This window comes from Acanthochromis polyacanthus, chromosome 12 (genome assembly GCF_021347895.1).
Source record: "Acanthochromis polyacanthus isolate Apoly-LR-REF ecotype Palm Island chromosome 12, KAUST_Apoly_ChrSc, whole genome shotgun sequence".
Taxonomy (NCBI): domain Eukaryota; kingdom Metazoa; phylum Chordata; class Actinopteri; family Pomacentridae; genus Acanthochromis; species Acanthochromis polyacanthus.
In genome coordinates this window covers 32589995-32705252 of record NC_067124.1, presented here as the reverse complement: position 1 = coordinate 32705252, position 115258 = coordinate 32589995, and the positions used below count along the sequence as shown (strand labels likewise).

At 39.2% G+C, this 115258-nt stretch overlaps 13 protein-coding genes and 1 long non-coding RNA gene across 19 annotated transcripts in view; 5 read left to right on the top strand and 9 right to left on the bottom strand.

Moving 5' to 3' along the window:
* Nucleotides 1–2182: 2182 nt before the first annotated feature.
* psenen (presenilin enhancer, gamma-secretase subunit) lies at nt 2183–5196 on the top strand. The gene is made up of 4 exons (XM_022202232.2): nt 2183–2321; nt 2710–2788; nt 3035–3139; nt 4620–5196. Exons 2-4 carry the CDS (start codon nt 2728–2730, stop codon nt 4757–4759), a joined length of 306 nt encoding a protein of 101 aa, XP_022057924.1. The 5' UTR covers nt 2183–2321; nt 2710–2727; the 3' UTR covers nt 4760–5196.
* Nucleotides 5197–6259: 1063 nt separating this feature from the next.
* On the top strand, nt 6260–7904 carry hspb6 (heat shock protein, alpha-crystallin-related, b6). Its single transcript, XM_022202231.2, has 4 exons — nt 6260–6412; nt 6495–6652; nt 7070–7192; nt 7288–7904. Exons 2-4 carry the CDS (start codon nt 6497–6499, stop codon nt 7444–7446), a joined length of 438 nt encoding a protein of 145 aa, XP_022057923.1. The 5' UTR covers nt 6260–6412; nt 6495–6496; the 3' UTR covers nt 7447–7904.
* Nucleotides 7834–12899, bottom strand: proser3 (proline and serine rich 3). Of its 3 annotated transcripts, none has more exons than XM_051957430.1 (13): nt 12810–12899; nt 12251–12359; nt 11909–12153; nt 11623–11774; nt 11404–11486; nt 10568–10653; nt 10358–10491; nt 10029–10279; nt 9441–9934; nt 9177–9321; nt 8503–8674; nt 8169–8250; nt 7834–7973 (listed from the first exon to the last, which is right to left on the bottom strand). In XM_051957430.1, exons 3-13 carry the CDS (start codon nt 11992–11994, stop codon nt 7922–7924), a joined length of 1737 nt encoding a protein of 578 aa, XP_051813390.1. In that variant the 5' UTR covers nt 11995–12153; nt 12251–12359; nt 12810–12899; the 3' UTR covers nt 7834–7921. The 3 variants fall into 3 exon arrangements, with proteins under 3 accessions (XP_051813390.1, XP_022057917.2, XP_022057918.2); XM_022202225.2 differs by having other exon boundaries at nt 12507–12890; XM_022202226.2 differs by having other exon boundaries at nt 9177–9318; nt 12507–12890.
* A 125-nt stretch (nt 12900–13024) lies between these two features.
* Nucleotides 13025–19477, top strand: lin37 (lin-37 DREAM MuvB core complex component). Its single transcript, XM_022202230.2, has 9 exons — nt 13025–13470; nt 14249–14324; nt 14413–14463; nt 14623–14652; nt 14889–14974; nt 15139–15299; nt 18353–18484; nt 18595–18665; nt 19063–19477. Exons 1-9 carry the CDS (start codon nt 13437–13439, stop codon nt 19148–19150), a joined length of 729 nt encoding a protein of 242 aa, XP_022057922.1. The 5' UTR covers nt 13025–13436; the 3' UTR covers nt 19151–19477.
* A 2345-nt stretch (nt 19478–21822) lies between these two features.
* Nucleotides 21823–23926, bottom strand: LOC110956616 (chemerin-like receptor 1). Its single transcript, XM_022202229.2, has 2 exons — nt 23786–23926; nt 21823–23414 (listed from the first exon to the last, which is right to left on the bottom strand). Exons 1-2 carry the CDS (start codon nt 23793–23795, stop codon nt 22345–22347), a joined length of 1080 nt encoding a protein of 359 aa, XP_022057921.2. The 5' UTR covers nt 23796–23926; the 3' UTR covers nt 21823–22344.
* Nucleotides 23927–24076: 150 nt separating this feature from the next.
* Nucleotides 24077–26685, bottom strand: LOC110956622 (chymotrypsin-like protease CTRL-1). The gene is made up of 7 exons (XM_022202235.2): nt 26107–26685; nt 25793–25896; nt 25613–25692; nt 25451–25532; nt 25162–25342; nt 24873–25003; nt 24077–24319 (listed from the first exon to the last, which is right to left on the bottom strand). Exons 1-7 carry the CDS (start codon nt 26150–26152, stop codon nt 24158–24160), a joined length of 786 nt encoding a protein of 261 aa, XP_022057927.1. The 5' UTR covers nt 26153–26685; the 3' UTR covers nt 24077–24157.
* Nucleotides 26686–26762: 77 nt separating this feature from the next.
* hsc70 (heat shock cognate 70) lies at nt 26763–31656 on the bottom strand. The gene is made up of 9 exons (XM_022202233.2): nt 31478–31656; nt 30054–30258; nt 29692–29897; nt 29014–29166; nt 28386–28941; nt 28085–28287; nt 27768–27966; nt 27419–27651; nt 26763–27228 (listed from the first exon to the last, which is right to left on the bottom strand). The coding sequence occupies exons 2-9, from the start codon at nt 30256–30258 to the stop codon at nt 27034–27036; spliced, it is 1950 nt and encodes a 649-aa protein (XP_022057925.1). The 5' UTR covers nt 31478–31656; the 3' UTR covers nt 26763–27033.
* A 925-nt stretch (nt 31657–32581) lies between these two features.
* si:dkey-238d18.4 (TBC1 domain family member 15) lies at nt 32582–43077 on the bottom strand. The gene is made up of 10 exons (XM_022202234.2): nt 42404–43077; nt 39424–39609; nt 39204–39322; nt 37356–37459; nt 35673–35740; nt 35427–35573; nt 33934–34024; nt 33697–33845; nt 33457–33598; nt 32582–33351 (listed from the first exon to the last, which is right to left on the bottom strand). The coding sequence occupies exons 1-10, from the start codon at nt 42642–42644 to the stop codon at nt 33183–33185; spliced, it is 1416 nt and encodes a 471-aa protein (XP_022057926.2). The 5' UTR covers nt 42645–43077; the 3' UTR covers nt 32582–33182.
* Nucleotides 43078–45871: 2794 nt separating this feature from the next.
* Nucleotides 45872–51381, top strand: LOC110956606 (uncharacterized). Its single transcript, XR_007945696.1, has 7 exons — nt 45872–46127; nt 46215–46726; nt 46832–46873; nt 46977–47073; nt 48022–48096; nt 50090–50165; nt 50260–51381. It is a non-coding gene; the product is annotated as an uncharacterized LOC110956606 (long non-coding RNA).
* Nucleotides 51382–57577: 6196 nt separating this feature from the next.
* On the bottom strand, nt 57578–64624 carry LOC127536595 (myelin-associated glycoprotein-like). The gene is made up of 8 exons (XM_051957439.1): nt 64497–64624; nt 63954–64313; nt 61388–61678; nt 60088–60348; nt 59922–60006; nt 58140–58250; nt 57952–58021; nt 57578–57864 (listed from the first exon to the last, which is right to left on the bottom strand). The coding sequence occupies exons 1-8, from the start codon at nt 64543–64545 to the stop codon at nt 57829–57831; spliced, it is 1263 nt and encodes a 420-aa protein (XP_051813399.1). The 5' UTR covers nt 64546–64624; the 3' UTR covers nt 57578–57828.
* A 6715-nt stretch (nt 64625–71339) lies between these two features.
* On the bottom strand, nt 71340–81749 carry LOC110972117 (sialoadhesin-like). 2 transcript variants are annotated; one of them, XM_051957436.1, is made up of 10 exons: nt 81635–81749; nt 80062–80131; nt 79516–79878; nt 75404–75694; nt 73718–73972; nt 73369–73629; nt 73203–73287; nt 71888–71995; nt 71704–71773; nt 71340–71629 (listed from the first exon to the last, which is right to left on the bottom strand). In XM_051957436.1, the coding sequence occupies exons 1-10, from the start codon at nt 81644–81646 to the stop codon at nt 71594–71596; spliced, it is 1551 nt and encodes a 516-aa protein (XP_051813396.1). In that variant the 5' UTR covers nt 81647–81749; the 3' UTR covers nt 71340–71593. The 2 variants fall into 2 exon arrangements, with proteins under 2 accessions (XP_051813396.1, XP_051813395.1); XM_051957435.1 differs by having other exon boundaries at nt 71888–71998; nt 81635–81747.
* A 6760-nt stretch (nt 81750–88509) lies between these two features.
* LOC127536596 (myelin-associated glycoprotein-like) lies at nt 88510–100512 on the bottom strand. 3 transcript variants are annotated; one of them, XM_051957448.1, is made up of 9 exons: nt 100453–100512; nt 98884–98948; nt 91579–91974; nt 91196–91489; nt 91005–91104; nt 90881–90916; nt 90750–90782; nt 90388–90437; nt 88510–88856 (listed from the first exon to the last, which is right to left on the bottom strand). In XM_051957448.1, exons 2-8 carry the CDS (start codon nt 98906–98908, stop codon nt 90425–90427), a joined length of 897 nt encoding a protein of 298 aa, XP_051813408.1. In that variant the 5' UTR covers nt 98909–98948; nt 100453–100512; the 3' UTR covers nt 88510–88856; nt 90388–90424. The 3 variants fall into 3 exon arrangements, with proteins under 3 accessions (XP_051813408.1, XP_051813407.1, XP_051813406.1); XM_051957447.1 differs by lacking the exon at nt 98884–98948 and adding an exon at nt 92066–92129 and having other exon boundaries at nt 100453–100498; XM_051957446.1 differs by lacking the exons at nt 98884–98948; nt 100453–100512 and adding exons at nt 92066–92129; nt 93646–93712.
* On the bottom strand, nt 95660–108679 carry LOC110972128 (myelin-associated glycoprotein-like). Its single transcript, XM_051957445.1, has 7 exons — nt 108602–108679; nt 98397–98792; nt 98014–98307; nt 97788–97889; nt 97350–97451; nt 96714–96760; nt 95660–96078 (listed from the first exon to the last, which is right to left on the bottom strand). The coding sequence occupies exons 1-6, from the start codon at nt 108645–108647 to the stop codon at nt 96735–96737; spliced, it is 966 nt and encodes a 321-aa protein (XP_051813405.1). The 5' UTR covers nt 108648–108679; the 3' UTR covers nt 95660–96078; nt 96714–96734.
* Nucleotides 108680–110719: 2040 nt separating this feature from the next.
* The window catches only part of LOC110972127 (myelin-associated glycoprotein-like), a 4573-nt gene continuing 34 nt past the window's right edge, over nt 110720–115258 (top strand). The window contains exons 1-13 of the mRNA XM_022222524.2: nt 110720–110905; nt 112147–112231; nt 112328–112723; nt 112813–113106; nt 113236–113335; nt 113493–113528; nt 113626–113658; nt 113771–113812; nt 114045–114071; nt 114213–114248; nt 114333–114398; nt 114514–114541; nt 114636–115258. The exon at nt 114636–115258 is cut by the window's right edge and continues 34 nt beyond it. Of these exons, the coding sequence (XP_022078216.1) occupies nt 112186–112231; nt 112328–112723; nt 112813–113106; nt 113236–113335; nt 113493–113528; nt 113626–113658; nt 113771–113812; nt 114045–114071; nt 114213–114248; nt 114333–114398; nt 114514–114541; nt 114636–114698 (1167 nt within the window). The 5' untranslated portion in view covers nt 110720–110905; nt 112147–112185 and the 3' untranslated portion in view covers nt 114699–115258. The remainder of the gene's footprint in view (nt 110906–112146; nt 112232–112327; nt 112724–112812; nt 113107–113235; nt 113336–113492; nt 113529–113625; nt 113659–113770; nt 113813–114044; nt 114072–114212; nt 114249–114332; nt 114399–114513; nt 114542–114635) is intronic.

The following is a 115258-nucleotide window of genomic DNA, read 5'->3' as shown; positions in this document are numbered from 1 at the left end:
TATGTTATTTATATATTTAGCAGCGCTTTACCAACAGGTTTAAATAGTTTAGGTAAATTTGCATAATTCATCTTTTAATTTTTTTACCACAATATTAAAATTACTAAATAAAAAGTGTTGGATACATTAATATTTAATATAGTCTGGTATATTAGTATTTTAAATAATTTTGGAGAGTTCTAACAATATTATTGAAATTACTTACTGATATGACACAATAACATTCCAAGGCTGCACAGCATGCTGGTTAAAGAATAATATAACACAAAATCACCACTAGTATTTGCTAGTTACATGTTATAAGACTTTCCTGATATAATTTACATATGCAACGAACTAATCTCATAGCACATCAGTTCTTTTGAATAACACCCTCAAATTGACTCTGAAATAGTTTTAACAAATGCAGATGAGCTATATATCAGATATGGCTACTTAGCGTGGATTTTTGCTATTCTGTTCAACAGTCGTAAATGGGAAAATGGAAAGTTGCAGTGGTCAGATAGTGGCCAAGTGAGTTGTTGTAGACTTAAAGGGGAACTTCGTTTTTTTCAACCTGGGGTCTGTTTTCATATGTCATTTCATACATGTGAGTGATGGAGAAATGAATTTTCGACATAGCTCCTGTATTTAGCCAGGCAGGCAGAAATCGCACGAGAGCTCGCGCCAAAACCGGTGTTTTGGCGTGACCTAAAACTTTTAATATCAGACAGTTTAAATGAGCATGAAGTCTCTAACTATTCAACACAATGGGAAAGAATAAGGACATTTCTCCTGCTTCATTAAAAATGTAAGAAAAACTGGAAACAAAAGCAATTCTGAAATAGACTGTCAAAAGTGACATGGGCTATGTTAAGGCTATGAATCAGAACAGCCATAGACAGCTGGCAGAAGGATCGGGGTGCAGAAGAAAATAATGGAGAAAGAGTCCCACAGTGTTTACAAATGGTTTTAATGGTAAAATACTTTAAGCATACAATTTAGTACCTTAACTCTCCACATTGTGGCACAGTAGATGGCAGTGTGCATCTTTATTGCCACCTGGGGAATGAAGAGGAGGAAGAAGAATCTTTGTCAACCGATGCCATAGCATTAGAGGACATTTTGTGGCTGAACAAATTGGTTAGTTGAGTGCTGTCCGTGAACCATATTGTAGAGACAATAGTAAAATAGACAAATTGTTTTTGAGGCAAAATTTTATCTTCAAATAAAAATTTGATTAATAGAGTAATCTGAATTCTAGATATCATATATTTGGTTTTACAAGACCACTGCTGAGTTTTAGTTCCAAACATTTAAATTGCTGCCTGCATTTGTACAACAAGCCAAATCGCAATAGACAAACAGAAAACATGGTCATTATCCTCTGCAGGTATATTTATCTCTGGAGCTGCATAAGTCTGATCTGTGGTGACTGGTTCCACCAAACTATCCAGCATTCATATTCTCCCATTTCTTGTTTGTCTCTGCTATCATCTTCTCTCTCCCCTTCACCCTCACCCCAACTGGTTGAGGCAGATGGCTGAACTCCTTGAGCCTGGTTCTGCTGGTGGTCTAATCATGTTAAAATAAAGTTTATCCCTCTATTGCTTCCATTATAGTTGCTCAAGGGAAATGTTTGGATTTGGTAGGTATTGCTTATATATTTTGTAGGGTTTTGACTTTAGTTTTGATGTTAGTCATTAGAGATGCATTAGAGCATATGCTAAAGTAGGCTCCTGAGTCCCAGCCAAAATATGTAAATTACAAGGTTAAGGCTGCATAATTATTAATTTTGTTGGATGGTAACAACAAAATAAATAAATAATTTATTTAATCTGGTAAATTTGTGTTTTGTATAATATTGTAGGATCTTATCCATAATATTTAACTTTGTCGAGTAAATTTGTAACAGCAGTCTTATTTCTCTACTGGAAAACACTTCAGCTCCATAACTTTTGTTTAAATGTGCTGAATAAATAGCAGTGACCTCACTTGACATTAGAGGTGAGTTGAGTATTAAAATATTTTTAAACAGATATAAATTTAAACTGGGCGACAGGGAAGGAAGATGACTCTTTATTTTGGGCACATGAGCATTCATCGGTATATTTTTAAAACCTTATACGTCATTGTTTAAAACGCTCTAAAAAAACTTTCTGAAAAGACATCCCGGTGCAGTAGATGGCGCTGTGCGGCGCAGGTTAGCGTATGTTTACCATGAAAACACCAGAAAAAGACGAAGAAGAAGGAGTTGGGCGATTCAGAAGAAGGAGGAAGTGATTATATTGTTTGTGTTATATTTGTTCCGCTAGTCCAGCATTTATCACTGAAGATATAAGGTAAATTCTCACATTCATGTATGGTGTTTACATTTCTTGTTAACATTTTAAAACGGCTTCATTTAGGATCTGGACACCGCTTTTGGTTGCAGCTGCGGATGTTTGTAGCTTTCGGACCAGCCGTATGTTGCATCGCTAAGCTAATGAAATGCTAACGTTAGCCTGAGGTTAATTTCGAATCTGCTGACAAACCTCATTAACTTTTATTGTTTTATTATCTGAAATGTTTTACACTGTTGTCATCACACCATTCTCCAGTCACATAGGCGATCGTGTCTTAAACGCAGACATAACCCGCACCACCTTTGTGAAAAAGTTTGATGTCTGTCGGTTTCTATTAAAACCTGGTTGTACACTGAAAACTATCTTGTTTACCTATTTTCAACAGGATCCAGACAAATTAACAATGAATCTGGAACGGCTGCCGAATGAGGAGAAACTCAGCTTATGCCGGAAATATTACTTGGGTGAGAGTCCCTTTAAAATATTGTTTATAATGGTGCATACATAGATACAAACATTTTTAATTTTCAGTCCTACCTCCTCCTATTTCATTTATAAATTCATGAATGCATGCAAGTAGATGTGTAGCATGTGCAGTTTTACGTTTGTATTGTAGTAATTGAGCTGATGTAGTCCTGTAGGGGATTTGTCTAAATTTTATGATTGTGGTTCTGTCATCTATTATGTTTCCCCCCCTTTTTTTTTTCCAGGTGGCTTTGCTTTTCTCCCATTCTTATGGTTGGTGAACATTGTGTGGTTCTTCCGAGAGGCCTTTGTAAAGCCAGATTACACTGAACAGCTTCAGATAAAGACATGTGAGTGCCAGAAGTGCTAGATTTTATACATCATCAGTGCACCTTCTTTGTAAAAGTATTTAGAAATGACGTGTTTATTATATGTCTGGTAGTTCCCCCAATAACTATGCTGTGGACTTAACAGTTGAAGGATTTAGTTCATTTACTCATCAATATCTCATACAAAGGTTAAATGGACTTGCTCTTATATAGCAGATCAGATCTTATATATCAGAGTTTTTACAACAATTGCTCCCATTCACACACACTAATGTGCAGGTTGCTAATCAACCTGCAACATCAGTCAGTATACATTCATACACCAGTCGAACAGTCACTGGTAGGCAATTCGGGGTTCAGAATCTTGCCCAAGGAAACTTCGGCATGCAGCACATGACGAGGCGAGAGCGGGAATCGAACCGCCGACCCACTCTACCACCTGAGCCACAGCCTCCCCATCTGCCATCTCAGATCAAATATTCTGTGTTCTGTTATAAAAGTTGAGGAAATTGTAAAGTCCTATGCATAGTTACTACATTCTGTGAGTATACGATGCATGGTCGCGTTTCCTTTCCTTTTTTGGTAAGGAAAGTAGAGATTCAATTCCTTCTTAGTAGGCTGGGGAATTGTTTTTTCACAGAATATTTGTGCATCAATATACTTGATATCTAAGAACACAGATTTGTTTTCAAAACTCGGAGCTTTTGTGTTAGGAATTCACTGATAACAATTTGACTCAACAGGATGCATATGAGTGTTGTTTTGAATTCTCTGGCATAAAATGTAGGATTGCTGATTAGTAGGTCTGATATTTCTTGATTATCAGTATTGTTGTTTTTTTTTGTGAGCTGTTCCCCAATAAAATAAATGGATTTAGAATGTGCTCCAAACCATGCCCTGCCCACAGCACTACATGTTGGGTTACATTCCTAACTAATAGCCTGTCAGCACTAAAGGATAATAGTTGAAATGTTGTCTTTTAATTAAACAAACACACACGCATATAATTCTTTTTAAAAAAAAGTATCTCATTAAAGTTTTATCATCAGTTCTAAGCATTGGTTAATGTCCTTCTTGGCTACTAACAATTGGAGCAAGTATCATCCTTGAAAAAACCATATTCGTGTATATATATATATATATATATATATAATATATAATTTGGGTCTGTTTTGTTCTTCCGTATCCCTAAACTTATACGTCGTACAAAATTTCTATCACATATTTGAAGCTGGCTCTCTTGAACATACATTTATCCTCAAGCTTTGTTTAGATACAAAATTACGCTAATGAATATCCGTGCACTATTCACTCTTGGTTTAGAACATATACAGCATATTGTGCTTTGTACAACACCACCCAAAGGTGTATTTGCAATTTGATGAGCAGTATTTTCATAGACTGTTTTGGGCAAAGAGCATAACACAATCCGCCTGTGTGTGTTTGATCTCTTTGGAATTCCAACTAAATGTCTTATGTTTTTTTTCCCTTCCATGTCTAGATGTGAAGCGATCAGCACTGGGTCTCCTTTTATGGATTGTGGTTCTGACAACGTGGATCACCATATTCCAACATTACAGAGCGGAGTGGGGGGAGGTGGGAGATTACCTCTCCTTCACGATTCCACTGGGCACTCCTTAAGACATTTTTCGATGGCAGATCTTCTCAAAGCAACTCATGATCCACTGTAATGGACCAAAGAATTTTCTCTCTTCAGCGATAGTGAAAAATTCTGGTTTGTCTGGGTTCTGCAACTAAATTCAGCGGCTGGAAAACAGCAGTAACAGCTATAGGACACAGAAATTCCATTGTGTGCTTGCCAGTGTATTTAAGAAAGTTCTTTGGTTTTAGAATAGGCTGATTAATCTTTGTATAACGGGCAACGTTGATTGTCATGAACAGTTTAGAATGGTGAAGCTGGATGTACATTCAGCTTTGTTCAAGACACTGAACGATAGATTCATCGAGCTGTTTTTCTTGATTTAATGTCCACTGTTGAGGTTGATGTTTGTATGGGATTGTTCAACCCACACCTTTTTTAACTGTGTGTGAATGAGGAATAAAAACTATCCACCATGCTTCCACGTTATCACATCTTTAATCCATGCGCTTTATTTTCGGTGAGTTGAATCGATGCGTGCAGTTTTTGTCGTGGTGACTGATCGGCGAGCCATTTTCCACGTCTATGCTCCTCATTGTTACGTACAGCATGTCGCCTTAAGTCCGGACAGCCACTGGCGCCTGTTGTGAAACCCAATACCTTAATCCGTCCAAATGTCCCCACTTCCCTGTCGTCCGTTCATGAGTCATAGCATAATCGGCGCCAATTTTAGTCACAGTCAGAGCTTAAGTGACAGGTTGTGCGTTGCTAACAGGGAGAACATGTGCCGGCCACACATAACTGCTGACTTCACCAGAGCAAGCCAAGAACAAGGAGTATCGGGACGAAGAGTACTCTTCATAATGCAGTACAGTGACATAGGCAATTCATTACTAATCCTTTCACACACTATATTATTTAGTGTGTGAGTGAGGTGGTGGAAATTCCCACTGAACGGTCTACAAATTTGAGGCATTTCCATTTCTAAAATAGTAATTTCTACTTTACATTTATTTAACAGGAAGTCAGTAGTTTCTTTATTTTACTTGTTATGGACTGTTTTTACGATGGGGTATTTCAGCTTTAATTAAACAATTGATCTGTGAAAGTGAGTGATGAGAGGGCAGTGGCTTATTCACATGCTCTGGCATGTGTTTGGTTCGTCCCTGCTGTCACTGTCTGTCTGGAATCAGCTCACCAGGGTCAACAACATCGTCTTTTGAACTTATTTTTGGACAGACCTTCCTTGACAACAGACCTTAAGCACAGAGCTCCCTAACAGCTCTGATAATTACACATGAATAGTCTTGTTAGTGGCACCGGCCCAATAAAAAAACAAAAAAAAACCGCAGGCTGTAACATAATTGCTAATAAACTCGTTAATTGACAATAAGCCCGCAACAGCTGCACCGCTCCCCAAAAACAATAGGCCTATACACTCCTATATGGACGTGCCTGAGGACCCAAGGGTATGCAGTCCAGAACATAACAGAAGCAAGGTGCCCCGGTATGACTTCCCAGCTCATTATGCAACACCAGTATAAAACACAGCAGAGCAGCACCCAGAGGGAGAGATCAGCCAGACAGAGAGGCGCACCACATCCTCCTAACTGCTCACTCAGGGGAACCAGTGGTTAAACGGGGGCTGTCCTTTCACTCGCACGCACCACGTCGGTCAGAGAATTCAAGAAGAGGTGAGTGGTGTGTGAGCTGTAGCCTCACTTGCTGTAACCTCAACTGCTCTCTATTCAACTCCTCTTCTTTCAATTTCATTAGAAATGGACTTCATCCTGCCACCCTCGATGTCAGCTTCTGCTATCCAGTGGGAGAAGCTTTTACCACCTCTGATTCCTCGGCTGAGTGGAACTTATGGGAAATATAACTGGTCCCCGACATTACTGATTCCAGAGACTGATAATGGGAGCTCTGCAGAGGTATGTCATTTGATGTACTGAGTATTGCATAGATGTAAATAGAAAGAAAAAAAATTGCTTTTTGGCTCAAGAAAACTGCACGTAAGCTGCTAAAAAGTTGCATTTTAGAATGATAACTTGTTTAATAAGCTGACAATCTCGTGTATATCCTTAAAAAGTTAAAATTGAACTTGATTTTGGTTGCTTTTTGAACTTTCAAGTGCATCCACAGTCTCCTTCAGTAGACACAGACCCAGAGATGCAGTTGAACGTCCTCTAAAAGATAAAAACTATACTCATACTACCGTTTCACGCTCAGATATTATAAAGGATATCTATTAAGTGCATGGAGCCAAATAGGGCCTTATTTGGCTGTTTGCTGTGCTACTGGTATTTTAAATCTCTATTATGACGTATAAAATATTGTTTTGCTGTTAGGTAAACTGTGATGACAGCGGATTTACAGTTCAAGTTGATGTGAAGTACTTCAGCCCAAAGGATCTAATGGTCAAAGTGATCGGAGACTTTGTAGAAGTGGAAGGAAAGCATGAAGAAAAAAAGGTGGGGAGGATTGCCACTGCATTTTTGTCATTCTTTTATACAACGTTTGTGATTTGTGCCATCATCTAAGCCTACTGTTATCTCTCTGCTCTTAGAAGAGCGGCCCTGGCTTCACAACAAGGCAGTTTAACCGCCGCTACCGGATCCCAAAGGGGGTGGACACCATGGCTTTGGAGTCTGCGGTCTCTCCGGACGGCATCCTTATCATATCTGCGCCAATGCTGCCGACTGAGAACGCCAGATCCCTAACTTAAATTGCTTTAATCCTAAAAAAAAACACAACACTAAGATCCTCTTCCATCTTCTCCATATATGACAATAAATAAACAAAAGCCTGTACGAACACACAGACGAAAACAGCAATAACTTCAGGCCCCTCCCCTCACAGAAACACTCAGCGAGTGCCAAAACGCACATTTGTTCTGTTCCTGGCACTGCTCTGATATTCCCTGCTCTGTGGTTTGTATATACTGCTCTGCTGTTACTCTTCAATCTTACATAATGTTTCAAGAAACCACTTTGTAAATATTATCTGTTCACATTCAAACTGCTGCTCTTTTTTTGGCTTGTTTTGTGCAGCTTTTGTAAATGCACTGCACTGTGATTGTGATTGTGATTATTGATGCACCCAGACATATATCCAATGTGGAAATATACAAATAAACTTTATTTCTTTACAAAATAACAATAAAAAAAAACGTGACTACATCAAGCGACTCTTTCCAATGTTCAAGTAACTTGTTGCTCCTCCAGGAATTCATTCAAAATCGAGTCCACTTCACTAAAAACGAAAATACAGCTGATTACTGGCCTGAAAATGAACTTGCTATGCTTAGATACTTCTTATAACAATATGGCCTACATTTCATTAGATTTTAAGTAAACTACGATCATTCTAGAAATATAATTTGACATAAATTGTGCATGCTGGCAGTTTGTAGCAAATTATTATTCAATAATTGCAAGGAATATTTACCTGATCTGCTCCTTTACCCATTTTCTCTGTTTGCGCAGGACTTGTAACAAAGGGTCATCTTCAAATTCTTTTCCATCAGAATCTGAAAAAAAATCTATGTAATTTATCTGGAAATACGTGGACAAGAAGTAGACATAATACAGCAATTGGCAGTAATAAAAATTCACATTGATTACCTACTCGTTTACTTACAAGCTGCATTTAAAAAAGAAAGTTCTCGGGGGTATCTAAAATTTTAAGAATGTGGGGAATGGCATCCACTCATAGCTCAGCAGATAATCTCCCCAATTAACTACAGGGCAAAGGCTGGTGCTCTTTGCTGCCTCAAGCTCACCTTCAGCTTCTTGCAGCAGCTGTGAAATGACTTCCATGGAGTTCTGTGCATTACACGGAGGAACTGGGGATTGTGAAGGTGCAGAGGTGGTAACAGGAGGCGAATCGGATGAAACAGGGATTCTTTGGGCAGGAGATGAATCCTCCACAGGGAACAAAACCTCTGAAACTACCTGCCAAAGCCAAGGAGAACACCACATGTGGTTAATGCAGATTGTATTAATCAAAATGACAGCATTCCTTGCAATTAGATAACAATGTGTGGCATCCAAAAAAATGTGCAGAGTGAAAGTATTTACATCCGTCACTTTTGACATTTTGTGCTAATATGGTTAGAAAGAAACAGCTGTTTTCACACAATATTTCACATACAGCCCATCTCGTAAGACCAGTTCTGGATTTTTTTGGATTCACCTCAAAAGAACAAGCATAAATATCAAATACAAGACCCACAATCCTTCATAAACTGCTGTTTTTTACAAGCAACACTCAAATATCCTTCACTTCATCACATACTCTGCTGGCAGGTTACCAAACTCTGACAGCACAGCAAAACAATATGACCAAATATGCACACAGCCTCTCTGGCTTCCAAAAGGGCTTGCATGAGTTGAACTACATAGGCAAGATGAGATGCAAGAAAGGGAAAAAAATGCAGCTCGCCCCTTTGCTGACCTGTCCTAAGGCAGTGCGGATCGGAGAAGGTGGAGGTTCACGGTCACGAGTGCAGCCTTCACTGGGAAACTCCTGGCTTCCCTCCTGCCTATGCTGCTCTTTCCGTGATGTGACCTTTTTGGGAAGTCTTTGATGTGAAGAACTGCTGTTTTTAAAGTGATACCACACAAGATGTTCACTATTCACAGTATACATGCAAAACAATGAATACCATGTGTGTATATTTAGATTTTTTTTTACAATGGTCATGTTTTAATGTGTCACCTTGCTGATTTCTTTTGCTGTCTGATGGACTCTGAGGTCTTCTTCTCCGCTTTCTTTTTCTTATTCCTCTCAGATAGTTTTTGGTGACTAAGCCTCTCTTCCTCTATAGCTCCAGATGAAGCAGGGAGTGAAGTTGACACATGTTCACCAGGAGGCACATTGCTAAAAATATTTGTATAGTTTTCAGAAACTTGGGTCTTTTTATTGGCGACTTTGGTCTGAGGCTCATCTGACCTTTGTGGAATACTCTGTTTCGCTCTGACATGAGATGTCTGGCTGGGACAGGGCAAGACATCACAGAGGAAATGCATGTGGGCAGGAACATGGGCAACAGTATGCGGTTGAGAGGCTGAACAGCCAGAGGCAACAAAGGCAGGGAAGGGAAGATGGTCTGGATCTGGAGGACGTGGTCTGTTGGTCTCTTCGGTTTCTGGCTCAGGAGCAGCGACATGTGCATGAGTGTCTCTTTGTAGGGATTGAGGAGGTGGAGTATTCTGTTGTAGAAGGAGAAAATAATGCCACTCTGTTCATTGGAAATACATATTCAACAAAAAATATAAGGAAAATATCATACAGTTTGACTCCAACCTTGTAGGCCTGCCCGCTGGCAGAAGGATGGCTTAAACCGGGAGCCTGCCAGCTAAATGTGGAACCATGAAGAGGAGACGGTTGCAGGAACTGGGGCCGCTCTCTGGCTTGCTCCATCTTTCTCCTTAAGCGCCACTGGAACAAGATGTCATCTTCTGGACGTGTTGGTGGCCTCAGAGGAGGGATGAAAGATTTTTGGGATGATACAGTATGAACTGGGTGTGAGCTGGCCTTCACTGTAAACACATTACCTAAAAACACAGCAGAAAGCAACACATTATGAAGAAGAATAATCTAAAAAATGACTCCACTCCACACTCTTGTCTTACCAGTGGTAGATGCTATTAAACTGGGAATCAAAGGCTGTTGCACTGGCTCATCCACGCTGACTGGAGAAGAGAAATCGGAGCATCCCAGGCCCTCTGAGCTGACCGGCACAGATCCATCGCCCAGGGGACATTCACTGTTAGAAAGACATGTTAATTACCACCTAAAGGATGCATTCATTTATCATGAATGTTACTTGCAGGTTTATATACCCTCTCAGCAAAAGTCTGCTGGCCTTTTCTTGAAGTTGCAGTATCTCTGTGTCATCAAATTCACTCTGGGAAGTGTCAGACAAAATCTGAGGAACAGTGAAAACAGGCAGAACACGACCCAGTAAGTACAACTCTGTGTAAATAAATAAAACTAGAAAATAACTAAAGTGCATTTGAATAAATCACAGCATCTGGCCTCATAATGCCAACATGCACGCTCAGTTTTGTTCATAAGTTCATGAGGGTGGTATATTTGACAACTACAAGCTGAACAATATATCAAATGAGGTTGCACAAATGGTGGCTTCCCAGGCATTTAATAAACACAGACGTTTCCAAATGCAGTGGTGTGGTGTTGAAATGCAAACATTTATATGCACACTTAGTCGGAATGAAGTGTTTCTGCTGCAGGCAACGGCCCAAATTCAATGCTCCCCCCTCTTAGTTCTGCCATGTGGCTCTGCCCACGCATTTTGCTGCTGCATAGGGTGGGGTGTCCTGTTTCTTTGAGGGGTGTCTGTCATCAAGCCCTCCAAATGGCCATTTGGAAAATGGAGAGGTAGGGCTGGGTGTTAGGGCCAAAGAGGGGAACTGGGATTCATCCAATCTGGCTCCAGAGCATTTAGACAAACCTGGCATAAACCAGGGAACAGTGCAAAGCCAGTAATCCAAACAGCACACACAAAGAATCAAAAGCAAGATGTAATAATGGCTGGTGCTTTTTAAAGCCATAAATGTACACAATATGAGACGTTTTCTGCTAATAATGCATTAATTCATTTCTGCTTAATAAGGAAAGACAACAGAAGGACAGGCTATATTTGTTATACACTCACACTAAGGGATCCTCTGCATGGAGAAAAGGATCTGTCACGCCGACGCTGTCCAGCTGGACTGAAAATGGCAGGATCGTGGTCATCTTTCAGAGGCAGTACAGTGTCCGTTCAGAGGAAGGAATTGCACAGACAGATGGTCACAGAAACTTTACTAGAAATCAGGAGCTTGTAACAGTTAATGGCGCATACATTAGGATACAGCAACAAATGAAAATATACCTTTGTCTGTTGTTTTAATCGGTGTTGAACTGGGAGGTGAAGATGAGGGTGACATCCACCAAAAACTCTCCAGCTCCTCTCCAGTGGCACAAGCCATCTGCTGGCGATCCTCTCGACTCTGCGGCTGACCGTGGCGAAAACGCTCGATGTATCTGGAAAAGCAAAATTCAATGCCGGTTGCGACAAATCATTTACACAGTTAGAAAAAATGAATCACAGTTATCACAGCATTGCAAAACAAAGTTATAGCTACATTTAAACAAAAAACACTGAATATTAGACGTACTTTGCCAACACTGAATCCTGCTGAACTCCCTGTGATGAGGAAACTGTGGATTTCCCTGGTCTGGCAGACTGTTTGGGTGTCTCCATGACAGGTGAGGTGGTAGTGGTGCCAGGGGACAATTCACAATCAGAGGAGGGCCAACACTCTTCAAAAACAGGTTGTCCATCAGTGGTGGAGAAACGGCGGTCAGATTTCCTACACTGCTGTGGACTGGATTTCTGGCTTAAACGTACAGGACTCAGAGTCTGTAAAAAGAACAAGAAGTAGTGATTAGACATGTTTGCAATGATTTGGGAGGTCTAATCTGTCATGTTTTGAAACAAATATGACTGTTAAACATACTATTTTCTTCTCTTTCTTTGACAGGGCCTGGTTGCGGGATGGGTGGTAGTGTGTCCTCCTCACAGTGGATGCTGGTGGGAAGGGATTCTGCCTTGTAAACACAGGACCACTGAAAAAAGAACACACATCTAACTATTGTTTAAGGTAGTATAAAGGTGTAGCCTGATAGCTGGCAGAACTATCCACATGCTGTTTCCATCAGTGGGATTGAAAGGTCTGGATGGAGGTAAATTTAGGTGCCTCTGCTATATCTTACCTGGATTTCATAGCAGCTTTGCAAAATTACATCGGTGAACACAGGACAGAGAGGTTGTTTTAGTGTGGCTCTGATTTATACCTGATCCTTACTGACCTCCAGCTATAGATGGACTGGCATGTTTATCTGACTGGGTTACTTAGATACAATAAAATACCACTTTATCCACTGTCCCTGCTTGGTACATCCATAGAACAAAGTTACCCTGGACTTAAACGCTAGCACGACACTAACTGCCTTTAAGGTAGCTAATTACGCTACTACGGCAGGTAATTTAAAGATATGTCCTCCCTAAAAGCTTACCTTTGCCTCAGAAAACATAATTAGTTGGCTTTTTTATTTTACAAAACTACCTAACGCTGCCGATGAAACCAGAAGAGAGCGTCACTGTTTACGGGGTTCGTTATTTACTAAACGACACACAGCCAATAGGCACCGAGGTACAAATGATTGACATGACATTTGTCCAATCATGTAGGAGACCCTGTTTGCACACTGTCCATTCACGTTACAGGAAACCGGCAGCGCGCGGAAGAGGAAAGTCTGTAAAGGCTATACGTTTGTCAAAAATAAGCTAAGTTAGCAACGGTAGTTTGGCTAGTACGCACCACCGTACGATTTAGTATTTAAACGACTAGTCTGCAGAATATTGCAAGTAAATTTATGGAAATAAGTAGGATTATCTGTTATTCAGCTATAAATGTAGATAAAGTTGAATTTGTTAACTAGCTTTAACTAGTGGCTACGGCTAATGCACAAAGTGGCTAGCTGGTTGTAACTGTAACCGCAGCTAGCTAGCTAGCTAGTGACCGTTGTTGTTAGCAGGTGATTAACCAGAAGTCGGCGTAAAGGTACCAGCAGTGAAGCTGTGATTTTAAAATTGCGTGCATCTCTTAATTGCTGTGGGGAATATATACAAGGGTGGACATAATGCACCACGTCAAGATCAAGACAGAAAGGCCAGGTAAGAGCACCTATGAGTGTTTCACTGAAACATCCCGTTGTGATTTTACATTTGTCACACTCCCTGAAGTTAATGTGATTCAAAAATAAAGCTGGGTGGTATAGCTGAAAACCCTGTTATGATAAAATGTTGAATTGATGTCGATAATTGTTGATCAATTTTACTGACATATTTCTGGGAAAGATCAACAGAAAAAAGGTTGAAATTTAATTGAACTATTTACGCCTATTTATCAAGGTACACAGCCAATACTTTTAATGTCACCTTGCATGTGAGAAACACACACTACCGTTCAAAAGTTTCACCCAGACAAATTCATCTTTCCCATGAAAACTCACACTTTTACTTTTTTTTTAACTCACACATCTGCTAACAGAATTGCACAAGGGTTTTCTAATCATCAATCAGCGTTTCAACACCATTAGCTAACACAATGTAGCATTAGAACACAGGAGTGATGGTTGCTGGAAATGTTCCTCTGTACCCCTATGGAAATATTCCATTAAAAATCAGCCATGTCCAGCTAGAATAGTCATTTAATACATGAGCAATGTCTAGACTGTATTTCTGATTAATTTAACATTATCTTCATTGAAAAAAACTGCTTTTCTGTCAAAACTAAGTACATTTCTAAGTGGCCCGTAACTTTTGAATGGTAGTGTATATGAATAAGTATTTCACACAAACATAAAAATGCATTCAATATGATTGTGGGTTTTGTCTTTTGTTCTTTTTTCAATAACATACTTATAAACAACTGTTATTATCACTTCTACAGATTCAGAGGGGACTGGTGCACGCAGCAGATTGGATGCTGTGTTAAAAGGGCTGGTCGAGAAAACTGAAAATGAAAGGTTAGTAACATTGTTGGTACATGCATAATTATCTGTTAATGGTGGTTACTCTCTGAATATCTAAAGTAACTTTTTGGACCTTCCACAGAGAGCAGAATGAGGGTGATCCAGGGAAGATATCAGCTGACTCTTTAAGCAAGTAAGGACCAGTGATTTAGTTTTCAAATGTTTTTTTTTAATTCTGCAGAATGAATGGTGCTATGAAGTCATTTAATGTCTGTGATGCCTTTTCAATGTAAAACAAAATATGAATGTTACGTATTTTAATAAGATTGCCTATTACACTTGCTCTCTGTAGGGATTTGTCTCCATCATCTGCTGGAAAAAGGTAAGTGTCTTTCACTCTGACCTGACAACAACTTACACACGTTTTTGTCTTTCTTGTGGAACTGAAGAGACCTTTTACTGTGGGTCTGTCCTGTCAGTATTTTAAAAATTTTACATTAAGGAGTTGGCCACAGTAATAAATTATTGCAAGCATATAAGAAGTGGTAATTTTCGTGAAATATTTGGCTTCAGTTTCACATCCTTCATTTGATTTTTTTTTTTTTTTTTTCCCCCCAGACCTTCAGCTCGATTTCCACAGCATCGGAGGAAGAAGCGAAAAGAGATGGATGAGGGCATACCAGAGAGCAATCAGCATAAACAAAGTAAACTTGATCAAAAATTATGAGGAAATATTTCAGCAAGAACTTATGTTTCAGATTTTTTCCTTGTTGCGCTTCAGTTACTGTGGCCACTTTACCTTTTCCTTCACTGCTAAATTGTTTAATTTTAATCCTCTTGCTATTTTCTGCCTTTCTGCCTCTATTAGATGCTTATATTATTAAGTTATTTGATCGCAGTGTTGATCTGGCTCAGTTCAACACCAGCACCCCACTGTATCCTATCTGCCGTGCCTGGATGAGAAACAATCCTTCTGTTCGAGAGCCAGCTACTTCCCCAAGTTCTCCACACAGCATGGCAGAGGAAGAGGTCAGGCCTCTAATATATGTCTTCAATACAAAAATACCTTATGTACAGCTTTAAGGTTGTACTTCACTGATATTCTGACTTTTAAGTGTGTGTTTTTCTTTTGGAGTCACACAGTTTGACTTGGTTCAGATATTATTCTTGCTTAAAAAAAATGCGTTTAACTCATTGGCTGCCAGCTGTTGTCAGAGCAAAGAGCCCCCTACTGCCAGAGTTTTTAAGAATTTTGACAGATTTTTCAAGATCTACAGAATATCAAGTTTTAAGACTACATAAACATTGAAACTATCGAAAGAAAGGGTAGATTCTCTTCTTTCATCAGGAAAAAAAAGTTTTTCTAGCATTTTCGGTTCTGAAGTTATCGGCAGCAGAACATAGGGTCGTTTCAGCAAAAACACCTGTTTTTGACCAAAAAACAGAGATAACGAGCTTTTTGTGCAGAGAGGCACATCAATCACTTTGATGCCAATATTTTTTGGTTTAGTGACATCCCACACAACTGAACAGTTGTTTACTTATATGAAACAACAAAAACAACTCGGAAAAAGCATTTTGAGGTCAACTTTTTAACCTTTTGTTAGCTAAATCATTTATTTACAAACAAACAAGTCAACATTTTGGTTCAGAACAATACATCTTACAAAATATAAACAATCTATTTTTAGATGTGTGTGTGTATGTGTGCTCGCTCTAAACTCATCTGACTCGACTTCGTCAGATGAGCTGAAGAGAGCGGTGGTGGCGAAACCGAAACCTAGCGCGACTTTGATCGCCAGCGGCACTTTTTGCTGTCGCCCCACCATGGTCACTGTCTTTGTCATTCTTTTGGCCCACCGCAACACTCTCACGTTCCAAAACTCCAGGATTTTCACCGACAAGCTCCGACAGACTATCCTGCAGCCCCCCCAGTCAAAAAACATGATTGACGTCTATAGACGTCATTGGCAGCGAACGTTCGGATTTCAATTGACGTCTATAGACGTCAATGGCAGTGAATGAGTTAATAAATAGGAAGAGAAACTAGTTTTTGACTACAGTTAGCCGACTCATGCCCTTTGCCCACTGAGTGGCAACTGTAACATACACACGTGGACAAAATTGTTGGTACCCCTCAGTTAAAGAAGGAAAAACCCACAATTCTCACTGAAATCACTTGAAACTCACAAAAGTAACAATAAATAAAAATTTATTGAAAATTAAATAATCAAAATCAGCCATCACTTTTGAATTGTTGATTAACATAATTATTTAAAAAAACAAACTAATGAAATAGGGCTGGACAAAAATGATGGTACCCATAACTTAATATTTTGTTGCACAACCTTTTGAGGCAATCACTGCAATTAAACGATTTCTGTATTTGTCAATGAGCGTTCTGCAGCTGTCAACAGGTATTTTGGCCCACTCCTCATGAGCAAACAGCTCCAGTTGTCTCAGGTTTGATGGGTGTCTTCTCCAAATGGCATGTTTCAGCTCCTTCCACATATGTTCAATGGGATTCAGATCTGGGCTCATAGAAGGCCACTTTAGAATAGTCCAACGCTTTTCTCTCAGCCATTCTTGGGTGTTTTTGGCTGTGTGTTTTGGATGGTTGTCCTGTTGGAAGACCCATGACCTGCGACTGAGACCAAGCTTTCTGACACTAGGCAGCACATTTCTCTCCAGAATGCCTTGATAGTCTTCAGATTTCATCGTACCTTGCACACTTTCAAGACACCCTGTGCCAGATGCAGCAAAGCAGCCCCAAAACATTACTGAGCCTCCTCCATGTTTCACCGTAGGGACAGTGTTCTTTTCTTCGTATGCTTGGTTTTTGAGTCTATGAACATAGAGCTGATGTGCCTTACCAAAAAGCTCCAGTTTGGTCTCATCTGTCCAAAGGACATTCTCCCAGAAGCTTTGTGGCTTGTCAACATGCATTTTTGCAAATTCCAGTCTGGCTTTTTTATGAGTTTTTTTCAGCAGTGGTGTCCTCCTTGGTCGTCTCCCATGAAGTCCACTTTGGCTCAAACAACGACGAATGGTGCGATCTGACACTGATGTACCTTGGCCTTGGAGTTCACCTTTAATTTCTTTGGAGGTTGCTCTGGGCTCTTTGGATACAATTCCAACGATCCGTCTCTTCAATTTGTCATCAATTTTCCTCTTGCGGCCACGTCCAGGGAGGTTGGCTACTGTCCCGTGGGTCTTGAACTTCTGAATAATATGAGCCACTGTTGTCACAGGAACTTCAAGCTGTTTAGAGATGGTCTTATAGCCTTTACCTTTAAGATGTTTGTCTATAATTTTTTTTCGGAAGTCCTGGGACAATTCTCTCCTTCGCTTTCTGTTGTCCATGTTCAGTGTGGTACACACCTTTTCACCAAACAGCAGGGTGACTACTTGTCTCCCTTTAAATAGGCAGACTGACTGATTATGAGTTTGGAAACACCTGTGATGTCAATTAAATGACACACCTGAGTTAATCATGTCACTCTGGTCAAATAGTTTTCAATCTTTTATAGAGGTACCATCATTTTTGTCCAGGCCTGTTTCATTAGTTTGTTTTTTTAAATAATTATGTTAATCAACAATTCAAAAGTAATGGCTGTTTTTGATTATTTAATTTTCAATAAATTTTTATTTATTGTTACTTTTGTGAGTTTCAAGTGATTTCAGTGAGAATTGTGGGTTTTTCCTTCTTTAACTGAGGGGTACCAACAATTTTGTCCACGTGTGTAACTGACAGTTAAGTTCGTTTTCATGAGTCAGTGTCTCCATCCCTGCAACAACAATGAAACTATTTCCGTCGTGACTAAACACCATTCTGCAAAATTAGTGTTTTTTTGAGTTCTGATTTTGTCGTTTTCTCTGAAGTGATCGTTCAAAGCTTTGACCTTAGAACGTTCGGGTAATAAGACATAAATTCTGTGTGAAACTGTCTTTGAAATACTGTAATTAACTTTAAAGAAATTATTCACAATAGTATTTCCAAGAAAGTACTGGTAATTGTTTAGTGTAGAAGATCAGCATTTGTTCAGCTGCATTTGTTTTTCTAAATTTCCTTCTTTTGCCAGGTTACAGACATGATCAACGGTAAAGGTCAGAACGTGTACCGACTTCCTCCCCCCACCTCCTGTCCAGTTAACACTATTGGTGAACCCATCAATCTCAGGATCCCACAGAATGAAAGACCCAGTGTTACTAAGGTAAGATTATTTTTTATTGATTAGCTTTGTAATATCATTCATCTATTAATACATCCAGTGGATCAGTTAATAAGTCAGCTAATGAATTACAACTAACTCTCTTTCCCCAGTTAACAGATGTTGCTGTACCAGGGTCTCTCATATGTGACCACATGGAACGCTGGAAAAAGATACGGCAAAAGTATGTTTTTCAGGAAAAGCAGTTCGAGACACACTGTAATTAGTTTTTATGTTGAAAACATTTATTCACAAAAATCATTATGTACAGTATGCATTTTCATGAGCACAAACAGTCAGATGTCCATCTCCAAGCAGGTTGTGCTGAACTGTAAAAACTATAACCTTTACTAATTCTCACGTTTTATATACAGTATAGACTTGTCATTTTATTGTATTCCATCTCGGTAGTGACTGAAAAATTGAACTTCCTGGTAAATAGGAAACTGTTAATTAAATTTCCCAACATGTGATACAAACACAAGATGCATGGTATAATTTGGCCCTTGTGGAAAATCTAATTTGAGTCATTCTTCAGAGTTTGACCCATATTTATGTTTTTTTTGTTTGTTTGTTTTCAGATGGAAGGAGTGTTCCAACAAGAATCAGTTAAGATACAGTGAAAGTATCAAGATCCTTAAGGAAATGAAGGAGCTTTATGATCGCTAACTCACCACCTCGTAGCTCTCCAGCACAAAAAGGACTCTATGCATAAACATTGGCTTTGCAGTCAGTGTTTGAATCCACCTGCCTTCAGTCAGACTCATAGGAAATCATTAACACAGCCTTGAGCCTTATAAAGACCATATGTTCTTTGCATTGCAGAAAAAAAGTTTGCTACACTTTCTGGTGTGTGTGTCCTCTGCTGATATGTTGGGGTTTTCCCATTCCTAAAGATTCAGTGTACAGATGTTTGTTTGTTTTTTTCCCAGATACACTGTGACTTGTGCATCCTCGACATGAACAAAAATTAAAGTGAATTTTTGATGTCTTCCACTTTCAGCTCCATAATGTTGATACTTTTCTCACAATACAATACCCAGAAGTAACGTATATAAGATAATTTTACACGTAGCGTGATGTTCACTATGAGTCATTCTTTTGACATGAACAGTGACAGCTTGTTTTGCTTTTAGTAAGAGACTATGCCCCATTAACTGGAAGTAGATCTCTGATTACATTTCAGGTAATAAAGTAAAGTCATTTCATTAACATATCTCTGTTGTAATTCTGCTTACTTGATAGCAGTTACAGTCATAAGTGTAGTCAGTCACTGCCACGATAATTTGATTTCTCCATATTACAACACATTTATCTTGAATTAAATCAATGCCTGTGGGGTAAGAGCCCGATAGTTTGAATGTACATTTACATCAAACAAACTGCAGGAACTATAGACCTTTTCAGTATGTAATTGTACAGTTTTGAAGAATCTACTGTATAGTTATGCAGACATAAGTCTACAATAATCCTAGGAGGGTAGATTTTGATGATAGTGACTTGAATTCCACATTTGACCGTAAAAGAACCACCTTGGTGCTGGAGCCCAGTAATCATGAAACCATCTGACTTTAGCAGCACCTTAAACTTTATCATCGGGAGTTCTGTTAAGAACAGAGACCCTGTGTGATACAAATGTTTAGCAGTTTATGAATACGAAGTTGCACAGTTGCAATTTTATCCTGATTTGTAATTAATAATACGTTTGGCTTTGAATTCATAATTGAGGAAAGTCTCTTCACTGATGAAAGCATACGGAGCACATTTGTTCAGTAAGATAATGGGAGTCAACTGAGCTGCAGGGAAAGACGCATTCTGAATCTTAAGTGAAAGTCCTGCATGATTAATTCGATAAAAGTATGTTCGTATTAGCTGCAACTTGTAGTTTAAAGAAAAAGTACTGGTTTGGTCCCTCTGATTATGGTCTATAATGTAGTAAAGCATCAGTATGTCAGCAGCATGTTACTGTTGTAGCTGCTGGAGGTTTGAACTACTTTATATCCAGTTTTATATGCAGAGAGCAAATAAATCTGAGGGGTTTTGTTACGTTTTTTCTCTAATCGTTGATTTTTGCTGAGATAATGGATCATTTCAACACCTTTTTAATGTGAGAAGTGTAGACGAAAAATAAGCGAGTTGGTAATTCAACACACTGCTAGTCAAAAGTTTGGACACACCTCATTAAGTGTTTTTTATTTAATTATTTTATACATTGTAGATAAATACTGAAGACATCGGAACTCCAAAAGAATACATATGGAATTCTGTTGTAAACAAAAAAAAATGTTCATCTTCAGTATTAGTCTACAATGTTGAAAATATTACAAATAAATAAAAAGCACTGAATAGGAAGATGTGTCCAGATGTTTGACTGGCAGTGTGAATATGTAAGCCTGACTACAAACGACCTTTGATAAGAAGCCAAACAGGTTTGAATCCACTGGTTTAACTGTGAACTGTGTGGGTTTTAAGGCTTGTTACAGTACCCACTTTGTAAAACCATCATCTTCGAAGTATGTACAGCTGTCAGATAAATGTGATAGTATAGAAAATGTGAAAGTTTTCAGACACCCCATACATTTGTGAAATCTTGCATTATGAATCTCTCTTTGGTGCACCTTTAAAGTGCAGTTTATTTTAGTACAATCACAGCTATAATACTAAACAAATCCTAAAAAAGTGCCATTAAAAACTTAAAATTGGTTCCATAAAGATAAGAAATTTTAAGTGTTGGGTCATTTGGTAGAATTTAGTTTTGTTCGGTTTTCTCGTAAACAATTAAAAAGTATCATTTGTATTTGTGTCTGTGTAATGCAGCCATGCCTTTTAAAACACAAAAAAGATTTTTCCACTAATGTTTCATGATAAGAATCGAAATTGTGTAAAATTTTAAGGATGTCCAAACACTTTTTCCACCAATGTACAATATGCCCTTGTTGAATGTAGTGAAGAAAATACTCAATCTACAAAAACATTATATCTGTTTTTAACTGCAATACTTTAGTAAGTATACTTACTTTCCACCACGCCACCTGACAGAAGGTCTGATTATTTTAGGATAAGCTAGTCTACAAAAAATTCTTATGTGTGGTTATGTAGTTATTATGTTATAAGTAAGTGTGTTTAACGATCAGGATAATAGCCAAATTGATTTTTCATTTCGTGATTTTGAACAGATGCCGTCGGTTTAAGGTCTTATTTCAAGTATCTGACAAGTTGAGTTAGCAGTTTACATTACATGTTGCAAAAGGAGGAAGTCACGCACATGAAACTGTGATCTCCTGTATGATAAAACTCGTGGTGAGTTGTGTTTGTGAAGCAGAAAAACAACATCGTTATGGCAGCGATACATGTTTATTCACAGTTAAGAATGGTACAAATTTCCTGTACACTTCAGGCTGTTGTGACAGTTCAATTGATGCCACTATGGAAAAGCCATCAGGATTAAATATGGTTAAATATCCTGGCACACCAAAATCTTACAAACGTGCATATAAAAGGGCACTTTAAGCAATGAAGTATAAAACATTTTCCTTTAAATTTACACATTAATTGTTTCATCAAGCACTTCACCTTTGCAACTTAAAGCTGCAGCACACTCTCACACAGGCGTTTTCAGATATTCAGGCTAAGTAGATATGTAGCTGCTGTGTGTGATATCAACCAATGTATACCAGTAAAAATAGATGAAAGTCATAGAGGAGCTTGACGACCCGCTCTTATCAGCCACAAGTGAAAACCTGCTGGTAGGTAGGTGTTTTTCCATTTACATTAACATCATAATACCACATGTTACAAGTTTTTGTTTTGAAAAAGTGTGCATTTCTTATTATTTGCATTTTGCCTTTTGTGTGTTGAGCTGTTTATTCAGTGCTCAGAGTGTCCAGTTTGCATTCTGTGAAGGTCAAGGAGGCATCTGTGCCTTTCCTCTCTGTTGGCGCAGTTGAGTCTGATTTCCGCGAAATCCGGGAAAAGTGTGAAGACAAGGAACGAGAGGACATAAAGGACAAGTGGTCCTCCGCCAGGGCGCTCTCCAGGACTAAACATATGGACTGCTTGAGCTTCTTCAGGAACTCATCGCACATGAAAACATAGAGGATGGGGTTCAGGCAGCTGTTCAGGAAGGCCAGACACCCAGCCAGAGGAGCTCCAATCCTTACTACGTTCCACAGCTCTTCGTTGCTACTCTTTAATTCTATAAAACTTATAACATGGAAAGGCAACCAGCAGATGAAGAATGCGAGAATGACGGCGTAAATGATTCGTCGAGATTTTGGTTTCCTGTTCCTCTGCAGGCGGTTCGCACGAACAGCTATGGCCACATAAGAGGTGAGTATCACCAGGAACGGGATGACGAAGCCAACAACGCAGCGGAAAGTGTAGATAATCCACTTCTGTTCATATGTCATGGTTGAAGGATAAACGCACATGGTTGATCCGTTATTCTGCCAAATGGAGCGAAAACTGGCATTAGGGGTGCTGCAGATCATAGCAGCCACCCAGATAATAACACAGGTGAGCTGAGCTTTGAAGACGGTGCGCCTGTTGTGTGCCCACACCACCACCCAGATGGACAAGCAACGGTCCAGACTTATGGCTGTCAGGAGAAAGACGCTGGCGAACATGTTGACCAAACTCACAAAGTTGTTCAGCTTGCACATGAAAGTACCAAAATCCCATTGGTTCCCCCGAGAGTGAGAGACGATCGTGAAAACCAGGAAGACCGTGAAGAGGAAGTCAGCCAGGGCCAAGTTGAGAAACCAAACTGAGTTGACTGTTCTCTTCATCCTAAAGCCTGTCACGTAGATGACCAGACCGTTGCCCAGAGTCCCCATAATGAAAATCAAGCAATACAAGACCAGGGAGAGTGTGTTAATGTATTTCGCTGCCACTTCCACTCCAGATGTTTGGCTTTCAGAGGAGGTTGTGTTGTCTAAAAAAACAAAAAAGAAACTATTTTAATGCAGATATCAGATATATTCTGCAATACACACTGAGAAAACACAAATCTTGATTACTCTTGTAGCCAGATTGCATAAATTAGAGCTTTATACTGTAGTTCTATAGTTTTTATTGCTGTTAACACACGGTTTTCTATACTGGCACATGTTCTGTACAATGCTGGCTCCCACTGCATTGGATGCAATAGTTACAGAATACTCTGCAGTTAATTGCAAGTTGATATTTGCCTTTATTTTAATGAATTTCTATTTTGATCAGACAAAAATTAAAACCAAACCATTTGTTTTACAGCAGTTTAATCTGAAATTATGGTGAAATTTAAAAAGTAGTAAAGTATCTTACCAGTCTCCATCTTCCTTGTAGCTGCAAGGGTCTGTCTTTATTCTCAGCTGATCTCTATCTGTGCCTGTACTACTTCTCTATCTCTGACTACTCCTCCCTCTCAGCTAGTGTAGACACCAATGAGACAGTACTGCCTTGCACAGAGAGTAGACAAAATAACAGGAACGCCTTAGAATATTACGGACCGCAAGAATTGAATTTTTCATCTGGTAAATGCTTCAATGCAGCTTTTTTTTGTGCAAGTTTTCAGTTTCACGTGATAAGCAAAAACAGGACACCAGCACTGGTCGTCTTATGAGTTTATTGTTTCATTTCTCACAAATGCACCAAACAGCAGCACCGTGTGTGACTGCATGAGCGTGTCATGCAGGCTTAGTTGTAAGCGATAGTCTGGTCGATCCACTGGCGCAGGTAGGACACACGTGCATACACGGCAGGGGTGCGCACGTTGCAGTTAGAGGTTCCCCAGGACACAATACCCACAAGGGACCACATACTACCGCTCTGGCAAACCAGAGGGCCACCAGAGTCACCCTGGAATGAGATAAATACGTTTTTAAACATTTTTGCATTTAATGCATCTTGTCAACTGTGCAGCTTTGTCGGTTGGCACATTAGTTTCAAGCTAATGCAAAAACAGGAAACTGAAAATGAAGCAATTTTCAAGTTTAGAGGTGGAATCACTTTGGAAACGTTTCCTTTGAAAGCCATTAGCAATTTGCATTTGTGTGAGTTTTCTTGGAAATTGTACAAATGTCTGTTTCCACACATTATGCAAATCCTGAACTAACGTTTGAGCATATTATAATAGAATGTTCAAATTATTTCGGCTGTTTATTAATATCTGCTTCTGACTTTATTCATCAATCAATTGCTATCAAGAAATTACAATTCAAGTTCAGAAATTTCTCTGTGTAACCTAAAGATTACCTACATTTGTGATAAATTAATAATCACTCACAAATGCATAAAACAAACGTTTGCTAATTATTAATTGGTTCATGAACAATTACAATCCGCTCACTATTGTGAGGAATTGCTTACTTTTCCTGTAAATGTGTATTTCAGGCTTTGAAGTGGCTGTTACCTGACAGGAGGACACTCCAGAAGCACCAGCGCAGATCATGGCATCAGTGATTCTGTTATAACCCCAGTACTGCTTGCACTGAGCAGGGCTGAGCAGAGGCAGGGCAGTCTGCTGGAGGTAGCGAGGGCTCGCTGAGAACAGAAACGAAGTGAAGGTAAGGTTATCTGCACAACTAAATTTAAGGTGTGCTGGATACGTGGCAGTGAATGTTCTTTAATTTACCTTTGTGGAACCACAGCTGTATGTAAATGTGTAAATGTACTCTGCGTATAGGAAGCGATTCACTCACAAGTCTGTCCGGTTCTGCCCCAGCCGGTGGTGACACATTTGGTTCCAGAGGGGATGCTGGTGCTGGAGGAGGCCAAGCACACAGGAGACACACGGGAAGTCATTTGCACCGGGGAGCTCAGCTTCAGAAGCGTGATGTCATTGTTAAAGTTCTGGGTGTTGTAGAAGGGGTGAGTGATGGCCTGGATGGAGAGGTGAGGAAAAATCATACACAAATATAGTAATTTGCTTCACAAAGCAGGGTTCACAGTTTCATAACTAAATCTCTGATGTGTTCCGTTTCTCCTTACCTTGGCGATGTTCTTGACCTGAATTGGCTCGCTGTTGGACTGGCGGTCGTGCTCTCCCAGGATGACACGGTGGTTCATTGGGCTGAAGTAGAAAGAAATAGTCAGGCGAGTGATTACAGAGTGTTTTTAGTGTTTTATTGTGCGACACTTTAAGTTACTTACGACACACGGCAGTGAGCAGCAGTGACAACCCAGTACTGGTTGATCAGGGATCCTCCACAGAAGTGGAACCCTCTACCATCCTAGGATTGAGAAGATGTTCATTTAGGAGTAATTTTTGTCTTCTGAGTTAATTGAAAGTGTGTGACTGAAGCCAGAGGACAGCTGATGTGGAGTTTCTACCTGAAGTGAAACCTGCCAGGGCCAGGACCCAGACACAGCACTCTCCCCATTCACAATCTTGTTGTATCCGCTCACTCGGGGCGGGATGGAAGGCACTCCACACCCTGCGGCCCAGTGACACAACATAAAATAATGATCTAATTGACTCAAAATATGACATTTCTGCAAAAAGTATCAGGATATAATCTGTGTATAAGTGAACAAAATGTTGTTATTCATCAGACAATGAGAACAAAACCCACAATTACCACATCTCTCACACAACTTTTGCAATGATAGATGCATAGTATATCAGTAAATCTTAAGTCACTCACCCAGTGCAGAGGCCACAAGAGCAAAACAGCTAATGAGCAAGAACATGGCTGTGTCTCAGTCCAGATTCATGTCCCTGCGCTGGACACTGGCTTATATAGTGTAGACACACAACCCCCCACCTGCCCCAGTCTGGGAAAAGACCACCTGGTGAATGGTACCTCAGACAATTCATGACCACAATGGTTTTAGGACATAAACTGGTGCAGTACTACAGTATATTATTAATCACAGGCAACAACAACATGTCATGTTATTGACAATAAAAGGCTGTCTGCACCACATTCGATATGTTGGACTGTTTGAATTTTTGCTTGCATCTCAGTTTCAAACTGCACGCGAGAAGCAAACAAGAAGTAACAAATTGCACAGATGAACTTTTCCTCTCATTTAACAGATAATCTTGCTGTATTTAAGGTGTCAATATTTCCTGCACTGAGTAAGACTAGCTACTCTGCAGGAAGAAGATATTGATCTAAACCTCCGCTGGCCTGTTTGCAGAAACTGGTTTTACTTGCAAGATTCAACAGCTGCAAACTGAGCATGTGTGTGCATACCTTTTTATTAATGTATTATTGATCATGTTCTATGTGGTTGCTGAGAAATACAACAAATATAAATGACAAAATCACAAGAAAGACACAATGAAAGTTAAAGATTGCATTGCATCAGAATCTCATTGGGGATCTTTATTGAATAAATGTTTAGAAATTACAGACTTTGTAGGAGATGATGTGCAAATCATAAGTGGGGAGATCAATAAACATGTCACTGGATATTTGAAGTTTATGTGCGAGTGTCATATTTAATTGCTCAGATTAGCTAAATTTCTTTTCTAATGCTAACTGGATGTGCACTAGGTAAGAAAATACCTTTAAGACACTAAGTATATGTGAGTATATGAAATAAAGACACGGTCTGAAAAGTGTTTAGTCGACCTCCTCGATAGTCGGGCCAGAAGAGGAGCCACCTCCGGCTCCACCAGAAAAGCCACCAGGCATTCCTCCTGGCATTCCCTCAGGCATTCCTCCTGGCATACCGCCCTGGTATAGCTTGGAGATGATGGGGTTGCACACCTTCTCAAGTTCCTTCTGCTGGTGATCGTACTCCTCCTTTTCTGCCGTCTGTGTAACAGAAGGAGCAAATTATTCACTGTGACAGAAGATTTAATAGATGATTAGTTATCTACTGAATAAAAACAGTGCAAAGGGGAAGCGAGGAATTGCTTCACTATGATGACAAGATTTGAAACCCCGTTTCACAATGTGAGCTGAAGAGGAACCCCTGCACAGATCAGTGAAAGATTTTTTTTACCTGGTTCCTGTCCAGCCAAGCAATAACTTCATTGCACTTGTCCACAATGGTCTTTTTATCATCAGGGCTGATCTTGTCTTGGAGCTTCTCATCTTCTACAGTGCTCTTCATGTTGAAGGCCAGAGATTCGAGGGAATTCTTGGCTGTGACCTTATCTCTCTGGGCCTCATCCTCAACCCTGAACTGCTCTGCCTCTTGCACCATTCGCTCAATGTCCTCTTTGCTCAACCGCCCTATGAGATGATGAAATTCAAAGCTGTATTTATAGGTTTTCTCTGTTCATGCGTATCCTTCTTTAAGTGTTTATGCTAGAAAAACTTTTTCATGCTCCTGGATTTAAGAAGTATACCTTTGTCATTGGTGATGGTGATCTTGTTCTCCTTTCCGGTGCTTTTGTCCACTGCGGACACGTTGAGAATACCGTTGGCATCAATATCAAAGGTCACCTCAATCTGAGGGACTCCTCTGGGAGCAGGTGGAATACCAGTGAGTTCAAACTTCCCCAGGATATTATTATCCTTGGTCATGGCTCTCTCTCCTTCGTAAACCTGAAAACAGTTATTCACATTACATTCTGATGTATCAGTGAACATTTTGAGGAGCGCTTGTAACAGACGGGGGCAAATGTAGAATGAACTGTTGTCTAATACTTTAAGGTTGCTCTACCTGAATGAGCACACCAGGCTGGTTGTCTGAATAGGTGGTGAAGGTCTGGGTTTGCTTGGTGGGGATGGTGGTGTTCCTTTTGATAAGGACAGTCATTACTCCTCCAGCTGTCTCAATTCCCAGTGAAAGGGGCGTAACATCCAGCAGGAGCAGGTCCTGTACATTCTCAGACTTATCACCAGCCAAGATGGCTGCCTGCACAGCTGTAAAGAGTATTCAGATGGTGAATCCAATGTCTCAGTGACTGGAAAGCTTTTATAAATATGGAATAAGTTTAATCCTAGCTGCAGTAGAGACCTACCTGCACCATAGGCCACAGCCTCGTCAGGGTTGATGCTCTTGTTGAGGTCGCGACCATTGAAGAAGTCCTGCAGTAGCTTTTGAATCTTGGGGATACGTGTGGATCCACCCACTAGGACAATGTCATGGATCTGGGACTTGTCCATCTTGGCATCCCTCAGAGCCTTCTCCACAGGCTCCAGAGTTCCACGGAACAGGTCTGCATTGAGCTCTTCAAAACGGGCCCTGGTGATGGAAGTGTAGAAATCTGTACCTTCATAGAGGGAGTCGATCTCAATGCTGGCCTGAGTGCTGCTGGAGAGGGTGCGCTTGGCACGTTCACATGCTGTGCGCAGGCGACGCACAGCTCGCTTGTTGTTGTTGATTTCCTTCTTGAACTTGCGCTTGAACTCAGCAATGAAGTGGTTGACCATGCGGTTGTCAAAGTCCTCGCCACCCAAGTGTGTGTCACCAGCTGTGGACTTGACCTCAAAGATGCCATCCTCAATAGTCAGGATTGACACATCAAAAGTACCACCTCCGAGGTCAAAGATAAGGACATTACGCTCACCGCCAACCTGAAATAAACAGTACAGATTACTAAGATGAACATAAAATACGATAAGGTCACCATGTTAGAGTTTAACTACCTTTTTGTCCAGGCCATAAGCAATGGCTGCAGCAGTGGGCTCATTGATGATGCGCAGCACATTAAGGCCAGAGATGGTTCCAGCATCTTTGGTGGCTTGACGCTGGGAGTCATTGAAGTAAGCAGGAACAGTGATGACCGCATTGTTCACAGGCTGTAAAGATGGAGAGAACGTGAGTTAACAGTGCGTTTACACTATTCTACTGCAAACATGGAAAAAAACAGACAGGAGACATTTTCTCAAGGTATATTTTTATTACATTATAGATACAAGGAAACAGCAAAAAACACTAGGAAGTGTTTCCTGATGTCATTTCCATCATTTTAATGCCATAATAACTCGATGAGCCCCCAGTAGGGGGCAGAACCACGCCCATGCATGATACTCTGTATCAGTTTTGATCATCCTACGTATATCCCTTCCTACTTGATCTGCTGACTTCTAACTCCACAACTGAGCAGGGGACCTTAGACTGATCTTCAGTGCCAAGTTTGATTATCCAGACTTCAGCACTTGCAGAGATAGCTGACCGGACATACCCACCCACATATATACATACATACTTACCCAGCCAGATACCGAAGCGAATGCAGTAACCCCGCTGACGTACGTCAGGCGTGGTTAATAAACTGTTCGAGGTCAGTTCATGCATAGTGTTATACATTTACTGTTATCTACCTTGCCAAGGTAAGCTTCAGAGATCTCCTTCATTTTGATGAGGACCATTGAGGAAATCTCCTCAGGGAAGAAGGTCTTGATCTCACCCTTGTATTCAACCTCAACCTTGGGTTTGGACGAGTCATTCACAACCTTGAAAGGCCAGTGTTTCATGTCAGATTGCACCACGGCATCATCGAACTTGCGACCAATCAGACGCTTAGCATCTGAAGTAGATTTCGGGGGGGAAAAGCATACTGTTAGGTTAAATTCACAGCATATACACATTTAAATAATTAGCCTTTTTATCTACCAAAGGACCAGATGTTAGCAAGCTAAGGAGAATGGTTATTTTTGATTGCAAGGGATGATGCAGTTTTTACCAAAGACAGTGTTGGCTGGGTTCATGGCCACCTGGTTCTTGGCAGCATCTCCAATGAGTCTCTCCGTGTCTGTGAAGGCCACGTAGCTGGGTGTGGTCCTGTTTCCTTGGTCGTTGGCAATGATCTCCACTTTGCCATGTTGGAAAATGCCCACACAGGAATATGTGGTTCCCAGATCAATACCTACTGCTGGTCCTTTAGACATCTTGAATCAACAAAAGATACATGTTAATAATTGTAGCCCTTTTTTATTTTGGAGTGTAACCCAGTATTGGTGCACACACTTACTATTATCACTAAAGGATTGTTATTGTTTTTCTTTCTATTTGTCTTTTTTTGGTGGTTGGACTTAAAAAATGTGTTTATTTGTAGCCTATAAATGTGTATACACCAGCATGCTATGTACAGCTATATATATCTTGTTAGCATTTCCTATGGTGTACCTTTCACAGCTATTTACACAAGCCGAGATACACAGCCACGTGTTGCTGTCCATGTTATAGAGGTCTAAACCGCCTCCTGATACTGGAAACCAAATGACTGGACTATGTCTCAGTGTCCTTTAGTTCTCTGTCCACTCAGCTTCTCTCCTCCCTCAGCAACATAACATTAGAGTGTCTCAGTCAGGCTTTTTTAAATGTGATGTAGGCTACTGATCCTGCAATAGTGATCAGTGTGTCTATTTTCCGACAGCTGCCTCCAAATAGCTTGCGGTTACTATAATAAGTATCAGCATACCTATGTAGCAATGAATGGAAGATAGCTTAAACTTCAGAGATCATTTGTCAGAGACTCTTGAGCAAAACTTGCCTGGTTCCTTTTAAAACAAAGGGCTTAACAACCAAACATACACACAGAAATGTGCAGCTGGGAGGTTCAGTAACAAACATATTTGATTAGTGAAGAGGTCAACAAAAGCCTCTTGTTGTCACAGCTTGTGAGGGTGTGTTCTTACGAAATCATCAGGCCAAGGGTGGAATTAGATCATTTTTAGAAACAGAGAGAATATCACTGACTGGCAGAGCACAAAACAACTGAGATAAGCTTTTTTTCTTTTTCTGTAAATTTACAGGGTGAAACTGTGTTCCTTTCATGTCGCTAAACTAGTGCAGCCAGAGCATGTTATTGAATTTTCACTTGTTATCCAGTTGTGTAACACAGAGGAAAACATGCTGACAGTGCTTCTTCCTTCTGTCCTACATTCATATGTGCCTGTTTTACCATGGAAACGAATCATTGAAATTTCCCAGCCACATGCTGGATAGTTGCTAGGCTTTGTAGTTTTTCACAGGGCTTCAGTTTTGTCATGCCAACAGAAACCATGCAGGGAACCTCTCACTTTTGGCAGTTAGGCTTTGAAAGCAGTAAGCAAGACAGACTATGAAGCCAGGCCAGAGTGCAACACTTCCTTTCCACGAGGTTACCTTGTGCTGTTAGATGTTCGAGAGTTTACAGAGTTAAAGTGATGCTTTCTTTTCGCCCAGCACCGTCTGAGCTCCTCTCCAGCGCTCCTTTCCTTCTCCTAGCAGGCGGACCAAGAGGGTGAATGTCTCTGCTCCCCAGTGTATATAGAGCTCAGTGCAGGGAGAGCCCAATCAGGGTGTCAGGTGACGCCACCAGGGAAAGTTCTAGGGCCACGTTTCTTCTCGCTGACTAGATTTCCTTGAGAGAGAAAGGTTGCTATTCTTGTCGCTGAAGCCATCTGCTAGTGGAACTGAACAAAACAGGACTGCAAGAGAAAATGCAAAATGTGAAATCATAAGGGTTTCACTTAGGTTTCATTGTTCATTTGAAAACTGCTTTGAAATGGAAAAAGTAGTTCCTGAAAGTAGACACTGTTGCTCACATGCTCTATTGCCCAGGTTGTCAGGACCGAAATATGTTTATCATTGTGAGAAATCTCTTAGCCATGACTTAATTCAGCTATAAGTTCACATTATTGACTTTAGAATTTCAAATTGTTATCAGTGTTCTATTTTGTGTGTTTTTTTTAATAGAATCTCAATTGCTTGTATGAGAGTAAATGACCTACAAATCAAGTTTTAATGCATCAGTTAACACCGGAACAGAATCCGTCATGGATGCTTCCAGAAACTAGATTTTGGAGGTCAGAAAAACACTTTTATAGAGGTAGTGCTTCTCTGAGGAACTTTGCATGCCTAAATTACAATTTCGAAACATCTTTCTACTTAAATTTCACTTGTGGCTATTCTATGAGGATGGGCCTGGGATCTTTCTGCATGGAGTTTGCATGTTCTCCCTGTGCATGCGTGGGTTTTCTCCGGGCACTCCAGCTTCCTCCCTCAGTCCAAAAATATGCTGAGGTTAATCCATTATTCTAAATTGCCCGTAGGTGTGAATGTGAGAGTGATTGTATATGTAGCCCTGTGACAGACTGGTGACCTGTCCAGGGTGTCCCCTGCCTTCGCCCGAGTCAGCTGGAATAGGCTCCAGCACCCCCCGCGACCCTAGTGAGGATAAAGCGGTGTATAGAGAATGGATGGATGGATATTCTATGAGGGCACAGATTACTAAAAAGAGGAGCCTTTATTCAAAGCATAGAGAAAGTTATCTAGGTTATGAATACAAAAAATACAAAAACTGAGCATGAATATTACCAACACCTACTAAATAGTCTTCCAGTGGTTTTTTTTGTGTGTTTTCTTATATTGTGCGTGTTTTTCATTCTCTATTTAAAGACACAGTAGTGCATGGTCCCATTGCCAGAGTTCATCTATTCCTGTTACATAGGCCTCTCTGACGCATGTGCCTTCTGGCATTAAATATAACTGCAGTTCCTTACAGGCAGCACCTGTTGCGACACTCCACATCGTAGTATTTACACACTGCTAGCAGCTGAATATTGCATAACCTGCAAAAAACATCAGTTAAAGCTCTTCTTCTGAGGTAATGAAATATTAAGCTTCAGCGTTTAATGTTCATGGCAGTTCAGGAGAGCAAATAAAATGACTCACAGATGGTCACCTTTCATATAATAAATACTGTACAACAGCATAAAACAGATCACGTTTAAAATAAGCAGCCATCAGTGTGTTTCCCTCAGGGATTATAAGTCCTTAGCTATCAAATTACAGTTTCAGCCCGTGCAATCGGCTATTTAAATAACAGTCACTTCAAAACAAACAAGCTGCGGAGTTGATAGAAAAAGTCCTCGTTCTTGCTCCTGTATTCTCTGCAGCGTCCATTCATATAGTCCCAAGCACAGCGCTTGCAGTAGTTGTAGAAATGATACTCGGCATTCTTCAGCGTGCTGTTCAGGTCCAGCGTTCCCTGCAAGCTGCACAAAAGACAAAGTTCATCCATGCATTCACACTAATCAGCATATACACAAGTTCTATTTTGTTGCATGAGATATTTTTAATGTCTTAGCATAAAGTCAGACCTGCTGGCAAACTGGATGAGCTGGACGTCATCTCGACATTGCAGCAGCGCCTCTCTGTTCTCTAACAGGATGGCTGCACAGATGAAGAGCTCAAAGGTGAAGTCAGTGTTGACGGCCTGCAGCTCTGACTCTGAATTTTCTTCTGGAAACATCAAAGAGCAAAGATTTATCACTGTAAGATGTTTAATAGACTTAACTTTAGCTTTTTAGTTATTTTTCCACCTCTTCTCCTGGACTCACCTGTGCTGTATTTTCGGGTCAGTCTTTCCTGGTAACGAGCTCGGTCCACCTGTTGGGAGATGAGCTCCAGGTGGTCGCAGCTCAGGATCTCAAACAGACGCAGGGCATCTCTGTGTTCAAACTCCCTCTGGAAGCCCAACAGGAGCCACCTTACAGGACGAAAAACAGGTACACAGACATGACGAACATGTGCATGTGGGGGAAAAAGATGTTTAGATATAGTCAATAAATGCATACCTGTGGCAGAATGCGAGGCTCTCCATGCTGTCTTTGACCAAGTGAGTATAAAGAAGAGGGTCCAGTTCCTTCAACAAGGCTGCCTCCAGCTCTAAAACATATGCTTGAAATGAACTAATTTATAGACAAAACCGTCATTCCACACAGATCTTTAATTAGTTTAATTCTGGACCAAGATGTGTTCTTCTGTCTGAATGCCTGACCTACAATCAAATTTCTCTTGTTCTGGAATTAGGTTAGTCCAGGCAATCTGTACCAAATTTTAGGTTTCATTTTAAATTTTTTTATCAAAAATTTAGTACATTTGTACAGTTTGGGATCCTGAACATTTTCAGAAATTAACACAGACCATCAAAATATATTAACATATGTTTTGATGGTCTTAAAACTTTGCAGCTGCATGGATCACCGCTGGGAGCTTTGCAGATGTAAAAGAAAGCCTAACTGAACTGTACAGCTCTGCATCAATGTGGTAGATGATGTGAAGAATAGGCTCAGCAACAACAAAGCAATTGAACTTGTGCTGCTGAAACACATTTTGTCCAGTAAATCTTTCCTCTGCTCCCTAATTTGAACATTCTAAGGTTATACTGAATATTGTTCTCCTCTATAGAGTCGGTGTTTTTTAGGATTAACCAACAAAAGAAGCTCATAAAACTCGAGACAACATAAATGCCATGGACAAAATATTCTGAAGTCCAGCCTAGAATCTCAGATAATGTGATTTCCTTCTCGTGTCTTTGAATATTCTTCACATGAGCAGTTTATAATGTTGTATATAGTATCACTGTAATCACAGACCATCACAACATATGGACAGATCTCAGCTTTTTTCTGTCTTATCTTATTTGTTTCTGGAGATATGATTTAAAAAAAACAACATAATTTGGTACAAGTGACATTTTTTTTTCATAAATCACCTGGACTAAGTTTTCAGTGTCTTTATTTTTCCACTAGAGCTCCCAAATATTTAACAACATGCTTCACAGTGCAAAAGTTTTAGGCACTTTGGATGCTTCACTAAAATATTTTTTTCATATCTTCTGCTTTACTAAGCCAATAAAAAAAGAAACATTCCTCTTGTATATTTTCTATAACGGGTGGAGCCCTGTGCTTGAATAGTATTCATAACAAACAGGTGCTTATGAAAAACAATAATATGCAAGTTGAAGCAAAATTATTAAGTGAAACAGAAAGATGCATATGAGGGAAACTGGTGGTCAGTCACTTGATTAAAGTGAAGTTGCTGTTTCATCTAAAAAGTTGGTCATGGTGCTCACACAGGCAGAATTTTCAGCTCATTTATATTATGTAGAACATTACAAAAACTAGGGTGCAAAAATCACTAGCAGGTACTCTGGACTGAGTCAAAATCTGAAATATTTGGCTCCAACATGACACAGGTTGTTTGCTAATGTCCTGGAGAGCTCAACATGAATGTGTGTTGTAGCATTTGTAGGAAAAACATTTGCATTTCTTCTTGATATTCCCACCTATTTTCCTGTGCAGACCATCAGCCCTGAAGTCTCTGGAGAATTTCTCCATGTAGCAAGAAAAACTCCAGAAAGTGTCGACCTCAGAGTCCAGAACCTCCAGGAAGCGGCTGCACAGGTCGTTCATTCCCTGAGCGTAAGTGACCTCTGGATTTAACAGTCGAGACAGAAGGGACGTTAGCCTCTCTGATGGCAAAACAACCTGTGAGTTAATAAACCTGAGATGGGCTCAGTCTGGCTCTTTACCTGGATGAAAAGCAGCATAAGTGATGAGGACGTCTCTCAACACCAACAGATTGCCTAAACCTTCGTCCCTGCAGACACACAGAAATTATGAGTATGGTAAAAGCACAATTATTTGATGTGAAATATATGCAGTCTGCTGTTGTAAAGCCTCTACAGTCACGAAGAAATTAACGGGCGCAATGTTTTTGCTTGTGCAACCACCAAAAGGCAGAACTGCTTCTAATTCCAAGTAATATTGCAGCAGTTTCAGAGGTTTTCTAGCTGATACCAGTTTACAGGCATTACTCGAGCTTTCACACCATAAATTTAAAGCTTCCCATTGTTTATTTTTATGTCATCTACATTATTTCTGTATTCTGTGTATTTCCGTTTACCTCAGCTCAGACCTCTACTTTCTTTTTTTCTGACTAACCAACATCTTCCTAGATTGACTCATCGAAAAGGTGGGCAACCTGACAGCTGAGTGATTAGGACACGTGGTGCAGAATCCGTTGAGCAATGAGTTCTCGGTTCTAGGGAGTGGCTGATTATGAGCCTGAAGTAATTATCTGATCTGATCTTAAGTTCATCTGCGTTGTTATTTCAACTAATTCAAAAGAAAAGAAGTTAAGCTTCCTTCAGGGCTGCTGTAACCACTTCTTTCAGTCTGTAGTCACCACACTGTGGTCTCAAGTAATGTACCGATCAAAAAGTCTGTCAACGCTGAAGGATAAATGCTTAGGTTTTGCGTTGAAGTGTGTGTTATTCTAAATTTTGACACCAGGAATTTCATTTTTGCTGGTTCCAAATACCATTTAGTCATCTCCCTAAATGGAAATAATTGGCTTCTGTATGATGTATGATGAAGAAAAAAAGCATATCCTGATTTCATTCATGGTCGGCTCAAACCCTCACTGCGTGTCATTCTCCTGCTCTCTTTTCCAACATTTTGTCTCTCTCTACTGTCACTGTTCAACAAAAATATCAAATGCCCCCATAAAGTGTTTGCATTAACGGGTACAAAATGACGATGCTCTGTGAATAGCTGGTTGTAAATCATTTTATGCATTATGTTTGCAGACTTTTAGGGGTTCTTAAAGAAATTTCAAGTGTTGTGCAGCAACACTGAAACATGATTCCTAATTTGCGGGAATAAGATGGTGGTAGTTGTTAAGAGCTGAATGCGGCACTTGGTAATAAAGCCAAAAGTACTTGTAAAATGAATCTTTTAGCTGCTGTAACCCTCTGATCTTCAAGTGGTTTCTGGGTGTGCTAGTTTCTGTCCTTTTTAGTCACTGTGGGCTCATTTTTCACTCCAATATACCTTTATGAAAACGGCACAACAGCAAGCTATATAATGCCATAAATCATTCTAAAAGCAGAAAAACTAAGCTTCATTATTGGTTTAGTTATTTTCCACAAAAAAAAAAAAAGTTTAAAGCTAGAATTAACACGCAGAACACCAGTACTGAAGAAAACTTCATGCTGTAGATGTTTGACAGCTTTTAGAACATTTACATTTTTATCTCTGCTTGTCCCCTTTCTGCTCTGGGGAAACAACCTGCAATTCAGCAAAAAAGTCCCTTGATTTTTGTCACATGACTATTGGTTGAAGCTGAGTCATGAGTTCAGAAAGTTCAACTTGTGGCTGCTGACCCATATTTTAAATATTGTATAAAACACCACAGGCTGACAATAACTTACTGGTAGTAGCTCAGGTCCCTGTTGGTTCGGGGCACATCCTTGTCAATGATTCGTATCGCTTCCTGCAGTTCCTCATTGTCAAATGTGACCCGCTCAAATAAAATCTGGTGAGAGAAGGAAAATGTAGAGACAATCACTGTAAACTTGACTAATATTGATTGAGATATCAGTGTCGTCACCTTCCGTGGAGCTGATATTTTTGAAAAACATGGCACTTCTTTAAATTCCACTTTGCTCTTGCACTGGAAATTGTAAGATTAAAGCAAGGATTTGATATGTTTTGTGGATTTTAAAAGTTCCAAGAGAAGTTTAGCCATCAGAATGCAACAGTTGTTGGTAACGGCACTGGATTTTTCTTTTATGGGTGAACAATATTCCAATCTTTATGTGTTAGTAGACTTTGATCAATGCTCTGCTATTGTGTATTTTACTTTGAGGTGTCTGCGTAGTTACTGCAATGGCTACTTTTTGATTTTGTGGATGCACATTGGGATTCAGCACTTTAAAGCAGGTACATCAGGTTTGTTTAATGGTAAGAGGGAGTCACCTGCCTGTTCAGTGTCACGTAGTCAGGGCCTTGATGCAGACACTGACCTGACGTACGGTGATTATAAAATGTATTCACACTCCTTGGAAGTTTTTCCGTTTTATTGCTTTTCAACATTGAATCACTGCCAACTTAGTTAAGCTTTTGCTGATGACAGTTAACTTTTAGAAAGCCTCTTTAGTGTCAAGGTGAAAACAGATATTTCCAGAGTGCTTGCATAAGAATTCACCCACTTCATTACAGCGCTGAGAGTGTGTGGCTCAGTCTCAAACTACAATTTTACCCCATTCTTCTGTGCAAAGCTGCTCAGCAAGTTGCATAGGGATTGTGAGTGAGAAGCTCTTCTGAAGTCCAGCCACACTATCTCAGCTGGATAGAGGTCTCTACTGTGACTTTACTCAGTGTTGAAAAGCACTACAAGCAGAAACAGGTCATGATGGGTGAATATTTTTAGAGTGTTGTGGATTCAAGGAGTTGGTCCTGTTACTCACACACGCATTTATCTTGTATACTGTCCTAGACTGTTTGCTCTGCTTGTTATTGCAGTAATATCCACCATCATTTTGGTTGCAGATGTTTTTTGGTGCACAAGTTGGAGGAATGTGCAATATTGGCAGAGATTCTGTGTCAGGGATTGGTAAGAACCTTATTAGCCTTACTAGGACTGCAATCTAAGGACAAGGTGGCTCGAAATGCAATGCCAATTTCAGCTGTGAATTAACATTGCAATATCAGTGTATATCGACAGAATCACTTTTTTTTTTTTTTTTTTTTTTACAAGAGGGGGTTTTACAACCCTCTGGGAAGACTAATTCCTGCAGAAGTCGACTGGATTTACTGCATAATGTGGTAGAAGTCAGCCAGTCTCCCTCTCTTTCCTCTGGTTTCCACCTTGTTTGGTTACATTTTGAATGTACTTTCTTTAATGTTCTGCAAAATTAACTTATTTATAGGTACAACTCATGTGTAGCCTCCCCGCCTTTGCCAAACTTTCACCTGAGTTGCAACGACACACTCGTTACGTGGTTTAACACTTCAGCTAGCACTAAAAGGGCAAGAGATGCCAAAGTAAATAGATGACAAACAGTTTGCTTAACCAAATTAGATCCGGCTGTGTCATTTCCCCAAACACACTCCACTACTTCCACTTTACAAAGCTGATCTTTTCCCTTCTGCTAAGGCCAAAGTGAAGATTTTGAATAGAACTAAAGAAATCTAACACAACCAGGTTAGATTCAGACAAATGTACACGTAAAATAGAACAGACAGAGATTGCAATTTGAAGATTTAATGGCTCTAACCTGTGCTTGAAGCTTCAGGAACGCCTGCCTGTCCCAGACCTCCTCACAATGGTAGCGGGTCTGCTGCAGGACCTGAGTCTGTCTTACGTCAAAGTACCGGACAGCTGCCACCAACTCAGCTGGATCAAATGGTCATAGATGTTAAAAAAGAAACAGAGAGCGGGGCAGTCAAACAGGAAAAGAAAGAAATGCAAACAAAAATGAAAGTCTGGGCCTTTACCGTCAGTGCCGTTGAGGTGCATCCGTACGGCTGAAGGTAGAAACTGCTGCCACTTTCTCTTCATAACGCGGTAACGTACGACCAACTGCTCCTGCAGCAGAGAGCGCTCCAAAGGTGTCGAGCTGCACGGGTACATCCCGAAGAGAAAACGCCATGCCAGGCCACGCTCAGACTGAGGGACGCCACCTAGACAGGGAATGAAGAGCAAATTTAGAGTCAAATACATATAAATAAAGCACATTTGGATCCCACAGTAGCTCAATCGGTTGAGCAGGTGACGCATGAACAGGTGCTTAAGTCCTCAACATGGAGGATATAGATCAAGTCTGACCTTTCCCTACTTTTCCTGTCTTTCTGCAGTAAAGGGAAAAGGCCAAAATATAACCTTCAAAAAGTATGAAGCACATTTTAAAGCAGCAAGAGTTGAACCAAAGTGTTGGAGGCAATAAAACACAATGACGACTAGTCAAATGCGAATACAAGAAGACAATAAACAATACGATTAAAAGCTGCAACACAACAAAAGATTGTGTCAGGAAGTCAAGAGGTGGAGCGGCTTTAAAGTTTGAGCAGTTCTTACTATAAAAGGTAAACTGTTCCTGAGATTAGGAGCCACTGCAAAGGCTCGACTGCCTCTGTTTTTGTGGCATCTGATTGCTCGACCTCTAACCAGAGTATGAAGATTTAAGGGTTCTGCTAAAAAAGGTGGAGCCAACCCTTTTGAAACTTTCAAAAACAAATAACAACGTCTTAAAATCAATCCTGAAATGCACAGAAAGCCAGATGGGGGAAGTGGGAAGTGATCACACTTTCATTTTCCTGTTAGAAGAGGAGCAGCTGCATTTTGGAGCAGCCGCAAAGACGACTGATCCACACCTGCACAGACAATCTGTCAGCTTTCAAAAAAGGCATGATTTTTTTTTCCTTTGAGAGAGATCTGCTTTTATCGTGGCTAAAACTTCTAACTGAAACAAGCAATGTTTGATCACTGAGCTGAATGAGCCCTGAATAGAAATGAAAAAGGAACAGAGAGGAAAACTTTGTCAAAACGTTGCTGATCCACATTATAAACTCTGAACTTTCGCCTCCATTCACAGGATTTTGAGATGTCTTATGTAATGTCTCGCACTGCAGGTTTCTTTAATCTTTCTTTTCCATGTTTTGTCGAGAAGGAAAGTGCATAAAGGTCAGAGGGTCGCTAAAAAGGGAGGGTGAATTCCACATTCCTGCTCATAGATGACTGATCCAATGTGATGTTTTCACAGAAAGAACTTCTCTGTGAAAACCTGAAGAAATCTGGCCAATCATGGTGTCTGATATTGTGTCTTGTAAAACAGAAACCATTGCTGGAAATCTAATCCTCACACACTTCACTGATGTTTTTTTATTTTGTGGTCTGTTGATTCCCATGTGATTTTATTCCTCTTGTTCTCATCTCTAAACGATGCCCGTGTAGTCACGCTGCAGTTCTTTGCTCCAGGGAGGCCTGATTAGACAATGAGATGTTTGATTTTAGAGAAGAGTTTGTTCGACTGAGACTCAGCTGACGTCCTGGATCTGGACTCTTCTGGTCAGAAAAAGTCTTGCAGCACAGCAGAATGACAAGAATATTCTCCTAGATGCTATAGCCACATGCTTAATATTATGTTCTAGAGATCTAATTACAACAACTTTCCGAACGCATAAAAGTCCTGACTGTGTCCTCAGTGAGCTGCTGAATCAATACAGAGAGGCACAATAACCCTTTAAACTATTAAATTATCGGGATTAGTCAAGACTTTATATTGCTAAATGAGCATTAAGGGATTACTTATGATTTCTTTTTGCCATGCTGTGACCTCGAAATCATTAGTCTTTGAGGGATTAAGTTCAAATGTCATCACTGACAAAGAATTCATGTTTCATGCAAAAGTGCATGAAAAGCAGTGAAACAGAGCTCAGTACATTTACTCAAGTGCCGTGCTTCAGTATAAAATCAAGGTACTTGCATTTTATTTAAGTGTTTCCATTTTTTGCAGCTTTCTACTTCATCCCCACAACATCGCATGAGGCATATATTGCACTGTTTACTCATAACATTTTCTAAAACTGATTGTTGGAAAACATGCTGATTTTCAAGCATTTTCCTACTTGCTAGGTGAAATAAACTTGGTTAAGATGGAAAATGCATCATCACAAGTATGAAAACGGGGCTGTTTTTCCAAGCTGATGTAAAAATTTTTAGAGGTATGCGGTTCTAACAGGGTGATGCAGCAGAATATGATGCACTGCTATAGATACAGTGTGTAAAGTATTAAAATTTAGCTCAACCTTAACCTCAACAGCTACAAAAGTAAAAGTGAACATACACATTAATGTCACAAGAATTTATATATATATATATATATATATATATATATATATATAAATAAAACATCACATATAACAGTAACACTAACACTGTCAGGGACCATTTTACTGCTGCACAATGAGTACTTTCACTTCTAATATTTGAAGCACATGTTGCATATGATACCTGCATTATTTTTACTTCAGTTAAATGTTTACTTTTACTTAAATGAAGTACCCGTTCTGCCACTGTGCATGAATGAAGATTAAGTTTGCCATATTATACACACTGCACACCTGCAAGCAATCAAGCAGGTGCAGGTGATTTGTGATTAAACGCTATTTTACCGTCTGCATAGCAATTAATGGAACAATTACATGCACTTTGGGTGTATCCAAACATAGATGCAGATTCCAAAAACGTCTGCATTTGTGCCTCTAATAAAAAGCTGAAAAGCCTCTATAACGTTTGTGCCTAAATTTAGTGTTTTCTTCGCTCTAAGGACGACTGCGCCATGAACCAATGCAGAAAAGGTGCGTAAAAATCCAACAGGTTGTATGAATTTATGTGTTTGATGCTTAAAATGCGCGCAGACCTGTGTCCAAATGCAACCCAAAAGTAAAGGATATTTAATTTGACAGGTAGATGGACCGTTTTTGAAGATGTGCATCCTCAGCCGTGACTCGTCGACCCTCCCCTCTGCGTCCATGACTCCAGGTAAGGTGAGACGCGCGGCGCACAGAGCCGGACTGCTGAACGCTGCTACTCTCCTCTGAGAGCGGTCGGAGCTCGTCTCTTCTCCCGCTGCCCGCTGTGGATTCCTGTTTTTTAGATCTGCCATGTGAGTTTTGGCCACCACACCGCGCTCAGGTGAAGAAAAGTCGAGCCGCATCCACAGAATAACAGCAGACAACCGAGTATCACATCGTTCCGTTGCAGCCGAATGCGCAATAAACAAAGCGTCTCTTCCCAAAACGCATTTCCCCAGAGCTGAAATCAGCCGACACTCATTCCTGATCGTTCCAGATCACCAAAACCTCGTCGAATTAAATATCAGCAAACCATTTCCAGCTCCGTGGACTTTCATTCGGCCATCTGGGAGTCACATGACCGCACCTTGGCGATCCCACTTTGACCCACATTCCAGGTGGAGTCCGGACTCAAAGTGCCAAAGAAGTTCACTACTTTTGCGAGAAAGTCTCACCCCATCTAGTGGAGTTATTCAACAACATCCGGTTTTCCGGAAGGATTTGACAAATGTAGCCTCCAAAATAAATCAAACGGACGAGGGTTTTGGATTCTATTTAGGTGGAGCCAGACAACTGGGGTGGAAAGGCTGAGAGTGTTTTTTTTTTTTTAATCCCTCAGGAAATATGCAGGCCAAATAGTCTTTTTTTTTTTTTTTTTTTGTCAGTCACTCTTATTATTTGCCAGCAGAACTGCCACGGAAGTACATGAGAACTCATACACTGTATAATACGATTTTTATGTTGAAGGATTCAAGGATGTTTGTCATTGTATTTCTACTATGAAATTTTGGTGACACTGTAGAATCAACTTTAAAGACAATAACGGCTTTAAAAACAAGTACTAAAAAAGTACCAGTGCAATAGGATGCTTTAAAGACTGAAAAGTAAAGTGACTGATATGTGCAAGGTGATTCATGCTTAACTGTGGTATAACAGTTGTAAGTGTGAAAACTGATTTGTATTAATATTGCACTTTCCTTTGTGTATATAGTCCATCATTGAGTGTGGGTGTGTTTTTTTTTTTGTTTTTTTTTTTTTGGGGGGGGTACAGGAGTTCCAATTCTGGGCTTTTACACGTGCCCCTCAATTCATAAAAAAAATGTGGAAAAGTTGCTAAAGTCCTGGGTTTCCTTTTAAATTATTGATAAAACTCGGAAGATAATTGCAATTTAACATGTCCAGTTTATATAGACAGGTGTTGTTCAGCTCAGGACTCGCGTAGTTGAGACTTCACACTGTCCATCCAGTTTTGAGTTTCTTTCTTTTGGCTGCAGGTTCCGGGTCAATGTAACATTGTTCAGCAGTTTGTACCACTTTGAACTCTTCAAAGTAGATGTGATCCCTCCAGTCTTTAAGACGCTGTGCAAGAACTTCAACTAAATGCACGGCTAAACCTCAAAGAGACACACTATGACTAATAAAAATGTGCAGACTACATATATGCATATAAAAACTGATGCATTTTTATCTTGTATGTCCATTGTCTGGCTGGGCAAAACTACTTGTTTCTATGTGGTTGAATGGGGGCTGGTTATGGTGGTAATATGCATCTATATGGGAACAGCAGCCACAAAGAAATAATTCTGCAAGAAAGCTGGTTGTGTTGGGCCAATAGTCTGTGGCAGCTTTGACCACCATTTAGCTTCACCCCTCAAGAAGATGCATCCATTAGTGACAGTGCATGTTTACTAAATTAAATATAACTTGGACCAGATAAACATATTAGTGACGTATTTGGTCAGTTTAAAAGTGGTTTGGAATATACATGAAGCTTGGTTTTGCTAATGTGAACACATAGAAATAAAGCTCAGGAATAGCTCTTAAAGTGTCACAAATTTATTGCAGGATGCAAGAAAGAGCAAAAAAATAAAACAGGCCTACATGGTCAACTGAACAGACTAAAAAATTCCTACAGAGGTCACTAAACGATCACTTTGCAACTTCCAGTTGAAGGTGAACTGATGGAAGGGAGCATTTGTTGTACTGAATGTAGAAACTATTAAATATGAGAATATTTAATATTTAGGCTCACACTTCCATTTGTTATTGTCTAATTTACATTACTCATGCGTCTATGTGCACCCTGGATAGGTTAATGGCAGGACTCTTTCTTTTCATGGCAGCTGCAATGCTTTTTCCTTTCTGTAGGTTTAAATTTTTTTGCTTCCCTTCTTAGCAAAAAAGGTTCAAAGAAGGCACAAAGATTTTTCCGTGGTCAGTGTGGAATAACAGTTACAGAATCCAAAAATGCTATGAATTAACGCAGGAACAGGTAACACATTATACCAGGTTCAGTCTGAAAAAATGTAAACTTATCCTACAATAGTTTTACTTATTTAAACCGACAATTCGAAAAGAGTTGTTTTTACCTTGCTGATATGTTTCGACAGCTTCTGCTGTCTTCCTCATAGCGTCATCTGACGTTTGGTGACGTGTCCTTTTTATCACGTGGTCGGTCAGAATCTGTCAAAACCGACCACGCCTCCCGCTGTCCGGTGGTCTCCGGAGGATGGTGTCCCAGGTATGCGAAAGGATGTAGGCCCCCTCGACCCAGTTCATAGTGTGACCCGCCCGCTATAAGGTGGTTTCTGTGGCACGCTCGTTTCTTTTCCAGGTTTTCCAGGCGGCGGAATATTGTGACACAGTCTTTGTTTGATCTTCCCTTTAATAGTTGGATGAGGTTCATTTTGTCCACTATACAGTGGGCGGGCCACACTATGAACCGGGTCTTTCTTTTTGATTTGAGTTGTTTTTAAAAAACAACACACAACCGCATCCTGCTCAACATAAAAACCGCAGAATTACATTTAAAACATTTTCCGGAAAAATGTCCCTTATTACCCCGCTGTCCCTTATAGCCCCGTTTTACGGTATGTCTGATGAGCCACAACTTGCAAATTTATATATATTAAATCTCAAACACATGAATAAACACAGTTATTGAACAGCATAGTTATGTACCCACTTTTTTGTTGCCGAGCATGTGACTTCCTTGTCTGTACATTTTGCTCTTATCTCATTATTCGAGGATATTATAGTTTTCTTCGTAGGCCACATGAGCAGGGTTGGGGATGACTTGCACCACTCCATCTTCCTACTTTAAAAGGTAACGCATGTGGTTTGGTATTTGTACAAGGTGGGTGGATTTGGCCACACTGCGTTGCAAAAACATCTGCCTTATCCTCACACTGACATGTTAATGCTTTGACAAGTGTGAACAGAGAAAATGAGCTGTTAATGTTACAAGTTTTTACACGACAGGCCCACACCATATGCTACTTAGGAGACAATATATATGTTTAAAATGCATTCTGAGATGGTTATACTGTGGTCAGAGTTCACTTTTCTGTCCCAACTTCCCCTTTTCTTCTTCTTTTCATCTACCACCATCATGCAACAGGAAACACACCCAAAAAAATATCAGTGTGAAGATCATACGAACAATGACAAAGCACAACAAAGCACCAAACCTCCTCTGGGTCCCTCTCACACTGAGTGGGCAGTTTGACCGGCCACACAACCGAACTTGAAGTTTTCAGGATTGTGTTTGTTCATTTCAGAATCTCTCGCTCAGATGAAGCTGATTGATCTCAGTGTCCTCTTGATTCTGGCCTCCTATTCAGAAGGTGAGTGAAATATTGAGCTGCTGGATTTGTTTTGAACTGAGCTTTTGAAATGTGAACTTTAAATTTCTGATTTGGTTTTGAACACAGGTCAGAACTGGACTATAAATGTCAAAAGACATCATACCGTAACAAACGGATCGGATCTATTCATACCCTGCAAGTTCACCTATCCACCAAAAGCAAAGAATGGAGAAAATGTTACTATTGCTGCTGTTTCCTGGAAAATTTTTGTCACTGGAGTTTTTGAATGTGACGACATATATCCCGGAGTATTCATTTCCCACTCGAATGAGATGTGCGTGAAGGAGGAGTACAGAAATAAGACCAGACTCACTGGAAATGCAGCCAGCGGTGACTGCTCCATTCAGATCCTCGACATCAGGGACAATGTGACAAGCCTATTCGTGAGGGTTTACGGGAAGGGGGAAAGCTACAGTTTCTACAACAGTCAAGTCTCCATTACTGTGAATGGTCAGAATTTCAGTAAAGCTTTTAAATTATGATTTAAAACATTTGCTCAATGACCAAAAATATAACTAATATCTGTATCTTTCTTCCATATGGCGAGGTGCTATACCAGCCACTGAAAACCCACTCAGGTTTGTCATTTCATCTGAAACAAGTACTACTGTGTAAAAATGTAATCAGAATGAAAACTGTCACAGATTATTAATTGTTTTTCTTGTTTTTGTTTTTTTTTCCAGCATTTACAAGTCTTGCATTTTTCACAGCTGAAGCCTCAGAAAGTAAGTTCATAATTTGTCCCTCAGAAAAGTTTCACGTTCATTTTTAATGTCAGAAACTGTAATTCAGTTTAATTTACTGAAAAGATTGTAAATTCTCTCACAGCTGCAACCTTGATGTATACGAGCATCTTTGTACCGACTGCTGCACTTCTGATCATTCTCCTTGTTGCTGGAATTTTCTTTTGGATGAGACACAAACGGTAAAATCACTTTTTGATCTTTTCTTAACTGTCATATGTTGTTGTTTTTATTCCAAGACATTTTAAGCTCCCCCTTTGGTCAAAAATGTAATTTAAAGAGCTCCTAATGAGATCATTCAGCTTTGTGTGAAGAGAAATAATTTAAAGCAATGTCATATGTTATTAACATGTCTAAGGAGGCTTTACATTTATGTTTTAGTACAAATTTCTTTATGATTGAACCACTGTATAAAGATAATTTTTTAAAATAAAAAAACAAACCAAACAGTAATATTCTAGCACATGTGGTCAAATAAAGTAACGAGTAATTATCATATAATAGAATGTAATACTTTTAAAAAATAGTTTAAGTTAACATGAGATTATGCATGTTTAATGAATAATGTCTAAATGTGCAAAAACAAAATGAAAATAGTCTTATTTTATATATATATATATATATATATATATATATATATATATATATATATATGTGTGTGTGTGTTTTCGATACATGTATAGTGATAACAGCAGTGATACAGAACCAGTACTTCTTTTGCTTTTAATTATCACTAATTGTAACTAATTTCAAAAATATTTTTACAGTATGAGACTTGAATTTGAGTATAGGTTCATCAATAAAATTAAACACAAATTAAAAATAAATTAAATACAGCTAAACATTCTTTTTAGGTATTTTTTTAAAAATGTCTAACATTTTCTTTATTATTAATTTATTCACATTTAAACATTTTTATTGCTATTTTATTTTAGACATATAAATTTATTCTGTGTTGTTTATAATTTTATTGATATTTTTCAGGTTTTTTTTTCAGAAATATCGAAACAAATCCATAAAATAAAATTTCTTTTACAGATATTTCTTTACAGTGTAGAACTGTAAACAGATTTTGGTATTTTTTGTCATCTCTTACAAACAACATACCAGAATGAACCATGTTTTCTCAGGTCACACAATTTCACAAGGAAGGATTCTGGATATTATGCAAACTTCAGCAGAGCATCATCAGACCCACCTAAAAGGTTTGTTTAATTTAATTATTTTTTTTCAAAAGTGTACACTCCCTGTCAAAAGTTTTGAGACGGGTTCTAATTTATTTGAATGAGAAAGTGTCTCAAACCTTTTCAATTCAATTTTATTTCTATAGCGTCAATTACAGTCAAATCGTCTCAAGACGCTTTACAGAACCCATATGCCTGACCCCCAGAGCAAACCCAAAGGCCACAGTGGCAAGGAAAACACCCTTTTAACAGGGAAGAAACCTCGAGCAGAACCCGGCTCTATATAGGGGGGACCCATCTGCCTGCTGGCCGGGCGGGTTGAGAGGGACAGAGGAGGGCAAGGGGGAGGGATGGGAGGAGAGGGAGGGGTGGGAAAGAAAGGAAAAACACAACACACATTTGGATACATATGACAAGATATGTGACACAAAAAAGCATAAGCTAGCATTGAAAACTGACTCATAGTTTACTCTTGTGATGTACGGCTGTGATATTAAACATACTCCATATATAGCTAGCAGTAAAATTCAAACAGTATGTAAGTTAGCTTAACAAGTATAGTGAAGGCGATGCAGAGTTGACTGGTGGAAAAAGGGGAGCTGGAAGCGGAGGGCTGAAAGAAGGTCAGCAGCAGCATCCCACAGTGGACATGATGGAGACTAGACCAGTTGGTGGAACATCGACCGCAGATCTGAAACATCCAGCTCTGGGACCAGGGACACTCGGAGAAATAGCACAGGGGGAAACGGAGTGAATGTACTGCAATAACGGTATACATATTAAATGTAAAGGTAGATAGAGAAGGGCTCAGTGCATCAAGAGAAGTCCCCCAGCAGCCTAGGCCTATAGCAGCATGACTAGGGGCAGAACTAAGGGACGTCCAAGAGGGAGTCGGCTGTGCAAATGAAGACACAACCCGAACCCCTGTGGGTCACCCAGTCAGCCCCAACTATAAGATTTGTCAAAAAGGAACGTTTTAAGCCTGGTCTTAAAAATAGAGAGGGTGTCTGCCTCCCGAACCCAAACTGGGAGCAGGTTCCATAGGAGATTAAGAGCTTTATATGTCAGAAGAAGGATTTTAAATTCTATTCTGGATTTAACAGGAAGCCAGTGAAGAGAAGCAAGTATAGGGGAAATATGATCTTTTTTGCTAACTCCTGTCAGTACTCTCGCAGCAGCGTTTTGGATCAACTGTAGATGTTTGAGAGAGCTATTTGGACAACCTGATAATAAGGAATTGCAATAGTCAAGCCTGGAAGTAACAAAAGCATGAACTAATTTTTCTGCATCACTCTGAGACAGAATGTTCCTGATTTTTACAATATTACGCAGGTGAAAAAAGGAAGTCCTACAGACTTGCTTTATGTGTGAGTTAAAGGACATGTCCTGGTCAAAAATAACTCCAAAATTCCTCACAGTAGTACTAGAGGTCAACGTGATGCCATCCAGAGTAACTATTTGCTTTGAAAGCGAGTTTCTAAGATGTTTGGGGCCAAATACAATGACTTCAGTTTTGTCTGAATTTAGCAGTAGGAAGTTAAAAGTCATCCAGGTTTTAATGTCCTTAAGACAATCTTGCAGTCTAGCTAACTGATCAGTTTCATCTGGCTTCATAGATAAATACAATTGTGTGTCATCTGCATAACAATGGAAGTTAATACAGTGCTTCCTAATAATATTGCCTAAAGGAAGCATCTATAATGTGAAAAGTATCGGTCCTAAGACAGAACCCTGAGGAACTCCATGATTAACTTTAGTATGCTCAGAAGAGTTATTGTTGACATGCACAAACTGGAACCTATCTGATAAGTAGGATTTAAACCAGTCCAGTGCTGTCCCTTTAATGCCAATTGAATGTTCTTTTGACAGGAGGTGTATTTATACGTGTGACAAATTCAAGATGTAAGGTGACAGATGTTTATTGTTGGTTTTGCCCAGATATGTTCAGAAATTCAGGACAAAATGACACATTTCTGATGATGTATTTTTTTCTGTTTTCTTTTTTTCTTTTCAGAGAGATATCTGACAAAAAAGACAAGGAACTTCCTGAAGTGAAAGTTATCGATGAACCCGTGTACATCAATGTAGAGGTACAATATTCCCACTAATATATGATAAGAAGATTGTAGCTTTTAGGAATACACTAAAGCGAATCTTCATTTAACCTAAATTCTGTCATTGCAGGCCCCAACAAATGAGATGGACCAAAGTATGGATGTCACAGAAAATGTATACGCAAATGTAGATTATACAAAAAAATAGAAAAATTACATGTCAAAACTGCACATGAACTTTATTTAAAAAGCCATTTCTGTATTCTGCATTGTTTTGTGCACATGTTCACACCTGTGTGTCTGAGTTTGAAGGATGCATGACAACAGGAAGAAAGAAGAAATGATGCATTGTTTCTTCCAAGTGATGAAAACTGCAAAACAAAGAACAGCAAAAGAGTTACAATTGCTCTTTAACTGCTCATTCCTGCAGTTTACAAAACATTTACATTCTTATTGTTTGTTTACAGGGTTTATTTTACAGTGTAGTGCAGCTTTAATGTAGGAGATAATGAACAAAATCTACAATCCACATTCAAACAAGGCCTCAGCAGCATGAAATACTCAAACCAAGACTGGATCTTGCAGGTTTTTAGTGTTGTTTTCATGATAATTCCCTCCCAAGCCAATTTACATGAGCTACAGTGAGGTACAGACATAAAAAGCGACTTTTGTGCTAAAGTGTGGGACAAATTCTTACTTGATTTGTTCACTTCTGACGGCTGAAGTAACATTCCAGTGCAGAGTGAAATTGGGAATGCATTTTTGCACTAAATAGATTATGATTTCTACTCTTACTGTGAAGTTATGCTTGAAAGGGATGTCTGCAAAGCAAAAATGTCTCTTTGTGTCTGCACATGGGCGTTTAAATATTATAGAAAGACTGACTTTAAAAATGCTGAAGTCTCTCTATCCAGTATCCCTTGAAGTTCTCTCAAAATAGAACAAATTCCACAAGTCACAATTTAAGTATAATGTTCAGCGAGAATAGAAGAAATACCATGAATGTAAAGGTGATCTGGGGGTTGCTGCTTGTAGCAAGTTTTAAATTCATGAAGAAGACCAGGACATGTGTCATAGACATTTAATTAAAGTTGGTTTGTGTTTATTTAACCTTAATCTGACTCACCAGATGTAGCTTGCGCATATAAAACTGCCACTAGCTGCATGTTTTACGTAGCTTTCTCCTCCCCTTCTGCTATCTATGTGTTACTGTTTTCAAAGATCTTGCAATAAAGTTGCCCTTGTATTTTTATTCAGTTTTGAGGTGAATTATCCATTTTATTGACTGTTGTTGCCTTCCTGCATGCAAATATACCACCAAAACAATTTTTCCATCACTATTTGAAGGGACATCACTTCTTAACACGATTCAAAACAGTTAAAATTGTTTTAAAAGACAAATGAGCTTTTTTCTTCCTGTATCATACTGATTACAGTGAGTTGCAGTCAGACCATTCTACACAGTATTGTGCCAGCACTAGAGAATGGTCTGGCACAGCAAGACTATCCAGCCATCCATCCTCTATATACCGCTTTATCCTCATTCAGGTCGCGGGGGGTGCTGGAGCCTATCCCAGCTGACTCGGGCGAAGGCAGGGGACACCCTGGACAGGTCGCCAGTCTGTTGCAGGGCTACATACATAGACGAACAATCACACTCACATTCACACCTACGGGCAATTTAGAGTAGTCAATGAACCTCAGCATGTTTTTGGACTGTGGGAGGAAGCCGGAGTGCCCGGAGGAAACCCACGCATGCTCAGGAGAACATGCAAACTCTATGCAGAAAGATCCCAGGCCCAGACCGGGATTCGAACCGGGGATCTTCTTACAGCAAGACTAATCTAACCATAAAAAGTAACTCCATTTTTGATTTGACTGTGGCGGCCACATATTGTACTGATAATACACAAACTGTAACACAACTTCCAGAAAAATTTAAAACAAAACTATTCCCAAACAAGATGTAGGACCCTCTACTTGTTTTTAAATGTGGGTTTTGTGATGTTAGTGCTGTGTTGCACCACTGAGTGACACAGGAAAGGATATCTGTCAAGCTCTTGACACCAACTTCTGCAACTTGGCACTAATATCTCATGACTGAAGTTCTGCTTTCTGGGGAAATTGTATCTTATCTTAAAAGGCAGAAGTGAGGAGTTATTGACAAATTTTGGGTGTACTTGCATGTACAGATAGAATTTTCTTGTCTTTCTCAATAGATTTGTCCTCTTGTGTCATATGTGTTGGAGCTGATGCTTTTCATTCAGTTTACCATACAGAGATTAAATTATTGTTTGAAATGTGATGTTTAATGTGGGGACTGTGCCCAAAATAAAGAGTTAAAAAGCAGAAGTTGTTGCTTGTTTTGTATCTAAAAGTCTTTCACTAGTAACTGGTGTAGTAAACTGAATTAACAGTAGCTGCCAACTGAGTAAATGTGGAAGTTTTGTGAAGTTGGAGACGTCTTGATGAACTTTTGAACTCTGCACCATCAAATGAGGTCTCAGAAAACTCAGTTAAAACACACTACAAAGACTATCCAGTCATCAAGCAAACATAAACAAAATAAAAATGTTTGAGAGTGGGCATTGTTGTAATAAAACTGGTAGTGCTTGTAAATGCAACTAAATGGCATACATTTACATCCAGACAGTGACTGTGGCTGGATCAACATCAAAACTAAAACACTCAAGACAAAATGTACTTGTACTTATCTTACCTGGTTTAAGGAAACATAACACAGATTGGCATCTATGTATGATAAGAGCAACATAGATGATACAAACAAAGTGATGCATAATCAATACAAAGTGACTGGGGATATACAGAACACGCCAGCATTGAAACTGATTCATAAGTTGTTTATGAGTTCTTTTGTTCAGACACAGAATAATTAGGTAGATGTTGACTACCTTGCTTACTTGACAGTTTCGGTGAAACCTCTCGCCTTCCTGAGAAGCGCCTCACTGACACTCTGTGACGTGTCAGCAGGCAGATTTTGACAGCCAGCATTTTTGGTACGCCCAGTGGAGTCACCAGATCCGATACCACCAGGTCATCCGGTATGAGTAATTCATAAGTTGGTGTAAGGCTATAGCATTAAATATACTGAATATATAGCTGGTAATAAGATGCAAACAGTGTGTAGATAAGTATATCATGTATAGTAAGGGCGATGCAGAGTAGACTGGTGGAAATGGACAGCTGGAAGCAGTGGGCTGCAGGAAGGACAGCAGCAGCAGCATCCCACAGTGGACATGATGGAGACTAAGTCAGTTGGTGGGACAGCGACCACAGATCAGAAGCATCCAGCTCTGGGACAAAGGACACTCAGAGAAAGAACACAGGGGGACATAAAGTGAATGCAATGCAATAATGGTATATGTACACTGGCTGGCCAAACAAAGTCGCACACTCTAATATTTTGTTGAGCTGCCTTTAGCTTTGAGTATGGCACACATTCGCTGTGGCATCATTTCCATAAGCTTCTGCAGTGTCACAACATTTATTTCTGTCCAGAGATGCATTAATTATTCACCAAGATCCTATATTGATGATGGGAGAGTCGGACCGCTGAGCAGTCTTCTCCAGTACATCCTAAAGATTCTCAGTGGGGCTGAGGTCTGGACTCTGTGGAGGCCAATCCATGTGTGAAAATGAAGTCTCATGCTCCCTGATCCACTCATTCACAATGTGAGCCCCATGAATCCTGGCATCGTCATCTCAGATTATGCCCACGCCATCAGCCATCAGGGAAGAAAAACTCCATTAATGGAACGGAAGACCTGGTCATTCAGTCTAATCAAGTATTCAGCTGACCTCATTCTTTAGAAACATAATGTTGCTGAACCTGACCAACCCCAGATCATAACCCTAACCCCCACAGGCTGGTAGGTACTAGGCATGATGAGTGCATCAGTTCATCCACCTCTCTTCTTACCCTGATGGGCCCACCGCTTTGGAACAGGGTAAATCTGGACTCATCGGACCACATGACCGACCACATTTGTTCCTCGAAGGTGATGGTTCACCACTGTCCTTCCAGGTTTTAGTAATGAGTTGGACATTTCTTAACCTGATTTTTAGATTTGGAATGTATTTTTTACATTTTCGGACAAATTCAAAAACTTTTAAACACACATTTTTCTAACTTGAGCCATTACTTCTTGAAACTAGGAGTTGAATGAATAAACTACAGTGAGTTCATTCAGCTCATTAAATTGCAGTTCAGTCAAAATGTTTCAGAATTATTGTCAAATGACTGTCCGTCTCAGCTGAGTCACTAATGGCTTTTCTGTAAATTTGTTTATTATTTGGAATTTTTTTTATTTTTGAGTGAAGTGATTTTGATGAAATATTACAATTTTAAAGAACATTTCTGTGAATTTTCCTGACAGAACCACGTGTCACACATCATAAATGGTAGAATTTTGATATTTTGAGGATCTTTTTAAACAGGAATGTATACTTCAATCCTGTTGGCATGTTTTAAGTTTATGGGCTTAATGAATGTTAAATGAGGCTGTGATTCATCAAATTCTTTAGAGGGAAAAGCTATAAATGTAATGCAAGTCTGTAATGACTGTTCATGTGATGTAACAGTTGGCTCAACTTAAAACCTTCAGTTTGTTGAACATGTATTATTAAGTTCAATTAACATGATTGCAGTTTTACTATTTCAAAACTTTAACAATGACTTGAAGCAAACTGAAAATGCTATTTAATCATCATCAGTGCAGTTAAATCATATTTTTTAAGTCAGCGAGGAGACTCTACAATGATTTACAGTCCACCAAACAAAAGTGTTGATTACAATTTGCTGAGGAATACTTTGGTTCTGTCGATGCTCTGCATAGTGACACTACCTTATCATCATAGCTGCAAACCTGTTGTCTTCCCAGGACTCGTCTCTCAGACTATTTCTGACTTTAGAGTTAGTTTTACATGATTCTCTTTGTTGTGTCTTAAAATGTGAAACATGTTACACAAACAGCTGTGGAGTGAATCTTCAGTCATATGCTACTTTTCTGTAATGTTACCTGCAAATGTTGTTAAATTTCAGTTTGTTTCAGGTTATAAGCTGCAACTTTTGCTAAAGTTGCAAACAGAGTAGTACATTTAAATGGTCGTTAATGACAAAACCGTTCATGCAAAATTTTCCTAGTTTTCTTTGAGAGGTTGTATTAGATTAATTCCAACTTTAAAAAAACAAATGAAAATATGCATTAACAGCAACATTGCAATGCAGTTGTGGAAATTTCCACAGATGTGGTTAACATGGGGTTTCCCTCAAGAAAAGTGAAAATAAATGACTGACACAAAGCTACATTTGAGTGTGATACTGATATAAATAAACAAGTCATTACATCTCCTCCTTACTCATATCATGACATTTCTCTATATCAGGCTGGGTTGATCTCTACTGGTAACGACAGGGGTCTGTAGAGAGAGAATGTCCTCGTCAACATCATATGGCCATTTCTCCACACAGCTCCACCTTGTTAACTTATTCTCTAGTTATCATCTTTTCTACTTTAGCATCTGTGCTTTATTGTGAAATTAACTTTCAGTATTTGTTTTCCAAAAGAGTGAGCTAAAAGTAACATGTTGAATATAAGACATATGAAAAATGTCCCTGAGGTTTCTGTATTCTGCAGAACACAATTTCAAAGACTAAGGTGAGACTATGAATATCACATGCAAAGACTTCTTAGAATCTTAAAAGAACCGCAACTGAAAATTAATTAATTCAGCCGTAAAAAGGGTTCAGGGTGGAGTAAATTATTGTTATTTGTGCACAAGTACAACAACAGAAGTACATTTTGAGATGTTTTTTAAATTGCATTCCTGCTTTTTTTACACTTTAAATTTCACTTCCTCATCAGTGATGGAACTGAATTTGTGGCTTTCATTTCTGATGTTTTGTGGTGAAATGAAAAAGCAGCTGCGTTAAAAAACAAACAAACTTTATTTTACATCTTAGTGGTTATTTCCTTCACTTACCCAAAAAGACAAACCCACCTTAAAAAAATAAAAAATCTTGAACAGGTGGATTCTGGAGGAAAGGACATAAGATGGTTTCAGTCCATGCAGCTGGACCCCCTTAATGCTGCAAACCAAAAGGATCTTCTACACAAAAAACACAGAGACCATTGATGCTAAACATGAGTGTTTTGTGCATTATTTTAATGACAGTAAAGTAATACACAACTTTTTAATAAAATCCCTCATTAATTACGGTACAGGTAATGCTGGTGTAACTTAACTCTGCAGACAATCACATTTTTGCTATTATCACTGTTACCAATGTTAGAAATATTAAAATTAAAACTCTTCATGCATTAATTAAAAGCATCTTTTTAAAAAACTAACTTCCCAGACGGCAAACTATGGGTGAATCAATGTTGAATCTATGTTGAGACCAAACGTCGAAATTATACAGAAAGCGCAAGGTTGATAAAATGTTGAGTCAATGTTTGCTTACATAGATTACATGTTTGCAAACATAGATTCAACATTAATTAAACATTGACCTGTCAAACATTTTAATTAAACCAAAATACAATGTAGATTCAATGGTATCTTTTAAACACAAACTTCAATGTTGACAAAATGTTGTTGAATCAACGTTGATCCAACCATCAGTCTTCAACCGTAACCACAATTCAACCTTCTTAACCCTAATTCAACATTGATTTAATATCTTTTGCTATCTGGGTAAAGTGTGATTTATGGTTGAAAAGCAAACGTTGACTCAACATTTTATCAACCTTGCGCTTTCTGTATAATTTCGACATTAGGTCTCAACATAGATTCAACATTGATTCACCCATAGTTTGCTATCTGGGTTTAGATTTGTGTTTTTGGCTAATATAGTAGGTGGTTTCTGATATTTACTTTATTTTTTATGCAAAATACTCATGATGACTCTTATAAAAATGGCCTTGTTACTTGTTAAGCCTCATGATTTTTGTAAATGAGTCATCTTTGAGGTGGGAGGTTTGCACTGAGGCCACAAGATGAGTCTGATCCTTTCACTGCTCTTATCCATCAGCCAAGATGGTCACCAACTTCCCCTTTTGTCTTCCTGTCAATTTAGCATTAATACACTTTATAGCAACACAAGGGGTTTTCCACAGTGGCTTTAACATAAAGAAAAAGGTCTCTTGATGCATGCAAGCTGCTGCTACAACTTGTTAATAAATGCAGATACTTCAAACTCACAAGTCAGTAGTTTTGGCATTAAAACATTTTCAGTAACTATTTACTCTCACGGCGATGTTTTTACATGCAAGTCCAATGAAGCAATTCTTCCTGCTAAAGAGGAAACTCAAAAGGCAGTTCCACAACAGGCAAGATGACTGAATATCAGATGCCTTTTTTGCGCAGTATGTGCTGTCACTGGGCAGCTGGTGGTGATAACAAAAAGTTGGCAACATACTGCGAAATAAGTTATCACAAAGTTTAATGGAGGTTTCTCACAATGCAGCATATGATCAGACATACAAGGAAACATTCTGGATGAGAGAAATTAGCAAATCCAAGTACAAGTGCATAAAGTATTTGGTTATTTTGCAGAGCTTTTCAAATAAAAATGAAACACACGTAAATTACAGGAGAGAAAAATACTATTGTGCTATATACAGAAAAAAAGCATATGTTTTGATAGACAACACACAGATGGACCACAGCTGTTTTCTCACATATTGGCGTATACGGCATCGTCCCCATCAGCCTGTAGAGGAAAAACAAAGAACGCACTCTCTACTTTCATGCATGCATGTGATGAATGATTGAGTGAATGAATGAAAACCTTACATACCTCCATGTTGCCGTATACATGATCATTAGCATAAATGCCACCACAGCTTACATCATCATGGCTGTCCTCCCTGAGGGGAAGAATATAGTATGAAAGCAAAGATGTTGGTTTTTTTTTTGTTTTTTAAATTGACACATGAGATTATGTGCGATGAATTTCATTTAAATAATGAGGAAAGTTTCATTTACTCAAAACTGGGGGGAAGCCTTTTCGTTGTGGCGTACTGAGGGAGATCCACAGCTTTCTCTGCCTTCATGGTGTTCATGGTACAAGCTGTTGTGTCTGCAGGTCTCCCCCTACTGGCAAGGAAATGGAGTTTACATTTTTCAGAAAGACTTTTCACAACCACTGAAACTCTTTGATGCAAAGTTGCAAGCTAACATACTGCTTGATTGTTATAAAGAATTTTACCCTGGATTAACAAATTTCTCCTTGTAGATGATAGCTTAAAATTTGAAGCACTTTGGATTTCAATGCCACTTCATACATAAAACAAGAAAAACCTTCCCTAGAACCAGTGTTTGTCCATTCAGGGCTACTGTAGAAACATGGTGGAGCAACAAAAGTTAAATCGTTCACCCCAATACCTCATAAACTTTAGTTATTCTACATTCTCATGACTACACCTTGTTGCTAGAACACACTGACAGTTAGAAAAAGCAAATTTGGATTCAGGTTCTGTTCTTCAGCTTGGTCACCTGCTCAGTTTGTTGATCATCGTCTGTCTGTTACACATATTTTAGCAAACCGCCATGAAATCCTGTCTTTTTCTGAAAATATCAACAACTCTGCAAGCGTATGATCAGTAACCTCCGCTGATACTCTTACTTTCAGGTAAGCTTGACAGTGGATTTCTTACCATGTTTGGTTTGTGTATATTTTGTTGGGGAGCAGGACGACCATGTTTCTGTGACACCAGTTTTGCTAAATTCCCTTGGGAGAGTCGCAGAAAGGGCGCAAAACAGCTTAAAAAATCCCACATCAGATCCCTGATGGACCTGATAGTGGTAAGATGCCTTAAAGTCTGTGAGAGTTTGGAGAGTGGGATTGAAGAATAAAAGCATACAGGTTCTATCTAAAGACACAGTGCTGTATGACAAGCCTGTGAAATGACACCAACAATGCAAGTCATTAAGACATGTTTAGAGAGTTAAGTTTGGGTAAAGACTAGGATTAGGGTAAGAAGGACCCTTTTATAGATGTGAGGAGTTCATCTAATGTGAACAAAAACACAGTAATTCATAGTTTTAGATGATTATTCACTAACAAAGACGTAATTATTCATACTATATTCCATTTCTGTTATGCATGGGTTTGCTGGGGTTCGTGTGTAAATTTAATCATCTCCTAAAGTCCACCAAAGTCTGCACGAACCTCCAGAATTCAGAAATTGAGCTGTTGCTACAGCACCACGTGTTTAGGTTGATGTTTAGATGCTATATTAGAATTCTGTAAATTTAAATTAATGGTAAAACAGTGGTCATTTACACAGATTTAAGAAGAATTAAGAGAAATGTTGACAATATGTAGAGGTAGATGCTGATGTATATAGTTCATTTTACATTTATACAGTAAGTGAATCATTTTATTTCTTCCACAAAGTGTGAAAATAATTTAAAATGTTTAAAAATGTTATTTATATGACTTTTTAATATGTGGGAACAGGCTGTGATGATCGTTTCCCTTTAACAGTGCACCTGTAACGATATTTTCATCCAGGTGAATGGGAGGTGCAGCTAGCAGAGAGCGGAGCCATACAAATTTGTTTTGGCTTTCTTTCTTTCTCTTATTTTGAAAATCATCTTGGAGATATCCTACATACTCGTCCTTTAAATGCACATCTTTATTTCCGGTGTTTTTTCAGTGTTGTGCCTTATAGTGTGCCAATTTTACTTGGTGCAACTAACAAATCCACATAAACATTTTCTATTTACTGTCAATGAAAATAAGTATCTTAAATACCAACTTACCATTTCTTAGCAACTCCCACTGCTATTAAAAGTAGCACCAAAATCACTCCTGCTCCGATGCCGATGAACATATACTGCATGTTACCTGTCCAAACAAAAATCAAAGTGTGTTTTCTTCTCATGTCCAATCTAATCTGCATTCTCGAAACTCATTGTTTCTCCATACCGTTCACATTCAAAGAGAGCGTGACGTTGGCGTTGCCCAGATTGTTGTTTGCCACACAGCTCACAAACTTGGAAGACCCGAGTTCTTCATGCAGAGTCCCGATGGTGAGTGAGCCATGTTTCTCCACGTTGGTGCTTTGCAGGACTTTGCCGGCGAGCACAAAATGGACCATGCTGGGAGGATTGGACTCTGCGATGCACACACACTTTCCCACACTCCCCTCTAAGGAACACAAAGAGGCAGTTTTGATCTCAGGAGCATCTGTATGGACAAGAAATGTAGTTAGAAGACAGGAAATATTCCTACATTTAAATGACAATCTCCTTTGTGAAAACATTTCTTGACTTGCATAACACATTGAGCTTCACTGGGTTTGATTGGCCTTGTCCTTCTTCATTGATGGCAGTGCAGGACAGGTGTCCTCCTGTGTGTCTAGAGACATTGTGCACTGTGTAGACGTTTCCTTTGTGCAGCTCAGCGCCTGTTCCGTTGTGCCAAGTGTAGCTGTTAGCAGACCATTTACCATTTTTCTGGTAATTCTCACATATTATTTCTGATTTTTACAAATATATTTAAAGTATTACATGTGAATTTAATCGTTTTTTCTGTGAAAGAAAAGCACATCTTAAAATATGATAAATTTGCAAATGTATTTTAGCAGTCAGAAGTTTTTATTTGTATTTTCTGTTAGATTTGTAAATGTCTTTGTCATGTTTGTAGTTGTACATTTTTATCTTTTTTTAACAAAAATTTTAAAAATCTCAGTAAAATGGGAGAATCAATGCTTCTTTTTCTTTTCATTTCAACTTATAGCATCAAAGGATAGTTATGGTATAAAATTTTACAAAAATTGTAAATACACACACATACACACGTAATTAGAAAGAAACTCTTCTTAAAAATAAGTGCCAGAGTTTTGCTACACTTACAGTTCATTTTATCAATTTTTTTTATTTTTTTGGCGATACTCAAAAAAAGTTGTTTTTTTTTAGATCCCAGTAAATTTCAGTTTTGTTTTGTTGTTTTTTGACAGTATAAAATGTTGCTCTTCACCTTTTTCTGCATTTTGGCTTCACTGCGGTTTGTTTTGTGCTTCCTTGTCCCGTTGTGCTCCAAATTTTTACGAATTTCTAACAGTTTTCACTCATCTTTGGCATGATCTCATATTTTTTAAAGGCTTTTTCTTGTCTTTTTGTGACTTTGATGGACATTGTAAGCCTGGATTTGAAAATATATAGATTAATTACTCACTGTGTTTGTAGCATTTGCTTTAGCCATCACTGCTGATGTGTTTACTTACATTTTACTTTGAGGGTCGTGGAGTCTTTCTGGTTCCTCCCTCCTCTGTACGTTACGCTGCATAGTAAGGGCCTGTTGTGGTCGGCCTTGGTCACTTGGAAGGTCAGCGTGGACGTCGCCTTCCACTGGCCTTTGTCAAGCTGCTGGGAGCTGAAATGCTGCTGTTCAGTGCAATTCCAGTTTAAAACAGGAGGAAAGTTCGGACAGGAGTGATACACGGAGCAGGAGACTGACACCGTCTGACCCTCCTTTACTTCCCCTGTCTCAGTGAATTCGATGGGCTTTAGTTCATCTGTGTTCAAAACACAAAAGAAAACAGAAAACTGGGTTTGAAGATCTGCTGTAGGAGAACGTTTAGCTAAGATTTTAATTCTGACATCACTTATTTTGATACTGAAGAATCAATTTAGTTGGGAAGAGTATTTAAATCTACTCATCGTGAGTCTGCCAAAGCTGCATAAGGTCAGTAAAGCACAACATGAGCTTAGATTATAGACGAATGAAGGGTAAAGGGTTAGAACGACAGATATTTCCTCTTTTGTTCGAGTGGTTGCCTTCAAATCAAAGTAAAAATAGAACGCAGCTAGAATGGGAACTTGATTTTGTTGTTGCAGTGTAACTTTATGTTTCCACAAAGACAGTGGACAAAATAACTTGCATCCCGCTCAATTCAAAGATTTTATGGGTGATTTCCAGCTTTAAGGAAAGTAAATGAGAAGTCCTAAACTGATGTGATGAACAGAAGCATCTGTGTAAAGAAAAACTAACAGTTGAAAGCAGTCAGTTATTTAAAGCAAGAGCAGGACGGCACGTTAGAGCAGCAAAGAGGAGGGCTGAGGAAACGGATTCAGTTCTTAAAAATTGGCCAGCTGAAACCTAAATAGTGAATGTTTCGATCCCAGGTTGTATAGTTAGAAAACGTGACTTCCGAGGTTCAAGTTTCATAACCTGAATGTTCCAAAACATGTGAAATAAGCTGTAGAAACAAACACTTTTGGATAATATGTGTAATACTGTGCTGCTACTGCGAAATAAAAGATCATTTGCTTGTTGTTAAGATTTTGCACAAATGTATTATTACGTCTAAAGTTGAATGAATAATTCAGTGAAGTAATGAAGTTACCAAACTATTTTCAAATGACTGCACCCTGATCCTGCACGGTTCTCTGACCTGGGATCAGTACAAGTGACCGGTGTCATGATTTAAAAAATGCAAATACAAACGCAGAATGTTAAACTTCGAACTTGTAAGAATTGAAGAGAAAATTATGTACTGTAAAATAAATAAATAAAATAATAATAACTGTACTTATTTTTGAACAATTTACTGTTATTTTATAGACATTCCCTGTTTTTTGAAATTACAGAAATAATTTTTAAAGTAATAAAAAATATAATTTATGCGATAATTGTAAAGAAAAAGAAAAATTCTAAAATTTAAAATATAAAACATAAACTTGTAAATAACAGCCATATAAAAAAAAACAATTTCAAACAGTAAAAAAAAGTCTGTGTTGGCAATTTGTTCTTATTATTCTATTTTCACTGTATTTTATTCAGCCAAAAATATCACTATTTTACAGCTATTTGAACATTTTGTGAATGGCTTCAAAAACTGATGTAATTTTTAAAAACTGTTATTTTACAGACTTTCCTGTCCTTTTGAATTACAACAAATAATTAGTAATATTACATTTTTCAAAAACAATAATTTACATGTTAACCATAAAAAAAACAAAGTTGTAAAAAATGTTCACATCAAAATTCAGTATTTTTACAAATATGTTTGATTGAGAAATTATGCCATTTTTTATTATTTTTAAACCTATAAAAATACCATTACTTTGCAGATATTTGCCATTGTTTGAACGAAAGATTATATTTATTAAAGGAGGAAATGGTAAACTACTTATTAAACAGGTAATCTAGTAAAACAATAGAAAATAGTATTCATTTACATGTTAACCATAAAAAAACAAACCAAAACTGTAAATAACACATCAAAAGTCTGTATTATTACAAAAAGTCATTTGTTCTTTTTTTGACAATAAAATTTCAGTTTAACTGTTTAAATCAGCCCAAAATTGTGTCATTTTACAAATACGTACCCTTATGTAAAATTATATATATCTATATCTATCTATATCTATATATATATATATATATATATGAAGGAAAAATGGTGTTTTTCACATATTGTACAGGTTTAGTTTGTTTTGTTTTTTGTTTGTTTTGTGTCATAGCTAATGTCTGGTAAAATGACAGAAAAAAATTATTAATCTAGACATTACCTGTCGAGAAATAGGCTTAAATCACAAATATTGTCCTTATCAATAGTCATTTTTTCATAAATAGTTGTTTGACTGTGAAAGTAGACTATTTTTTACTGTATGGAAATCAGCCAAAATATCATTACTTCCCAAATATTTGCTGTTATTTTTACGCTATCTTAATGTTTTAATGCATTCTTGTGACACTGTTGCTGCCAGATTTATTCCAGCATTTTACGGAATTCTTTTTACAGTGTAATGTGACCGTATTTACTAAAAGTTGTTCATTTTACTTACTCATCATTGAAATGGAGACTTTGTTGTTTATGTAGGAAAAATTGTCATAGTTTTTCATTTGAATCCTGAAATGAAAAGGCCCCTGGTCGCTTTCTCGAAGTGGATCAATCATCAGGGAGCAGTTCTTGTGTCTGACGTCTCCCAGCAGCTTCGTCCGATTCCGATACTGTTCCTGAATTGTGGACTCATGTGGGTGATAGATGTGGTTGGTGTCGTCCTTCCAAAACCCGATGAACTCAATGACCGGCGTCTGTGGAGCTGGGTAGTTGAATGAGCAGGGGATCACCACACATGATCCAGGAAGACCTTTGACCGAGGAGGGGATCGTTGCTGTCCAAGATGAGGCTTCACTTTGAATAACTACAACAAATTACACAAGAAAATGTGACAACATGAGGCCCAGATATAGAATAAACAGAGGAGAAGCAGACAGAGAGCCTGCCAGTGTGATATAAAGTGAAAAATCCTCTCAAAATTACATATTACATATCAATTTAAGCAAATGTTTACAGCTAAAAATAGATTCCACTGAATGTACCGTACCACTGAAGCAAAGGAACCCGTAAAACAAAGGCCACTTTAAGGTGTCCATGTCGTCGTATCGAGTGGAGATCTGCAAATGAAGTGACAAATATAGTTGTGTGTTGCTGCTGTTGTTTCCCTGTGGTGATAGGTGATTTGTCTGACATCCGCTGACTTAGACATAAAAGGACGTCTCATCAGTTGTTTTTAGAAGGGGAAGTTTGTCATATACTGTTTGTATAAATTTTAATTTTTAATCATGACACCTTCGGCTCTATCACATTGTGTGCAACTCTGGTACTCTCACTTCCTTGTTTATACAAGAATTCTCTTTTTTAGTGATTGTGACTTCTCTCATGTTATTTTTGTGTTGCATGTAAACACTTGACGGAACCAACTACACATCTGATAAAGTCACTAATGTAATATAATAATGGGTCACTAATGGCTTCCCAGTTGCATCGATGAGCACAGAATTTAGCATTTTTTACAGAACCAGGCACAAATTGTTAATTTTTCGCAATTTTTTGATTATGTCTATTTATTTATTTATTTGGTAGCGACAGTGCACATTACTGAATGCCTATTTATACAGCAATGGGTGTAAATATGCCAGATTACAGCACAATGCTAATTTACATCTGCAGTCTCTAGGTAAAAAGACAAAAAGACATAACATTGATGCAAGTACACAAAGAAAACATAACAGTGAAACATACAATGAAACATAGGTAGGTCTCAAAAAAAGTCAATAGGTCACAATAAAAGGTCAATAGGTCCCAATAAAAGGTCAATAGGTCCCAAAAAAAAGTCAATAGGTCACAATAAAAGGTCAATAGGTCACAATAAAAGGTCAATAGGTCACAATAAAAGGTCAATAGGTCACAATAAAAAGTCAATAGGTCACAATAGAAAGTCAATAGGTCACAATAAAAAGTCAATAGGTCACAATAGAAAGTCAATAGGTCACAATAAAAAGTCAATAGGTCACAATAGAAAGTCAATAGGTCACAATAAAAGGTCAATAGGTCACAATAAAAATTCAACAGGTCACAATAAAAAATCAATAGGTCACAATAAAAAATCAATAGGTCACAATAGAAAGTCAATAGGTCACAATAAAAAGTCAATAGGTCACAATAGAAAGTCAATAGGTCACAATAAAAAGTCAATAGGTCACAATAGAAAGTCAATAGGTCACAATAAAAGGTCAATAGGTCACAATAAAAATTCAACAGGTCACAATAAAAAATCAATAGGTCACAATAAAAATTCAATAGGTCAAAATAAAAGGTCAATAGGTCACAATAAAAGGACAATAAAAAGTGTACACAAAGAACTTGTAGGTCAATTGTCACAAGACTGGTTCACTTTTAGCCACTGTTTAAAGTGAGATTTGAAAGTTGGAAACATGGGACGCCCTTTTTTAGTAAGCCTCAGTCCTGTAACTAGTTATTTCTTTTGGGCAGCTCCCCGACCACATCCTATTATTTAGTCTGCTTGTTTAATCAGTTTTGTTTAATAAAGTGTTTTAACATTGCTGTGAAATCACGTCCTCTAGTCTGTGGATTTAATTTTGAACTGTGTGCCTACGACTATTGTGAGTTGCCTATATATATATATATATATATATATACACAGTGGGTATGGAAAGTATTCAGACCCCTTGAAATTTTTCACTCTGTGTCATTGCAGCCGTTTGCCAAAATCAAAAAAGTTCATTTTATTTCTCATAAATGTACACTCAGCACCCCATCTTGACAGAAAAAAAAAACAGAAATGTAGAATTTTTTGCAAATTTATTAAAAAAAACAAACTGAAATATCACATGGTCAGAAGTATTCAGACCCTGTGCCAGGGGTGAAAGTAGTTTTAAATTCTTGCTGGAACTATTACCATTATGTCCGTAGTGTTGCCAACTCCTCAGTAAGGAAAGTCGCTTTTGGCTGTCCTAAAAGTCGCTAAATGACGTCATCTCTTAACTTGCATTTTTCCCAGTTTGCATGTAATTGTAATCAATGTTGTAGGAGAGAGGAATAACGTTGTGGAAGAGACCAAAAAGTGAGTATAAAACACCCAAAATATGTTTTTGAACTCAAGGTTCTAATGCTGTGGTTTATTTTAGTATGACAGTGAAGAAACATTTTCATTTATATCCCGATCCGTAAGTCTGGATGGGATCTGTAGTGACTTTGCCACTGGGACTGCTGCGGGGTTACTGAACTGACAGCCTGTGCTTTGGTACGGGGAGAAGCTCACAGCAGAACCTGCTGCTTGTTGAGGACAGTAACTGCACAATGATCCGAGTTTTCCTGTCAGAGTTTCCAAAACGGCAGAAAAAAGTCACTAGATTTGTTGCTAGTTGCTTTTGACAAAAAAATGCTTTGGAAGTCGCTAGATTTAGCAAGAAAGTCGCTAAGTTGGCAACACTGTATGTCCGTTGATGCTAACCGTTGTAAATCCTGTTGAAAGTTTTTCAGCCAATCACAAGAACGTCTGGAATTTCAGGCGTAATTTATTGCTCGCCCCCTCCCGGCGCAAGCAGCGCTTATTGACGTCTATTGACTAGTTGTTGAAAATGTCCCAGTGCAATAAATCAAGCGAACCTATTTGCTATTGGCTGCTACTGGCCATAACAATCGCTGTGTTACAGAAGTAGACACGCACGCGCACTCACATACTGCTGAGTGAACTCCGGTCGATAGCAGGGAGCCGAGCGGCGCATGGGGCGCCGTACCCATAGATACCGGTGGAAGAGCGGCATACTGCCACCGGATCTTTTCCCGGAACTGCGTTCCGCCACCAGATCTTTTACCAGAACGCAGTTCCGGACCGTTCCAGCTTACTTTCACCTATGCCCTGTGCTCAGTATTGAGTAAAAGCACCCTTTTCAGCTAGTACAGCCATGAGTCTTCTTGGGAATGACGCAACAATTTTGTCACACCTGGATTTGGGGATCCTTTGACATTCTTCCTTGCAGATCCTCTCCAGTTCTGTCAGGTTGGATGGTGAACGTTGGTGGACAGACATTTTGAGGTCTCTCCAGAGATGCTCAATTGGGTTTAGGTCAGGGCTCTGGCTGGGCCAGTCAAGAACGGTCACAGAGTTGTTCTGAAGCCACTCCTTTGTTATTTTAGCTGTGTGCTAAGGGTCATTGTCCTGTTGAAAGGTGAACTTTCGGCCCAGTCTGAGGTCCTGAGCACTCTGGAAGAGGTTTTCCTCCAGGATATCTCTGTACTTGGCCGCATTCATCCTTCCTTCAATTGCAACCAGTCGTCCTGTCCCTGCAGCTGAAAAACACTCCCACAACATGATGCTCCCACCACCATGTTTCACTGTAGGGATTGTATTGGGCAGGTGATGAGCAGTGCCTGGTTTTCTCCACACATACCGCTTAGAATTAATACCAAAAAGTTCAATCTTAGTCTCATAAGACCAGAGAATCTTATTTCTCATAGTCTGGGAGTCCTTCATGTGTTTTTTGGCAAACTCTATGCAGGCTTTCATGTTTCTTGCTCTGAGGAGAGGCTTCCGTCGGGCCACTCTGCCATAAAGCCCCGACTGGTGGAGGGCTGCAGTGATAGTTGACTTTGTGGAACTTTCTCCTACCTCCTGACTGCATCTCTGGAGCTCAGCCACAGTGATCTTTGGGTTCTTCTTTACCTCGCTCACCAAGGCTCTTCTCCCATGATTGCTCAGTTTGGCTGGACGGCCAGGTCTAGGGTTATGGAGGCCACCGGGCTCTTAGGAACCTTGAGTGCTGCAGAACTTCTTTTGTAACCTTGGTCAGATCTGTGCCTTGCCACAATTCTGTCTCTGAGCTCCTTGGGCAGTTCCTTCAACTTCATGATTCCAGTGGCGGCCTGTGACCAAAATTACCGAGGAAGCCAGTGTGAACAACAAATTAGATTCGGTGTTTTAACTGTTATTTTCATGTAAACAAATCAGCCTACTGTTACAGTATCTTTATTCTACCGACTTCTCATTCATTTCAGTGAAAAATAAGAGGTTAAGTGCTCCAGGGGTTGTTCAGGGAGCCGGTAGACCGGTCAAATAGGAGACATGGCCAGCAGAAAAGCCGGTTAAGCTTGGCACTTCCAGTTAGCCACTCATTTCTGGCATAGTTAGCTTCACAAAAAGAGCGAGCTTTTCCATTAGCTCTACACTTAGTTAGATTGAGCTTTGGAGTTGGTCTACCGTCCCTTTTGACTTGTAGTTGAACTTCAAAAGGAAGCTTTGTGAAGTCATTTTTACAAGAAACTCAAGGTCCCTGTCACCATCCATTCTCTGGCTAGCTTGATGGTTATACTTGCTGTGTGGGCTTGCTGGCGCCTGGCGGGACAGCTGCATTAGTGTGGGTATTGTTCATCACAGTTTGTGATTGGTTGGAAGCCAGATTTGATCTGGCCTCCGTTATGTCTTTTTTTAATGATGCATCGACCATTAAGCCATGCGCCTTGCTTCAATCTGATTGGCTAATACGGGCTGTTTTTTTCTCTGAGGGAGGCAAGGCGAAGCTGGCCTCTGAACAGACAGACAGCGCAGAGGGCATGAGAGATGTAGTGTAATACACAAAAAGAGCTTGACAAGAGGGGTGCTGTTTTGCTCCTCACAAAGCAGAAATGCCTGATGTAGTGTTTTGACAACAAGGAATGACAAAAATATAAAACATAAAATACATAGTGGTGAAGATTATTTATATTTTTTCTTTCTTGCATATTTTTTGGGGAAGCCAGGCTTCGCTTGGCCTCCGTGAAAAACCGCCACTGCATGAATCTCATTTACTCTGACATGCACTGTGAGCTGTAAGGTCTAATATAGACAGGTGTGTGCCTTTCCTAATAAAGTCCAATCAGTTTAATTAAACACAGCTGGACTCCAATAAAGAAGCAGAACCATCTCGAGGAGGATCAGAAGAAATGGACAGCATATGAGTTAAATATGAATGTCGCTGCAAAGGGTCTGAATACTTATGACCATGTGATATTTCAGTTTTTCTTTTTAATAAATTTGCAAAAATTTCTACATTTCTGTTTTTTTTCTGTCAAGATGGGGTGCTGAGTGTACATTTAAGAGAATTAAAATGAACTTTTTTGATTTTAGCAAAAGGCTGCAATGACACAGAGTGAAAAATTTCAAGGGGTCTGAATACTTTCCGTACCCACTGTACATGCATATATATATATATATATATATATATATATATATATATATACACATATATATATATATATATATCTTGGGGTGTAAGTCCCCAGGTGGTGTTGTCCATCTATTCCTTTTTAGCCACTTTGCCACACATGCAAAGACTTCTTAGAATCTTAGAAGAACAGCAACTGAAAATTAATTCATTCAGCCATTAAAAGGGTTCAGGGTTGAGTGAATTGTTATTTGTTCACAGGAACAGCAACAGAAGTACATTTAGTTTTTGTTTTTTTCAATTGCATTGCTGTTTTTTACACTCTAAATTTCACTTCCTCATCAGTGATGGAACTGAAGTTGTGACTTTCATTTCTGATGTTTTATGCTGAAATGAAAAAGCAGCTGCATAAAAAAACCTTTATTTTACATCTTAGTATTTACTTCCTGCACCTACCCAAAAATCCAAATCCACCTTAAATTAAAAAAAAAATAATCCTGAACAGGTGGATTCTGGAGGAAAGGGAATAAGATGGTTTCAGTCCATGCAGCTGGACCCCCTTTTTTACTTCAGGGTGTGTTAGGATCTTGCTCTGGTCCCTGTCTTTCTTCCTCTTTTTCCTCCTTTCTTGTTTACTGATCTGTTTCGGTTTTGTCCTGCCTTTTTGGTTCCCTGTCCGTCACCTCTCCCTCATGTCTTTCTCTCTCTCTCTCTCTCTCTCTCTCTCTCTCTCTCTCTCTCTCTCTCTCTCTCTCTCTCTCTCTCTCTCTCTCTCTCTCTCTCTCTCTCTCTCTCTCTCTCTCTCTCTCTCCCTGCCACACGCCCTCCTGCTCTCCCTGCACTCTACCTGCTGATTACCCTAATGACTGTCAGCTGCACAAGCTCTCCTCACGATTTAAACCCTGCTCAGTCACTCAGTCTCTATTGGACCACAGATGCTATTCCCCTCCAAGCCTGCTACAGTTCATAGACTTTTCTGCTCTCCCCTCTCCTGGCTTCCCCCTCTTGGACTCTGTTGTGCTCCTGTCAGCTTTTGGATTTCCCCCAGCCTGTTTTCCTGTTTGGTCTCTGTTTGACCTGGATTCCCTAAAGCTGCCTTCCCTGTTGTCAGTCCCCCCTTCTTGTGAGTAACCCTCTCAGGTTGGGTTTGTTGTTCAGTTTGATTTTGTGATCTGCTGTTTTGTGTTCATAGTGTTTGGTTAGACTAGTTGGGTATAGTTTGTTTTCCCAGTTCAGCTTATCAAGACTCTTATAAAAATGGCCTTGTTGCTTGTTAAGCCTCATGATTTTTGTAAATGAGTCATCTTTGAGGTGGGAGGTTTGCACTGAGGCCACAAGATGAGTCTGATCCTTTCACTGCTCTTATCTATCAGCCAAGATGGTCACCAACTTCCCCTTTTGTCTTCCTGTCAATTTAGCATTAATACACTTTCCAGCAACACGAGGGTTTTTCCACAGTGGTTTCAACATAAAGAAAAAGGTCTCTTGATGCATGCAAGCTGCTGCTACAACTTGTTAATAAATGCAGATACTTCAAACTCACAAGTCACATTTTCTCCTGAATATGTAACTATTTACTCTCACAGTGATGCTTTTACATGCAAGTCCAATGAAGCAATCCTTCCTGGTAAAGAGGAAACTCAAAAGGCAGTGTACCTTGTGCAGTATGTGCTGTTACTGGGCAGCTGGTGGTGATAACAAAAAGTTGGCAACATACTGCGAAATAAGTTATCACAAAGTTTAATGGAGGTTTCTCACAATGCAGCATATGATCAGACATACAAGGAAACATTCTGGATGAGAGAAATTAGCAAATCCAAGTACAAGGGCATGTAGTATTTAGTTATTTTTGCAGAGCTTTTCAAATAGAAATGAAACGTGCATAAATTACAGGAGAGAAAAATAATACTATTGTGCTATATACAGAAAAATGCATATGTTTTGACAGACAACACACAGATGGACCACAGCTGTTTTCTCACATATTGGCGTATACGGCATCGTCCCCATCAGCCTGTAGAGGAAAAACAAAGAACTCACTTTGTTTTTAATGCATGCATATGATGAATGAATGAAAACCTTACATACCTCCATGTTGCCGTATACATGATCATTAGCATAAATGCCACCACAGCTTACATCATCATAGCTGTCTTTCCTGAGGGGAAGAATATAGAAAGAAAGCAAAATGTTTTGTTTTGTTTTTCAAATTGACACATGCAAGACTGTGTGTTATGAATTTCATTTAAATCATGAGGAAAGTTTCATTTACTCAAAACTGGGGGGAAGTCTTTTCGTTGTGGCGTACTGAGGGAGATCCACAGCTTTCTCTGCCTTCATGGTGTTCATGGTACAAGCTGTTGTGTCTGCAGGTCTCCCCCTACTGGCAAGGAAATGGAGTTTACATTTTTCAGAAAGACTTTTCACAACCACTGAAACTCTTTGATGCAAAGTTGCAAGCAAACATACTGCTTCAGTACTGCTTGATTGTTATAAAGAATTTTACCCTGGATTAACAAATTTCTCCTTGTAGATGATAGCTTAAAATTTGAAGCACTTTGGATTTCAATGCCACTTCATACATAAAACAAGAAAAACCTTCCCTAGAACCAGTGTTTGTCCATTCAGGGCTACTGTAGAAACATGGTGGAGCAACAAAAGTTAAATTGTTCATCCCAATACCTCATAAACTTTAGTTATTCTACATTCTCATGACTACACCTTGTTGCTAGAACACACTGACAGTTAGAAAAAGCAAATCTGGGTTCAGGTTTGGTGATCACTGTCTTTTTTGTTACACATATTTTAGCAAGTTACTAAACGTCAGGAAAAGCCATAACCTCATGTCTTTGTCTGAAAACAACAACTCAGTAACCTCCGCTGATACTCTTACTTTCAGGTAAGCTTGACAGTGAATTTCTTCCCATGTTTGGTTTATGTATATTTTGTTGGGGAGCAGGATGACCATATGTCTATGCCACTAGTTTTGGTAAAAATTCCTTTGGGGGAATGTCCAAAAATCTCACATCATATCCCTGGTGGACATGGAACCATCCTCATGCACTAAACGGGAAGATGACTCGAAGCCTATGAGAGTGGGATTGAAGAATTAAAGTATATAGGTTCTATCTTAAGATGCACAATGCTGTATGACAAACCTGTGAAATGACACCAACTTCATGCAAGTCATTAAGACATGTTTAGAGAGTTAAGATTAGAATTTGGGTATGAAGGGCCCTTTTATGGATATGAGGCGTTCATCTAATGCTAACAAAAGCACAGTAAGTCATAGTTTTAGGTGATTACTCACTAATAAAGACATAATTATTAATACTATATTCCATTTCTGCTATGCATGGGTTTGCTAGGGCTCGTGTGTAAATTTAATCATCTCCTAAAGTCCACCAAAGTCTGCACGAACCTCCAGAATTCAGAATTTGAGCTGTTGCTACAGCACAATGTGTTGAGCAACAGCATGCAGGCACTGAATTCTTAGATGTGACCTACTGTGCTTGAGAGGACCAGAAAAATTGTCGTAAAAACACAAACATTGTCATTTAAAATTAACATCTTATATACCTACTTACCATTTCTTAGCAACTCCCACTGCTATTAAAAGTAGCACCAAAATCACTCCTGCTCCGATGCCGATGAACATATACTGCATGTTACCTGTCCAAACAAAAATCAAAGTGTGTTTTCTTCTCATGTCCAATCTAATCTGCATTCTCGAAACTCATTGTTTCTCCATACCGTTCACATTCAAAGAGAGCGTGACGTTGGCGTTGCCCAGATTGTTGTTTGCCACACAACTCACAAACTTGGAAGACCCGAGTTCTTCATGCAGAGTCCCGATGGTGAGTGAGCCATGTTTCTCCACGTTGGTGCTTTGCAGGACTTTGCCGGCGAGCACAAAATGGACCATGCTGGGAGGATTGGACTCTGCGATGCACACACACTTTCCCACACTCCCCTCTAAGGAACACGAAGAGGCAGTTTTGATCTCAGGAGCATCTGTATGGACAAGAAATGTAGTTAGAAGACAGGAAATAGTCCTACATTTAAATGACAATCTCCTTTGTGAATGCATTTCTTGACTTGCATAACACATTGAGCTTCACTGGGCTTGATTGGCCTTGTCCTTCTTCATTGATGGCAGTGCAGGACAGGTGTCCTCCTGTGTGTCTAGAGACATTGTGCACTGTGTAGACGTTTCCTTTGTGCAGCTCAGCGCCTGTTCCGTTGTGCCAAGTGTAGCTGTTAGCAGGAGGGTGAGCATCACTGGAACATTTCATCTGCACAGTTTCTCCTTCCTTCACGTCTGACTTGTAATCAACGTTCACATTCACCGGAGCATCTGCAGAGAAACACTGTGTTTACCTTTAGTGCTATTTCACACCGCATTTTAACAAAAAAAAAACAGCAACCTTTTGGTCATTGGTGTGTTAACAAAGCCTCTTCTGAGTCATTAGGCATTAGAATAGCTTCAAGAAATGACAAGAAAAGCAAAATGACTGCGTAAGAAATGCATAAAAAGACAAGAAGAAGGTTTCAGATTCACACGAGCAGATTATATTTGCAGCCCTTCACGCTCTTTCAGTAGAAATAAAAGACAATATAAACAGAGGTTTTTCCAGTGCTGATGAGTAGCACGATGACTGTGAATCCCATGACAGTGACTAGAACAAGTTCAAGGAGCAGCGATTTTTAAATATGAACATGTAGGTCAAAAAAACTGCCGCTTTGGGTAAAATCCAGTATAAAACATCATTATAGTCCACTGTTAAAAAAAGAAACAATACAATTACAGGAGCTGGGACATCAGAAAACTACTGTAAACTAATGAAATATAACCATCTCATAAGGACACAGTAGTTTCACACAATTAAAATAGTTTGTAGCCTAATTTCTTTACAGGATATGCTTTTTTATGTTTAATTAAAAATATTTACACATGTACATTGTGTTTGATGATAAAAATCTGTATTTTGACAGTTTATCAGTGCTTATTGATGTTATACAGAGATGAAAACACATTTATTCAACATCTTTGTCCTGACAGCTGTGCAGTCTATATAAAATTAATAAATCTTACTTCTTGTTGTGCAGTCTATATGCCGGGGGCGGCACGGCTAAGTGGGTAGAGTGGCCATCTTGTAACTGGAGAGTTGCCTGGCCTATCGAGCTCATGTTGAGGTGTCCCTGAGCAAGACACCAAAGCCCTAACTGTTTCTGATGGGTCGTGGTTAGCGCCTTGCATGGCAGCTTCCGCCATCAGAGTGTGAATATGTGTGTGTGAATGTGTGTGTGAATGTGTGAATGTGATGGTTAATGTAAAGCCCTGTGAGTATTGTTTTCAGGTATAGTAAAGCACTATATAAATACAGACCATTTAACATTTTTCTGGTATGTCTGTGAAGGTTCTCAGTCGTCCAAGTCATCTTCACGTGAAGGGTTTAGTTCAGGTAACTGGACTTATTCTTGTGATCTTGAAGACGTTTCGCCTCTCATCCAAGCGGCTTATTCAATTCTAAAGCTAGTTTGGAGAGTCCCATTTTTCTGTTAATTGTCACAACTTATATCTAATTTTACAAATATATTTGAAGTATTACATGTGAATTTTTTTTAACAGTTTTCACTTATCTTTGACATAAGCTCATGTTCTTTAAAGGCTTTTTCTTGTCTTTTTGTGACTATAATGGACATTGTAAGCCTGGTTTTTAAAATTAGTCTACTCACTGTGTTTGTAGCATTTGCTTTAACCATCTCTGCTGATGTGTTTACTTACGTTTTACTTTGAGGGTCGTGGAGTCTTTCTGGTTCCTCCCTCCTCTGTACGTTACGCTGCATAGTAAGGGCCTGTTGTGGTCGGCATGGGTTGGTTGAAAGGTCAGCGTGGACGTCGCCTTCCACTGGCCACCGTTAAGCTGCTGGGAGCTGAAATGCTGCTGTCCGGTGCGATTCCAGTTGAAAACCGGAGGAAAGGGTGGACAGGAGTGATACACGGAGCAGGAGACTGACACCGTCTGACCCTCCTTTACTTCCCCTGTCTCAGTGAATTCGATGGGCTTTAGTTCATCTGTGTTCAAAACACAAAAGAAAACAGAAAACTGGGTTTGAAGATCTGCTGTAGGAGAACGTTTAGCTAAGATTTTAATTCTGACATCACTTATTTTGATACTGAAGAATCAATTCATTTGGGAAAAGTAATTAAATCTACTCATTGTGAGTCTGCCAAAGCTGCATAAGGTCACTAAAGCACAACATGAGCTTAGATTATAGACGAATGAAGGGTAAAGGGTTAGAAAGACAGATATTTCCTCTTTTGTTCGAGTGGTTGCCTTCAAATCAAAGTAAAAATAGAACGCAGCTAGAATGGGAACTTGATTTTTGTTGTTGCAGTGTAACTTTATGTTTCCACAAAGACAGTTCCCCAAAATGTCCCTTCATAAAATAACTCGCATCCCGCTCAATTCAAAGATTTTATGGGTGATTTCCAGCTTTAAGGAAAATAAATGAGAAGTCCTAAACTGATGTGATGAACAGAAGCATCTGCGTAAAGAAAAACTAACAGTTGAAAGCAGTCAGTTATTTAAAGCAAGAGCAGGACGGCACGTTAGAGCAGCAAAGAGGAGGGCTGAGGAAACGGATTCAGTTCTTGAAAATTGGCCAGCTGAAACCTAAATAGTGAATGTTTCGATCCCAGGTTGTATAGTTAGAAAACGTGACTTCCGAGGTTCAAGTTTCACAGCATGTGAAATAAGCTGTAGAAACTTTTGTATGAAGACACATTAGGATAAGATGTGTAATAAAGTGCTGCTACATGTAAATATAAAATCTTTTTGCTTGTAATTCAGATTTTGCACAAATGTACTACTCCATCTAAGTAAGTAAACAAAGTTATCGAACTATTTTCAAATGACCAGTGTCATGATTTAAGAAATGCAAATACAACCGCAGAATGTTAAACTTCGAACATGTTGGAATTAAAGAGAAAACTATGCACTGTAAAAATAAGTACATAAAATGATAACCGTATCTATTTTGTGAACAATTTACTGTTATTTTATAAATATTCCCTGCTTTGTTAGATGACAGAAATAATTGTTACAGTGACAAAAGTGTTATTTATCCATTATCTGTAAAAATAAATAAATAATCATAATAAAATAAAAACAAGCCAAAACTGTGAATAACAGCTGTATTAAAAAAATAAATAAATATGAAAAAATGTGTTGGCGATTCGTTCTTATTATTCTATTTTCACTGTATTTTATTCAGACAAAAATGTCACTATTTTACCACTATTTGAACATTTTGTGAATGGCTTCAAAAACTAGTGTATTTTTAAAAAAAATTATTTTACAGGCTTTCCTGTTCTGTTGAACAGCCATTGTACACCAAATAATTTGTAATGCTACAATTTTAAAAAACATTCATTTACATGTAGACCATAAAAAACAGACCGAAGTTGTGAAAAATGTCCACATCTTAAGTCAGTGTTTTTAAAAATATGTTTGACTGAAAAATTATGCTATTATTATTGTATTTAAATCCTCTAAAAATAGCATTACTTTACAGATATTTGGCATCATTTGAAAGAAAAATTATACCTATATCAGGGGGGAAATGGGAAACTTTTTTTGAACAAGTAATCTAGTAAAATCATAGAAAACATTGATTTACATGTTAATCATAAAAACAGACCAAAACTGTAAATAACATTCACATCAAAAGTCTGTATATTTCTTTTTTTTTTTTAATTTTTTCCGTCAATAAAATTTCAGTTAACCTCTTTAAATCAGCCCAAAAATGTATTATTTCACAGATACATGCTCTTATGTAAAAGACAATGTATATATGTACACACGTGGACAAAATTGTTGGTACCCCTCAGTTAAAGAAGGAAAAACCCACAATTCTCACTGAAATCACTTGAAACTCACAAAAGTAACAATAAATAAAAATTTATTGAAAGTTAAATAATCAAAAACAGCCATCACTTTTGAATTGTTGATTAACATAATTATTTAAAAAAACAAACTAATGAAACAGGCCTGGACAAAAATGATGGTACCTCTATAAAAGATTGAAAACTATTTGACCAGAGTGACATGATTAACTCAGGTGTGTCATTTAATTGACATCACAGGTGTTTCCAAACTCATAATCAGTCAGTCTGCCTATTTAAAGGGAGACAAGTAGTCACCCTGCTGTTTGGTGAAAAGGTGTGTACCACACTGAACATGGACAACAGAAAGCGAAGGAGAGAATTGTCCCAGGACATCCGAAAAAAAATGATAGACAAACATCTTAAAGGTAAAGGCTATAAGACCATCTCTAAACAGCTTGAAGTTCCTGTGACAACAGTGGCTCATATTATTCAGAAGTTCAAGACCCACGGGACAGTAGCCAACCTCCCTGGACGTGGCCGCAAGAGGAAAATTGATGACAAATTGAAGAGACGGATCGTTGGAATTGTATCCAAAGAGCCCAGAGCAACCTCCAAAGAAATTAAAGGTGAACTCCAAGGCCAAGGTACATCAGTGTCAGATCGCACCATTCGTCGTTGTTTGAGCCAAAGTGGACTTCATGGGAGACGACCAAGGAGGACACCACTGCTGAAAAAAACTCATAAAAAAGCCAGACTGGAATTTGCAAAAATGCATGTTGACAAGCCACAAAGCTTCTGGGAGAATGTCCTTTGGACAGATGAGACCAAACTGGAGCTTTTTGGTAAGGCACATCAACTCTATGTTCATAGACTCAAAAACCAAGCATACGAAGAAAAGAACACTGTCCCTACGGTGAAACATGGAGGAGGCTCAGTAATGTTTTGGGGCTGCTTTGCTGCATCTGGCACAGGGTGTCTTGAAAGTGTGCAAGGTACGATGAAATCTGAAGACTATCAAGGCATTCTGGAGAGAAATGTGCTGCCTAGTGTCAGAAAGCTTGGTCTCAGTCGCAGGTCATGGGTCTTCCAACAGGACAACCATCCAAAACACACAGCCAAAAACACCCAAGAATGGCTGAGAGAAAAGCGTTGGACTATTCTAAAGTGGCCTTCTATGAGCCCAGATCTGAATCCCATTGAACATATGTGGAAGGAGCTGAAACATGCCATTTGGAGAAGACACCCATCAAACCTGAGACAACTGGAGCTGTTTGCTCATGAGGAGTGGGCCAAAATACCTGTTGACAGCTGCAGAACGCTCATTGACAAATACAGAAATCGTTTAATTGCAGTGATTGCCTCAAAAGGTTGTGCAACAAAATATTAAGTTATGGGTACCATCATTTTTGTCCAGCCCTATTTCATTAGTTTGTTTTTTTAAAATAATTATGTTAATCAACAATTCAAAAGTGATGGCTGATTTTGATTATTTAATTTTCAATAAATTTTTATTTATTGTTACTTTTGTGAGTTTCAAGTGATTTCAGTGAGAATTGTGGGTTTTTCCTTCTTTAACTGAGGGGTACCAACAATTTTGTCCACGTGTGTATGTGTATTTATATATATATATATATATATGTATCATGAAGGAAAAATGATGTTTTTCACATATTTCACAGGTTTTCCTTGTTTTTTGTGTGTCATAGCTAATATCTAGTAAAATAATTGAAAGAATGTATTAATCTAAACGTTTTCTGGAGAGAAAAAGGTTAAAATCCTAAAAAATATCAGTAGTCATTTTCAAAAATAATTGTTTGATTGTGAAATTAGACTATTTCTACTGTATTGAAATCAGCCAAAATATCATTATTTACCAAATATTTGATTATCCTGTTTTTAATGTATTTTTTGTCACTGTTGTCGGCAGATTTATTCCAGCATTTTACGGAATTCTTTTTTACAGTGTAATGTGACCGTATTTACTAAAAGTTGTTCATTTTACTTACTCATCATTGAAATGGAGACTTTGTTGTTTCTGTAGGAAAATTTGTCATAGTTTTTAATTTCAATCCTGAAATGAAAAGGCCCCTGGTCGCTTTCTCGAAGTGGATCAATCATCAGGGAGCAGTTCTTGTGTCTGACGTCTCCCAGCAGCTTCGTCCGATTCCGATACTGTTCCTGAATTGTGGACTCATGTGGGTGATAGATGAGGTGGTTGTTGTCGTTCATCCAATACCCTGTGAACTCACTGACCGGCGTCTGTGGAGCTGGGTAGTTGAATGAGCAGGGGATCACCACACATGATCCAGGAAGACCTTTGACCGAGGAGGGGATCGTAGCTGTCCAAGATGAGGCTTCACTTTGAATAACTGCAACAAATTACACAAGAAAATGTGACAACATGAGGCCCAGATATAGAATAAACAGAGGAGAAGCAGACAGAGAGCCTGCCAGTGTGAAAAAATAATCTCAAAATTACATATTTTCCTGCACAAACAATTCATGAAGCAGATGTTAACAGCTAAAAATAGATTCCACTGAATGTACCGTACCATTGAGGCAAAGGAACCCGAAAAACAAAGGCCACTTTAAGGTGTCCATGTCGTCTTCCCGGGTGGCGATCTGCAAATGAAGTGACAAATATAGTAGTGTGCTGCTGCTGTTGTTTCCCTGTGGTGAGAGATGACTTGTCCAGTTTCCATTCCACTTTTAATACACTTCACATCCACTTGGACACAATTGCTGTCTCATCAGCTGTTTTTAAAGGGGGAAGTTTGTCATATTCGCCATAATTTATTTCTATTAGTTTAATTTTTAATCATGTCATAAAGTATCCAATCAGGTCCTTTAAACATGAGCACCTTTGGCTCTATCACACTGTGTACAACCCTCGTTCTCTCACTTCCTTTTTTATACAAGAATTAAATTTATTCTAGTGATTGTGACTTTTCCCATGTTATTTTTGTGTTGCATGTAAACCATTAAACGGAACCAACTACACATCTGATAAAGCATCGTAAACTGTACATTTGAAGCCAGATAACTTTAACCACAAATCACCAGTTGCTAACAGTAATGCTCAGCCATCCATATATTTAATCAGAAAAGTGGCTCAAAGTTCATATATTAGTAAAATGAGTATGATTTATTTTATTGCTTCCCATTAAAATAATCCTAGATGTTTCATTTTGCTGTCGAACAGCTGTCCAGATGCTCCTTGTGCCTCAGTTAAAAGCGACGCCCATCAAGATGCATTTCATCTTATTTTAATGATAGAGTCAATTAGAGCCTCTGTTAATGCTATTGTTATTATTACAGACTGCCACATAGAAGATTTTCATCCAGCCCTGTTGATGCCAGATGCCAAAAAGATGCTAAAAACCAACACAACATGATCAGTTTTTCCTTGAGTTAAAATCTGTTTTCTTGAGTTTATTTCACATAATGTCATGCATAATCTTTTGGCTTATTAAAGTTTAGAGAGGCAAAATTACATACGTAAAAATACATTCAAAATTCCCTGTAATACCTATGAATCTATTATATAAAATTATATACATGTGAATAAAAACTGTGCCAATGCTTATAGATACAAACTGATGAAAACACATTTTATTCTACTAAGAATGTAAAATTAGAGTCGATGCTTCTTTTTCTATTAATTGTCACTAATTGTATCTAATTTTAGAAGTATTGTAAGCTTTAAACTTGAATTTAGCAGCTTCGTCTATTAATTAAAGAGGTTACTTTTGTGAAAGTGTGGCAAATTTGCAAATGTGTCTCAGTCCTAAAAGTTAGACATGCAAATTCACAACCTGGTTTTTGTAACTTTATTAACATTTTTATGCAATTTAAAAATGCAAGTGAAAAAACGATTAATAAAAAGTACAAATTCCTTAATTTTACATATTTGTAACGCAAGCTTGCCTACATGCTGGATACAAACTGTACCTCAACAAACATAAGACACAGAGATGGAATCATTTCTTGAACAACAAATGCTCAATATGCCAAAATGTCATAAAAGCAGCAAAAACGGACAAAATGATTCAGTTAATGAGGAGAAAATACATATTTTTTATACATAAAGATGATATTCTACAACGAAAATAACATTTACTCTACCTCAGGTCGCATGACTCATAGCTGCAGAAATGTCACGACAGGATTTCCTTCTGTGCCACGCTGTACAAAGGTTATGAAGTCACATGATGCGGTTTTGTGTCTGATTTCTGTACATACTGGTGGTATCAGAGCTTTGTTTTATCAAAGCATCAAACTGAAATATTTTAAATGTAAGTGGATTATGCCTCCCTGATGCAAACAAAAAGGAAACATTTTCACTTTTGCTTTCATTTCTTCAGAAAGAGATTTGGCTCATTTCACATTTGAACTGTGGTCTCTCTTCCTGTTCTAATGGTGACAAAAAACCGACTCTCATGTTGCGGTCGGCTAGCTGGGCCTGTTTGCAGCCCCCTCTCTCCCTCAAAATCACAAGTGAAGATCTACCGGGCTTTGCAAAAGTTCTGTTACATGGTTTCATGATCTTTAGAGACGTTTACATGTCGGAGTGAAAAATTCCATTAAATAAACTGAAAGTTCTACCTTATAGGCAGGTGTCCTTAATACAAATTTTTTTCTCCGGTGAAGTTGTATCAAGATGGAAGTCAAAAGAGTTGAGATATCTGCTCTCTTTTGTGCTGAACATCAGCCGGATGACCGTCCACAGAGTTGCGGAGAGGCTAAAGAATGGTGAAGATCTTTCAGGTCTTCACCATTCTTGAAAGATCACTGAAAGATCTTCACCATTCTTGAGCCTCGGTCATCCGGCTGATGTTCAGCTGCTTGGCTCTGTCAGACTTGTTGTGGCCAGCATGAAGGAGAGCAGATATCTCAACTCTTTTGACTTCCATCTTGATACAACTTCACCGGAGAAAAAAATTGTATTAAGGACACCTGCCTATAAGGTAGAACTTTCAGTTTATTTAATGGAATTTTTCACTCCGACATGTAAACGTCTCTAAAGATCATGAAACCATGTAACAGAACTTTTGCAAAGCCCGGTACTTGCTGAGCTGTTACTGTGCATTAAAATGTACACAGTGAATGCAGCAGCTCAGAGGCTCTGGTCTTCAAAGGCAGGGTTGATGATGCCGTTCTTGTTCGGGTAGAAATCCTTCTCCTGGACAGCCAGGTCCATGTAGTGGATGCTGTGGTGGAGGCGGATCTTCTTCACGGATGGACTTCGCTTTCGGTTCACTCTCCACAGATCCTCTTCACTCTGCGTCAGGAAGTCCTCCAGTTTGAGTGTGTCCTCTTCCTGCGGACCCCAGTGCAGTTTCTTGGGAGCAGAAGTGATGAGGCCGGTGGATGCTGAGTTACCCATGAGAGCTGATGTGAACAGAGATACGCGAGGAGTCAATCTGTGGATCAAACAGAAAGGAAACTGCACGTCAAATGAATGAATAAAAACATGCACGTTAAAGATAAAATTCCACATTATAGCTTTTTTTTTTTTTTTACCTAGTTGTCTAGTTGCTGCTGGTTTGTCTGCTGAAGTCCAGATGCTGAATGAGAGGAGTCTGGCTCCTTCATTTTAAAGGCAGAAAACCTGATCTCGTCTGTCAACAAGGGAACAATTAATCACATGTCTGTGATTCTGAACAAAGCAGAAGCAACAGTTCACTAAAGCTAATCATAGCTGAATAATGGATCTCCAGTGGGTCGTTCTATTAATCATTTAATCAATCAGCCAAGCAATCAATCAATCAATTACCGGGAAATCCCTACAATCAGCTTTCACTTAATGTATTCTACTCAAAGAGGTGACATTTACATTGAAGACCAACATTAACTAAATCAATTTGCATTTCTAATGACTTTTATAGCTGAACAAGAGGCTCTTTCTGAATGGAAATTGAAAAAAAATAGGTGACTGAAGATGGTAGCATGCTGTTTCAAAGATGCTAAAGAGACATTGGAACTATTTCTGTCCTTTTTTGTTTTTTTTTTACATTTTAACAGAAGAAAAGATGATATTTAAACCCCGTAATTGCAGTTCTCAACATTTTCAATTTAATTTAACGACGCTTTTATCCAAAGAGAGTAGATACAACACAAGCACAGATGCAGTAAGAAGTAAAACCTGGATATATCATAAAATAAGTTGCTGTTTCATTCCAACTGTTACTGGTCATTTCTACCATGTTTAGATTGATCTAATATATTATGAGTTGAAAATAGCTCATACAGTGGTTTAGAATTTGTTAGAAGTGAGTAATATTAGATTAGATTAGATTAAATTAGATTACATTCGATTTTATTTGAAACACTGACTGGCACAGTGAGGCTATAGAATTATAGACATTTATCACCTTACAGCCACATTTTTGACACATTAAAGAATCTTTTTGAAATATAGGACGGAGGATCATTACTGATACAGTGTAAGACATTTTATGCAATTTCAACTCGCAAATGAAAGCTGACCTGCTGCCTTGAAAATTCAGATTAACTCAACTTGAAGACAACCTTCATTTGAACTCATTAAAGTTCATCCAGTTAATATTGTGTCAACATTGTTTTAAAAGTTGAAGACAAGAGTGTTATATTTGTTATTTATGATATGAAACTGTTACATTTAAATGCATTTCTAAAATTAGATACAATTAGTGACAAAAAGAAGTATTGATTGTATAATTTTACACTTGCTTTTTTGTTAAATGAGAGAATTATGAATGCATAATTGTATAATAACACTTATTTTCACAAGAAAAATGTTGAATGAATGTGTCTTTCTCAGTGTTTAGTATTATAATAGCGATTGCGTACATTCTAGATAATTTCATTGCATTAACGTGCAAATCTTCAAATGACGAAAAAAAGTTGGACATACACTATGAAAAGTTTGGGGTCACCCAAGTAATTTCATGTTTTCCATGAAATTTCAGGCATCCAGCTCAACTCTGAGCAACTACAGATTCTTTCTTCTGCTTCAAAAATGAAATTACTGAGTTGAGTTACAACAACAAATGATAATTCCCTAAAATACTAAACCATGTCATATAACATCCAAATAGAAATGGAATTACCCGGTACCAAAATAAATCCTGGTTAGAGTCAACTGACCTCATAATCCTCAATGGTGGTCTGTTAAGGTGACTGTTAATCTCTGGAACCGTTTACCTTATTCACTTTAAAACATTTAAATTGCCCATGAAGACTCAACTTTTCTTGTTGGCATCCAGTTCAAATAGAACTTGACACCCTGATTTGATCTCTTATTGTGGTAGGATTAGTTATTATTGTGCCAGTTTGATGGCCTGTGATTTTAATTGGTACATTCTTTAACAGGTTTGAACAGTCAGTCACCCCTCCCCCGGACCAGTCTATCCTGCAGCAGCCACCTCTGCATCTCTCTGTACCCCCCGCCGACTGTACCACCCCCACTGTATTCCCCCTCCCTACAGCTCCACAGTTCTCTTACCATCACACCTCCCCTCCTCCACAGGGCCCCACACTCACAACCAGCACACAGCCCCCCTGCCCCAGCTTGTCCCTTTCAACATCCCAGGTGAAGAGAGAACTGAGCAGACTGAAGATCAGGAAGGCTATGGGTCTGGATGGCATCAGGTCCAGGCTCCTCAAGTCCTGCGCAGATCAGCTGAGCAGGGTTGTGGAACATATTTTCAACTTGAGCCTGAAGCTGGGGAGAGTACCACAGCTGTGGAAGACATCCTGTGTGGTACCGGTGCCGAAGATATCGCACCCCAAGGACCTCAACCACTTCAGGCCGGTGGCACTAACATCCCACCTGATAAAGACCCTGGAGAGGTTGGTCCTTTGTCATCTGCAACCCCTGGTGAGCTCATCATTGGACCCGCTGCAGTTTACCCACCAGCCCGGCATCGGGGTTGATAATGCAGTGATCTACCTCCTGCACAGATGTCTCTCTCAACTGGAGAAGACGAAGAGCACTGTCAGAATCATGTTCTATGATTTCTCCAGTGCCTTCAACACCATTAAGCCTGCGCTTCTGGAGGACAAGCTGGAGCAGACAGGAGTGGACTCTCACCTCACAATGTGACTGCTGGATTACCTTACCAACCGGCCACAGTTTTTGAGGGCAGGGGACTGTGTGTCTGACACTGTGGTCTGCAGTACGGGGGCCCCACAGGGGACTGTCCTTGCCCCCTTTCTTTTCATCCTCTACACTGCAGACTTCTCCCATCACACCACAAACTGCCATCTACAGAAGTTCTCTGACGACTCTGCCATCGTCGGCCTCATCACGGACGGAGACGAGGAGGAGTACAGAGAACTTAACTGGGACTTTGTGGACTGGTGCCTGCTGAACTGCCTCCAGATCAATGCGGTGAAAACCAAGGAACTGGTGGTGGACTTTAGCAGGAACAGACACACTTCTCCTACACCAGTGAACATCCAGGGAACAAACATTGAGATTGTGGACTCCTACAGGTACCTGGGTGTTCACTTAAACAAGAAACTGGACTGGACTACTAACACCAGTGCACTTTACAAGAAAGGTCAGAGCAGACTCCACCTGCTCAGAAAACTGAGGTCCTTCGGGGTGCAGGGAGCACTTCTGAAGACCTTTTATGATTCTGTGGTGGCATCAGCCATCATGTATGGAGTGGTCTGCTGGAGTAGCAGCAGCACGGCTGCAGACAGGAGGAGACTAAACAAACTGGTGAAGAAAGCCAGTTCTGTCCTGGGCTGCCCCCTTGATCCTGTGGAGGTGGTGTGAGACAGGAGAATGATGACAAAGCTGTTGTCTATCATGGAGGACACCTCCCACCCCCTGCAGGAAACCGTAAGATCACTGGGCAGCTCCTTCAGTGACAGACTGCTTTACCCGCGGTGTCTAAAGGAGAGATATCGCAGGTCCTTCCTTCCTGCTGCAGTCAGACTTTAAAATCAAGCCTGCTCCCAGTACTTTCTGTTCACCCATTTACAAACTGCGCAATAAGAAATTTAAATAATGACGCTGCTCAATTTCAGAGTCCTGCTGTAAATACTGCTTCTTTTCTTTTCTTCTTCTGAAGAATATATTATTTATATACATATGCGCTGTGTGCTTTGTGTGCTGCAATCTCTCTTTTATTTAATGCCCTATTTGCTGGTGTACAATGTAAATTTCGCCGCTGTGGGATTAATAAAGGTTTAATCTATCTATCTATTACAGTTGTCAGTTTGACTTCCTGGTCATGGCTTCACCCTTCAGTGACTTCAAATCAGCCTTACAGCTCCACTGTCTGGCCAACATGAACATTTAGATTAAATACTGAAGAAAGGAGGAAGTTAAACAACATGTGGGCAATAAAGGTCTATAGAAACCTGTCAGATTAGCTGCTGTTGACAAGAATGGTTTATATATACTGCAGAGACTGTCGAACGGTTAAAGAATCACCTTTTTAATCAGGCTTTTAAAGGGGAACTTCGTTTTTTTTTACAACCTGGGGTCTGTTTTCATATGTCATTTCATACAAGTGAGTGATGGAGAAATGAATTTTCGACATAGCTCCAGTATTTAGCCAGGCAGGCAGCTTAGCAGCTCAGCTAGCAGCTCAGCTAGCGAAAAGTATGGGGCAGCTGGCCCCCCCGCGTCAAAGTCCGCCCTAACATGCTTTTTTCCCCACACTGATCGGCTCAGATAGTCTCAATGAGTGTCCCACAACAAACTAAAGATGAAAAGTGAACGAAAACCTCCACATTAGCTGGCAATCACTATTTGTTGTCGTCTGTATCCAAAGCTCAGGACGCTAGGAAGCAAATCTCGTTCCGAAATCGCGCGATAGCTGGCGCCAAAACGTGTAATTTCGGAACGAGATTTGCTTCCTAGCGTCCTGAGCTTTGGATACAGATGACAACAAATAGCGATCGCCAGGTAATGTGGAGGTTTTCGTTCACTTCTCATCTCTAGTATGTTGTGGGACACTCGTTGAGACTATCCGAGCCGGTCAGTGTGGGGAAAAAAGCATGTTAAGGCGGACTTTGACGCGGGGGGGGGCCAGCTGCCCGATACTTTTCGCTAGCTGAGCTGCTAGCTGAGCTGCTAAGCTGCCCGCCTGGCTAAATACTGGAGCTATGTCGAAAATTCATTTCTCCATCACTCACTTGTATGAAATGACATATGAAAACAGACCCCAGGTTGTAAAAAAAACGAAGTTCCCCTTTAACTGACCTTTTAAGCCTTCTTATATTCTGATGTTCTTATCATTACTTATTTATTATCTTATGTATTTTTACTTTCCATGCTTTACTTATTTATATATTTATTTATTTGTTTGCTTATTTCATTTTATTTTTTATTCTTTTAACTCCAGTGTTTCCTCAGGGGAGTCCTCCACACTGGGGGCTGTGTCTAGTCTGCTGCTGGGGGTGTTGGCCACGGGTCCCCTCGGCTCGGCTGGTTGGGGGGCTTCCCACCTCGGTGTGGGGTCCCCGTGTCTGTCAGGGTCGGGGGGTCGGGTGCCGGCGCCTGGAGCTCCTCCCAGTGTGGAAGGCCCCAATGGAGGCGTTTCCCACAATCGTCAGTGCCATGCCATGTCTCCCTACAGTCAGTGGTGTGTGTGTGTGTGTGTGTGTGTGTGTGTGTGTGTGTGTGTGTGTGTGTGTGTGTGTGTGTGTGTGTGTGTGTGTGTGTGTGTGTGTGTGTGCGCGTGTGCGTGCAGTTGTGTGCCTATATGGAGGGAGGGTGGGATGGGTCTTTTTGTTTCTAATGTTTTTAAATGTTGTACAGCACTTTGCGTTACTCTCTTTGTATGAAAAGTGCTCTACAAATAAAGTTTGATTGATTGATTGATATATAATTCAGTGTAACAGAAATTTTCTATTTCTCGCATCATTTTTTTAAGGAAACTTGAATATAACAGTCGGTCAGACTCAGAGCACAAACACTGAGGAAGGTTTGTTCATATTCCCCCTAGTGGAGGACACAGGAATGACAAATCAAGTAAGGAAGCAGTGAATCACTACAGTTTAAGCGTATATGAACATTTAATGTTTTAATATGCATTTACATGACAGATACATCTGTTCAGACAACACTGTTAGTTTTTATTTAATGATGTGATTGAAACATTTTCTTTTTTGCAAAAGGTTTATGTTTGGTTAACATGATTCACAGAAATCAAGCATTCTCACAAGGCAGTGCATCCTGTTATTACTGGCTATGATATTCAAAAACAGAAAACATTTTATCAGCTGTTATTTGGATGATTTCTTTGCTCTGAAACTGATTAATGAATAAAAGAAGAAAAATATAAAAAGCAAGCCAGTAAAATTTCTGCTTTTGGAGTCCTTCTCCTTGGCCTCCTTTGATTCCCTGAAATAAAGAAGACTTGAAACAATTAGATTTTTTTTTGATAAATATAATAAAAAAATCTGACCTTCAAGTCAAATGTTGATATTTAACATAAGATGGGTCAACTGTATTAGAGTTTTCCCCTCTCCGTGTATTTGGATCAAATAGATACAGAAGCATTTACACTGGTTGCCTAACTTCTGTGTTGATTTTAAAATTCTTTTTTTTTTTACTTCATAAGATACGGCAAGGTCTTGCAGGAGACCAGACTACATCTCAGAGATGGTATTGGTCGATGAAACAGGAAAAACTGTTAAATCGGGTTCGTGTTTTTTAGCAGTTCCTCAAAGCAGAGCAAAAATATTTCACATTCCGTGTCGCAAAAACAGCCTTTCAGATGATATGAGAGAAGCTGAACAAATTTCATTTTATTTTTAGTTTATATGAATATACAAACCACCGGTCAAAAGTCTGGACATACCTTCTCATTCAGTGACTTTTATTTAATTATTTTGTACATTGTAGATTAATGCTGAAGAGATAAAAACTATAAAAGTATTCATATGGAATTATGTTGTAAACAAAAAAGTGTTAATCTTCAGTTCTAACTTTTGAAATACGTGAAAAAGAAATTAATAAAATGTACAAAAGTGGACTGAGTTTAAATATTTAATGTAGCATTAAAATGCAGGAAATTTTTGCTTTTTGAATATAATTTCATTTCTTTAACAATGACAGGAGTGTTATATTTGTTACAGTTAGTGACAGTTAGATAAAGAAGTATTGATTGTGCAATTTTACACAGATTTTTTTGTTAAATGAGAGAAGTATGAATGTATAAATTTATAACAATGCATATTTTCGCAAGAAAAATATTGAATGAATGTTTCTTCCTCAGTGTAAGTATTATATGCATAGTGAGTTTGGACATTTTAGATCACTTCAATGTATTTACACATGCAAATATGCTTCATTGAAAAAGTTCAAATGACAAAAAGATACACTTGTGACCTTGTGAAAAGTTAGCGATAGATAAAAACTATTTTAATTAGGAAAAATTACTGAACATTTTTGAGGCATAAGTTTATTTTAGAGGATTTGTTGCCACCTCAGCTAATGGATCATTGCAATTTTCAATATGGTTGTGGCATTTATACTTATTTACTTTTTTATGTCTTTGATTTTGTTTTTTTCCTAAAAGCTACAGACAACTCCTTTTTATCTAATGACAGATTAAAGAGCACATGCAGCAGGGTTGTTTCCTGTTGCCAAGAATGTGTCACGTTTGTTGAAAGTTGTCCATCATCAACAGAATGAAGACAAGATAACGACAATTACTACAGAATGAATGTGATGCAGTAAACATGTCCTCACACAGATACCAGGGGTGTGAATGGGATTAAAAAGGAATATTTGACTCTTCTACTTGTCCAAACACGTGAACAACTGTGAATGAGTATGAGGATTTTCTGAGGTTATTCTGTACTTTTGTGGCCAAACATGTATTAATGATACTTAAAAATAAAAAATGAGAAGTAATTCACAGTCTCACATATTTTGATGACAATCGTTGTTTTCAGTTCTCGCCTTCAGCTTCTGCTCCTAATTAGACAACAGAAAAAGGAGAACAGAAAATAAGACATCATGCTACATGAAAATTCATACATAGATCTAATCAGCACCAGCAATAAAAATAAACATCTGCAGATATGTGTGAAATTGCTGTAAGACCAGCGATGCATTGGTGTGTGAAAGCTACAGTTTTAAGTCATTGAATTATAATAACTATAAAGATAAAAACTATTGTCTTTAAATTAAAGACCTGTGCTCTCAGAGATTCCAAACATTTCAGGGATAAAACATTTCTACAGTAACCTCATGTGTGCAAACCCAAAAAAATGCAGTTTTTCTCACCTGCGAGACATCTTGGACAGTCGGTTCCACACACTATATGTGACAAATGAATAAAAAGATTCATGAATCACATGAGAATCAAAAAGAAACTGCACCAAAAACTGAATCTGATCTGATAACTTGCCACTCACCTGCCTTCTCGATTCTGGAGCTCTCTAATACGATTCCTGAAGCAGAGAGAAGAAAAAAGAAGAGTCTGGAAATACGTTCCTTAATTAAAATTTAGTTATTTGCCAAAATGATTTAGTGCCTCACTTGTATTTTTTTGCCATGAAAACACAGAGAAGCCCAAAGATCAGAGCAGTACCAATGGCCACTACAGTTGGAATGATGATGTGATTGTAGTTTTGTGCCCCTGCAAATCGACAGAATTTATATCAGACTCATTTAGCAGTTGAGAAGAAGACAAAATCCAGTAAATGATCAACTCAGTGGAAAGATCTCACGTTTTACAAAGAGTGAAAAACTTTTGGAGGATGTCTTCTGTCCAAAAAACTCAGCCGTGCAGGTGATCTCGCCGTGGTCATCTTTCTCCTCAGGAACAAACGTTAAGATAGACTGTGTCTCCCAGTTGCCAGAGCGAATGTCCTTATGATACTCTCTGACTTCTCCATATTTCCCAGTCCATGAGAGTTTAGGCCAGTGGGAGGGGCAGGTATGGATGATGGAGCAGGTGACGGTGTACGGCTGCCCCTCGATGGCCGTCGGTGGATGATTCAGTGTAGGAGCTGGAGCATCAGCTGGAAATGAAAACAGACAGAGATAAAGTATACTGATGCAACAGAAAACTGGAATAGATTCATGAAATCTTGGAAATCTGGTGACATACGGAGCATCTTCAATGTGACACAGTCCTCAACGAAGGAGAACTTGTCTTTGGTGGGTTCATTATCCTCTGTTCGTACGAGTTCAATCCGGAAACAGAAAGGGCCGTTGTCGTGATCTCTAACATCAACTATTTCTAAGGTGCAGTTGTCCTGACCCAGATGTCCCAACATCTGTGTGCGGCCCTTAAAGTTGTCCAAGATCTTGGTGTCATCATAGTGATAGATGTTTTCATCTCGTTTATCATGACGATGCCAGATGCCTCTGAGTCTGGAGCTGGGCAGGTTTCCTCCAGGATGAGTGAACGAACAGGGAACCACAACACAGGATGAAACCAGGGCTTCAAGGTATTTTACAACATTGGCTCTCCATTCTCCACTAAACACCGGGCTGCATATGCCTGAAAGAGAATCATGAATAGTTAAAATGGCCTGTTTCACATGCAGACTGTATGAAATGATGAGAAATAAAGTGATGACTGATCATGATACCTGCCAAAAGCAGAGAGAAAATCATCAGCTTGTTCTTTCTGTCCATGCTTTTCAGGTTTTCTTGCTACAGAATGGTAAAATTAAAAGACATTAAATGATATGGGGGGTGGGGGGTGGAGGGTCATGGGGGGGAATTGAAGACCACATGAAAAATACAACTGCAGAAGTGAAGTACTTTTCTCTCGTCTCTCTCAAAATCAGAATCCATTTTACACAATGTGGTATGAAATTGCACGTGATTTCTCTCCTTACAGTAGATAAAGAAACTATTCAGACCCCCTTAAATTTTTACTCTAACATTGCAGCAATTTGCTAAAATAATTTAAATTCATTTTTCTCATTAATGGACACACAGAACCCCATATTGACAAAAAACAACAACAACATAGAATTGTAGGCATTTTTGCAGATTGATTAAAAACTCTGTCCAGCTGTGCTTAATTATATTGATTGGAATTGATTAGGAAAGGCACACACCTGTCTATATCAGACCTTTCAGCTCACAGTGCATGTTCAAGTAAATGGGAATCATGAGGTTAAAGGAACTGCCTGAAGAGCTCAGACACAGAATTGTGGCAAGGCACAGATCTGGCCAAGGTTACAAAAGAATTTCTGCAGCACCTAAGCTTCCTAAGAGCACAGTGGCCTCCATAATCCTTAAAAGGAAGACGTTTGGGACGACCAGAACTCTTCCTAGAGATGCCTGTCTGTCCAAACTGAGCAGTTGAGGGAGAAGAGCCTTGGTGAGAGAGGTAAAGAAGAACCCAATGATTGGAGAAAGTTCTAGAAAGTCAACCATCACTGCAGCCGTCCCCCAGTCGAGGCTTTATGGCAGAGTGGCCCGACAGAAGCCTCTCCTCAGTGCAAGACAAATGAAAGCCCGCACAGAGTTTGCCAAAAAACACATGAAAGACTCCCAGACTATGAGAAGTAAGATTCTATGATCTGATGGGACAATGATAAACTTCTTGGCCTCAATCCTAAGCGGTGTGCATGGAGAAAACCCGGCACTGCTCGTCACTTGCCCAAAACAATCCCAACATGCTGAAGCATGGTGGTGGGAGCATCAACATGCACAATGTTATAGTAAAGTGATTTTAGTGACATTTATTATAAAAAGTGACAAGTCTTGTAATTTGTGGCATCATGTTATTGAAATAAAGCTGCATTTTTGTCGTCATTTTTCAAACAAGTGTCTGTGTGCAGACATCCCCGAACACCACAAACCTTCAGGGGTTCCCCTTCAGCCAACACTTCCTCATTTTCCAGTCACCACCTTAAACTTCAGTTTCATCTCACACAACCCGACTTCACTCAGAACTGGATTCCCTGATGTCACTTGACATGATTAACGTTACTTAGTCTGTTAGTAAATGATGTCGGCTATCTAAGACGTGCAACTTTTCATCCCTCCGGCTTCAATACAATGACAGAAAATGATACAATGAAAATCAGTGCAATCATTTGATAAACTATTAGAGCACAGTAAAACGTAAATACCCAGAAAGAGCATGAACCTCACATATAATAGGTCTTCTGAACTATTTTCTTTAAGTCTAATTTTGTGTCTTTAGTCTTACCTGATTTTGCGACTGTCTAGTTGATCACAGCTGGTGGTGAGAGATATTCTCCTCCTCTCTGACTCTCTTAAAGGCTGTTTTTTTCCCTATCAAATTCTGCTAATAAGTACCACCCAGTTCCCTCCATCCCCTTCAAACCCACCCTGTGACATTTATATATATTCGTCATGCTTTTTATATCCTTTTCGGCCAAACAGGCAGTAAGGATATAAAAAGCTTGTCACATCATCTTTACCGTAAATTTCATTCTAAATTAGTAAAATTGTCACTTCTCCAAATAATCCAGTCTCAATAACTCACAATGACAGTGAAAATGTGGTTTTATGATTTTTGCTATGGAAATTAATCAAAAGTCAAAAGCTAAAACCTGTAATTTAGAGAAGGATTTTTACCATTAATTCAGAACTCAATAGAAGCACTTTTAGCAGCAGTTACTACATTGATTTTTTTTCTCTGAAAGTTTTGTACACTTTGTTCATGACATTTTTTAATGCCATGCTAGCTCTAGCCAGCATGTTTATGTGTCTGGAACTCTGCCTGTCATGAAGGCAAAGTGGTTATCAGGTGGAAACAGTTGACTAACTTTCTGAAGACACATATCAGAGCAGTTTGTTGGAAATGTCATGATCCCTGCTCCAGCTCCTGTTTCTGTCCTGCATTATTCTGTGCTACTGTATTCCTCCTGGTCTCTCCTTCTCCCTCCTGTTCTCTCTGTATCTGTCTGTTTTGATCTGTCTCTCCTTAGCTCCCTCTGTCTGTCACCTCTCCCTCATGCCTCTCTCTCTCTCTCCCTGTCACTCATCCCTGTCTCTTGCTCTCCCTGCTACACCTGCCTGCACTCCGCTGATTACTGCAGGTGTCACAGGTTGCCGTAATCAGCTCACCTGCCCACAAGCTCACCTCCTCACTATTTAAGCCCTGTTCATTCAGTTACACCTCACATCTCCTCATGGACACTGCTTCCCCACTTTTTGGACTCCCCCCCACCCCCCCTTCTGGATTTTCTTTAATAGACTCAGCTCTCCCCTGGATTCTCACCAGCCCTGTTTCAGTCTCCGTCTGCCCCTGGATTCCCTAAACCAGTCTTTCCCCTGTTGTCAGTTCCCCCATTTTGTGAGTGCCCCTCCTCAGCTTAGTTTTGTTATTCAGTTCAGTTTTGAAGATCTCCGTTTTTGTATTTTGTGTTTTTAGAGTTTTTGAATTGTTTAGTTAGTTCTGTCTCCCCAGTCCAGTTCATCACTGATGTACTGGTTAGTTATCTAGTAAAATAAAATCACTTTCATTAATCACCTGTCTGCCAGTTTCCCTGTGTCTGCGCCTGGGTTCTCTTGCTACCTCTGAAACACATTTACCACATGAATGATGGCTAGACTGTATTTGATGAATTTAATAACTTCATTGGGGAGGGGGGACAACTTTTTTTCAAATACAAGGACATTTCTAAGTGACCCTAAACTTTTGAACAGTAGTGGAGTCAAAAGTGCGATATTTTACAGCCAAGATGTTGTGGTGTTGATGTAAACAATTGTACAAACTGGAAAATTCCAAACTGGCTTGCACTTTTCCTCTCCTCTTTTTCTTTTATTTACAAGAACTTGAGGGCATCCAGCTGCCATCATTCTCTGACGGTAATTGGCCATCTTAAATCTTTTCCTCAGCTCTGAACAACGGCAGCTTCTTTCTTGTGTCTCAAAAATGAAACTACTGAGTTGAGTTACAACAATAAGATATGGCATGGTTTAGTACCTTAGGGGAATTATCATTTCTACATAACATACAAATAGAGGTGGAATTACCCGCCGCCAAAATAAATCCTGGTTAGAGCGAACTGACCAGATAATCCTGAATGTTTTAAAATCCAGGCTAAAAATAACTTCCAATTACTCACATCATTTTTTAGGAAACTTGAATGTTACAGTCGGTCAGACTCAGAGCACAAACACTGAGGAAGGTTTGTTCATATTCCCCCTAGTGGAGGACACAGGAATGACAAATCAAGTCAGGAAGCAGTGAATCACTACAGTTTAAGCGTATATGAACATTTAATGTTTGAATATGCATTTACATGACAGATACATCCGTTCAGACAACACTGTTAGTTGTTTTTTATTAAATGATGTGATCGAAGCATTTTTTTTTTTTTTTTTTTGCAAAAGGTTTATGTTTGGTTAACATGATTCACAGAAATCAAGCATTCACAAAAGGCAGCGCATCCTGTTATTACTGGCTATGATATTCAAAAACAGAAAACATTTTATCAGCTGTTATTTGGATGATTTCTTCACTCTGAAAATGGTAAATGAATAAAAGCAGAAAAATAAAACAAGCCTGCCAAACAAATGGATTCTTTCCTCTGTGATTTGCCTGTTTACTTCATTTCATTCACTGGAACATTTATGCTTTCGGTGTCCTTCTCCTTCCTCCTTTGATTCCCTGAAAAGAAAGAAGATTTGAAACAATTAGATTTTTTTATAAATATAATAAAATCTGACCTTCAAGTCAAATGTTGACATGTAATGAGATGAATCAGTTGTATTTGAGTTTCCCCTCTTCGATCGAATGAAAAAGTTTTTACACTGGTTGCCTCTTAACGTTTGTGTTGATTTTAAAATTCTCTTTTCAGTTTAAAAGGTACGACAAGGCCTTCCAAGAAACCAGACTACATCTCAGAAATGCTATTAGTCGATGAAACAGGAAGAACTGTTAAATCGGGTTCATGTTTTTTAGCTATTCCTCGAAGCAGAGCAAAAATATTTCACAGGCCGTCTCGCAAAAACAGCCTTTCAGATGATATGAGAGAAGCTGAACATATTTCATGATATTTTTGTTTTATATGAACATAGCTATTTTTATTATTTTCAAACCAAACCCCATCTATTCAGTTTGGATTTATTTCTCTCTTTTTTTTCAAATCAATAAATTACTGAATATTTCTATTTTATTTACTGATCAGTGCTTTTTAAATACATGAAAAAAATGCAATAAAGTTTCCAAAAAGAGACTGAGTTATCATATCTAATGTAACATTCAAAACCTGTGACTTCAAGATGCCAGAAATCCAGTCTCACATATTTTGATGACAGTCGTTTTCACTTCTTGCCTTCAGCTTCTGCGTCTAATTAGACAACAGAAAAAGAGAACAGGAAAGAAGATATGCTACACTAAAATCCAAACATGCATAGCTCTTATCAGCACCAGCAATAAAAATAAACATCTGCACATGTGTGAAATTGCTGTAAGACCAGCAAGCTACAGTTTTAAGTCACTGAATTATAATAACTATAAAGGTAAAAACTCTTATCTTTAAATTAAAGACCTGTGCTCTCAGATATTCCAAACATTTCAGGGATAAAACATTTCTACAGTAGCCTCATGCTTGCAAACCCAAAAATTCCAGTTTTTCTCACCTGCGAGACACACTATATGCGACAAATGGATAAAAAAAAGTTCACGAATCACATGAGGATCAAAAAGAAACTGCACTAAAAACCAAGGCCGTGCAGAGACCTTTGGAGGGGCAGGTGTTCAAAATTAAAAGTCAGCACATGGAACACAAATTTGAAACACCATACAGAAACATACATTACAATACAACTGGTTGAATTTTAGCAATCCATATTCATCAAGAATGTAACATGGAATCACAGCACACCATATCATTGTCCACACCTCATATCTTTGTTAGGCGTCACTCTGTGTTTTACCTGTTGGGGTACATTGAACAGCTTCTGTTGAGGGGGTTGGTGAGGAGGCTGCTGATGATGATATCACTGGAGGTTGGCTGTATTCATCTGAGAGTGTAGACACTAAAAAGAGCACGGGAGAGACAGTAGCTGATTAAACGAGTGTTATGTGATCATTACAAGATGCAAAGATAACTAACACTGCAAATGGCTGACTCTGACCTGCCATACAGCTGATTGTTTGTAGAAGACTCCAATGCTGACCGTTTGAACTAAACAGAAAAAGTTACTCAGACTGAAAGGGGAACATTAATGGGGCCATGAGAATAAAAAGAGGTAGAGCTGCTTCATGAGAAAGTGCTGAAAGGGTTAAAAAAATGTCAGTTTTTTTCGGCACAAAGGTGTTTTTATTTATCTGTTGTACTCTGTCAGTTAAAGTCAGTGGAAAATGAGGCTTACTTGTATTTTTTGTTGGCATGAAAATGCAGAGAAGTCCAACGATCACAGCCGTACCAATGGCCACTACAGTAGGAATGATGATGTGATTGTAGTTTTCTGTACCTGCAAACGACCAAAATTCATATCAGAATCATTTGTTTTACTTACAAATGGGAAAGGGATCTTGTCTACAGTATACAGCTATAGTATACTTCTTCAATATTCAACCAAAGTGAAAAGATCTCACGTTTTATATACAGTTGAAAAGTTTTGGAGGACGTCTTCCGTCCAAAAAACTCAGCCGTGCAGGTGATCTCGCTGTGGTCATCCTTCTCCTCAGGAACAAATGTTAAGATAGACTGTGTCTCCCAGTTGCCAGAGCGAATGTCCTTATGATCCTCTCTGATTTCTCCAATTCTCCCAGTCCATGAGAGTTCAGGCCAGTGGGAGGGGCAGGTATGGATGATGGAGCAGGTGACGGTGTACGGCTGCCCCTCGATGGCCGTCGGTGGATGATTCAGTGTAGGAGCTGGAGCATCAGCTGGAAATGAAAACAGACAGAGATAAAGTATACTGATGCAACAGAAAACTGGAATAGATTGATGAAATCTTGGAAATCTGGTGACATACGGAGCATGTTGAACTCGACACACTCCTCAACAAAGGAGAACTTGTCTTTGGTGGGTTTATTATCCTCTGTTCGTATGCGTTCAATCCGGAAACAGAAAGGGCCGTTGTCGTGATCTCTAATGTCAACTATTTCTAAGGTGCAGTTGTCCTGACCCAGATGTCCCAACATCTGTGTGCGGCCCTTAAAGTTATCCAAGACCCTAGTGTGATTATTGTGATAGATGTATTCATCTCGTTTATCACGACGATGCCAGATTCCTCTGACACTGGAGCTGGGCAGGTTTCCTCCAGGATAAGTGAACGAACAGGGAACCACAACACAGGATGAAACCAGGGCATCAAGGGTTTTTACCACGTGGGCTCTCCATTCTCCACTAAACACAGGGCTGCATATGCCTGAAAGAGAATCATGAATAGTTAAAATGACCTGTTTCAGATGCAGACTGTATGAAATGATGAGAAATAAAGTGATGACTGATCATGATACCTGCCAAAAGCAGAGAGAAAATCATCAGCTTGTTCTTTCTGTCCGTCCTTTTTTTGGTTTTCTTGCTGCAGAGTGTTTAAATTAAAAGACATTAAATTAAATAGAGGAAAAAAGCTTGTAGACCACATGAAAAGTACACTTTAACTGTAGAAGTGAAGTACTTTTTCTAGTCTCTCTCAGAATCCGAATCAATTTTATTGTCATTGCACAATGTATTATGAAATTGCATGTGACTCCACTCCTTACGGTCGATGCAGAAACTTTTCAGACCCCCTTAAAATTTTCACTCTTTTTATATTGCAGCAATTTGCCAAAATCATTTAAATTCATTTCTTTTCTCATTAATGTGCACACAGAACCCCATATTGACAAAAAAACACAGAATTGTAGACATTTTTGCAGATTGATTAAAAACTCTGTCCAGCTGTGTTTATTTATATTGATTGGAATTGATTAGGAAAGGCACACACCTGTCTATATCAGACCTTTCAGCTCACAGTGCATGTCAGAGTAAATGGGAATCATGAGGTTGAAGGAACTGCCCGAAAAGCTCAGACACAGAATTGTGGCAAGGCACAGATCTGGCCAAGGTTACAAAAGAATTTCTGCAGCACCTAAGCTTCCTAAGAGCACAGTGGCCTCCATAATCCTTAAAAGGAAGACGTTTGGGACGACCAGAACTCTTCCTAGAGATGCCTGTCTGTCCAAACTGAGCAGATGAGGGAGAAGAGCCTTGGTGAGAGAGGTAAAGAAGAACCCAATGATTGGAGAAAGTTCTAGAAAGTCAACCATCACTGCAGCCGTCCCCCAGTCGAGGCTTTATGGCAGAGTGGCCCGACAGAAGCCTCTCCACAGTGCAAGACACATGAAAGCCCGCATAGAGTTTGCCAAAATACACATGAAGGACTCCCAGACTATGAGAAATAAGATTCTCTGATCTAATGGGACAAAGACAAACTTCTTGGTGTTAATCCTAAGCAGTGTGCGTGGAGAAAACCCGGCACTGCTCGTCACCTGTCCAATACAATCCCTACAGTAAAGCATGGTGGTGGCAGCATCAACATGCACAATGTTATAGTAAAGTGATTTTAGTGACATTTATTATGCAAACTGACAGGTCTTGTCATTTGTGGCATCATGTTATTGAAATAAAGCTGAATTTTTCGTCACTTTTCAAACAAGTGTCTGTGTGCAGACATCCCCGAACACCACAAACCTTCAGCGGTTCCCCTTCAGCCAACACTTCCTCATTTTCCAGTCACCACCTTAAACTTCAGTTTCATCTCACACAACCCGACTTCACTCAGAACTAGATTCCCTGATGTTACTTGACATGATTAACATTACTTAGTCTGTTAGTAAATGATGTCGGCTAGCTAAGACGTGCAACTTTTCATCCCTCCGGCTTCAATACAATGACAGCAAAAGACAAAATGAAAATTGGTGCAATAATTTGACAAACTATTAGAGTACAGTAAAATCTGCATGCCCAGAAAGAGCATGAACCTCACATATAATAGGTCTTCTGAACTATTTTCTTTAAGTCTAATTTTGTGTCTTTAGTCTTACCTGATTTTGTGACTGTCTAGTTGATCACAGCTGGTGGTGAGAGATATTCTCCTCCTCTCTGACTCTCTTAAAGGCTGTTTTTTTCACTATCAAATTCTGCTAATAAGTACCACCCAGTTCCCTCCATCCCCTTCAAACCCACCCTGTGACATTTATATACATTTGTCATGCTTTTTATATCCTATTCGACCAAATAGGCAAGAAGGATATAAAAAGCTTGTCACATCGTCTTTACCGTAAATTTCATTCTAAATTAGTAAAATTATCACTTCTCCAAATTATCTATACTCAAAAACCCACAATGACAAATTAGTCACAAGCCAAAGGCTAACATCTGCCATTTAAAAAGGATTTTAACCATTAATTCATAATTTTATAGAAGCACCTTTTCTCTGAAAGCTTTGTACACTTTGTTCATGGCAGTTTTTAATGCTAGCTCTAGCCAGCATGTTTGTGTGTCTGGAACTCTGCCTGTCATGAAGGTAAAGTGGCTAACAGGTGGAAAGGTTTATTAACTTTCTGAAGACACATATCCACCTTCTCCCTCTTTCCTTCTTTCTCTTATCATCCCGCATCTGTTTATCTGTTTTGACCCGTCTGTCTCTTTGTCTCTCTCTCTCTGTTCACTCCCTCTCTTGCTCTCTCTGCTTCAACTGCCTGCTGATTACTGCGATGAGTGTCAGCTGCAGTAATCAGCTCACTCACGACACCTGCCATGACCACACCTTCAGCTATACAAACCTCGTTCATTCACTCTCTGCTTTACCATAGACTCACATGCATTCACAGACTCTGCTCCCATCTTGGATTCTGTTCTCCCCACTGAGCTCTGCTGCCTCAGCCCCCATACACTCTTGTCTACCCCCCGTGCCTGGATAGCTATCGGTTCCCTCTGTCTCCAGCCTTCTGTCTGCCAGTCTTGTCCCCCCGCCAGCTTCCTGATTCCCCGTGTCTGCCTTCCTTGCCCCCTTAGTTCTGTTTCCCCTGTGTCTGTGAATAAACTGTCCAGTGTCTTTTACAGAGGAGATGTACTGGTGTCAATAGAAACTGTACAAACTGGAAAATTCCAATAAAGTACAAATATTAAATCATCTGTAATTTGTATCAAGTAAATTGTACTCAGTTGGCAAAGGATTACCTGTCTCTGACAAAACAATGCAGGCTATCTGTCTCATCACCAAATGATCTCCTTTCTCCACCGTGAGAATGTTGCAAAGCTGTAAATCCCTCGTCTGCACATCCAGAAGCATGGTCTCACCATCCTTCTCTGGTTTAAGAGCACTCTGTCCCTCAAGTGGCTCTGGCAGGTCATGGATCTCTCCTTATTGTGACTTCTTGACTGGCTTGCACTTTTCCTCTCCTCTTTTTCTTTTATTTACAAGAACTTGAGGGCATCCAGCTGCCATCATTCTCTGATGGTAATTGGCCATCTTAAATCTTTTCCTCAACTCTGAACAACGGCAGCTTCTTTCTTGTGTCTCAAAAATGAAACTACTGAGTTGAGTTACAACAATAAGATATGGCATGGTTTAGTACCTCAGGGGAATTATCATTTCTACATAACATACAAATAGAGGTAGAATAACCCGCTACCAAAATAAACCCTGGTTAGAGTCAACCGACCAGATAATCCTGAATGTTTTAAAATCCAGTCTCAACACTGGAGGCAACTGTTAATCTCTGTAACAGTTTACCCTTAAATTAACTTTAAAACATTTAAATTGCCCATGAAGACTCAACTTCTCTTGTTGGCATCCGGTTCAAATAGAGTTTGACACCCTGATTTGATCTCTTATTGTGGTGGGACTATTTATTATTGTGCCAGTTTGATGGCCTGTGATTTTAATTGGTACATTACAGTTGTCAGTTTGACTTCCTGCTCATGGCTTCACCCTTCAGTGACTTCAAATCAGCCTTACAGCTGCACTGTCTGGCCAGCATGAACATTTAGATTAAATACTAAAGAAAGGAGGAAGGTTAACAACATGTGGGCAATCAAGGTCTATAGAAACCTGTCAGATTAGCTGCTGTTGACAAGAATGGTTTATATACAAGTCAATGTGACAATAACTTCCAATTACTCACATCATTTTTTAGGAAACTTGAATGTTACAGTCTATCAGACTCAGAGCACAAACACTGAGGAAGGTTTTGTTCATATTCCCCTAGTGGAGGACACAGGAATGACAAATCAAGTCAGGAAGCAGTGAATCACTACAGTTTAAGCGTATATGAACATTTAATCTTTGAATATGCATTTACATGACAGATACATCTGTTCAGACAACACCGTTAGTTGTTTTTTATTAAATGATGTGATTGAAACATTTTTTTTGCAAAAGGTTTGTGTTTGGTTAACATGATTCACAGAAATCAAGCATTCACACAAGGCAGCGCATCCTGTTATTACTGGCTATGATATTCAAAAACAAAGACCATTGTATCAGCTGTGTTACGGCCCTCACATAGACTGAAAAACACAGGCTCAATAAGGGAGAGAGACCGCAGCATATACAGAAGGACGCCACACAAAATAGCTCCAATTAAACCCACCGGCTTTATTTGGCCACCCCAAGATAATCAATAAAGATAACACAAACGAAAACAGAAACAAAGGAGGGCTGGAGACCCCGGACAAAAGAATAAAAGTGGGAAGACGCTGGGCCAACCACGCAGTGGGCCGTCGCTCCCAGCGTCTCCCCCTAAACTACCTAAAAATAAGAACTAAGGCTGAAATAAACAAAAGACGAATAACGAGACTGTCGGTGATCTCCAGCCCAAATTAATACAACGAAGGAAACCAACGAAAACCCCGGCACCTAAACATGCACGGGGAAAAAACCTGCTTGGAGGGAAGAAAACTACGGAGGAAGGAAAACACTCCCTCCTACCTGTCCAGGTGTCTGTGCCGTGTCGTGCCCTCAATCTCTCCACTCCCTGTCCCTTTTATTCCCTCCTCCTCCTCTCATCACCTGAGTGCCGATTGCACTCAGGTGAGCAGCAGGCAGAAGGAGGAGAGAGAGCCAAACCAGAGAGAGAGAGAGAGAGAGAGAGAGAGAGACTGTGGCACGTAACAAGCTGTTATTTGGATGATTTCTTTGCTCTGAAAATGATAAATGAATAAAAGCAGAAAAATAAAACAAGCCTGCCAAACAAATGGATTCTTTCCTCTGTGATTTGCCTGTTTACTTCATTTCATTCACTGGAACATTTATGCTTTCGGTGTCCTTCTCCTTCCTCCTTTGATTCCCTGAAAAGAAAGAAGATTTGAAACAATTCGATTTTTTTTATAAATATAATAAAATCTGACCTTCAAGTCAAATGTTGACATGTAGCATGAGATGAATCAGTTGTATTTGAGTTTCCCCTCTTAGATCGAATGAAAAAGTCTTTACACTGGTTGCCTCTTAACTTTTGTGTTGATTTTAAAATTCTCTTTTCAGTTTAAAAGGTACGACAAGGCCTTCCAAGAAACCAGACTACATCTCAGAAATGCTATTGGTCGATGAAACAGGAAGAACTGTTAAATGGGGTTCGTGTTTTTTCGCTGTTCCTCAAAGCAGAGCAAAAATATTTCACATTCTGTGTCACAAAAAAACAGCCTTTCAGATGATATGAGAGAAGCTGAACAAATTTCATATTTTTATTGTAATACACTACTAGTAGAAAGTTTGGACGCACCTTCTTATTAGTTTTTATTGAATTATTTTGTACATTGTAGATTCAAACTGAAGACATCAAAACTGTAAAAGAATACATGTGGAATTATGTTGTAAACAAAAAAGTGTTCATCTTCAGACTTCATCGACCGTGTGTGTGTGTGTGTGTGTGTGTGTGTGTGTGTGTGTGTGTGTGTGTGTGTGTGTGTGTGTGTGTGTGTGTGTGTGTGTGTGTGTGTGTGTGTGTGTGTGTGTGTGTGTGTACTTGTTTCTGCAATACAGGTGGGGACTTTGACCTGACTATTTGCTATAAAAGTGGGGACTTGTCTTACGGTGGGGACCCAAAATGAGGTCCCCACGGGTGGCAACACCGTTTTCTTGGCCATATTGTTGTTAATAAAAAAATGTAAAAGTGCAAAAATGTTTGTTTAGGGTTAGGCATTGATTTGGTGATGGTTAAGGTTAGGGTTAGGGTAAGGGTTAGGAGTTAGATATGAATGGGAGTCAATGGTAAGTCCCCACCGGTATAGAAAAACAAACGTGTGTGTGTGTGTGTGTGTGTGTGTGTGTGTGTGTGTGTGTGTGTGTGTGTGTGTGTGTGTGTGTGTGTGTGTGTGTGTGTGTGTGTGTGTGTGTGTGTGTGTGTGTGTGTGTACATTTATATTTACACTTGTGATGTTGTGCAAAGTTAAGCATAAAAAAATCTATTTTAATTTTGAAAAAATACTGCGTTTTATGAGGTATATGTTTATTTTTGAGGATTTGTTGCCACCACAGCTAATGGATCATTGCAATTTTCGATATGGCTGTGGCATTTAAACTTATTTACTTTTTTATGTCTTTGATTTTGTTGTTTTCCTAAAAGCTACAGACAACTGCTTTTTATCTAATGACAGATTAAAGAGCACATGCAGCAGGGTTGTTTCCTGTTGCCAAGAATGTGTCACGTTTGTTGAAAGTTGTCCATCATCAACAGAATGAAGATAAGATAACGACAATTAATACAGAATGAATGTGATGAAGTAAACATGTCCTCACACAGATACCAGGGATGTGAATGGGATTAAAAAGGAATATTTGACTCTTCTACTTGTCCAAACATGCAAATGTAACGCTTTAGGGCTAGGCGGTTGACTACGGCTACATTAGCTGCAACAGAAGACTGTTCTTTAAGGAGCCCAAGGTGTGAATGATGCACAAGAGTCAATATTTGCGTTTTGGTATATGTATTAGAAGGTTGATTTTTTAAACAGACATGAGACAGAGGGGGGAAAAAAACACACAATAAATAACCAAAAACAAACCAATGTAAGTACAAAGTGAAGCCCAAAATAATTTAACATAAATAGTCCATTGCCGTCTACTTTGTAAACGTAATGCAAAGTTCACAGCAACAACGATCCATGAGTAATCCAGAATTCGATCTGAGGTTCCATCCAAGAGTTTGGTGGGAAAAAAAAAACTGATAGTCCTGCCAGAATGGGTTCTAGCTCGCCATGGGTTGAGGATTTGGGGGGAGTTACAGTGATGAATGTCCGGAGTCCATATGAAGGATGGTGCTTGAAAGTTTCACAGATGATGGAATGACGTAGAGGTGACTCAGTCCCTCTAAAAAAACCTGACCTTCAGGATGGAATGTTTGTAGCGTAGCCTCCGAAGCGGCTAAGCGGTCTCAGCGTGTGTGTTTGTAATGGGAGTTTTGCATGCGTTCCGAGGCTCCCGACTCGATTGTTGAGGTCTAAAATAATGTTTTCGAGGAGAAAACAGCAGTTGTTTGCAACGCAATGAGACAAGCCACAATGCCATAGCCACAGCGGGGACAGAGGAGGAGGAAGTGAACTCCGTGACTCCTGATATATAGGGGCTGAATCTCAAACCGCCCCCTACACACTATCCCTACACACTACCCATCCGTTTGCGCGTTCCCGCGGAGGGTCCTCCATATTAAGGGCCGTCCCAAACCGCATAGTGTGGAGGGAGAGTGGACTGTTCAGCCCTTAAATAGCGAGTCTGCATCGATGCTCACTCTGGACAACTTTTTCAGGAAGTGCAACGTCGAAATGGAGGAGGAAACAACATATCGATGTGAGTTCCACATGTGTCCATTATTTCTCCCACACCTTTTTCACACTGACCGAAAATCACAAAAAGAGTGGTGTAAAAAGATAAATCAAAAGAAACAAATCTTCTTCTCTGTTGACGTTTGATTTAATTGTGCACCCCCTGACACCTTAAAATTTGAACACAACTGACAGAATTCATTTATTCATTTGTTGGATTTGAAATGCCAGATAATAGGATTGGAAAACATGTGAGTGAAAAAAAAAAGTGGGACGCTTTCGTCTTCTGGAAGCAGCAGCGATCCTTGTTAGTTGCAACCTGTGCCACAGCGCTACAGCCATGCACAGTAGGCGTCTTTGTGTTACCATGGTGATGACGTCTTCCGTTTTCCGGTGAGGCGACAGGGCGTCCCATTCCTGACGATCGTATTTATACCCTCCCCCTTCAATAATAGGTGCCCTCCACAGCTGCGAGTGTGACTTCTTTTGGAGTGACACTCGGTAGTGGAGGGGGAGTGTGTAGGGGCGGTTTGGGATTCAGCCAGGGTGTCAGGTGTTTGGGGAACACAGGAAGGGGACCCGCAAAAATAAAAGTCACCAGGTATATTATATGCGGGTTACACAAACAACTATGAGCGAGTATGATTTTTCTGAAATTATTCTATGCTTTTGGGCCAAACATGTATTAATGATACTTAAAAATAAAAAATGAGAAGTAATGCACAGTCTCACATACTTTGATGACAATCGTTGTTTTCAGTTCTCGCCTTCAGCTTTTGCCCTTATTTAGACAACAGAAAAAGGAGAACAGAAAATAAGATATCATGCTACATTAAAATCCAAGCATATATCTTATCAGCACCAGCAATAAAAATAAACATCTGCAGATATGTGTGAAATTACTGTAAGACCAGCGATGCATTGGTGTGTGAAAGCTACAGTTTTAAGTCATTGAATTATAATAACTATAAAGATAAAAACTCTTGTCTTTAAATTTAAGACCTGTGCGCTCAGAGATTCCAAACATTTCAGGGATAAAACATTTCTACAGTAGTGTCATGCTTATAGACGGTTCCACATGCTAAAGGAATTTAAATTATGTGAAAGAAACAGATTTTAAATCATGTGGTTTTGCGACTATGAAATACAGTAAATTTACTTCACAATATGTTTACCTGCCATTTTGATTTTGAAGCTCTGCAATGCGTCTCCTTGAGGAAACAGAAAAAAGGAGCCAATTCAATAAGGCCGGCTTAATGAAAAAGTGTTAAAAAGGTTAGAAAATAATGAGTTTTTATTTATCTGACGTGCTCTGTCAGTTTAAGTCAGTGTAAAATGAAGCTTACTTGTATTTTTTTGCCATGACAATGCAGGGAATTCCAAAGATCACAGCCGTACCAATGGCCACTACAGTAGGAATGATGATGTGACTGTAGTTTTCCGTACCTGCAAACGGACAGAATTCATATCAGAATCTTTTATTTTACTTACAAATGGGAAAGGGATCACATCTTGTCTGCAGTATACAGCCAGAGTATACTTCTTCAATATTAAACCAAAGTGAAAAGATCTCACGTTTTACAAAGAGTGAAAAACTTTTGGAGGATGTCTTCCGTCCAAAAAACTCAGCCGTGCAGGTGATCTCGCTGTGGTCATCTTTCTCCTCAGGAACAAACGTCAAGATAGACTGTGTCTCCCAGTTGCCATACCGAATGTCCTTATGATACTCTCTGACTTCTCCACTTCTCCCAGTCCATGAGAGTTTAGGCCAGTGGGAGGGGCAGGTATGGAAGATGGAGCAGGTGACGGTGTACGGCTGCCCCTCGATGGCCCTCAGTGGATGATTCAGTGTAGGAGCTGGAGCATCAGCTGGAAATGAAAACAGACAGAGATAAAGTATACTGATGGAACAGAAAACTGGAATAGACTGATGAAATCTGGTGACATACGGAGCGTGTTGAACTCGACACACTCCTCAACAAAGGAGAACTTGGCGAGTATATTATCCTCTGTTCGTACAGGTTCAATCCGGAAACAGAACGGGCCGTTGTCGTGATCTTTAATGTCAACTATTTCTAAGGTGCAGTTGTTCTGACCCAGATGTCCCAACATCTGTGTGCGGCCCTTAAAGTTGTCCAAGATCTTTGTGTTATCCTCGTTATAGATGATTTCATCCCATTTGTCACGACGATGCCAGATGCCCCTGAGTCTGAAGTTGGGCAGGTTTCCTCCAGGATAAGTGAACGAACAGGGAACCACAACACAGGATGAAACCAGGGCATCAAGGGTTTTTACCACGTGGGCTCTCCATTCTCCACTAAACACAGGGCTGCAGATACCTGAAAGAGAATCATGAATAGTTAAAATGACCTGTTTCACATGCAGACTGTATGAAATGATGAGAAATAAAGTGATGACTGATCATGATACCTGCCAAAAGCAGAGAGAAAATCATCAGCTTGTTCTTTCTGTCCATGCTTTTCAGGTTTTCTTTCTGCAGAATGATAAAATCAAGACATCAGTTAAAGTGGGGGAAAAAATTGAAGGCCACATGAAAAGTACACTTAAGCTGCAAAGTGAAAGCATTCAAATAGATAGTTGAAAAATACTGGCTTTATTTTATGTTCACTCTATATGTAATATTTGACTAAATCCAATGCATTCTTTTTTATACGCAGGGGAAGAAGTATTTGTTATTCCAACACATGGGATCTCTACAATGGGATTCACATTATAAAAACAAACTAAAAGTGCACTTTGTTGGATGATACTGTCAAGACGGAGACTAGGGTCATACACCAGACATTACTTGTGGAATGATGTTTGACTTATTCTGTGACTGTGATGTTTGTGGACATTTTGGTGGACAAGGCCACATTGTCAGACACATCAAGTCCAGAGCATCAGGTGGCAGATAGTGTCTACTGTGTGTCATTTGTGGCATCATGTTATTTAAGTTAAGCTGTATTTTTTTCGTCACTTTCCGAACAAGTGTCTGTGTGCTGGCTTTGCTATTTGATCATTGTCCGTTAAAGCTACATTGTAGGGTTTGGTTTAACTGAATGGTCAAAATTTGTCACCATGAAAGGAGGGATTTTCATTAGTAAACAGCACTGTAAATTGCAGTGGAAATTCAAGTTAAAAGCAGTTAACGGGAACTTGCAGACAGCATAGAAAACTACTGGGAATTGACGTGAATTTACATGCACGGCTGATCTCTCAGCTGCCAGGACGGGTGCAGCTTTCCAGTGTCAGTGAAAATGCTGTAAACTGTTATTAAATAAAAACCACTGAATGAGAAGGTATGTCCAAACTTTTAACTGGTAGTGAACATCAAGCTCATGCTGGAATGGATGCAATGGCACCACATCAGTTTACGTAAAAAGCATAGATGTTCTCAAAACCAGTTGTCTGAGCTGTTAGATTTGGCTCATTTTAGTGCTGAAAGGGGAACCACACAGTTTCAGATGACCTGTAGTCTGCAGCAGATTTCCTACAAGGGCTTTTGTACATTTGACTATGTTCCTCCTTCCTTTGGTTCTGATTAGTGCCCCTTTCCCTGTTGCCCTGAGCATGATGCTACCACCGCCGTACCTCACTGTAGAGATGGAGTCAGCAGGTTTGCAGTTCTGCCAAAAGTGTTATCAGAGTGGTTTCCATCTGGCTGTTCTACCACAAAGGTCAGGTTGATAAAGTTGTTGCTGACATGGCAGATTCGTCTAACTTTTAAATGAGGGCTTCTGAAGCAGAGACATAGTTGGATTCTCAGTCACTTGAGCAATTTTCCAGTTTGTCCTCATGTTTGAGATCACTGTGGTCCAGAGAACAAGCTTTAGAAATGGTTTTACACACTTGTCCTAATCTATGCCTCGCCTAGTTTTGTGGTGGTGTACAGAGACTTCATGGCTCAGTTTTTTGTCTTGACATGTTCACTTATATGACAGTTTCATTATTATTAGTTTGCTACATACTAGCAGGGTGTCCATTTGAGCCTTAGTAACTTTGACTCCCCGTTTTGTTTCTCATCAGGAAAAAGAATGTGATAATTATCCTGATGTTGGAGTCATTTCATTTGCATCTGTGTTCTGTAAATCTTTTCTGTATTATTGAAACTTTCACCTCAATGCATTTTATAAAAATAGCTGCAAATACAGAAGCAAGCTGCCCAGTTTGTTTGTGTTTTCTGTATTTGCAAGAAGTAGGCTTAAAAAAATCTTGTAAATGCTGAATCTGTCTTGTCAACTCAATGAAGATGTGTTTTCTTTCATTTGCCTGTGTACATTGATTGGAAACATGCCAATTTTATCAGCTTACAATTCAATTTGCAATTAAACAGTGTTTAAAAAGTAAAGACGTCTAAATATGAATGACTAGTGCGTGTTCATTGCGTCTATCTAATCTAATTTTGCCTGCATTTTAATCAGTGACCCCTAGAGGTCACATATTTGAAGTCATTGCCAAAATGATCATTTTCATGCAAATATAGAAAAGATCTATAACCGAGACCACTCCCTGCTTTCTGCATCATTAACTGTACTGCTACTGCCGCTACATCTGCTGTCAACTTTTCCACGAAGAGAAACAAAAATGCTTCTTCTTTTCTAAACTGGCCCTTCTCCTAACTTCAGAGTTGTCACTGGAGTTCACACCCTTGCGCACCACTTGCCATATGTCTTGTGGAGGCTTTTTTAGTAGACACAGCAGCTCAGGTCAGCAACACGGCAGCTTTAACAGGTAGGATTCTGGAAATGCTACTTTATGATTTAATATAGTGGCACCGGCATATGCAGTAAATGGTGGTTCGCTGTATTTTCTTAATATGTTTTAATTTTGAAAGTTAATATAATGCTGCTTAGCATTTCTCGGTGTTTGGTTTTAATATAGGCCTGATCACTGAATATTTTTTCTGCAATTTATCATTGCTGTTGGTCTGAATGATTAGATGTGTTTCTTTGGGTAGAACATTTGTTAGAATAAACAGAAAAGGGTGCAGACGATTCATACACAATTTACAACAAATATGAGTAGAACGCTGTTTGTTATCGCTAAAATTCACAGTTGTATCATGTTAAAGCAACTGTATCGTGTTGAGTGTATACATTTAAAAAAAAAAGAGATTAAGTGGACTATAATGAAATGCAGGAATTTAAGCACACCTGTGACCAAATAAGACGTCTTGCATAATTAAGGGTAACAAAGAAATTGCTGCTTTTTCAGTTTTGTAGTGGTTTGTGTCTTATGGCTCGATGTGGGTGGGTGGGGTGGGGGGGGGACTAGTAACAGGGTACAAGAGCATCAGCCAGTTCTAGCAGAAGGTACAGTGAGCATCATCAGAACATTCTGAGCTATTTACACAACCCTGCATTAAAAAACAGACAATTAGTGCTACTGATTCGGTGCAAGAGTTATGTGGGAAAACTGGTGTTTCAGTGCGACAGGATACTGTATGACGTCAACACCTATGGGCAGGGTCCGAGAAGAAAACATTTGCTTCAGCTAAAAGATAACAATAAAAAGTCAGATACATATTGGCAGCACATTATTTGATTAGAAATAGTCAAAACAAAGTGGATCAACTGGGGCCAAGAAGGCTGAACAAACATTGCAGTGGTCTGTCAGTGATTGCACAGTGCCGACTGTGAAGTGCGAAAGTGGAAGTGTGCTGATGCGAAGCCACTGATAAAAAAAGAGGACTCCTACTACCAAGAATCGTGGTAGGAAATTATTTTCCCCACATGAATGTGATTCAAAATTTCCATGGTTGCATAACAGTTTTTTTTTTTAAAGGAAACAGGGCAGAAACTATGGCCTGACCAAATATGTCCACTGGCATCACCCACAAGCAAAGGCGGATGTCTTAAAATTTGTGCAAAGCTAACATGCAATGGCCTCAAAAAAAAGTGGAAATAGACAAGTATTCATATAGAAAAAAATGTTGTAAATTTGCTTTGTATCTCCTTTAATTTTATTTAAAGATCCCACAGTGCACTGCATGAACAAATCACCAAAGAAGAATGGACAAAATGAGAAAAATTCTGATGTTCTGCCTGCTTCTGGCAGGTAAATTATTGGTCATCTCTATTTTCACTCTATTTACACACAGTTCACAAGTTCTTTGTTCTTTGTTTCATTGTCACTTTCATCATTCTCTTTTAGGTATCTGCAGCCCTGTGTTTAGTGGAGAATGGAGAGCCCATGTGGTAAAAACCCTCGATGCCCTGGTTTCATCCTGTGTTGTGGTTCCCTGTTCGTTCACTCATCCTGGAGGAAACCTGCCCAGCTCCAGACTCAGAGGAATCTGGCATCGTCGTGACAAATGGGATGAAATCATATATGACGAGGATAAAACCAAGATCCTGGACAACTATAAGGACCGCACACAGATGTTGGGACATCTGGGTCAGAACAACTGCACCTTAGAAATAGTTGACGTTAGAGATCACGACAACGGCCCGTTCTGTTTCCGGATTGAACTCGTACGAACAGAGGATAATAAACCCACCAAAGACAAGTTCTCCTTTGTTGAGGAGTGTGTCGAGTTCAACATGCTCCGTATGTCACCAGATTTCCAAGATTTCATCAGTCTATTCCAGTTTTCTGTTCCATCAGTATACTTTATCTCTGTCTGTTTTCATTTCCAGCTGATGCTCCAGCTCCTACACTGAATCATCCACCGACGGCCATCGAGGGGCAGCCGTACACCGTCACCTGCTCCATCATCCATACCTGCCCCTCCCACTGGCCTAAACTCTCATGGACTGGGAGAATTGGAGAAATCAGAGAGGATCATAAGGACATTCGATATGGCAACTGGGAGACACAGTCTATCTTAACGTTTGTTCCTGAGGAGAAGGATGACCACGGCGAGATCACCTGCACGGCTGAGTTTTTTGGACAGAAGACGTCCTCCAAAAGTTTTTCACTCTATGTAAAACGTGAGATCTTTTCACTTTGGTTGAATATTGAAGAAGTATATTCTAGCTGCATGCTGTAGACAAGATATGATCCCTTTCCCATTTGTAAGTTAAATAAAAGACTCTGATTTAAATTCTGCCTATTTGCAGGGGCACAAAGCTACAATCACATCATCATTCCTACTGTAGTGGCCATTGGTACGGCTGTGATCTTTGGAATTCTCTGCATTCTCATGGCAAAAAAATACAAGTAAGCCTCATTTTACACTGACTTAAACTGACAGAGTAAAACAGATCAATAAAAACACCTTTGAGGGGAAAAACTTTTGCATTTTCTCACCCTTTCAACACTTTTTCATTTAGTAGGCCTTATTAAAATGGCCCTTTTTTTCTGTTTTTTTCTCAAGGAAACGCATTGCAGAGCTTCAAAATCAGGATGGCAGGTAAACATATGGTGAAATAAATTTACTGTATTTCATAGTCCCAAAACCACATGATTTAAAATCTTCTGTTTCTGTCTCATAATTGACATTCCTTTAGCATGTGGAACCGTCTGTCCAGGCTGTCTCGCAGGCAAGAAAAACCCGATTCTGATACTTTTTTTTCTGTCTTGTCTCACAGAGTTTGCAAAAGTACTGCTGTTTTCTGGGTCTTTTCAATAACTAAACTGACATGTGATTTGCAGGATTCGTCCAGATCGCTCAGCACCATCTCGTTCTGAACAAAGGCAAGAGACATTTCAAAGATTTTTATTTCTCCAAAACCGACATGTCCTTTTCGTGACTAGTTGTGTACTGTCCTTTCTGTAGCTTTGTATAGAGCAGTGCATGGGTGTAACTGTAATTTGCATTTGTATGGAGAAGTTGTTTTTTTTTTTTTTTGTAAGTGACAAGAACCTATGTCAGAATTTAGATGCCTTAAAACATTTGCATAGTTTCTGTTCTTCTTTTTTTGTACAGACGTTCTATTTGGAGTAGATTTTCGAGGTAAGGCATGAGAAATATTTATAGACACCCGCCAGCTTCTATTTCACAAGTACTTTTTAATCGCTTTCTTATCGTTCACATATGGTTTTCACGCTTCTCTCAGCTTACGCACATTACAACGAATACTTTAATCTTTTACAGGAGGCCTAGAGGCGACATGGTGGACTTTGGTCATACGTGAGTCTGTTAAAAGTCAGAAAGTTAAACAGTTAATTGTTGGTTTTCCAAATTGTGTGTGGTTATATATATTTTAATCCACAGTCCCAATAATGCCACATGCGGTGCTGACCAGAAAGCCTCCAAACCTCGTTTCCCGTCTCCCAAAAGGTACTTGGCCTGAACCTCACCAGCTGATAAAATATACATTTTAAAATTTGTACTACAGCAATGTCTTATGCTAGTTTGTTTCTCTGTCTTTTTGTTTGTTGTAAATGAACCATAGCCAGCCGAAATCCTACAACTACAAAGAGGTATTTTTAATCTGCCAAAATTCATGCCTTTAAATCACATTCAGTACACTTATCCATCACCATCTGTGACAGTAATGACCTTTATCTCTGACAGGACCTCGATGACGGTGATGATTATGTCAATACCGCTGACCTCAACGTCTATGGAAACATCTGAAAACAGGAACTTCCCAAGAAAGAGGATATGATCAAAGGAAAAGAGCAAATCTATTTCTGCTTTTACTGATTCATAATGATTCTGTTAATCTTTTGCATGTACATATCCATGGTGCTGATCACCTCTATCAAGCAAAATCAGTTTCATTGTGTAATTCATCCTGTGTGGTGAATTTGTACATCCATAACTCTATATGCATGAAAATAAGTTATTGGAAGGCATAATTCAAAATGGAACGGTGGTTTCTTATTGAGTTGACTTTTTTAGGGTGGTGGTGGTTGAGGGTCATGGGGATGTGGGTGGTTTCAGCTGATTTAATATACATATCATCAAATATGCATTGAATAAATACATAATAAATGCCACTAATACTACACACTGATATTTAAAGATGTTTTGGGTATATACAGTTTAATTTACCTATAACTGAGTATTGCTCAGATTTGATATGCTGCTTTTTCTCCTCGATTTCCACCTTAAAAACATCCTAACATTTAGTCACCAACATTGCACAACAGTAATGTCAAAATGAACAACACTGGCCTTCATGAAAGTGACAG

Bases quoted from the DNA above. Each gene is read 5' to 3' on its own strand.
- LOC110972128 (XM_051957445.1), bottom strand. From the start codon at position 108,647: ATGGACAGAAAGAACAAGCTGATGATTTTCTCTCTGCTTTTGGCAG. The intron at 98,793-108,601 runs GTATCATGATCA...ATTCTCTTTCAG, and splicing joins TTTCTCTCTGCTTTTGGCAG to GCATATGCAGCCCTGTGTTT. The intron at 96,761-97,349 runs GTAAAACACAGA...TTGTCTAATTAG, and splicing joins TGTTCAATGTACCCCAACAG to ACGCAGAAGCTGAAGGCAAG.
- lin37 (XM_022202230.2), top strand. From the start codon at position 13,437: ATGCACCACGTCAAGATCAAGACAGAAAGGCCAG. The intron at 14,325-14,412 runs GTTAGTAACATT...GACCTTCCACAG, and splicing joins GAGAAAACTGAAAATGAAAG to AGAGCAGAATGAGGGTGATC. The intron at 14,653-14,888 runs GTAAGTGTCTTT...TTTTCCCCCCAG, and splicing joins CCATCATCTGCTGGAAAAAG to ACCTTCAGCTCGATTTCCAC.
- hsc70 (XM_022202233.2), bottom strand. From the start codon at position 30,258: ATGTCTAAAGGACCAGCAGTAGGTATTGATCTGGGAACCACATATTCC. The intron at 28,942-29,013 runs GTAGTTAAACTC...TGTTTATTTCAG, and splicing joins CTTATGGCCTGGACAAAAAG to GTTGGCGGTGAGCGTAATGT. The intron at 27,229-27,418 runs GTAAAAAAAATC...TCTGTTACACAG, and splicing joins CTTGGCTGGACAGGAACCAG to ACGGCAGAAAAGGAGGAGTA.
- LOC127536595 (XM_051957439.1), bottom strand. From the start codon at position 64,545: ATGGACACCTTAAAGTGGCCTTTGTTTTACGGGTTCCTTTGCTTCAGT. The intron at 61,679-63,953 runs GTAAGTAAAATG...TTTTGAACACAG, and splicing joins AGTCTCCATTTCAATGATGA to ATGAACTAAAGCCCATCGAA. The intron at 60,007-60,087 runs GTATGGAGAAAC...TTGTTTGGACAG, and splicing joins GCTCTCTTTGAATGTGAACG to GTAACATGCAGTATATGTTC.
- LOC110956622 (XM_022202235.2), bottom strand. From the start codon at position 26,152: ATGTTCTTGCTCATTAGCTGTTTTGCTCTTGTGGCCTCTGCACTGG. The intron at 25,004-25,161 runs GTGAGTGAATCG...TTCTGTTCTCAG, and splicing joins GGGCAGAACCGGACAGACTT to CGAGCCCTCGCTACCTCCAG. The intron at 24,320-24,872 runs GTAACAGCCACT...ATCTCATTCCAG, and splicing joins CTGGAGTGTCCTCCTGTCAG to GGTGACTCTGGTGGCCCTCT.
- hspb6 (XM_022202231.2), top strand. From the start codon at position 6,497: ATGGACTTCATCCTGCCACCCTCGATGTCAGCTTCTGCTATCCAGTGG. The intron at 6,653-7,069 runs GTATGTCATTTG...TTTTGCTGTTAG, and splicing joins ATAATGGGAGCTCTGCAGAG to GTAAACTGTGATGACAGCGG. The intron at 7,193-7,287 runs GTGGGGAGGATT...CTCTGCTCTTAG, and splicing joins GAAAGCATGAAGAAAAAAAG to AAGAGCGGCCCTGGCTTCAC.
- psenen (XM_022202232.2), top strand. From the start codon at position 2,728: ATGAATCTGGAACGGCTGCCGAATGAGGAGAAACTCAGCTTATGCCGG. The intron at 2,789-3,034 runs GTGAGAGTCCCT...TTTTTTTTCCAG, and splicing joins ATGCCGGAAATATTACTTGG to GTGGCTTTGCTTTTCTCCCA. The intron at 3,140-4,619 runs GTGAGTGCCAGA...TTCCATGTCTAG, and splicing joins ACAGCTTCAGATAAAGACAT to ATGTGAAGCGATCAGCACTG.
- proser3 (XM_022202225.2), bottom strand. The intron at 11,487-11,622 runs GTATATTTTCAT...TGCCTCTGAAAG, and splicing joins GATTAAAACAACAGACAAAG to ATGACCACGATCCTGCCATT. The intron at 10,492-10,567 runs GTATATAAACCT...TCTTTCTAACAG, and splicing joins AGCAGACTTTTGCTGAGAGG to TGAATGTCCCCTGGGCGATG.
- LOC127536596 (XM_051957447.1), bottom strand. From the start codon at position 92,111: ATGGACAGAAAGAACAAGCTGATGATTTTCTCTCTGCTTTTGGCAG. The intron at 91,975-92,065 runs GTATCATGATCA...ATTCTCTTTCAG, and splicing joins TTTCTCTCTGCTTTTGGCAG to GCATATGCAGCCCGGTGTTT. The intron at 90,917-91,004 runs GTGAGGCACTAA...TCTCTGCTTCAG, and splicing joins TTCATGGCAAAAAAATACAA to GAATCGTATTAGAGAGCTCC.
- LOC110972117 (XM_051957435.1), bottom strand. The intron at 71,774-71,887 runs GTAAATGAAACT...TCTTCCCCTCAG, and splicing joins AGACTTCCCCCCAGTTTTGA to GAAAGACAGCTATGATGATG. The intron at 71,630-71,703 runs GTATGTAAGGTT...TTTCCTCTACAG, and splicing joins ATGTATACGGCAACATGGAG to GCTGATGGGGACGATGCCGT.
- si:dkey-238d18.4 (XM_022202234.2), bottom strand. From the start codon at position 42,644: ATGCGGCTCGACTTTTCTTCACCTGAGCGCGGTGTGGTGGCCAAAACT. The intron at 37,460-39,203 runs GTTAGAGCCATT...TTCTCTCACCAG, and splicing joins TCCTGAAGCTTCAAGCACAG to ATTTTATTTGAGCGGGTCAC. The intron at 35,574-35,672 runs GTAAAGAGCCAG...TGTTAAATCCAG, and splicing joins TTATGCTGCTTTTCATCCAG to AGGTCACTTACGCTCAGGGA.